At 39.7% G+C, this 130,000-nt stretch overlaps 2 protein-coding genes and 2 long non-coding RNA genes across 13 annotated transcripts in view; 2 read left to right on the top strand and 2 right to left on the bottom strand.

Moving 5' to 3' along the window:
• The window catches only part of LOC127654955 (plastin-2), a 20,915-nt gene extending 8,065 nt beyond the window's left edge, over positions 1-12,850 (bottom strand). The window contains exons 1-13 of the mRNA XM_052142539.1: positions 12,776-12,850; positions 10,524-10,616; positions 8,589-8,752; positions 8,118-8,241; positions 6,582-6,714; positions 6,213-6,294; positions 5,958-6,123; positions 4,831-4,973; positions 4,117-4,212; positions 3,625-3,820; positions 1,914-1,992; positions 1,634-1,748; positions 1,298-1,431 (exon numbers count right to left, since the gene is read on the bottom strand). Coding sequence (XP_051998499.1) covers positions 1,298-1,431; positions 1,634-1,748; positions 1,914-1,992; positions 3,625-3,820; positions 4,117-4,212; positions 4,831-4,973; positions 5,958-6,123; positions 6,213-6,294; positions 6,582-6,714; positions 8,118-8,241; positions 8,589-8,752; positions 10,524-10,590 — 1,499 coding nt within the window. The 5' untranslated portion in view covers positions 10,591-10,616; positions 12,776-12,850. The remainder of the gene's footprint in view (positions 1-1,297; positions 1,432-1,633; positions 1,749-1,913; positions 1,993-3,624; positions 3,821-4,116; positions 4,213-4,830; positions 4,974-5,957; positions 6,124-6,212; positions 6,295-6,581; positions 6,715-8,117; positions 8,242-8,588; positions 8,753-10,523; positions 10,617-12,775) is intronic.
• Positions 12,851-28,233: 15,383 nt separating this feature from the next.
• LOC127654953 (R3H domain-containing protein 1-like) lies at positions 28,234-95,176 on the bottom strand. Of its 6 annotated transcripts, none has more exons than XM_052142535.1 (26): positions 73,685-73,864; positions 70,276-70,466; positions 66,700-66,904; positions 63,099-63,134; positions 62,710-62,790; positions 61,208-61,343; positions 61,043-61,121; positions 60,809-60,868; positions 59,122-59,262; positions 58,880-58,988; positions 58,688-58,780; positions 58,567-58,595; positions 57,448-57,501; positions 57,137-57,354; positions 55,344-55,553; positions 50,260-50,393; positions 47,966-48,205; positions 47,716-47,851; positions 38,593-38,717; positions 38,390-38,502; positions 36,533-36,636; positions 34,344-34,462; positions 34,083-34,212; positions 33,923-34,002; positions 32,657-32,739; positions 28,234-30,128 (listed from the first exon to the last, which is right to left on the bottom strand). In XM_052142535.1, exons 3-25 carry the CDS (start codon positions 66,865-66,867, stop codon positions 32,662-32,664), a joined length of 2,673 nt encoding a protein of 890 aa, XP_051998495.1. In that variant the 5' UTR covers positions 66,868-66,904; positions 70,276-70,466; positions 73,685-73,864; the 3' UTR covers positions 28,234-30,128; positions 32,657-32,661. The 6 variants fall into 6 exon arrangements, 5 of the variants coding, with proteins under 5 accessions (XP_051998495.1, XP_051998496.1, XP_051998493.1 ...); XM_052142533.1 differs by lacking the exon at positions 73,685-73,864 and adding an exon at positions 95,068-95,176 and having other exon boundaries at positions 28,235-30,128; positions 47,966-48,211; XM_052142532.1 differs by having other exon boundaries at positions 28,235-30,128; positions 47,966-48,211; positions 73,685-73,863.
• Positions 30,137-32,650, top strand: LOC127654965 (uncharacterized). Of its 2 annotated transcripts, none has more exons than XR_007971988.1 (3): positions 30,137-30,962; positions 31,049-31,306; positions 31,564-32,650. It is a non-coding gene; the product is annotated as an uncharacterized LOC127654965 (long non-coding RNA). The 2 variants fall into 2 exon arrangements; XR_007971987.1 differs by having other exon boundaries at positions 30,137-31,306; positions 31,564-32,165; positions 32,252-32,650.
• Positions 95,177-114,259: 19,083 nt separating the features above from the next.
• LOC127654967 (uncharacterized) lies at positions 114,260-115,564 on the top strand. Of its 4 annotated transcripts, none has more exons than XR_007971993.1 (3): positions 114,260-114,475; positions 114,749-114,932; positions 115,475-115,564. It is a non-coding gene; the product is annotated as an uncharacterized LOC127654967 (long non-coding RNA). The 4 variants fall into 4 exon arrangements; XR_007971992.1 differs by lacking the exon at positions 115,475-115,564 and adding an exon at positions 115,208-115,309; XR_007971991.1 differs by lacking the exon at positions 115,475-115,564 and adding an exon at positions 115,116-115,280.
• Positions 115,565-130,000: the final 14,436 nt, after the last annotated feature.

Genomic DNA, 130,000 nt, shown 5'->3' with positions numbered 1-130,000 from the left:
GGTAGACCAACATGTGTGTGTGTGTGTGTGTGTGTGTGTGTGTGTGTGAGAGTGAGTATGTGTGTGAGTGTGTGTGTGTGTGTGTGTGTGTGAGTGAGTGTGTGTGTGAGTGTGAGTGTGTGTGTGTGAGTGTGTGTGTGAGTGAGTGTGTGTGTGTGAGAGAGTGTGTGTGTGTGAGAGAGTGTGTGTGTGTGTAAGTGAGTGTGTGAGAGAGTGTGTGTGTGTGTGTGTGAGTGTTTGTGTGAGAGTGTGTATGCATGAGTGTGTGTGAAAAAACATCAGTGGCATTATATAAACAAACTGGCATTAAAGGGTTAAAATCCTGAAAATGAATGAATATTTGGCAGTTATGATCAGGACTGATGTTAACTCATGGAAAATATTATGAATATATAATATTTTTATTTACTAAGGACGTCTGAGAAACGTTGTTTTATTGACGCACAAGGGTTAATATGTGGCACAAGGTTCTTGCCACACACCAAAAATGGTTATTAGAGTTAAACTACGGTTCATTTTCATGAGGGCGTGTTTTGTGTTTGGTGGAAACTATGTTTCTAAAATCATACTTGTATAACAAATTAACCATGATGTTACAAGTAAAACTGTAGAAATAAAATATGTTGTTGTTGTTGTTTTGGGCACAATGATTATGATTATTACAATGAGTTTTCATGTATTATTACTATAGTTTTACTAAAATATGATGGTTAAAATATGATTACTGCAGTAAAACCATGGTTGATAAATGAGCTGTCCTCTTATACACTGAAACATTATGACATAAAGAAATATAAATGAAATGCAAGTAAATACTGATCACGGAAACTCTTGTACAGATTTAAAGCACACCAGCTGTTTTCTGGAACATTCTCAAAAATCTACATTTTTAAAAATGCTGATAATTAATTTGTAATGAGAAATATGTATTAAAGGACTAGTTCACCCACACAGAAACACTATTAAAAAAACATGTAAATCAGTCATTATTTATTCACCCTCATGTTGTTTCAACCCCGTATGACTTTCATTCTTCTGTGGAACACAAACGGAAATGTAAATATGTTATTCTCAGTCACCATTCACTTTCACTGCATCTTGTTTCCACACAACGAAAGTGAATGGTGACTGAGACTGATCCTAACATCTCCTTTTGTGTTCTACAGAAGAAAGTCATACAGGTTTGGAACAACATGAGAGTGGGTAAATGATGACAGAATATTCCTCATGAATAAACGAGTCCTTCATTAAAAACAGATGTAAATAAGAAGCCGCTAGTGCTGCGAGTGTGTTTGACCTCCTCATGAGCTGCCAGAGCAGAGCGAGAGTGAGCGTGCGGTTCCCTTCGTTCAGATCCTGACCAGCGATCCCAACCAGAGAGAACTTCGCCTCCTTCTTTCCCAATTCCACAGCGTAGTTACAGTTCTCCAGCTGCAATGCACAACACTTCCTTTAGAACTCACAGCGTACTGAAAACAGATGCAGACTGAAACTTTAATGCATCTCAAATGTCTTTCTCTCCAGGGAAAAGGACCAAAACTACTCATGAGATCATCTTGCACTCGCAGGTGTTTGAAGAAAGGGATGAGCCCTTAGTTTCATGTGAGTACAGATGTGATTAAAGCGGTTGTACCTTCTTCATGTTGCTGCCCAGTTTAGTATACGGGGGTTTGTTGACTTTGTCCCAGTCCACAGGAACCTTGATCTTCTCGTACAGCTGGAAGATCACCAGAGCATCGGCCAGATCGCTGGAGACACACAGTCACACTCAGTCAGGACACTTACTGGAATCACCATCACTGCTTTATGTATTTGCATTGATGCTTATGAGTTGACACGGACTTTACAGATGAGTGCACATCAAGTGTGCCACAGTTACAATAGTGCAGAAAGGTTGAGGTAAATACACTCACACGTAGAGATGATTGATGCGCGGGTTTACACCAAGTGAGTTCATCCAATTTCTAAAGGTGCGCTCCTCTCTGGTTTCACCTGAAAAATTGCACATCAAACACATTTCCTGTTAATACTGGATCATCCTAGAAAATCTACCCCTATATCATTTCTGTGCTAAGCAACGTAGCCTAGCATTATAACTGTTATTGGCAAGTGTTATCTTATGCTAAAGAAGTCCAGCCAAAAAAGAAAAGAAAAAAAAAGAAATTACTAAAATTTAAATTTAAATTTTATTTTTCGGATTTTACATTATATATATCTGAATGTAAATCAGGTGTCTCCTAAAAACTGCTTTTGTTTTGTTCTCAATCATGTCGACTGTATCTGAGATAAATGTTGTGTTGATTCGACAAAGCAATCAAAAGTTCCAACATTACAAATATAATTGATCATAGTGTCCAAAAACATCTCCAAACAAATAAAAGATAATAATTGTACATAAGAACTAATTACACATGCAAACACAACAATGACTAAAGGTTTGCATAGCATGCACACATGATTTTAGTCATGAGATTTCACAGAATGAGTTTCATTCTGTGTCATTTGAGTCATCATTGAGTCTGTGTCGTGTATTTGGCGCCATCTCCTGGTGATCATATGTAACATTGTGCTTCATGTGGATTATCTAATGATCTATACATCTGATTATCTTGTGTGTGGACTCGATTGAAAGATAATCACAGACTCTAAATAATCATATGTGATATTTTATGTTCTGTTTATATTTTCTGAAGTTATAAGCGAAAATGCGGCATTTAAGCAACACCAACATAACTGTCAAAGACATATATTTAGCTGTTACTCGCTATATTTTTATCTGTGAGTAAAACAAATATTCTGGTTGTATTTTACTCTTTGAGATCTTTCCAACAACATATGACACATGAATATTTCATCAGTCTGATGTTTTACTGATTGTAATAATGTGTGCAGTGCAAACATTTTTAATATAAATTATTTAAACAGGACATTTCTGATTTATCTGTTAATTTTAAAGCACTTGTTCAGTTTTGGTCATAATGTCTACATTAATTATAAAGTAGATCTTTTAACTTTCAAACGAAACCTGATTTGTGTTGCTCAAGACTGAAGTTATTCATATTTTGATGATTTTGTTGTTTCTTGCAGGCACAAATGTTAATACAGCATGTTTTGTGCAAAAGTAACTGATTACAAATCAAATTGTTTTTGCTCAGAGGTTTCTCTTTCAGTTTGAGAATCAACTTTGTCTCAGACATTTCATCTAAAAAAGTTCAGCACGTACTCTCACACTGATGTTAGCTGTAGCCCTTAATTAGCATTTGATAGCGATGTGCGGTTTTAAAAATACAGGACTTTCTAATTGCACGTTCGAGGTCTGAATGTGAGTAATTTATGTTCTAGAACAAAATGCAAAAGTCTCTTCAAGTAATTTTCAACAGAAATGGTATTTTACACGTATTTTGAAATATTCCTGTTATAAAAGCCCATAAGATTTTTTTTGCTGATTGGGTTTGCCTACAAATCCGAACAGGATTTTCCCCGGAAAAACATTTTCGACCAGCTCTGTGGTCTCCATTTAGATGTCGAGGAGAAACAATTGAGCTAACAAAGAGATGTCAGTGTTGATTTATGAAATGAATAAAGACTCAAAGGAGCATCAGTTGAGTTCAGAGATTCACACACCCTCGATGGAGCTCCAGTCGATGTCCTGGTTCTCTGGTTTCTTCAGCGCAGGATACTTGTTGAACAGATTGGCCACGTAAGCCAGGTTGAGTTTAGGGTTTCCACGGACGACGTCTGTAGCCGTGACGAACTGACGGCAGCCGAGACGATCGGCCTGTACCAGCATGCACTCGGCTCGCTGTAAGTCGTCTTTCTCCTGTGGATTCACACAACACATATAACATCTGAATGTGAGACATGATGTGTCTTGTTTTTGAAACGGAGCATGTTTCCAAGGTTTTCATTATAAGCATCCATGTGTTTTCATTAATAATATCAAATGCATGTTTCAGGTGCTGGTGTTCACACATCAGACTCCACTCTTAATGGACCCACCAGCTGGACCGGCATAAACCAGCATGGAAATTCATTTCTTTGAAGTGAAGGCTGGAGTCTGAAGAGCTGAATAAGTCAATCTGAATGGTTGTTATATGGATGTTTTGAACATCTCACCCGTATTCCTGACATGTCAATGGGGATGGCTGGGATTCCCTCCTCATCTCCTTTAGGTGCCACTTGATTCAGGATGTTGTAATATGCCTTTGAGTCCTTCATGAAGACAGACAACAGTTTACATCTCATTACATTTGTACATTTCACCAAGTAACATTAAAGATGCTGTAAGCGGTTTTCCACAATTTCCACAAACTGTAAAGATGAGCCATGAATTAGCCACACCCCCTTCCCCCCCAAAACCCAAAAGCATTCCAAAGATCCCAAATGAGCTTTATTGAGACACGAGCAGAAACGGTTGTTAAATACAACAGTAGTGCAACAGCGCCCTCATCTGGCAACTGTTATGAACAACATGGCATAAAAATGGCATTAAGCCTCAATAATTCACTGCAGCTACAACACTATGAGAACATGTAAAATGATTGACAGGCAGAAAGTGTCATTGTCCTCGGACACATTTGTGTTTGTTTACAGAGTGTAGATCTGTCCCAGAGACCGCTGAGATATCTCACAACACTTATTTCAGTCATATCTCTCAGGGAGTAGAACAGTTTCTGCACACATGTCCATGAAACAATCGCTTACAGACGCTTTAAAAGAGTAACTTCATTTACATTACTTCACACTGTTTTACACACTGCATATAAATGTGTTGATGTCAGTTCAATTCCACTGAATCGAACAAGTCAGCATCGTTCTTTCTTTCAATACCTTAATATCAGAGCTGAAGTTGTTGATTTTGGGGCATCCGGCCTCCTCCAGGTGAAAGTTTACCCAGCGCAGAAGCAGTTCTTCAGGAGAAAGTTTGATGAGATCTTCCAAACTCTCTCCATCCCTGAGCAGAGCGATCAGAGCTGCAAACACACACGATCATGTGACTTCACAGAGAAACATACAGAAAATCCACAAAAATACTTAAATCTGTCTGAATGTGTCGTATTAAACAACACGTGACGTTACTAGAATGCCATCCTGGGGTAGGCAACTAAATTCAATATGATAAGAAATAAAATTCAAAGCAAATGTAAATGTATGAAACACAATCATCTCACGCAAGCACATGGCCGTCACTTTATTTTAACCCTATCAAATATGATTCCCAATGTTTGATGCTCCTGTTTCACTCCGTGTTCAAGCTGATGAGTCACACAACCTATGGGATGTGCGTTTCACATGTTTACGGCACCATCTATTGGTTACTTGTGAAATAAAGTGGTTTCAATGTTTATATCGATCTATTTAAAATGAAGTGACTCTTATGTTGGGATAAATGACAGATTATTTTAAGTACAAATGACCGTATTGATTATATTGTTACTGATATTTTCAATATTTGCAACTTGTGCTTGATTAAAATTTTGTATATTATTTTATTGAAAATCCCCTTTAAAATTCATGTATTAAATATGATACAACAGACTTCTGAGGAAAATCTCTCAATTGTTGAGCAGGATAATGACCTTTAGAGTCTAATGGATCAATTATCATTAAAAAATTAATAAAAAAATAAAAATGTGCAATTTCTTTTTTTTTTTTTCTGACAATTCTTTAATTCAGAATGTCAGGAAGATTGTCACAAAATTAATTTTGATTCGTTCCTTTTCTTTATAAAAGCACATGTGTGTTCCAGAGAGACACTTACAATGGAAGTCAATGGGGTCAATTTAAAGTCAGGTTTAAAGTCAGAAATGTGACGCTCATAATTTTATTAAAGCATTTAAATTCATTCTTCTGTTAAACTCGTGTATTATTTGAGCTGTAAATTGTTTAAATCATCGTTTAATTTTTTTTTTTGTTTTCTTGAATATTTTGTTGCCTTGATATTTCGATATTTGTACCTTCATTGCGACTAATCTCGATGTCAGCGAACAGGCCAATTTTGATGACCTGCCACAAGAGACCCAGCACTAGATGCTGCCTGCCCTCTTTCAGGTCCTCTGCTCCGATGTTCACCACATGACAGCCGATAGCAGAGGCCGAGTTCAGCGCCAAATTCAGATTCTCCTGCGTGTTTAAACAAACACAGATATTAAATCCAGTCGGAGTCACACATGAGACAAACCAACCAATGAGACAGCAGTGTTTGTATTTACCTGTATAGTGAACGGAGTGAGTTTCTTCTTATTGATGGTTCTTTCATCAATAGTGTCCGGAACAGACAGATTGATCATTTTACTGCAAAGAGGAACACAAATTCTTCTTACACGGCTCTTTCTCCATATGTGCTATTTTCATGTCTCTCTTTCTCTCATAATAAAATCATGTGCCTAACCCTCACCTGACCCTTTACACTCTTACGATAATTCATGACCATGTAGGAACATGTTGGTTAGGTCACATGTAATAAGCAGGATCATTTATCAGTAGATGTGTGTGTGTTTACACAAGGCCACATGTTTCTGGAGTTTCTGCCTAAATACACTGTTATTATAAATATAAAGTTGCACATATGCAGCAGGTACCAGAGTATGATCCCGTCTCCCACCGCAGTGAAAAGATCGTCAGAACTCGGATCCATGGGAAGAACATGCTGACAGTCTGGATCTTTCTCCAAAGCTTTATTCACCCAGTTCACAAACGCCACTTTCTCCTCCTCTACACACACACACACACACACACGCACGCACACACACACACACACACACACTTCACTATTATCAAAAGTTTGTTACATGTACAACATTATAATATTTAAGGCATTATGTTTTCAGATTGATTTCAGACACCACAGATTTATTTGGGTCAACTGTTGATCAAATGTAGCCGGGCATATTTGTATGTTTCGTGATGGGGCAGAGATGCTGAGCTGACTTTGAGTGGGTAATCCTAACCCATAATCCCTAATCCTAACCCATAATCTTAACCCTAGTCCCTAATCCTAACCCATAATCCTAACCCCTAATCCTAACCCATAATCCTAACCCCTAATCCTAACCCATAATCCTAACCCATAATCTCTAATCCTAACCCATAATCCTAACCCATAATCCCTAATCCTAACCCATAATCCTAACCCATAATCCCTCATCCTAACCCATAATCTTAACCCTAGTCCCTAATCCTAACCCATAATCCTAACCCCTAATCTTAACACATAATCCCTCATCCTAACCCATAATCCTAACCCCTGATCCTAACACATAATCCCTCATCCTAACCCCTAATCCCTAATCCTAACCCATAATCCCTAATCCTAACCCATAATCCCTAATACCTAATCCTAACCCCTAATACCTAATCCTAACCCATAATCCCTAATCCTAACACATAATCCCTCATCCTAACCCCTAATCTTAATCCATAACCCCTAATATCTAATCCTAACCCATAATCCCTAATCCTAACCCATAATCCCTAATACCTAATCCTAACCCCTAATCTTAACCCCTAATCCTAACACATAATCCCAAATCCTAATCCCTAATCCTAACACATAATCCCAAATCCTAACCCCTAATCCTAACACATAATCCCTCATCCTAACCCATATTCCTAACCCATAATCCCTCATTCTAACCCCTAATCCCTCATCCTAACCCCTAATATTAACCCATAATCCCTAATCATAACCCATAATCCCTCATCCTAACCCATAACCCCTAATCCTAACCCATAACACCTAATCCTAACCCATAATCCCTAATCCTAACCCATAATCCCTCATCCTAACCCCTAATCCTAACACATAATCCCTAATCATAACACCTAACCCCATATTTAAATTGTGTGTATGTGTGTGTGTGCGTGTGTTTGTATGTATGTGTATGTGTGTGTGTGCATTTGTTTGTATGTGTGTGTTTGTGTGTATGTGTGTGTGTATGTGTGTTTGTGTGTATGTGCATGTGTGTGTGTGTGTGTTGTATGTATGTGTATGTGTGTTTGTGTGTATGTGTGTGTGTGTGCGTTTGTGTGTATGTGTGTGTGTGCATTTGTGTGTATGTGTGTGTGTGCATTTGTGTGTATGTGTGTGTGTGTGTGTGTGTGTGTGTGTTACTCACCAGAGTATGAGTGTTGAGTTCCAGATTGTTCTGAGGTTCCCGCTACAGAACAGATTCCCTCCTTCTTATTAATGGCTTTACGAAATGTCTTTGCGACCTCTGAACTCTTTAAGGCATGAACCACCTGACAGATGGACAGACATAAAGAATTATTATAACAACTAGACTAAACATCTGCATTACTGACTAAATGAGCGGAAGAGTACATTTTAAGGCTCATCTTGAACTGTGATTGATTTAATATTTGCACCACTAAAACTGCACTAAACAGAATCACAAAATTAATGGCTGTTTTAAAACAACAACCCACTTCACCCATTGGACGAGCAAACAGATAGTCCCGCCCCCAAAGCCAATGTCATCATGTCAAGCCTGCTGGTGGCATAAATGATACACGGCACTATTAAAGGGATTTAATGTGATTTTGTTTCTCTACCCCTCATGATAGTGATCTTTGACCTTTGACCTGACCTTGGAAAACTCATCAAAGGTGATCTTTCCATCCTGGTTGAGGTCCATGGTTCTGCTGAGCTCCTGGACGATCTCACGCACACGGTATCCAGGCAGCGGGAGGTTAGCCTCCTTAAACAGAGCGGTCAGCTCATCTGTGCTGATGTGACCGTTACCGTCCACATCTAAAGAAAGGTCAAACGTCAGTATTACAGGTAGACTGTTATATCGGTTTTACCGATTAATCGTTGTCGATAGTTGCTTTTTGGAAATATCATTATTAGGAGAAAGAAACAGCTTGATTCTTCAGTACAACAGCGGCCTCTAGAGGTGAAATAAAAACAAACATCGACACCTCATGGGGATATTCTGTATCCGAATAATATTCATCAATACATTTATCCTTAATTCATTGCATATATTGATATTTTGATTAGATAAACAAGTATTCTAAATTGAAGTGAAGACATGCAAAGACAATTGCAACTACATGGAAATGTGCCTCATCAGCACATACATTGTAACTCCAACTTCATATTTTGTGAATAATAATAAACCTTATTCCTCATGAAACCTCATTATACTAAAATCTGTTGAATATTTAGGCAAAAAAGCTTAATTTGGTAAATATTTTACTATAGTGCATTGTAATGGAGCAAAGTCTATGTCATCTCAAAATAAGAGTACCGGATGTGTTTCAGGCTTGTTTATGGATAAAAGTCCCGCATTATGCAACAAAGCTTTCCCCCATTTATCCATTATACAGGTGTTCAGCTGCACAATTGTACGGGGTCTTCCTTGCTGTATTGTGCGCTTCATAATGCGCCACATTCTCAATTGGAGATGGTCAGGACTGCAGGTATGCCAATCTACCCCCACATTCTCTGAGTGCAGGTGCTATATTATGGTTTGAAGTTGTCCTGCTGGAAAATGCCGGGATGTCCCTGGAAAAGATGGTGCTGGATGGCAGTATATGCTGCTCCAAAATGTGCAGCTGGGTTCGACTACAGTAACGCCTTCAAAAATGGTCAGAAATCTAGGGGTAACCATTAATAACAAACGAAATTTCATGGACCACATCTCAAAGACCGCAAGATCATGTATGCAGCATGTAAGAAGTATGCAGCGCTTCTGGACAGTGATGATGTACGACTTCTCCTTTACATAGTAAAGTCTGAACTTGCATCCGTGGATGCAGCGGCAAAATTAAAGGCTAATAACTCGACATAAAATAAACATGGAGGGTCAAGTGTTTGGTATCATTGTAAAGTAAACTTTTTACATGTTTGAGACGCTCAGCCTAATAAACTGCTTGAAAAATCACAAAAATAATTGATCCAAAAATGTACTTTATTCATGTTTTTCTGATTTGTCATTATATATCTCTGGGTGTAAATCAGGTGTCTCCTAAAAACTGCTTTGTTTTGTTCTCAATCATGTCAACTGTGAGTACAATGTTGTGTTGATATGACAAAGCGATCAAAAGTTACAACATTACAAAAATAATTTATCACAGTGTCCAAAAATGTCTCCAAGTCTCCAAACTCAATCCGTCTTCTGATCCAGGAAAGCTAACATGTTTTAACATGTTTTCAGCAAGACTGCAAGATGTTGTGTGCACATTGTGCTTCGTGTGGATTATCTATTGATCTATGCATCTCGGGCCCATCTGAGATTAAAGGGTTACAAAGATGTTCTTCCTTAAATATCTTCAGTGTAATTAGCTACTTTTGTTAGTAACGTGTAATGTAGCAAATGACAGTAGATTAACGGCTATGTAAGAGTAGCTTGTAGTTTAGGAAGCAACAGTTTCAATGTAACTTCCACAATACTGCGCTTGCATTCAGCAGTTCAACTGAATCATGTAAAAGAATCGGTTTAAAAGAAGGAACTGTTCACATATCAGTACTATTGATGAAATGTGATGTATTCATAACAGATTGTATTTTCACTCACCGACTTTATTGAAAGCTTCTCTCAATTCCTCGATCTCTTCAGGGGAGATTTGTGATTTGCCCGCCATGATGTCACACTGTTTGAATATTTCACCTGTCAATAAGAGCAGGTGTAGTTTAATTATTTCATATTTGCTCATGTATTTTGTGTTATAAGTTATAAGTAAACATGCAATCCAGTTCAAAATAAAATAAAAGTGTTTGCAAGACATTTCATACAGGAAACGGCTCAGGTTTTTGGCTTTGAGGTAGGAAAATGTGGTTTTATATGCCATTAATGTATATATACATAATAATGTACATGTATAATCATTTGTACTTGTTATTGTAATGAAGGGTAACAGTAAAGCATAAAATACATTTCCAGCAGATATACACATGTAGACAATATAGTTGTCTACAAATTTAGTCTGAATAATGCAGCAGGATTTTATTGCATGGATCAAAAAGAGTAAATTCTATTAAACTCACTTCATAATAAAGCATTTATCATGCAAATGTTGCTCTCTTTAAAGGGACATCCGTTCACAGTTCAGTTAAACTATCAGATGTCGCTGTACGTTTGCATACATGAGGAAGATAATCAGTTAGTGGAAGATGTTTTAGATGTTTTATCAGAATACAAATCTGGACTATCATAATTGCACTGACAGGACAAGACGTTGCTTTAAACGCTTTCATGTCCTTTTCATCATCTTTAAACACTGGATTTGGAAAAACTGTTGATTATTTCAATACGATTTCAAAATGGCTGGTTTCAGAGTTTCACATGTGCATCACATGATCTGATCTTCCTCTTTCGTCGAGACAAACGTACATTCATGTGCAGTGTGATTTGAGTTTAGCATCACCTGCAGACCGCACAGAAACATTCTGTCTTACATGAGAGCCTGTAGCAAAGGTGAGATTGAGATTCAAAGACCTTCAGCGATCGACCACATGCGCTTCTGGAAAGAGCTGCCATCACTTCATGCACTCCTGGCAGCTCAACCACAACTTCCTGTTTCATTCTAGCTGCACTTCTGCTTCAGATTTCAGCGAAGAACTCGCAAACAGGCAAACGCTTCATCAAAATGGACACGTATATCACTGAGAGAGATATCTGAGCTGTTGCATTAATACTTAAATAAACTAATAAAATAGTCTGGTATTCTGTAGTCTGTTATCCTTAAAACTTCTCCTAAAGGTCACTCTCCTGTAGAGATGATGTCTAACTTTCAACTGATCCTGATGACCTTCAATAGCTTTTCATGTGTGTTTGATTATGGGGTTGAGCTCTTTAAAATAAAGGTAGAGATCATCAAGACACCCTTTCTTATAAAGAACCATCTCACACTGTCAGTGTTGGAGAAGTTACCAAAAAAGTAATCCACTGCACACTAGACATGAAGTTCGTCGAGATAAACTAGGACGCTGGCTTGATAAAGCATTATCTGAATGTTAGAAATAATTGTAAATGCTTAAAGTTTTTGCAGGTCCAACAGAAAAGGTCAGAGAGACGGATGTTCTTCATTGTAAGTCTACGTATTTGTGGCCAATTTCAAACTCAGATACAGAAAAACTGAAAGTCTGATCAGTTAGAAAAGATAAAGCACACTACGTTAGAACAGTCTGAAGGTCTGTGCCAATTTTGGTGGATGTGCCTCAAAAGCTTTAAGCGGAGTTGCAATCAGAAACATGGGTCTGTGTTCAAGGAATTTTGGAAAAACCCTAAACAAAGTCTGTGACAAAGCCAGCACAATTACTAATTACTAATAAAGTACTTTACTGATTGCTTCATCAAACAGTAATCACATTACTAATACATTTACTTCTAAATTACTTTCTAAAACACTTTTCACAATTCAAAATAATGTCTATATTCCTATATGTTCCTGTTGTTCATGGTCAAACACCATTCGTCCGTCACAGAAATGCAAACAAACATAGATTAATTAATTACAGAAATTACTAGTTTTAGAAATATTTGTAACCTAATGAATTACTTTGTAACCAGATAAAACCCAACACTGCTGTATAGAGTTCTTTGTAGATGAATAAAGGGATGTTTCGTTATAGGTTCTGCAGATCAGTGTGTTGTAGCAGAAATGCCTTCCCAAATAACTTCAGAATCTAAAGTTCTTTGTAGAACTTCAAAACATTCTCCAAAGACATCCAACTGCAAAACACAAGTTTCTAAGTTTCTCCTGAGAAGTTGAAAGCTCAAATAAAGAATTAATGAGTGTTAGATATGAAGTGCCGTTGGGCTCATACCTGCAGTCGCTGGGCTTCAGTGTCTTCAGCTCAGAGGTGTTGCAGCGAGCGTCTATTCAAATGTGAGAGGAAGGAAGTGACAGAGAGCGGCCTACACAACACAAGAAACAGGAACACATGGAGCACATGACTTTATAAGGTAATCTGAGTGACATCTCACACCAGCAACAAACATCAGCAACATTACATAGTCTGAAGACACTTAACAAAACAGAGTGACATTCGGAAATTGTATGATTTGTAGTTTTGGATTTAAAAAGGGTTAATTCAAGACTATAATTATATTTTCACAATGTGTGGGGAACAAAAATGATTTTATAGGAATCAAGAATGGAAAACCCCATATCAGTTCATTAATCTGAGAATGTGGGTGGGAACTCGACACTTGAAATATGGTGAATTCTGATAACACAAAATAAACTTCAAGTAAATTGCCTGAGGGGCTTGACTGATTAAATCCACTCATAAGTTTCACACTGCCAGGGCCAAAGCTAACGGGGTGAAGGTTGATTACAATTCTAGGGTCCCAAAACAAATTTTGAACTGTATTTTTTGTACATGTGGAGTGATACAGTGGCAAGAAAATGTATGTAGACCCTTTGGAATTACCTGCATTTATGTATAAATTTGTCTTAAAATCTGGTTTAATCTTCATCTAAGTTACAGTAACGAACAAACACAATCTGTTTTAACTAATAACACACTAATTCAAACATTCACAGTGCTGTTTCGAAAAAGTAAATGAACCCCTTGGCTAATGACATCAACAAACGCTAATTAGAGTCAGGAGTTGGCAAACTTGGCATCCAATTAATGAAATGAGATTGTAGGTGTGCGTTAGAGCTACTTTGACTTATAAAAAGCATTCAAACATTTTGAGCATCTGCTGACATGGACCACGAGATCTCAGAAGACCTACGATCAAGAATTGTTGCTTTGCAAGAAGCTGGAAAGTGTCATAAAGTTATCTGGAAGAGTTTAGATATTCATCTGTGCACAGTGAGACAAACTGTCTATAAATGGAGATGATTTAGTACTATAGGTACTCTCTCTAGAAGTGGCTGTTATATATTCATCTGTCCACAGTTAGACAAACTGTCTATAAATGGAGATGATTTAGTACTATAGGTACTCTCACTAGAAGTGGCCGTTAGATATGCATCTGTCCACAGTGAGACAAACTGTCTATAAATGGAGATGATTTAGTACTATAGATACTCTCACTAGAAGTGGCCGTTAGATATTTATCTGTCCACAGTTAGACAAACTGTCTATAAATGGAGATGATTTAGTACTATAGGTACTCTCTCTAGAAGTGGCCGTTAGATATGCATCTGTCCACAGTGAGACAAACTGTCTATAAATGGAGATGATTTAGTACTATAGATACTCTCACTAGAAGTGGCCGTTAGATATTTATCTGTCCACAGTTAGACAAACTGTCTATAAATGGAGATGATTTAGTACTATAGGTACTCTCTCTAGAAGTGGCCGTTAGATATTCATCTGTCCACAGTTAGACAAACTGTCTATAAATGGAGATGATTTAGTACTATAGGTACTCTCTCTAGAAGTGGCCGTTAGATATTCATCTGTCCACAGTTAGACAAACTGTCTATAAATGGAGATGATTTAGTACTATAGGTACTCTCTCTAGAAGTGGCCGTTAGATATTCATCTGTCCACAGTTAGACAAACTGTCTATAAATGGAGATGATTTAGTACTATAGGTACTCTCTCTAGAAGTGGCCGTTAGATATTCATCTGTCCACAGTTAGACAAACTGTCTATAAATGGAGATGATTTAGTACTATAGGTACTCTCTCTAGAAGTGGCCGTTAGATATTCATCTGTCCACAGTGAGACAAACTGTCTATAAATGGAGATGATTTAGTACTATAGGTACTCTCTCTAGAAGTGGCCGTTAGATATTCATCTGTCCACAGTGAGACAAACTGTCTATAAATGGAGATGATTTAGTACTATAGGTACTCTCACTAGAAGTGGCCGTTAGATATTCATCTGTCCACAGTTAGACAAACTGTCTATAAATGGAGATGATTTAGTACTATAGGTACTCTCTCTAGAAGTGGCCGTTAGATATTCATCTGTCCACAGTTAGACAAACTGTCTATAAATGGAGATGATTTAGTACTATAGGTACTCTCTCTAGAAGTGGCCGTTAGATATTCATCTGTCCACAGTGAGACAAACTGTCTATAAATGGAGATGATTTAGTACTATAGGTACTCTCTCTAGAAGTGGCCGTTAGATATTCATCTGTCCACAGTGAGACAAACTGTCTATAAATGGAGATGATTTAGTAGTATAGGTACTCTCTCTAGAAGTGGCCGTTAGATATTCATCTGTCCACAGTGAGACAAACTGTCTATAAATGGAGGTGATTTAGTACTATAGGTACCCTCACTAGAAGTGGCCGTTAGATATTCATCTGTCCACAGTGAGACAAACTGTCTATAAATGGAGATGATTTAGTACTATAGGTACTCTCACTAGAAGTGGCCGTTAGATATTCATCTGTCCACAGTGAGACAAACTGTCTATAAATCGTCCTTAGGGCAGAAAGCAACATGTTTCCTGATTAAATATATAAAATACTTTTTCATTATTATTAATATTAATACAGTATATCTCCTTTCATAAACAAAATGCTGCTTCACAATGCATAACAAAGATACCAGAGCAATATAATGAATGAATAGGTTGAGCAAAAACCATGACAGATCATAATAAACAAATACAAATATATTGGAAACACATACTAAAGAAATACAGCACCAGTAAGAGAAGAGAGACATGGCTTTAATCGAAGTTACATAATCTAGCCTACTTAAATATGAAAACGTTATTAGGGAAGATTATGCAAATGATTTCATGAGAACCTGTTTGCAAAGTCACATCACACATCACAGGCAAATGGCGCTTGAGTTTGACAAGCGGTTGCTAGGGCAGTTGCTACGGACTCCAGACAAACATGAGTTTAGACATTATTTCCATAATCCCACATGAAACAAGTAAATAATAGTGGTAATTGAATGAATGCATAACACGAACTGAACTGTTATCTTTTTAATTCAAATCACCTCAAGCAGTTTAAGAAATAAGTCGTTTTGTTTTCATGAAATCTTTCTAGAACATGTGCAAGGCCATATTTCAGCACAAAATCAAAAGAAACTATTTTTTTGCATTGTGACATTAAGTAGTTGACAAAGTTTTTTTTGTTCCTCGAATTCTCATTAATGTAAGGGTAAATAAATAAACAAATAATACTAATAATATACTCACACACGTTTTAATTAGGCAACTCTTTAATGCCAAAAATATGATATATTATTTAAGAAAAGGGCACTTATGATTTTATTTTATTCCAAAACATCAAATAGCAACAAAAACTTTCCTAAACACCTGCTTGTCACTAAACACTGTAAACTATTCCTGATCCATGAGATCATTGTGTTCAAAGTTTGATTTGGAGGTAATTTGATCTACACCGTTAAATCTAATTAGTTGACTGAACTTAATATTTTAAGTAAGGTTAACAAGTTACAAGTACATTTAATGGTGTTGTAAGCAATTGTTCAATGGAAAGGGAAGACCTCCCTGAGAGATATGACTGAAATAAGTGTTGTGAGATATCTCAGCGGTCTCTGGGACAGATCTACACTCTGTAAACAAACACAAATGTGTCCGAGGACAATGACACTTTCTGCCTGTCAATCATTTTACATGTTCTCATAGTGTTGTAGCTGCAGTGAATTATTGAGGCTTAATGCCATTTTTATGCCATGTTGTTCATAACAGTTGCCAGATGAGGGCGCTGTTGCACTACTGTTGTATTTAACAACCGTTTCTGCTCGTGTCTCAATAAAGATCATTTGGGATCTTTGGAGGGTGGGGTTTTGGAAGGGGGTGTGGCTATTTCAGCATTTCAGCTTGGGTAAGTTCTAGAACGGCTAAAATGGCTTACAGCACCGTTAACAAGTTACAAGTAAACTTAACTCAACTGTGATTTAAAGTATCATTATTTTCATTTTATTGTTTAAATTGAGGTACAGCACATCTTTTACAGTATAATGGAAATTATGATTGTAATCTCGGTTAGCCAAATGGCACATCAGTATTTGTAGTGAACTTACATCTTCATTTTTGTAAAGTAAAGAACAATTTAGTAAATAAGAATAGTTTAAACTTAACAGGCTCCAAGTTGAGCAAAAGTAACATTAATCAACCTAATGGTGACTTCACACAAATCACATTTACATTTACATTTATGCATTTGGCAGACGCTTTTATCCAAAGTGACTTACAGAGCACTTATTACAGGGACAATCCCCCCGGAACAACCTGGAGTTAAGTGTCTTATTCAAGGACACAATGGTGGTGACTGTGGGGATCAAACCAGCAACCTCCTGAGTACCAATGTATTATACAGAGCACTTATTACAGGGACAATCCCCCCGGAGCAACCTGGAGTTAAGTGTCTTATTCAAGGACACAATGGTGGTGACTGTGGGGATCAAACCAGCAACCTTCTGATTACCAATGTATTATACAGAGCACTTATTACAGGGACAATCCCCCCGGAGCAACCTGGAGTTAAGTGTCTTACTCAAGGACACAATGGTGGTGACTGTGGGGATCAAACCAGTGACCTTCTGATTACCAGTTTAGTGCTTTACCCCACTATGCCACCACCACTCCACATCACAACTATCAACAACAAAACAACAATAGTCATAAGAATTAAAACTATTTACATAAAAAAAAAAAACAATGATTATTTTTCCATAAGTTCCCTGGTTTTGACCAAACATACAGAATGTATTGAAGTGCAAGGGCTTATGGGTATTCCGCACAGCTGCAATTTTGAGTTATTTTGCACATCATTTTGAGTTAGCATTACCAAAGTCTCTCTATCAAGTCCGTCCACTGCCGGTCATCACATGTGCCTTTAGCCCTGTTGTACCTTACATGTTTCATGATGTTTGTTTTACTACCTGTAGAATAATGAACATTTAAAAAACAAAAGCATCTGAACGGTTCATGTTTTCACCTGTTGTTGAATCTCTCACATTCTCACAGGTGCATTGATCAGACAGATGATGTCATCTGAACATGTGATGCCTAGAGACGACCCCTTCCCACAGAGTGTCTCAGATTACCTGACTGAAGTCCTATTCATTAACAATGAGGTTTTATATCTTCTTACATTTCTGTCCCTGTAATATCATTCCATTTGTGTCATTTTACAGTTTTGAGGACTTCAAACTATTACACTATTGTTCTGAAATGTGGCAGATAGTAATAATAAATAATGGGTAGGTGTCTGGTAATGTGTGTTTGGTACGGAGTCTATTCATGTCATTATGATGACATCATCTCTGTATTTCTAGGAAGTGATGAATTCAGTGAGTGTTGTGGCCTTCGACCTACATGCATGAGCAACATCAGTGTACAGCAGCTAAAGTCACACTTCTGGATCTACTGCACGACCCCACCCCACCTCTCTTCTGCCTCAATGACTTCCTGCGAGTCGGCCAATCAGAGGAAGAGTTGAGGAGGATGGTGCTGTTGCGCTGTAACTACAGGAAGTTGGTGAATTTGTTGTTGTTGGAGCTGCACAGAGGATGGCAGAGTGAAGTAACAAGTCAGATCCTGAGCTGTGAGGGGTTATTAAAGTCACAATCCCTCACAGACAGATCAGATGCGGTAACACACACTGCATTTATGTTTATTTCACACTTTGTTTACATTATCCGAGTGTGACGAGGAGGAGGGCGTGGCTTGGCCTTGAGTGCACACAGCCGGCCCCCAATCGGGCTAATCAGCTGAGGAGAGGGATAAGGCCGAGCTGGATGTGGCAGTTTGGAAGAGAGAGCCACACGCAGCTGCCGTGTGTTTATGTTTGTGTCTTTTTGAGTTTTCATTAAACATTATTTTTACTGTTCAGCCGGTTCCTGCCTCCTCCTTGCCCATTTGAACCCTGTTGCATTAGTGCCGAAACCCGGGGAAAAGTGTGACGAGGAGTGTGAGTGTGCACGGCCGCCCCCAATCGAGCTAATCGGCATCACTCCTCCGGCCGCGCCTGCCGGTAGGCTTTCCCCGCCTTTCAAGACCTGGGAGGGAGAGAAGGGGAGGGACAAAAGAAGAGGGAGCGAGCGAGGCGGAGCGACAGAGAGAGAGAGAGAAAAAAAATAGCTCACCGGTTCCCAGACACGCCGTCGCCTGATATCTCGACCACTCCTACACCCTCTGGCGGACGACAGCTGTTCCTCCCTGGGTGGACCGGCAGATGGAACGCCCCTCCACGTTCTGGCGGCTGGTAGTGGGCCCCTCCGCCCCTGGCAGCGGCTCCACCATCCCGCAGCTGTTCCTTTGGGCGGACGACAGCGGTGAGGAGCGAGGGAGCCTAAATGTTTTGTGAGTGAACACAGTGGGAACGAGGAGAACATTTTATTTACTTAAAAATATAAAGCTGCGTTTATATTTTAGGAAGGAGGTCCCTTGCCAGGATTTCATTGTACTTCAGTGGGTTAAACGGACACCAGTTTGACTCTAGCAGCATTTCGTGAGGCGTTTGACCTCCAACAGGTGATGATGATGTTTCATGAATGTTCTGAAATCAAGTTCCGTCTTCTCAATAAATAATGATTGTGTTGTGAAGAGGTTTTTTCATGTCATCAGTCTGCGTCTGCGGTCCCAGGAGTATAAAAGATCCACTCAGAGTCTTTATGACTTTAGGAAATGAAACATACAGAATTAAAGAGGAAATGGAGGATCTGTACTTCCCATTTGCCTTGTTCATTTTATTTGCAGTTTAAGGAACAGGTTCAGTGTCTCACTGTGGTATTTCTGAGGGTGTAAGAGATGATTAAAGTGAAATCTGTCACATGTGTGTGTGTTTCCTGCAGGCTCATTTCTTGTCAGATCTTCCTGATGAGTCTTCGGTATCTAACATGATCTGGAGGTGCTGCTTTCAGCATCATTACTGATGGATCCACTCTTCACATCTCACACGTCACTGAATAAACTGTTTCAGCTCTCTCTCCGTCAGGTGTGTGCTTTGAGCTGCAGGTGATGAAGATGAGAGAATTACATTTACATTTCTGCATTTGGCAGACGCTTTTATCCAAATCGACAGAGCCCTTATTACAGGGACAATCCCCCCGGAGCAACCTGGAGTTAAGTGTCTTACTCAAGGACACAATGGTGGTGACTGTGGGGCTCAAACCAGCAACCTTCTGAGTACCAATGTATTATACAGAGCACTTACTACAGGGACAATCCCCCCGGAGCAACCTGGAGTTAAGTGTGTTACTCAAGGACACAATGGTGGTAACTGTGGGGATCAAACCAGCAACCTTCTGAGTACCAATGTATTATACAGAGCACTTATTACAGGGACAATCCCCCCGGAGCAACCTGGAGTTAAGTGTCTTACTCAAGGACACAATGGTGGTGACTGTGGGGATCAAACCAGCAACCTTCTGAGTACCAATGTATTATACAGTGCACTTATTACAGGGACAATCCCCCCGGAGCAACCTGGAGTTAAGTGTCTTACTCAAGGACACAATGGTGGTGGCTGTGGGGATCAAACCAGCAACCTTCTGATTACCAGATTACCAGTTATGTACTTAGACCACTACACCACCACCACCACAATCCAGAACAACTCAAGACAAGAGTAAGAAAACCGATAGATTTCACCACACAATCAAAAGAGAGACAAATACATGAAGTTTATTTCAGGACCATACAGTTGTTGTTTTTTTGCACTGTGACATTATTTTCATGGCAGATAAACCAAAGTCTCTCCACTGTCGGCCATCTTTGAATCGCTCTCGGGACACGGGTTCCAGTCACACCAGTGCAGCTCCGCTCTGCTTGAATGGGGACGGTGTTCGGCTTGTATAACTGATGCACAAACACGCTCTAGAGTCGATTGACAGAGATATAATACACATAATTATTGCTCAATGGGGCAGTTTTAACTGTTGCATTTATACTTACCTACTTCATAATATAACCCTAAAACTGCAAGACTGGAAATGATCAGCAAACAATCATTTCATGTCACTTTGTTCATCATTTGGACTTCAGTAAAACTTATCCAAAGGGATTTTAGATATAATTAGGCTTGTATCTCCCAGGATATGTTGCTCTATTCAACGGACAATAAAGTCAAAGGCATCAGTATTTCTGTGCATTATTTGATGTAAATGATGAGTTTCGGACTTCCTCTCTTATTTGACAGTTTTTTCACAACTGCTAAAACACATTTCTTGAAACATTTCTTCACTTTCACAAACCCCCGGACTCTTCTGGCAGAATCAAACAAGATCATACACACTTTTCCAGTGTACTATAATGTGTTTTTCATTAAAACAAGTTGTGATTACTTCTTTCACGTTATTGGAAAATGTGCTTACTATGTACAATAAACATGTTTCTGTAATGAAATGCCCTGAACGCTGTGTTCTCCATATCCTGATGCAGTGTGTGTCGAATGTTCTGTAGTGTTTATATACTGACTGATGTGTGTGTGATATAAAAACATGTTTGATTTTAAGCACAGATGAAATGTTTTGTGGATGGAGTTTGAACATTTGGTATTGTGCTTAAAGTAGAATGTGTGTGTGTGTGTGTGTGTGCATGTGTGTCACGCACGCACACGCACGACACACACACACACACACACACACACACACACACTAAGTGGCGGTGATATCCCCACAATGTTTGTGCCAGGCTATGTGCATCTTGGGGCCATGTGAAGTGTCAAAAGCCCACTGGCAGGAGGTCACAAGGCAGACCCAGATGCCACGGGTGAACTGACTGAGACCACTGGTTGATGGACCACCTGTGCCCCCTACTGTGCCAACTTGTTGTGCTTTAGCCATCCTGCGCTCTGCTCGTTGTTGTGCGCATCGCTCCTCTGCCCTCCGTTGTTGTTAGAGGGCGACTGCCTCCAACTGGCCAGCAGCATCCTTCACAAGCCTCCTCCAAAGAGGCCGATCTTGACACCGCTGGTACCAGTCATTGGCAAGTGCACTCAGCTCCATGTCCTCCTGTACCACATCACTCCATCTCTTCTCCAGCCCGTGCTGCGCCCGCTTAGCCCCCTCTATCCGGCCGAACAAAAGCTGTTTAGGCATGCGGTGACATCCCTGTCGCACTCCAAGGTGTACAGGGAATGGCTCCGACACCACATAGCTGTACCCGGGCCCGCTCACCAAACACATCACTTTAGTGATGGGTTGTTCCCCTAACCCTAAAAACAGTCAAATATGTCCTGGATTCTCCATTTCTTGAAGAGGAACGGTTTATAGAATAGAAATATAATTCAACCTAATTAGAGAAAATGCAACAATTTGCACAAGACTGAAAGAAGTGCGGGCGCATGCCGACAAGAGTGATGCATTCTGGGATTTGTAGTTCTACACACGCATCATTCACATTCATACACTGAAGTCATTTAGCATTCTCTCACGATGTATTTGTGTTTTATAAAGATAGCACCATTTTAAACTGAACTAAACCCTTACTAGAGAAAATTAGCTACAAATTAAAAAAGCTGCATACTTTTATCTCATTTAAATATTACATAAGCCTAAATAAGTCAAACAAGGCACCTATCCAGCTCAAGCCGGTCAAGCTGTGTTTGGAACAGGATCAGGTCGACCATGTTCCAAAAACCAGTTTGACCAGTTTGAGCTGGATTTTCCAGCAGGATGAGGTGTGTCGTCATGTTGTTGCTTCAGCTGTGTTACGTGTTCTGTGTATGTTCACTCATATGGCAAACGAATGATGTGTGAATGCTTCAGTATAAAGTGAATAGCAGTAAATCAATTTTGCCTCACAAAGTCTAATTTCCTAAATGTGTAAAACATCTCTACTGCAGTTTTTAATTCTATTTCATACTCAATTATATTTTGACTAGTAACTTTGACCCCATATATATATATATATATATATATATATATATATATATATATATATATATCAGTTCTGTAAAACATGTTTTAATGTAAAAGTATAAAGGTTTATTGCTGTTCTAGGGTTTATGGGGCAGACACTAGATGTCAGTGCAGACTACCAAAAAGAAACTGCTCAGAATAACAAAAGGTATTTTTGATTGGCTGATAAACGCAGTTCAGAGACACGGGTGAGAGTCTGTATCTGTGGACAGATGTGTTATTCCAAAATAATGATCAGTTTTCTGTTCCATGCGGTCATGTATGATGTATTATTACTCTCTTTACTGCAAGGAATAGGATCATTTAAACATGCAGAAAACATGGATAATGATTATGATGATGTATTTATGAGGATGGATTAAGAAAGTAACTGGCTCAGTTTTCAGATAACGTTACAAAGCACAAAAGTTCACAGTTACAGGAGCTGAACCGAAACATCACTTCAATCACAACATCCTCCATCCAACCCAACGGGGTAAAGATGTTGTTTATTTGTGTCTTCCTTTTATCTGTCTTTCTTTCTTTCTTTTTCTTTCTTTCAATGGTGCAAAGCCTCATTTTCATTCCTGTCAATCAATTAAAGATGTGGCCCCTCCCACTTGCGGTTCAGTGACTTTAGGTCTAATCCTCACAGCCTCATTTTCATTTAATGTCAAAAATAAAATCCAGCACTTCTGTGAATATGCTGCAGAAATACAAATGATGACGAAAAAAGGGATTTTTTTGTGAAAAATAGTTTTAGCGCATCAAAATAAATCTGAGAGACATTACATTCCTGTTTTATATTCATCAAATAAAAATGACATTTTATATTCATCTTGAATTTCACTCAAGTCTGCGAGTCTTCCTGATAGCATGACAATGTAAAGCCTACGCTGTAAAGAAAAATAACCCACAGTATCCATATAAATATTTTATATATTAGATTTTAGCACAAATTTCAAAGAGCAGCACAAATTCTTATAGCAAAAGCAGTAACCTTAAAAGAGACCTATTATGCACCTTTTTACAGTATGTAATATAAGTCCCAGGTGTCTCCAGAATGTGTGTGTGAAGTTTCAGCTCACGGATCATTTGTTAAATCATGTTATAAACGCCTCTTTTTGGGTGGAATCAAAAACACGTTGATTGTGTGTCTCTTTAAATGCAAATGAGCTGCTGCTCCCCGCCCCCTTTCCAGAAGAGGGCTGTGCCTTTACAGCTCGTGCTTCGGTTACTACAGCAACAACAAATCAGAACCAGAATGACTGACAGCGTAAATACCGGAGTTCAGAAATATATATATATATATATATACACACACACTCACCTAAAGGATTATGAGGAACACATACTAATACTGTGTTTGACCCCCTTTCGCCTTCAGAACTGCCTTAATTCTACGTGGCATTGATTCAACAAGGTGCTGAAAGCATTCTTTAGAAATGTTGGCCCATATTGATAGGATAGCATCTTGCAGTTGATGGAGATTTGTGGGATGCACATCCAGGGCACGAAGCTCCCGTTCCACCACATCCCAAAGATGCTCTATTGGGTTGAGATCTGGTGACTGTGGGGGCCATTTTAGTACAGTGAACTCATTGTCATGTTCAAGAAACCAATTTGAAATGATTCGAGCTTTGTGACATGGTGCATTATCCTGCTGGAAGTAGCCATCAGAGGATGGGTACATGGTGGCCATAAAGGGATGGACATGGTCAGAAACAATGCTCAGGTAGGCCGTGGCATTTAAACGATGCCCAATTGGCACTAAGGGGCCTAAAGTGTGCCAAGAAAACATCCCCCACACCATTACACCACCACCACCAGCCTGCACAGTGGTAACAAGGCATGATGGATCCATGTTCTCATTCTGTTTACGCCAAATTCTGACTCTACCATCTGAATGTCTCAACAGAAATCGAGACTCATCAGACCAGGCAACATTTTTCCAGTCTTCAGCTGTCCAATTTTGGTGAGCTCTTGCAAATTGTAGCCTCTTTTTCCTATTTGTAGTGGAGATGAGTGGTATCCGGTGGGGTCTTCTGCTGTTGTAGCCCATCCGCCTCAAGGTTGTGCGTGTTGTGGCTTCACAAATGCTTTGCTGCATACCTCGGTTGTAACGAGTGGTTATTTCAGGCAAAGTTGCTCTTCTATCAGCTTGAATCAGTCGGCCCATTCTCCTCTGACCTCTGGCATCAACAAGGCATTTTCAGCCCACAGGACTGCCGCATACTGGATGTTTTTCCCTTTTCACACCATTCTTTGTAAACCCTAGAAATGGTTGTGTGTGAAAATCCCAGTAACTGAGCAGATTGTGAAATACTCAGACCGGCCCGTCTGGCACCAACAACCATGCCACGCTCAAAATTGCTTAAATCACCTTTCTTTCCCATTCTGACATTCAGTTTGGAGTTCAGGAGATTGTCTTGACCAGGACCACACCCCTAAATGCATTGAAGCAACTGCCATGTGATTGGTTGATTAGATAATTGCATTAATGAGAAATTGAACAGGTGTTCCTAATAATCCTTTAGGTGAGTGTATATATGTATATGTGTATATCTGGTCTCCGTGAACACAATCAGACACAATGCTAACTTTAGCTGCATTATCTGTGGAATCAGCATTAGCACATTCAGAAAGACGTTTGCAAACATTTGTAAAATATAAAGTGCAATACTTACATCTTCAGGATATAAAGTTGGAAGATGAACAGTTGGTTCTGATCCATACTTGAGAATCACATTTTTGGAAAATCCTGCTTTATTTTGACACTCATTCACAAGTAGTCCGCTGTAAAATTATTTGCACAAACACACATTTTTGTATTTCACATTTCCTTCAAAAACTAAACTTGTCCACTGCGTCTTCAGCGGCTCTGATGTCGGGAGTACATGAAGACTCTTATGAACACTTATGAGACATTATTCATCTCACTGTATCTGCTCCAGCAGACTGTGACTCGATCACTCAGGGGAGGAGCTATGATAATAGGGTGGAGTCCGTCACCGGTCGTGGGCGTGGCCTGATCTAACGTGACGTCACTTTAGAGCAGAAAGGAAAAGAGTTCATTCTGACACTGTTTATGATGAATAGAAATATAAGAAAGACTTTTATCATTATAGAGTGTTTGTGTACACACACTGCAGACTCACATTATCTACAAACATCATGTAAAAAATTAATAATAGTAATAAAATAAATAAGAATGGGACAGTTCAACAATCAAGATCAAATAAATCACAAATGTTGGAAGCATGTATGGTGCAGAAACACAACTAACATTCACATCTCGTGTATGAACAAGAGCAGAAACAGCCGGGGTACTCGCTTAACAAGACAATAACACCAATAAAACTATTAAAATGGCCGTTGAACACAGAGATTATGGAATAACCTTCAGACCGTATGACTGAAAATGTTCTTTCCTTTCTATTAAACACTAGAGCCACACATTTGTTTTTTTGAAGTTGCACCCAGTCATTTTTAAAAGTTGAACTCCTAAAGAAATGAATTGTAATTTTGAAACATACAATAAACTCATGAGCACTCATTTGAGATGAAGACATCAGTTTTACTCTACATGGAAGGGTCCCGTCACGGGGGGCATGACCAGCCGAATACTACCCGCCTAACATCTGCCGTGCTATTGACACATTTACATTTATGAATCTTGCAGACGCCTTCATCCAAAGCGACTTAAAGGTATACATGGCACCAGTTTGTCTTTCACTCGTAGATTAAATGAATCATGGCTGACTGTGAAAGTGAACTTCTACAGTGGCATCAGTAACTGAAAACTAGTTTCATCAGCAACTTACAAAAGTTTCATGACAAACCTAACGTGAGCTCTGAGGTTGTTACTCGATGGTTCTGTTGAAGACATCAGTCCACGTTATTTCAACTTCATTTAAAACAAAAATCATTAATAGCAGAATTCCTGGTGAGAACTACACTACCCACAATCCTGAGAGAGATCCACCAATCAGAAAACAGCTCTGCAGCTCCGCCCACTCCCATGATGCACTGTGAATGATGCTCTCCGTACACTCTCATAATACTGATATATATATATATATATATATATATATATATATATATATATATATAATATTTTCTATACTTATAATCATCCATTTTAAATCAATAGTTTCAACATATTTAATTAGATGACATCACTCTCAATGCATCATGGGATTGTAGTTCATTCCCTCATTAAAGACGTATATATTAATCTGATTTTTAAATACTTTTTTGCTTCAAATCAAAGTTTGTAATGTTGTGATTCACCTCAGAGTGTGTCGGTTTGATTCATGACTCACAACTCTTTATGAAATCACAATGGAAGAAGTAAATGTGGAAAATACTTCCAGAATAAAGACTCCATTACTTTGGCCTATAGGAAAGCCCCATTTATTTAATGTAAATGTTCACTGCATTTCTAAGAGTGAAGCAGGTTCCCTCACGTGCTTGTATCTGTTGCAGAGAGTCCGTCAAAGACAGATTACATTATTTTATACTTTACAATTGTCAAAACCAGGATCTCAGATTAACAGTGAAGAACAGATGGTGAAATATTCCAGTGTCTGAGGCGGCTCGAGGCTTCCCATTAAAAACCTCCATTACTGCTGAATAACCCGAGAGTGCGTTTGAGGACGTGAGACCTGATTTCCACCGCACACACTCAGAGCTCTCCAAATGTTGATTTAATCACACATTAATAATCTCACCGCTACTGGACGTGTTCATATGAGGCCGATGCTGAAAATAAAGCCATCCATTATAACCGACTGCAGCATCTTCATCTCCCTGGAGCGCAATAACAGCACCAGCAGGTGGGAGGGATTTTTCTTTTGCCAAATGACTTTGCCGTTATTGGAGGAGGAAACTAGAGAGAATCTAGATGAAGTGTGCAGCGTGCGGACAGATGAGGTGAGCGACAGGTTAATACAGCAGACAAACGAGGCAATAACGGCAGTATTGAGATGAATTGAAGCGGCCATCGACCGAGATCACAGCGAGATGAAAATTCACAAACCATTCCTCAAAGGAATATTCCGGGTTCAATACAAGTTAAGCTCAATCGAGAGCATTTCTGGGATAATGTTGTTTACCACAAAATGAATTTAGACTCGTCCCTCCTTTAAAAAAATATTTGTTACAGTGAGACACAATGGAAGTGAATGGGGACAATTTTTGTAGGATTAACCCTTTAAGCTCTGAAGGTGTTTTTAAAGATCTCCATTTCAGTGGCATACCCCAAATGAAAGGCTTATAACTCGGCAAAACAAGGAGGGTCAAGTGTTTGGTGTCATTGTAAAGAAAACTTTTAAATTGTTTTAATGATATAGATTATGATATATTCTGAGACTCTCAACCAAAGAAAAATCACAAAACAAATTGAGCCAAAAATGTACTGTTTTTCTGATTTGACATTATATATCTCTGGGTGTAAATAATGTGGCTGGTTTTTGTTTTGTTCTCAATCATGTCGACTGTATCTGAGAAACATTTGTGTTGATACGACAAAGCAATCAAAAGTTCCAACATTACAAATATAATTGATCATAGTGTCCAAAAACATCTCCAAACAAATAAAAGATAATAATTGTACATAAGAACTAATTACACATGCAAACACAACAATGACTAAAGGTTTGCATAGCATGCAGACATGATTTTAGTCATGAGATTTCACAGAATGAGTTTCATTCTGTGTCATTTGAGTCATCATTGAGTCTGTGTCGTGTATTTGGCGCCATCTCCTGGTGGTCATATGTAACATTGTGCTTCATGTGGATTATCTAATGATCTATACATCTGATTATCTTGTGTGTGGACTCGATTGAAAGATAATCACAAACTCTAAATAATGATATGTGATATTTTATGTTCTGTTTATGTTTTGTGAAGTTATAAGAGAAAATGCGGCATATAAGCAACACTAACATAACTGTCAAAGACATATATTTAGCTGTTACTCGCTATATTTTTGTCTGTGAGTAAAACAAATATTCTGGTTGTATTTTACTCTTTAAGATCTTTCCAACAACATATGACACATGAATATTTCATCAGTTTGATGTTTTTACTAATTACAATAATATGTACAGAGCAAATATTTTTAATATAAATGATCAAATCAGAACACTTCTGATTTATCTGCAGATTTTAAAGCACTTGTTCAGTTTTGGTCATAATGTCTACATTAATTATAAAGTAGAGCTTCTAAACTTCCAAATGAAACCTGTTTAGTGTTGCTCAAGACTGTATTAATATTTTGATAATAATTTTTTTCTTGTGGACCCATCCGAACTTAAAGTGTTACGATGCTGAGAAATATAAAATAATTACTAGTGATAAATAACAGATGCAGAGAGAGCAAACAGGCACTTTTATATGAACAAAAACCTCAAATTATTCATGAAACTGTGAACTGTGTTTGATAAAGTAGATGATTTGATGTAAACATTTATTGGTTGTCAAACTGAAACAGAAACGCACCAGTAAACATTGAACAGTTTTTCAGACACATATAATTAAAAAAGAAAAATAATTATTTATAAATACTGAATTGTATAAATGTGCAAACGGTGTTTCTTTTGTCTTTTTATTTCCCCTAGTAAGAATAGAATATTAAAAGACTCAGAAATCAAAGAATTGACACGACGTGTGGAGACAAATACACAATCATTAAAGTGATTAAAATGTGTCCCGGGAGGATCTGATGAGGTGCGCTGCATCTTAAATTAAAAACAAGGGAAATCAACAAAAAACTAAAGTTGTCGCTCTTACATGTGTCCATTCATAGAGAGAAATCAAGTGAATTTTACTGCTACTTTATAAATTATTTACAATAAAGGAGTCCGTGTTTGTCATGTCGGGTCATACGACTACATACACATGACACCCGTGAGTCGATGGCTGGAGAGGAAGTGACGGAAAACAAATGTAAACAAAACTGAATCTCAATTGCTGATGGCAAACGAACAGCAGATATTTCAAATAAAACAACAACAACAACAACTAAAACAATGAAGATAAACAGTTCCGGCTGCTGCTGATATATCTATTGTCCAATAAGAGCGGAGCTGCCTTTGTCTCTTTAAACGCGTTCAAGATCATGTGACTGGGTGAAGAGCGCCCCCATGTGTCTGGACAGCAGAGACGGCGGGCGGGTCACTGTGAATGGGGTCAGAGGTCAGCTGTGGGTCAGGAGGCCATTTTGTGCTGCGTGTGTGGAGGGGAACGAAAGCAGGATGATGTTGCGATATTTGTCTCACTGGTCGTGGGACTCCTGACTGACGCTCCGACCGCACACACATCGGACAGCAGAGACGACGCACCCACACGACCAATGCCCGCGATCACTGCAGGGCACACACACAATCAAATTAAGATACACACTGGTCTAGTATTTTTCAATTACTGATTTTTTATAATATTTTAAGAAATAAGATTTTGTCCAAATGTATGTGACGTCTTGAACTGTGAAATAAAGAAATGCCTCAAAATGAACCGTGTGAACAGGAACACTACTTGTACTTAATGAGGTAACTTTCAAAAATGTTTTGCTCTAAACATGTACACAACTAGAATTATCACTGAGACTCACAAACTCCATTTCTTAAAAATACTCAGAACCCCAACAGGGAAAAATACAATTTACATTTATGTCTTTACATTCGACCCTGCAGTTTTACAGTGGAAAGGAAAAGTATGTGAACCCTTTGGAATGACCCTGATTTATATATAAATTAGTCTTAAAATCTTGTTTGATCTGGAAGTTACAATAATGAATGAACACAACCTGTTTTAACTAAAAAAACACAAATTATTGTCTTGTTCTTGTACATACTGACTACATCATTCAAACATTCGCAGTGTGGTTGGGAAAAGGTAAGTGAACCCCTATGCTAATGACGTCAACAAAAGCTAATTAGAGTCACGAGTTGGCAAACCTGGCATCCAAGTAATGAAATGAGATTGTAGGTGTGGGTTAGAGCTACTTTGACTTATTAAAAGCACTCAAACATGTTGAGCATCTGCTGACATGGACCAGAGATCTCAGAAGACCTACGATCAAGAATTGTTGCTTTGTATGAAGCTGGAAAGGGTTATAAAGTTATCTGGAAGAGTTTAAATATTCATCTGTCCACAGTGAGACAAACTGTCTTATAAATGGAGATGATTTAGTACTATAGGTACTCTCTCTAGAAGTGGCCGTTAGATATTCATCTGTCCACAGTAAGACAAACTGTCTATAAATGGAGATGATTTAGTACTATAGGTACTCTCACTAGAAGTGGCCGTTAGATATTCATCTGTCCACAGTGAGACAAACTGTCTATAAATGGAGATGATTTAGTACTATAGGTACTCTCACTAGAAGTGGCCGTTAGATATTCATCTGTCCACAGTGAGACAAACTGTCTATAAATGGAGATGATTTAGTACTATAGGTACTCTCACTAGAAGTGGCCGTTAGATATTCATCTGTCCACAGTGAGACAAACTGTCTATAAATGGAGATGATTTAGTACTATAGGTACTCTCACTAGAAGTGGCTGTTAGATATTCATCTGTCCACAGTTAGACAAACTGTCTATAAATGGAGATGATTTAGTACTATAGGTACTCTCACTAGAAGTGGCCGTTAGATATTCATCTGTCCACAGTTAGACAAACTGTCTATAAATGGAGATGATTTAGTACTATAGGTACTCTCCTAGAAGTGGCCGTTAGATATTCATCTGTCCACAGTTAGACAAACTGTCTATAAATGGAGATGATTTAGTACTATAGGTACTCTCACTAGAAGTGGCCGTTAGATATTCATCTGTCCACAGTGAGACAAACTGTCTATAAATGGAGATGATTTAGTACTATAGGTACTCTCACTAGAAGTGGCCGTTAGATATTCATCTGTCCACAGTTAGACAAACTGTCTATAAATGAACATGATTTAGTACTATAGGTACTCTCACTAGAAGTGGCCGTTAGATATACATCTGTCCACAGTGACACAAACTGTCTATAAATGGAGATGATTTAGTACTATAGGTACTCTCTCTAGAAGTGGCCGTTAGATATTCATCTGTCCACAGTGAGACAAACTGTCTATAAATGGAGATGATTTAGTACTATAGGTACTCTCACTAGAAGTGGCCGTTAGATATTCATCTGTCCACAGTTAGACAAACTGTCTATAAATGGAGATGATTTAGTACTATAGGTACTCTCTCTAGAAGTGTCCATTAGATATTCATCTGTCCACAGTTAGACAAACTGTCTATAAATGGAGATGATTTAGTACTATAGGTACTCTCACTAGAAGTGGCCGTTAGATATTCATCTGTCCACAGTGAGACAAACTGTCTATAAATGGAGATGATTTAGTACTATAGGTACTCTCACTAGAAGTGTCCGTTAGATATTCATCTGTCCACAGTGAGACAAACTGTCTATAAATGGAGATGATTTAGTACTATAGGTACTCTCACTAGAAGTGGTCGTCCAGTCAAGATGACTCAAAGGGAACACCGCAGAATGCTCAATGAGGTAATAAAGAACCCTAGAGTGACCGATAAAGACTTGAAGGAATCATTGGAACTGGTGAACATCTCTGTTCATGAGTCTACTGTACAGAAAACATTAAACAGGTGTGTGTTCATGGCAGGACATCGTGAAGGATGCCGCTGCAGCGGTTGAGGCTCTGGGCTGCACTCTGACTCCAGCTTAGCTGGGATATGTGAAAAATACATTTCACTGTATATATGCAGAAATGTATAATGTGTGACCAAAATAAAGGCTTCTAATCTAATTTAAATTCGTCTCTTTAAAGTCACACAGAAATGATTCATGACTGATCCGTGTCTCTCAGGGCCTCATGTGTTACCTGTTTCACCTACACTGAGATCGGTCCTCTGCGTTCTTCTGCCTCGACCGGTGTGTCGTATTCGCACAGAACTCTACATGAGACTAGAAGAAGAAAACAGATATTTACTTCATTACGAGCACAACATCAGGCTGAATATCTAGTGTAGTCTACGGCGAGGCAGGAAATACAACATGCCTTTCTTTCTCATTTTATTCATACAAATGTTACATTACAATTCATTAATTACTGCTTATGACTGTCCAACTTGGTTTTGATGTTAAAGCTCCTTTTCTAAATTATTAACATTTAAAAGAAAAAAACTTCATTAGACAGCATCAACAAATGATTATTTCTAAAAGTGATATGCCAAGATTTAAACTTTTATACCAATTGCCTCAAGGTCATTTTTGACCCGGGACAGTTTAAGAATGTTATAAATATCATATCATTTTTGGTTTCACGTTGTGAATTGGTCAAGACCATCAAAAAAAAAAATTAATTATATATCTAATTTTACCCAATCTGGAACGTCTAATTCCCAATGTGCTCTAAGTCCTCGTGGTGGCGTAGTGACTCGCCTCAATCCGGGTGACGGAGGATGAATCTCGGTTGCCTCCACGTCTGAGACCGTCAATACACGCATCTTATCACGTGACTTGTTGACTGCGTTACCGTGGAGACGTAGCGCGTGTGGAGACTTCACGCTATTCTCTGCGGCATCCACGCACAACTCACCACACGCCCCACCGAGAGCAAGAACCACATTATAGTGACCACGAGGAGGTTACCCCATGTGACTCTACCCTCCCTAGCAACCGGGCCAGTTTGGTTGCTAAGGAAACCTGGCTGGAGTCACACAAACTCACAACTCCAGGTGTGATCGTCAGTGTCAATACTCACTGAGATACCCAGACCCCCTTTTCATTTTGTTAATGGTCAATTTTGACCAATATGGGAAGAACCAGTTGTGACCTTTCACCTTCGGACTTTCTGGATATTATACAGCTTTAAATAGTTTTTTGTACAAGGGCTAACAGATTTTTGTTAAGGGGGTCTTTAGTGCTGTTGTATACTAATCAAGAATTTATACATTTTGAATGGTTTTCACTACAGGTCAAAAATGACCCAAAGGACAAATGGAGGGTGAAGTATCTTAAGACAACAGGAGGGGTAAAGGTTTCTTTAAATTGTCCCAGTTCTTGAAATATTTCAACACATCCAGAACTAAAGCATATATGCAGGTTTAATGTAACGCTTCTGCTGTGATGTGATTGGTGGAGTCACCTGATGACTGGACAGTGTGTGCAGTGGCATATGAGTGCTGTACTGCAGCGTCTGACCCAACAGAGGATACCGCACGTCACCTGACACAAATCAACATACAACAACTGAAAACACTCGCTTGTGGTGAACTTCATGACAGCGTTCAGTGAACAAAACTCACCCTGTCCAGAGACCAATGATCCAGAGAACTGAGGCATGATGGGAAGTGTGTGGGAGGGGCGGCTGTTCTTTACAGTGGTCAGGTGGGGTAGTGTGGATGAACGGGCCGTTGAGGTGGACGGGTTGCTCAGCTGTGACAGTTACACCACAGTCAGTTCTGATTGGATGAGCAACGTTACAGAAGTGCTCATATTCAGTACAACAGCATCACCACATCTGTTAGAATGACTTTCATCATGATGAAGCAGTTTATCTGTCTTACTTGTGTCGTGTTTGTGTGTGTGTGTTCTGTGCTGTAGTGTTTGTTGTGTTTCCACTGCTGCGCTGCAGGTAAGGCCAGCTGCATCATCACCACACCACCAACAGGAGGTGGCGGCACACCTGTGTACACACACGCGCGCACACACACACCGCGCACGCACACACGCACGCACGCACGCACGCACGCACGCACGCACACACAGACACATGCACACACACGCATGCAGACACGCGCACACACGCGCATGCACAGACATGCACGCACAGACGCACGCACAGACACACGCGCCGCGCGACGCTGACACACGCGACGCACGACACACGCGCACGCACGCGACGCACTGACACCTGCGCACGCGCACACACGCACGCACGCACTGACACACGCACGCGCACTACGCACGCGACGCACTGAACACACGCACGCGACGCACGCACTGACACCTACGCACGCACAGACACACGCACGCACAGACACACGCACGCACGCACGCACAGACACACGCACGCACACACGCACAGACACGCACGCACGCACAGACACGCACGCACACGCACAGACACACGCACAGACACACGCACGCACGCACAGACACACGCACGCACACACGCATGCACAGACACACACACACACACACGCATGCACAGACACACACACACGCATGCACAGACACACACACACACGCATGCACAGACACACACACACGCATGCACAGACACACACACACACACACGCATGCACAGACACACACACACACACACACGCATGCACAGACACACACACACACGCATGCACAGACACACACACACACGCATGCACAGACACACGCACGCGACGCACTGACGCCGCACGCATGACACACACGCTGACACGCACGCACTGCACGACACACGCGACCGCGCACGCACTACGCTACAGACACACGCGCATACGCACACACGCGCTGACACACGACACGCACGCACGCATACGCATGCACACACGCACACAGACACACGCATGCACAGACACACACGCACGCATGCACGACACACGCACGACACACGCATGACACACACACACACACGCATGCACAGACACACACAACGCATGCACAGACACACACACACACGCATGCACAGACACACACACACACACGCATGCACAGACACACACACACACGCATGCACAGACACACACACACACACACACGCATGCACAGACACACACACACACGCATGCACAGACACACACACACACACACGCATGCACATGCACAGACACATGCACACACAGACACACACACACACACATTGTGAGATACAGTTGCAAATGCAAGAAATAGTCGCAACTGTCAGATATAAACTCAATTCTGAAATATAAAGTGCCAACTGCAAGACAAGGCTGCAATTGTGATATACAAACTCGCCATTCTGAGATATAAAGTCACAAATACAAGAAAATCAGAATTGCAAAATGTAAATGCAAATTTTGAGATACATAATCCCAATCTCAAGAATAGTTCTGACATTGATCATTTTAGTTAAGATTATCCTACATTTATTTCAAATTAAATGATTCTGCTGCTGAGCCAAAATAATATAGAAGTAAATCATCATTCAGGCATTATTAAACGAGCTATTAGAAACTGATATTTAATATTGCAGACAAGCCACAGCACACATTTAAAAGCACATTGTGGTTTCTCACTGGTTTAATCCACCCATCAAATCAAACCAGTTTATCAGGATCATTCTGAAGAGGAAAATAAATGTCATTTCAGTATTTGAGGGCATTTCTCCAGTTATTGAAGACACTGTTCACATTCACACACGACACATAAACGGTAAATGTGAACTGAAGCACCGGTGAAGACCTTCTTTAAGATCATCATAACCACACAGGAATGATCTTTTAATTAGCAGCTCGTATCCGTTCGAGAGAGAGTCGTTTGAACACATTTATACCTGACAGTGCTGAAGGGCACACAATGAGATCAGAGCCGTAGTGGCGTTAACAGTCAACACTTCCCCGGTCATCAGCAGCGTTTGAGAAAGGCACACGGATGACCGTGTTCAAGTGACGATTACAATAATGAAGCACTCTGTAGACTGCAATGCTTGATTATTTTGTTAAAGGTTCTGAAGTCACTGTGTGAAACGATACAAAGGATAAAGATCTGAATATTGGTCACTTGTAGGCTTCCGTACCCGAGCAATGCGGAGCGGGAAACTGTTGTGAGCCGCAGGGGGGTGACCTTCGGGGGAACGGCATCTGTTCTGCCCCGTGAGGGGGTAAAAACCCCACCGATGAGCTGTGGAGACACACACATGCAAACACACTTACTGATGATACAAAACCTTGAAAACTTCAGAGACGTTCAACTCATTAGGCTGTCAAACACATATTGAGCTGCATATGTTCTCATGAGTCTATATACATGCACAACTTACATCATTTCAGTAGTTTACCCAAATGACAACAGTCATATCATACACTTGCTATAGTTTACCAATGTCAAATGTAAATAAATCACTGAAACATCAGTGCCACCTTGAGTAAGAAATATCATGTATAATACATGTACACTGATAATTCACATTATTGCACAGAAAAACAACATGATGCTGTAGTAATTTGTATTAATATAACACTCATTTGTATCATAAACGTAATATAAATCCTATGATAATTAAAATATATAGATATCAAATAAAAGTATGACTTATTGAAGGGCAAATGTATATATATTGTGACACTGTATCTTGGGTCATTAATGACACTACACACTATTGCTAACTAACCCTTTAAACTCTGAAGGTGTTTTTATAGATTTCCTGTTTCAGCGGTACACCCAACATTAAAGGCTTATAACTCGACAAAAACAATATTGAAATATTTGTCTAATTTGACATTATAAATCTCTGGGTGTAAATATAAGGCGGCTGGTTTTTGTTTTGTTCTCAATCATGTCGACTGTATCTGAGAAACATTTGTGTTGATATGACAAAGCAATCAAAAGTTCCAACATTACAAATATAATTGATCATAGTGTCCAAAAACATCTCCAAACAAATAAAAGATAATAATTGTACATAAGAACTAATTACACATGCAAACACAACAATGACTAAAGGTTTGCATAGCATGCAGACATGATTTTTTTTATCATTTATAAGCACTTGTTCAGTTTTGATCATAATGTCTACATGCATTATAAAGTAGAGCTTATAACTTTCAAATGAAACCTGTTTTGTGTTGGTCCCGACTGTAGTTATTCATATTTTAACGATTATAATTGTTTTGTTGTGGGCCCATTCAGAAATATTTTTTTTATTGTTGCACTATTGAAAAGATAAAGTTTGAGGAATACTAAACAGGTGGTGGAAAACTCCAATGAATGAATAAAGTAAAGGTGATGGAATGAGGTAATGACCTCTAGTATGCATTTAAGGTCAAAGGCGTTCGCTGCTATCGTGTGCATTCGCTAACTAACGACTGCTAGTGTGCTGGAAACAGCGGCATCAGTATTGACAGCGCAGGAGTGTTTACAGTGATTGAAGGCAGATATAATGCGTGTGATGCAGCTGCTGTAGTGTGTGATGCGGTGAGATGACTCTCCTCACGGGACGACTGTGTTATATACTGGATTTCTGCCCTTATAAATCATGTTGATCGTGGCCTACATAAATCAACATCCCTCGAGACACAAGAGCGAGCGAGTGACCTCTTCCTGCCGGTTTTACACAACACTAGTCAACCGAATGTGAAACTCACCTGGTCTTATCATGATCTGCACTGTAAGGGAAATATATAAACATTTATCATCTGAAATGCATTCAAATCCTCCAGTATTTCCTTGTTTTGCTAGTTTTTACACCTTAACGGTCACAGCAGGAGTTTTTTTGTCTTGTTTTCCAGTAAAAATGTCATATTAAATCTGGTTGCCATTTGTAATGGAGTAATGTTTTACTGCGCAGATGAATGAATCTCCCTCAAAATGTTCCACTAGAATTGAAAACGAGTCATCAATCCGTATTAGAACAATAATAATCTAAAGGATATACCTGATGTTGTTGTGTTGGTTGGGTGGTATAATACTGTAGTACACCTGTATGCTGGACGCAGGCACCTGCGCAGGACTGATAACAGGCTGCTGCACCGCGTGAGGCATCGAAACCTGCGACAGACACTCATCAGCTCACAACACATGCACAAATGACAGTATAGCTCCCGACAGCTTCAGTCTCACTGATAAGTGTAAGTTCACCTGATACGAGGGCACAGACGGGTACTGCAGCATCACACTCATACCGCTGTGTGGACTGTTCACCACAGGCTGCTGGAGGACGTTCTGATAACTCTGCTGATGATTGGACATCACCGTTTGATATCCTGAAGAGACACAAACACACAAATGACTGAACAACATCACAATGTGAACGATTCGACAGCACGCGGCACAGAACACAACAACAACAACAACGTAATATTGAGTACAATGTGTACTATTTTCATTTATTAGGGGCTACTGTATCCGTTAGTAGTAGTAGTATTATTCTGGCGGGGAGTCTATGGCAGCCCGTACATGGGAAAGTTATGAAATTTGGCACACTGATAGGGATGGGCATGAAAAGCCCCTGTACCAAAGGTGGGGTCTCTAGGTCATACTCTATAGCGCCACCACCTGTTCAAAAATGATCTTTTGAACCGTTGTCTTTATTTGTTGGATTACTCTCCTCCTGATGATTCAAATGGACCTCTTAAATATTAACTCCACCCACAGTGGCCGCCATCTTGGATTATGACGTTTACAGTTTAAACGTCAAACTTTGTCCAACTTGTCCAAACGATGGGTCAGAATAATCTCCAGACCAAGCCGCACAGAACTGATGAGAAATTATTTTAATTTGTGTTACGGTTCAGAAATTAAGCCAATGCAAAGTTAACGAGGTCGATGTGAAAATGGATTTGCGTCTCGGCAGTGCTTTGGAATGCTTCATTAGGACCATGATCCAAGGTAACATGCAAAGTTTGGTGTCAGCGCCACCTATGGGTCAAGAAACCTCAAGATTGGCTATTGTTGCACATAACTTTTGAACCGTTTGTCCTAAAATTAAAAGTTTGGTGTCTTTGGATTAATTAGGTCACGAGGATTTCATGGTAATAGTAATTGCTAATTTTACCAACATCAGCCATATAACCTCTCCGCCATTTTGAATTTCAGTGAAAAGTAATGTATATTTAAAATGCTTTGTCTGATTTGAATGAAAATTGGAAGGGGTGTTCGACTCATGTCCTTAAGCAGTTTGGAGATACTGCCACATAGTGGTCAAATTGCTTCTAAAGTAAATTTTTGTTTTCTCCCCCATTTGGAAAGGCCAATTCCCAATGTGCTCCAAGTCCTTGTGGTGACATAGTGATTTGCCTCAATCTGGGTGGCAGAGGATGAATCTCAGTTGCCTCCGCAACAGAGACCGTCAATCCGCGCATCTTATCATGTGATTTAAGTGCGTTACTGCGGACACAGCACGAGAGGAGGCTTTATGGCATCCACCGTGACATCCACGCACAACTCGCCACACCGAGAAACACATTATAGCGACCATATGGAGGTTACCCCATGTGACTCTACCCTCCCTAGCAACCGGCCCAATTTGGTTGCTAAGGAGACCTGACTGGAGTCATTCAGCACGTCCTGAATTCAAACTCACGACTCCAGGTGTGATAGTCAGCGTCAATACTCGCTCAGATACACAGACCCCAAATGCTTATTCAAATGACATTTTATAGCTTTATTGCTATTGCTTTTAATGCATCTTTGCTTCCTTATTCTAAGTCTTCTGAAATAAATATATCAATAGATACATTTCTAAATGTATTATATTATTATAAATGTTTTATTTAAAACCTGCTGCTCTTAGCTTGGAAAGTCTCTTTGACATCAGTCAGATATCTGTGTTGTGGCGCAGTGGTTAGAGCTCTGGGCTGCAGTTCAAAGGACTGGGTGACCCCGGTTCGAAACCCGCTTCAGCTGGTATAATCGTTGTGACTCTGTTGTGCCGGAGCACAGGGAATGGCTTTAGGGCTTGGCCCTGATCGTTGCTGCTTGCAGCTATGCATTTTAAATGTATTTCGAGTATGGTTTGTATTTCATACATTCATTCGAGTAAACTATCGTTTTAACATACAATTAAAGTTTATTTTGAGTACTGTGCATTTTACATTAACAAATTATGCATTTTACACATTCATTTTAGTCCAATTTAAGTAAACAATTTTTTAACATACACAATTTACTCAATTCAGTATAAAGTATTTATTATACATTTCTGACTGAAGTTTGAGTAAATTGTTTTGCTTTCATTTGAGTGAATAGAGCAAACAGTTTTTAAATTTACATGCAATTTATCAGCATTATATTGACAATCCTCAATAAATATCACATCTTTAGAAAAATCCATATTTACAAGCACTACAGTAAGCACAAGACACACATTGAACGACAGCTGACTTCAGCAAACACTCGTATGTAAATGAGATGTTCCACTATAAGTTATCAAATGTCTCGACTGTAGAAGCCGATCGCAATGACAACAGACATTAAACCTTCAGACGACACGCCCACGATGACACGCAAACATCACGACAAAGTCATGTCACAGTTAACTGAAATTATCCAAGTTCCTTCATTTAAGTTCATTGTTTCACATTGATTAATTCATGTTGTCATGTGTAGCAGAACGGGCTAATAACAGCCTCGCTAGCGAAATGCTTTAAATCACTGATGATCATGCTGGATTCATTCAATCTCGTCTCTTTATCAGAGAAAGTGCACATTTGCTTACATAATGACTGCAGAAGTACCTTTTAATGTTAGGTCTTTAAAAGCGGCTACATGTCGGAGTAAGAAAGGATGGTAATTTATACCAGCGCCCACTCAGGTGGCATACGGGGGCGCAGTGAATGCTCTCAGAGGCCCATTATGAGCGGGATAATTTGCATTGGTGTCAAGGTTATCATGGGGAGCGACTCGCCACCCCACGACGCTCTTAAACACTCGCAATGGAGGGGGAGAGAGAGAGAGAGAGAGAGAGAGAGAGAGAGAGAGAGAGAGAGGGGGCCCCTTTCAATTTCTGCTGGCGTTTGGCCAAAGGGACACAATCAATTTAGCGCAGATGAGAGCAGAAGTGGGACAAAGGAAGCGGGCGGCCCACGGCGAAGAGGCAGGATATTTTTAGCTCTATTCTCTCACCTCCACTTAGCAGCAGAGCATGATGGGAATATAATATTAAACACTCTCCGCTGTGGCTGAATGAGCAGGTACACCAGAAGAGGAAATGTTCTTCGCAGCAGGTGTTTCAAAGTCACTTCACAGAGGCTTCAGAGGTCGGGCATGTTTCAAGGTCTCGGGAAGAACAGGCTCTTTCATATAGAAATCATTTTTCATTGGATTGAATCATTATTGTGATATAAAATGACTCATACCAGTATATAATATTACTAATACACACGGTATTCTGCACACAGCCATCAACTGCCCCACAAAACAGTGACATATTTTCAACATTTTATTCAAATACAGATATTAAAATCTCTTCAGCTCTTCTACATATTTTGGCCCAAATTTAAACGCGCACTTCACACATATACTGTTGACCAATTGCAAAACATTTGTCTCATTTGACAGAAAACCTCACAAATGTAAAAAAATATATTCAAATAATATAATATACAATATAAAACTAAATGTACAAATCTTATGGTAAAATACATATTGTATCCGGTCTTTGAAAGCCTGATTTAGGCTCCGTTTGCTCCATGTCCATCCAAAAAGTGTTCGTTTATTCCACTAGATGGCAGCAAGTGCTAGGAACAGAAAGTTCCTCGATCTGAAATGTAGTTAGCACTGTAACGTAGCGGAGCATAGACATTCAGAACATTTTGTGATCTCACACACACCTTCCATATTGTTTTGTTGAATATCTCCGTGTAGACTAAAAGCTCAATCCAGGTGTCGTTAGAAAGCGGAGATACACATCTTTAGAATCTCAGCTAGATGTCATCACTGATATTCAGCAACATACTTTTTGGATCATTTGTTAATCATACTTCTTGACTGCATATTTTGTTCTGGATAACAGAGACAAAACATTATTTACCCAAGCAATCTCTCAAACAAGATGACGTTTCTAACGGATCAGACTTACGGTCTTCCAGTAACGGATGATAAAACACAAAATAAAAATCCTGTCTGTCTATCTGCCCATCTACCTGTCTGTCTGCCCATCTACCTGTCTATCTGCCCATCTACCTGTCTATTTGTCTGTCTGCCCATCTACCTGTCTGTCTGCCCATCTACCTATCTATTTGTCTGTCTGCCCATCTACCTGTCTGTCTGCCCATCTACCTGTCTATTTGTCTGTCTGCCCATCTACCTGTCTGTCTGCCCATCTACCTATCTATTTGTCTGTCTGCCCATCTACCTGTCTATCTGCCCATCTACCTGTCTATTTGTCTGTCTATCTACCTGTCTATCTGCCATCTACCCATCTATTTGTCTGTCTATCTACCTGTCTATCTGCCATCTACCTATCTGCCCATCTATCTGTCTGCCCATTTACCTATCTGTCTGTCTGTCTATCTGCCCATCTACCTATCTATTTGTCTGTCTATCTACCATCTACCTATCTGTCTATCTACCTGTCTGTCTGCCCATCTACCTATCTGTCTATCTACCTGTCTGTCTGCCCATCTACCTATCTGTCTATCTGCCCATCTACCTATCTATCTGTCTGTCTGTCTGTCTGTCTGTCTATCTGCCCATCTATCTATCTATGTCCATCCTTCTGTCCGTCTGTCTGTCTGACAAATATATCATAGGTTTGTTTTGTCTGTCTGTTTTTATTTTCCGCTTGAGGCTGTAAAACTCTCAAACTTCAAGCTTTAATCTATTTTAAACTGTTAGGCCAAGCGTTTTCAGGCCAACATCAAAGTTCATCTTGACAAACTTTACCCATTAAGTTATTTCATGTAACAAATACAAATAAGTGGAGTTCTGTGAAAAGTTCAGATGTGAAGTTTTCAAATGGCATCAGAAATGTATCCAGGAACTTTTACATTTTAAACATACTTCTGTCCTCTTCCACGGACCCGCCGACAGAGATAAGCTAATGTTGTGTGTAAAGTCATTCTAAACACCACATCACTGATCATGTGACCTCACCCATAGACGAATAAAACGCAGCGGAGTCCAGCAGAGGTGTGATGTCATGGTGATGTCACAGGAGGGGTTTCGAGGAGGAGTGAGAGACTGAAAAAGAGACCGGTTCACTGTGAGAATGATAGCGTGTCTCAGACAGTGCCTCGGCCCCGCATTCAGCCGCTCTGAAGAGTACCAGAGTAACATCACATGCATCCTCCCTACATGAATATTTAACAGCTTTGAGTGTTGAACGCCCATCAGCACCTGAAACATCATCGGTCTCGCACTTTTCTTAAAGGATCCATTTACACACATTCTAAACATGAGTTTTAACCCACCGACAGTAAAAGCTCTGAATGAAACAATGTAACATCTGAGTGAAAACTAAACTCATTCTTAGTTTGATTGAGATTTGTATTGTGTTGAATGGTGCACACTACAATGGTGTAATTAGCTGCGGGCTGCGAGATCTCCTGCGGCGCCGCATCATTCTGCAGCGATCACCGAGTGTGTAACACAAGAGAGGATCCAGAGAAAACAAAGTACTGAGAGAAATGATAAATGAGGAGTGTTACAGTGTGGAAATATCACCTTTATTTGTTCTTTACACACATTTACAATAGATAGAGTCATGATGGCAATCAGTTCTGGTTCTGATTGCACTTAATGGGCTTTAATCAGGATATGTTTAATGTATGTTTAATATTTCTCTATTGAAAACAAGGCTGTGAGGGATGTACAGTCGGTTCAATGGGTTGAACTGACATTCTGAGTTCAATAAATGTTTTGGACAATATCGATTACCTCAAATGAATTTTTTCTTTAAATTTGTGTTCCAGTGAGACTCTTACAATGGATATACACCAGTCAGTATCTGGTGTGGCAGCAGCTTCATTAAGTACTGCAGCGCATCTCCTCCTCATGGACTGCACCAGATGTGCCCGTTCTTGCGGTGAGATGTTCCCCACTCTTCCAGCAAGGCACATGCAAGTTCCCGGATATTTCTGGGGGGAATGGCCCTAGTCCTCACCCTCTGATCCAACAGGTCCCAGACGTGCTCAATGAGATTGAGATCCGGACTCTTCGCTGGCCATGGCAGAACACTGACATTCCTGTCTCGCAGGAAGTCACGCACAGAATGAGCAGTATGGCTGGTGGCACTGCCATGCTGGAGGGTCATGCCAGGATGAGTCTGCAGGAAGAGTACCACATGAGGGAGGAGGATGTGTTCCCAGTAACACACAGTGTTGAGATTGCCTGCAATGACAACAAGCTCAGTCCGATGATGCTGTGACACACCGCCCCAGACCATGATGGACCCTCCACCTCCAAATCGATCCCGCTCCAGAGTACAGGCCTCTGTGTAATGCCATCACCGACCATCACCCCTGGTGAGACAAAACCACTGGTCCAGTGAAGGTGGGTCTGTGCCCGTAGGCGACGTTGTTGCCAGTCCTGTCTGGTCCAGCGAAGGTGGGTCTGTGCCCATAGGTGACGTTGTTGCCAGTCCTGTCTGGTCCAGCGAAGGTGGGTCTGTGCCCGTAGGCGACGTTGTTGCCAGTCCTGTCTGGTTCAGTGAAGGTGGGTCTGTGCCCGTAGGTGACGTTGTTGCCAGTCCTGTCTGGTCCAGCGAAGGTGGGTCTGTGCCCATAGGTGACGTTGTTGCCAGTCCTGTCTGGTCCAGCGAAGGTGGGTTTGTGCCCGTAGGTGACGTTGTTGCCAGTCCTGTCTGGTCCAGTGAAGGTGGGTTTGTGCCCGTAGGTAACGTTGTTGCCAGTCCTGTCTGGTCCAGCGAAGGTGGGTTTGTGCCCGTAGGTGACGTTGTTGCCAGTCCTGTCTGGTCCAGTGAAGGTGGGTTTGTGCCCGTAGGTAACGTTGTTGCCAGTCCTGGCAACACTGTAACTAGGTAACAACTCGAGGAGAAGTATTAAAGTTTTTCTCTTTGGATTTACCATAAAATCTTGCCATGCACAGAACAACACTTGTGTTTGTCTCCCGCGGATGCACTGAATGTACAATGATGTGATGAATATTACCGTTTGTCAGCCGCGAGCCTGCGTACGCGTTGAAAGAGTTGTGAAGAATGTGAGCTGCTGTGTATTTGGAAACAAGCAGGTATCAGAAATGAACTGTATCATAATAATCGTGAGCCAGCAAAGACGCAAATTATACGTCATCACAAGCGGTTCACTTCTGTGAATTGGTATGACTGCGTTCATATCAGCAGCGAACCGTACCAGAGTTCACATGAACCACACCCCAGAACACCTTTTCAAGCGGAGTCGGGTGCGGTTCTCGTGTGCGCAACAGAGTTCGGAATACAGTGTTCACATTTTACAACAAAGCGAACTTCGACGTTATTCGACCCCGGTAGCTCACCACAAGTGCTTGTGTGAAAACACCCGTAGGCCCCGTTTACACCTGCTTTTACGATGCGTCTCGGGTGACCCGATCACATGTGGTCAGGTGACACATCGATGTTTACACCTGGTCGCTTAAATGCGTCACCTTTGACCGCTTGTGCTCGGATTTAGAGGGGAGGGCCTCTGTTTCATGATGACATCAATCACTATTTTACTGTGTTACTGCATGATATTAAAGCACAACAAAGGTGCGCTGTTTCCCCCAGATGTGATTGAAATGTAATCGAAGCACAAACGCGACATGTGAAGCGAACATGTTATTTTAGTGGATTATCTGTATTAAAGGAGCTTCATGTGTTCGTGCTCGTCATCTGTGTTGATATCAAACACTGAAGATCCGTGAAGCTCTCGTGATCGTGAAGCCGCTTTTTTACATTTTCGATCTGTCCGATCAGACGGTTATTTCCTTTTAAAGCGTTTACACCTCACATGCGTTTTTGACCACATATGCATGTGGATTTTGTGATTTGATCACAAAACGTTTTAGACCCTGTTTAGACCTGTATTCAGTGCTCACATGTGATCGGATCACCCAAAACACATCTTAATACCAGCAGGAAACTCTTAGATGTGATCTAGAGCATTTAGACAGTACAAGCCATTAAAGGACTGTGAGCCTTTTCTGACTTCGATCTACTCCAGTTTTTTAGTACTTTTGTGAAGCACTTCCCAATTATAAACACTAGAAATGCTGCACTGCATGTTTGCTGTTGTGGCACCCGGTGCTTCTCTCTCAATACATTCAATCCAGACTACTATTATAGTGTCCGTCTGTGTTGCATGAACAACTTCTTTAAATGGAACGAAGATCATTTGTGAAAATGCTAGTCCTGCTTCCACCCAAGTTACCAATTTAATGTATGTGCAAAAGCAGAATAATCACAAAATCAATGTGAAAAAAGCAGCGTTCCAACCATGAGTTTAAGAGAAGCAACTTGCCACTTTGTCTGGAGAGTGTCACAAAAGAGAAATGAAAATGGAAGTTGAAGCCACTGCGGCTGTTTTTATTAAATGTAATGAATCACTAGCAGTTTAGAGTTCGCAGACATGCAGCAACGCTCTGACGTGAGCCAGCGTTCAGCGGCAGACGCCTCATATCTGGGAATGAAAGCGTGTCACACAGTTTTGGGAGGTAATTGTACACAATCACTTTCACAACATTTCACATGGCTTGCTGAGGTCAAGTTACGTTGCATTAAGTGAGCAACTGTATATTACATAATCAAATTAAATAGGAACATATTCGTAAACGTGTTTCCATGGTAATTAATGAGCATGTCTTCTTACCGAATGCAAATATTATCCACCTCAAGCAGGGCTGGACTGGGAAGAGAAACCGGCCCGGGACTTTACATGGCAACTGGCCCAAAAGTTTTTGAGCGGAGGGAGGGGGGGTGGGGGGGGGGGTGTTAGCTGTCCTATTCTGCACATCACGGTGGCGTTTTGTGGTCCGTTCTGCATAACACGGTGGCACATTTTTGCTTACCTCGGCCCATTCGGCCCGTTCGCAGCCGACCCACCGGCCCAATCAGTTCTCCCGATGGCCAGCCTGCCCTTGATCCTTCCAAAAGTGTGTCGGCCCACCAGGAAAATGCCTGGTATGCCAGATCACCAGTCCAGCCCTGACCTCAAGCGAGCATATACATTTTATATGTGCATTTTGGGAACTTTAATCTTTTAAGCATTTATGTGATATCCCAAAATGTGCATAAAATGATGTGGATGGAAACCCACAAACTTTCAACCGTAGTGTGCGTGGAGTTACCTGTCTGCTGGGCCGGTGCGTGTGGTGGAGGGGGCATCGTTTGACTCTGAGCATTGCTGTACTGAACTCTGCCTGCCGGCCGATACTGATGCCCACACACAGAGTACTGACCAGGAGAACAATAACACACTGCCATCTGTGAACAAACACGTGTCTGTCAAACAAAACAACTGCTTGTGATCTGAGTATTATTACTGAATTAAAGCTGCAGTGTCATTTATGTAACAGAACTGTAATCGGTTTCACTTACCTGCGGCTGCATGAAGCTCTGCTGCGGCTGCATGATGGGCTGGTTGACTGTAGGCTGCGCAGGAAATGCAGAGGTGGGCACGGTCTGTCCGGGCGAGGGCACCATGTACCCAGCCTGCTGCGGTGGCAGTGGTGCAGGGAGCATCGCAGGTGAGGGGTAAACAACAGTGTGAGCCTCACGAACGTCCTCCGAGGGGTGCCGCACCAAAGTCATGTGACCGAACGGACCACTTAGATTATCCTGCGGCTGACACACACACACACACACACACACACACACACACACACACACACACACACACACACACACACACACACACACACACACACACACACACACACACACACACACACACACACACACGCAGCATTAAACAGTCTTCACTCACTCTAAGACCTATTACACACTTCATCACAAATGCTTCCATCTACACAAGCTTGACATTGTTGCGCTCCAAAATGTGTTTTAGCACAATTCATAATGCACCTCATGTGCATTCTCAGCTTTGCCACAAGGGGCACTATAGACGTCATTACTGTTAACGGTCTTCTACGGTCGGTTTTCTCGTTCCGGTCGACTGTTGTTATGGCAGAGCAACAGTTTAAAGAGAATCTGAGCAGAGTAAGCTAGTTAAAAATAGTTACACAATAGACACGTTTATAGCTAGTGACATCCAGTTTTAATGGTACAAACACTTGAAGGTGTTATCGAGTACTGACGTTTGTTAGCGCAACAGTACTACTAGAAAAATATAGTTTATGTACAATGAGACGAAAGCTTGGCATGCACTTCCAAAAGAGCTTGTCTGGCCAAACCGTTACTAATTGTCTGTATGAATTTGCCCCATTAGAAAGGGGAAGAGATTTCTTCTCTATTCATAAAATATTAATTCCAACATCTGTTCCTGCATTAATTATTCAAAAGCATCTCCCACTCTTTTAATGAGTCATTAAGGGATGTTTACAGCAGAGGGAGGTCAAGAAATAGAGCTTATCAAAGCACACGACACGCAAGTCTGACAAACTCATTCAAATGCTAAACCTGACCGCAGCACTTACTGCATTCATTTACAGTCTGCCGCTGAACGCATCTACTGCGACTCACTCAACATCAATCCTTTATTCTAATGATGTGCTATTGACAGCAATCTAATAAAAAACTGGACTACATGTGACAAATGACAACATGCGAGACGCAGGCGATCGCGAGAGAGAGAGAGAGAGAGAGAGCGAGCGTGAGCAGTAGGTACCACAGTATAGTATTGATTAGGAGACACTGAGAGGATCTGTGGTGGGTAAGATGCCATCAGGTGCTGGACGGGCAGAGCAAATGTCTGAACAGACCAGAGAGGCTGAAGACATACAGAGGGAAAAGGAAAAACAGAGACAGAGCAAGAGAAAACAAGAGGAAAAAGGAAAGAGACACACATGAGGAGGAAGTGGAAAACACAGGAAGAGGAAGCAGACACACATGAGGAAGCAGACACAGAGGACAGGACATACACACAGAAAGTGCAACAGACAACACAAAGGAAGATAAAACAGAGAGGAAGATAACGGGTTTAGTAACAGATGTACAGAACTCCTAATAAAGAACAGATGAATTGAGCACTCATAGGACTGTTAGTTGCTGCACAAACACTGATAAACGGAGTATAGATGGGACATACTGCAAGCAGGCCAATGATCAAACACAGTCTAACTGTAACATACATGCCGATCTATATCACACATCACCGGGAGTCTGTATTTAAAGACCTCTCATAAAACAGACAGTTCAGATTCAAGATTCTGATTGGCTGAGCATTTAACTAATATAAAACAATAATATATCAGCAATGTTGTTCCTGACCCATGGTAAAATCACAGTAACCGTCTCCAGTGGATTCATTCATCAAACTCTGTTTAACCGCGGATCTTCAGTGACTGGCACAGACCCAAGATCTCATTAATACATCTCCCCATTATCCTAAAGGGTCATCAAAACAGCTTCTAAAGAACGTATTAAACATCAAGTATATTTTATTGATCAATGTGTATTTCAGACACTGGCATCATATTCTGTATTCAGCTCCTGAGACCATGAACAATATACAATTCATCTTTCCTTAAGTCACCAAAAACACCTGGGCCATTAAAAAATAATTAATAAATATGCTGATATTCATAAGCTGATCAAAGGATGAATGTCAATAATCACATATAATTGTGTGGAAATGTATTAATACACAACACATTTATTTCAATGAACTGCACAAGTTAGATTAGACTAAAGTGGTCAGATAATGAACTCACCTGTGCTGTGTGCTGATTGGCTGTCTGGTGATGAGCAGGTGGAGGCGGCGGTAAAGACGGTTGTGTACTCGAGCCCAGCGGGGTCACGGGGTTATACATTACAGCACTGCCGTCAGGGTTTACAAACGGCTGACCTGTAATTCATGAACAGAATCATGTGTGTAACGCTTCATATATGATGAGATTACTGTAATACACAAGTTCAAATACTACATGTGTGACAGTTAATACACAATGTAACAAAGAGGGAAAATAAGATTTGACAGTTGGAAAAATAATGAAAGATGACAGAATGTTACCAGAGTATCCTGATCAAATACAAATATAACGAAGAATATAACAGTTTAAAAATAGTTTCGAGTAAACTGGAGGTTCAAAATGTTCATCCTTATTCTCCAGCAGTTGCAGAAATCACTTGTTCTCTAATTTGAATTTTAACAAAACCAAACAATCAATACACTGATTGATAGTATTTACTTTAAACACAATTTCACTTCATATTTACACCCGCATGAGGGGGAATTCAAAAGGACCCCCTTTGGAGGACAGGGCGGGAATCTTTTTCTTCAATAGATTTGCGTGCCCTTGCAATACATTTACCATGGTTTTACTAGAGTAACCATATTTTAACTGTTTGTTGTAAAACCAAACTAATACAGGAAAAACTGATCACAAAACCAAATTGTGTGGTTATGATTTTACTACAGATAATACTTACGACTGTATTAAAACCATGGTTACTATATGGATACGGTGTACTGTATTAAAGCCATGGTTACTATATGGATACGGAGTACTGTATTAAAACCATGGTTACTATATGGATACGGTGTACTGTAGTAAAGCCATGGTTACTATATGGATACGGAGTACTGTATTAAAACCATGGTTACTATATGGATAGGGAGTACTGTATTAAAACCACGGTTACTATATGGATACGTGTACTGTGTTAAAACCATGGTTACTATATGGATACGGTGTACTGTATTAAAACCATGGTTACTATATGGATACGTGTACTGTATTAAAACCATGGTTACTATATGGATACGCATACTGTATTAAAACCACGGTTACTATAAGGATACGGAGTACTGTATGAAAACCATGGTTACTATATGGATACGTGTACTGTATTAAAACCATGGTTACTATATGGATACGTGTACTGTATTAAAACCATGGTTACTATAAGGATACGGAGTACTGTATTAAAACCATGGTTACTATATGGATACGTGTACTGTATTAAAACCATGGTTACTATATGGATACGTGTACTGTATTAAAACCATGGTTACTATAAGGATACGGAGTACTGTATTAAAACCATGGTTACTATATGGATACGGAGCACTGTATTAAAACCACGGTTACTATAAGGATACGGAGTACTGTATGAAAACCATGGTTACTATATGGATACGTGTACTGTATTAAAACCATGGTTACTATATGGATACGTGTACTGTATTAAAACCATGGTTACTATAAGGATACGGAGTACTGTATTAAAACCATGGTTACTATATGGATACGGAGTACTGTATTAAAACCACGGTTACTATAAGGATACGGAGTACTGTATGAAAACCATGGTTACTATATGGATACGTGTACTGTATTAAAACCATGGATACTATATGGATACGTGTACTGTATTAAAACCACGGTTACTATATGGATACGTGTACTGTATTAAAACCATGGTTACTATATGGATACGGAGTACTGTATTAAAACCATGGTTACTATATGGATACGGTGTACTGTATTAAAACCATGGTTACTATATGGATACGTGTACTGTATTAAAACCATGGTTACTATATGGATACGGAGTACTGTATTAAAACCATGGTTACTATATGGATACGGTGTACTGTATTAAAACCATGGTTACTATATGGATACGTGTACTGTATTAAAACCATGGTTACTATATGGATACGGAGTACTGTATTAAAACCATGGTTACTATATGGATACGGTGTACTGTATTAAAACCATGGTTACTATATGGATACGTGTACTGTATTAAAACCAGGGTTACTATAAGGATACGGAGTACTGTATGAAAACCATGGGTACTATATGGATACTTGTACTGTATTAAAACCATGGTTACTATATGGATACGTGTACTGTATTAAAACCACGGTTACTATAAGGATACGATGTACTGTATTAAAACCATGGTTACTATATGGATACGTAGTACTGTATTAAAACCATGGTTACTATATGGATACGGAGTACTGTATTAAAACCATGGTTACTATATGGATACGGAGTACTGTATTAAAACCATGGTTACTATATGGATACGGAGTACTGTATTAAAGCCATGGTTACTATATGGATACGTGTACTGTATTAAAGCCATGGTTACTATATGGATACGTGTACTGTATTAAAACCATGGTTACTATATGGATACGGAGTACTGTATTAAAACCATGGTTACTATATGGATACGGAGTACTGTATTAAAACCATGGTTACTATATGGATACGGAGTACTGTATTAAAGCCATGGTTACTATATGGATACGGTGTACTGTATTAAAGCCATGGTTACTATATGGATACGTGTACTGTATTAAAACCATGGTTACTATATGGATACGGAGTACTGTATTAAAGCCATGGTTACTATATGGATACGTGTACTGTATTAAAACCATGGTTACTATATGGATACGTGTACTGTATTAAAGCCATGGTTACTATATGGATACGGTGTACTGTATTAAAACCATGGTTACTATATGGATACGTGTACTGTATTAAAACCATGGTTACTATATGGATACGTGTACTGTATTAAAGCCATGGTTACTATATGGATACGGTGTACTGTATTAAAACCATGGTTACTATATGGATACGGTGTACTGTATTAAAGCCATGGTTACTATAAGGATACGGAGTACTGTATTAAAACCATGGTTACTATATGGATACGGAGTACTGTATTAAAACCATGGTTACTATATGGATACGGAGTACTGTATTAAAACCATGGTTACTATATGGATACGGAGTACTGTATTAAAGCCATGGTTACTATATGGATACGTGTACTGTATTAAAGCCATGGTTACTATATGGATATGGAGTACTGTATGAAAACCATGGTTACTATAAGGATACGGTGTACTGTATGAAAACCATGGTTACTATATGGATACGGTGTACTGTATTAAAACCATGGTTACTATATGGATACGTGTACTGTATTAAAACCATGGTTACTACCGTAATTTCCGGACTATAAGCCGCAACTTTTTTCCCACGCTTTGAACCTTGCGGCTTATATATGGATTTTTCCCGCTGTCAAATTTTATAAAAAAAAAAAAAAAAAAACATTCTGTGACGTGCTCAGTTTTTCGGCGGCGTGAAGCTTTCATTAGACCAATGAAATTGCCGAACGGGTTAAGGTCAAAACAACTTTTTTTGTTTAATGTTTAGATTAAATCGAGCGCGCTCAAACTTCCCATCATTCTGATTACGGTAGTAATTTTGTCACCCTCACCATGGCAAAGACATGGAAAAATGCATATTATGCTGCTTTCAAGTTGAAGGCGATTGATCTGGCTGCTGCACGGGAGCTTGGTCTTAATGAGTCGATGATAAGACGTTGGAGATGACTTCAGTGGTTTCAGTGCACAGGACGAGGAAGATAGTGACCAATTACTTTATTGGTAGGCTACTATTTACTGCAAATGTTTTATTACAAGCCGTGTGTGGCACCGGTGTTAAACATAATTTAGCGCAGGTCTAAGCGCCCTTACAGCTTTTCTCTCCCGGACGGGCGCTTGACCACGCCCCCGCTGCCAAACCGTGTTTCGTTAAAGCCTACTTATTTTTGTTACAAGCCGTGTTTCGTTAAAGCCCGAGTAAAGTTCATTTGTTTCAATGTACCGGTAGGCACCTGCGGCTTATAGACAGGTGCGGCTTATTTATGTTTAAAATAATATTTTATTTAAAAATCAGTGGGTGCGGCTTATATTCAGGTGCGCTCAATGGTCGGAAATTACGGTATATGGATACGGTGTACTGTATTAAAGCCATGGTTACTATATGGATACGGTGTACTGTATTAAAGCCATGGTTACTATATGGATACGGTGTACTGTATTAAAACCATGATTTCCGCTGAAACAAAAACATGATTATTTTTCATAGTTACTACAATATTACTGTAATAAATGTATGTTTCCGGCAACTAAACAAAAACACCTCGGAATTTTCATGGTAACATATAGTAAAGCCATGGTTTTACCGCATTAACTATAATTAAACTATGTATTTGTATAGTAAAACCATAATACCCACAAAATTATGATTTTTATTATCATAGTTTTCGTTTTCCTGCATTATCATTATGGGGTTATAGAGTTAAGTCTAATAATTCATTTTCAACAGAGCTGGAAATAAACCTGTTAGTGATGATTAATAAATAGTGAAAAGGCACACAAGGACAGACTGCCCCTTACAATCAATCTTCTCATAACATCCAGTGAGCTTTAATAATCCCTCATTGAGTTCTACAGCAGTTTAAAAACACCTGCCTGAAGCCTGAAGTGACACATTTCCCATATGAAAACACTTTAAAAAGGTCAATAAGCAATTACACACCCGTGCTGCCTTTTAAAAATGCATTAGTGCTGGTGATATAGCCCGTCCCAGCAGCTGCATGCATATTTAAGAGATGAGCTGCAATATATGACCGTTTGTTCTATGACACTTCAAGAATTGCTTCATTATGTATTGCACAGATGCATGCTGGAGCATGTTTCTAGACCAACTGCATTTGTTAACAAAAGTGAAAAGGAAGCATTTATTGTGTTTTCTTCATGTACACTATGAAGGAAAGATTCATCAAGCATCAATTTAGATTATAGAGGAACACTAAATTGTCCTTATGAGCCCAAATACAATGATGAATGGATCGCATCAGTGTTTATGATGTGTATGATCAGTGTGAGCATTGAGTTCAGATCAGGGTTAGTGATGGATGCAGTACTACAGGAAGTAGAGACATGCATGTGTACCTGTAGTGAATCTACACACACCTGTATGCGGGTTGAGCAAGACACTGCCCGGAGGAATCCCTGCCGCTTCCAGAGGAAGCAGATAGTAGCTAGCGTTTGCCGCCGGTACTGGCGGCTCGTAGGAAACACCGCTGCTAGTGCTGACAGCAGGATAGCTCAGAGGGGTTAGAACCGGCACGGGCGGTCGACACAGTGAACCCGTAGAGGAACCGACACTACTACAGTCCGAACCTAAGAAGGGAGTAATAACATGTGTCTTAACCCACAGACAGAGCAGAAAAGAGAGGACGTAATGCTCACATGGTGAAGTCATGGGGGATTGAGGAATATATTGGGAAATATTGAGTGCTCCAGCTATTAGAATGTTCTAGAATATGGAGGTACGGAAAGCAAAAAGATGCACAACTCAATTTCATCTCTAATTACCTCGGGGAGCAAAGCAATGAAAGAAGAGAATAATTGCATTAGCTTAGAATGACATGTTAATTAATTTCTCATTAATGTCTCGCTTCATTTAGCAATTTACTTTGTTGCTCGTCTCATCTCTTAAACAGTTACAAACGTATGAAGAAAACTTACAACAAGCATGTTCACGTTTAACCCTTCCGTGATCTCCTGGTTCAATTTGAACCTTTTTACACTGATTTACATCAACTTAACTTTTATGTTTTCGGGCTGAAAGTTCACAACATCCTCCACAGAGGTGATCTGAACCTGGCAATGTCATTTATTAAAGTTCCTACTTTGTCATGAAGGATCAAACTGACCCTTATTTATGTTCAAAAGCTTGTAGTAAAGGCTCTGTTTGCTCTCTCTACATTTAGTGTATCGTTATTTCTATCACTTTCTATCACAATATCTACAGATATCCAGTCTTTTTTTAGGAAGTCCAACCCTTTCCCCATGTTTTGTGGAACATCTCGGCCTCTGAATGGACTACAACTGTGATTTAAGGGGGCTTTCAAACTGGGCAGGTTTTCTGTGGTCCAATTCCCAGAGCGATTGTTCCCAGTGCCCCCCTCAGCGGCGGTCTGGTTTCACACTCACTTTGCCATTATGCACAGCAGAGTGAAGGACAACTGTGTGCTCCGGGTTCAGTACTGCGGAGCGCATGGCAGCTTTCACATTCAACATAATAATTGTGTGTGTGTGAGTTTGTGTGTGTGTGTGTGTGTGTGTGTGAGAGTGAGTGAGTGAGTGAGTGAGTGAGTGAGTGAGTGAGTGAGTGAGTGAGTGAGTGAGTGAGTGTGTGTGTGTGTGTGATTTTGAGTATGAGCGTTCTTATAATAAAATTTACCATTTCTACAATTTTATGGTGAAGCTCCCCCTGCCTTTCAGATCTGAATATTGTGATAGAAGAACACTGATAATTTTTCTAGTGTTATCTGCACCTAGACAAACGATTTAAGACCAAAAGTAGAGAGACAGAGCAAGCTTTTGAAACCAAAGTAAAGACAACATAGGGACTTGATCCTTAAGACCAAGAGGGGTTAAAATCATCACGACACGCTGATATTTAGGTAATAAAATCAGCATTTAAAGGAAGGAGAAAACACTTGTCATGTCTGTAATTATTGACATTAAAGTCAATATTGTGGATACAGTATTTGGTTGATTTCCAGCATGATTTAGAGGGTGACAAACGTCAACAATCATCAAACGATTTCAAAGATCAGAGCAGATAATGTGCAATTAAACAGTTAACGAAGAGGAATGTGTGAATTTAGCAGATACATGAACATGCTGTTATGAGGAAGATGAATATTATACTGGCACATCCACAGGTGGTGTTGATGATGGAGAGTTTGACTCACCCGTCTTTGAGAGGCGTCCCACACTCGTACAGCTGCTGGAACTGTCTCCTCGCATCAGCACCGGAATCCCACTGAAGCTGCTGGCTTTGGTCATGGCGGGCTTCAGGATGCGGCTGGAGCTGTCAGAATCCGTGCTGCTCCATGGCCGCGGCTCTGAACACTTGCTCTCGTTCTCCGAGCTGCTCTGACGGCTGCTTCCTGATCGACTGTCCTGCAACCTGCATCATGACATCATCACACAACACGCTTATAGAAGAGAAGCGTCATTTCAGATGACAGTCATGTGAAGATCATGAGCAGATGATCATTACCTGAAGATCTGCCGTCTCTGATGAATGTTGTTACACACCTCATCCTCCTGAATCCTGCAAACATTCAAGGAAAAGTGGTTAACATCAATATTAACAATCAGACACATCAGGGATTGTTTACTGGATCAAATGTCTTCAGGGCATTCATGCACAAGCTTTGAAGCTTCTAAAATGTGACGGTTTCTTGATATTGATCACATGAACTCCGTGAATCAGATGTTGATTCAGTAACCTCTGACTGATTCAGTGAACGATAACTCGTGAGTTTGCGAGTCTTTGTGATTTAATGCAATTCATGTTGATGGACTTTAATTTTGACTGCAAGCGCAAAACTCAGGGATTTATGACATCAGCCGAAAAGGAAGGGACTATACGCTCAATTTCAGTTCAAATATCCTATATTTACTGTACATTATCATATTGAGAATAAATGTGTCTTTCAGGGGCTTTATATGGAGTTATGATGAAAATAAGCTGCATTTCAAACTGTTCTGAGACCAGTGCAGACAGACAGCACACTGGAGGTTAAGTCATGCACTAAATAGGGAGCATCCTATATCTCTCTATAACTGTTCTGAGACCAGTGCAGACAGACAGCACACTGGAGGTTAAGTCATGCACTAAATAGGGAGCATCCTATATCTCTCTATAACTGTTCTGAGACCAGTGCAGACAGACAGCACACTGGAGGTTAAGTCATTCACTAAATAGGGAGCAAGGGAGCATCCTATAGCTCTCTATAACTGTTCTGAGATCAGTGCAGACAGACAGCACACTGGAGGTTAAGTCATGCACTAAATAGGGAGCAAGGGAGCATCCTATAGCTCTCCTATAACTGTTCTGAGACCAGTGCAGACAGACAGCACACTGGAGGTTAAGTCATGCACTAAATAGGGAGCAAGGGAGCATACTATAGCTCTCTATGCAGTTAAGTGCATTCAATCCTAAAATCGTATCAAAAGTTCAGTTTCAGGCTGCAGATGATGTTTGGACACTCAACATGTTTGACACACATGGGACAATGATCATCAGTACATAGATTCAGAGTTTATAATGGATCATTTTATTTGAACATGATTGACAGTGATTGGCTGATGCCGTCTTGTGTCTCACACTCACCCTGTATCAAGCTGGAACGCATCTAAACCCTGTAACACAATTCAGGTTATGTAAGAAAATATGATATATACAAAACACAAATCTGCAGATGTAAATGTGGCTCTTCAATAGAGACTCTTACATCAGCGAAGATCCTCTCTCGTGCTCTCTGATATTCCTCCTCTCGCTCCTCGATTGACCTGCTTCTCCTGTCCTCTTTTAGCTTCATTCGCATCTGAAACACAACGCTTTGTGTTTAATATACATTTATTTACACACCGTTTAAAATGCAGTTAAAGGCCTGTTTGATGTTCGGCTCATTAGCGTCACCCACAATGCTGTCGTCTTTGTCAGTGCTGGAGTTGTCCCTTTTTAAGATGTAGCGCTTCTGAAACTCGTCTGTTTTGTCGTCTTTGATGTGTTCAGAGAACTTCTGATCTGGTCTGAACACACAGAGACAGAAAGTGTGAATTCAAAAGATCACTGAAGTGAAAGATCATTAAGCTCGCTCTAGATGAAGGTCAAATGTGTCACGTGACACATCAAGGAGCAGAGAGAAGGTCAGAGGTCACTCACATTCTAGTATTGCTGGTTTTGTTGATGACGACACATTTCCCCGTCTGGTCGATGTTGTGATCCAAGCCGAAGTACGCAGCGACTCTGTGCAGAAGCATTCTGTGATACGATGTCATTGGAGGAAACTTCCTTCTCTGAATCCTGGAATGAACCGCAAACAAATCAATAATTCAACTGAACTCGTCACATATTGCAGCCGGAGTGATGCCAATAAAATACTGTATGTTGTGTATATATGGACTATTCCATGTCAAATCAACCAAATTTCAGAAACTTCCTTGGGTGAAATTTTTGATTTTGTTCATTTTTAAGAAGGAAAAAAATCAAATATGGTGAAAAGCAGTCTTATGAAAAAAGTATTGACTCTCAGAAATTGAGATTTTGACATGTTATGACTAAATTAAGGCGCATTCCTAGTTTGAACATTATTTGTACTTCAGACTTTTGTTTTGTTGTTTCATACAAAGCGACCAACATCTTGTTTTCCACCACTGAAACGAGTAATGTAACAAAAAAAGAGTGACATTGAGAGCCCCATATCTATGGGATTTAACCACACAGGGTCTCAAAAATGAAGATACATAAAATAAAGTTTGTTCTGAACCAGAAGTTAAAAGGATATTAAGATATCTTTAATACTTCTGGAGTTATAGGCTCTCAAACTTTGGAAAAACAACACAAAAAAAGTGTTTTTTCCCATTTTTGGACTCACACCGTTGGTAGATAATGCAACAACAGGTGCTGAATTAGGGCAGCAACTAATGACTATTTTGATAATCGACTAATCTAATGATTATTCAACTATTCGGCGATTATTGCAACAATTAATAATCAGCTCTTAACCGATTATTCAGCTTGTGCCCAGAGTTAAAAGGTTGAATTAAACGTGCTTAGATTCAGAATTTGTGCTTATGTGTACCGCCCGCTTTCTTATTATTTGAACTTTAATAAAGGATGCATTAAATACAGGATATAATGGCGCAGTGTTTCCTTTTTAGACGCTCTGACAGGCAAGATTTGCTCAAGCGGAACAGCAGGTACGACTCCGCTTTAATTCACGACGACACTGCTTCTGTATTTACTTATGTCGCATGTTTGTATTATAATTCTCTGCGATCTCCATCAGCTGAATCTGTGTGGAAAGTTTGGAGAGCGTCTGGACTGTGAGCTTCTCTTCAATCAAGTGCTGCTCTCCCGCATCATCATTAGTGTTTCAAAACATCTCATGTTGTGTTCAATGAAATCAGGCGACTGTTCCACAACTAACATTTTTCTTGACAATTTTTTATTGTTGATAATGTCAACTAATGGTTTCAGCCCTATGCTGAAGTCAACTGATATTAGGAACAGATCTACCAATCACTGTGTACAAATAAATTAATGACAATGACACCTTTCTAAGGGTATTTATTGACCTGTAGTTTTGCTCTATAATCATACTAAGAAATCATTTCTGACACCTCTTTACGAAATAGTGGATTACTCCAATATTGATCCATGACATCTCATATTTTGGCTCTGGTTGACACGGAAGAACCCTCTTGTTTATTCTGTACATTGTGTATGTAGTATGTTCTCCAGTGTGTTCATCACTGCACATGTAAATGGTGAAAGTGATTGATTAGTTTTCAAGGTAAACCAATATTTAGCATGATTTAACTAAAGCATGAAATGAAATGTGACTTACTCGTCACGACTGATGAAGTCGAGGATGTCCTGTTCCAGCTTCAGCAGCATCATTCGGTCTCTAAACATGAACGTTCAGTCATTCACAGCTCAATGTCATTACCATTAATAGACTGGTTAAAGTACAGCAGTACTTCCACCAGTATTAATAACACATAATGGTCTCGATGTTAGAGAACTTCAAGCTTCTCAAATAAAGGAAAGCATGTCTGAAAACGGGTCACTGGTGTGTCACCTGGGGTTGTTCTTCAGTGTGTTCACCAGGAACTCATGCAGGTCAATGCCGGTGGAGTCGGTGTACTCTTGACTGGAGTCTAAAGAGAGAACAGAATACACATCGGTCTTTTGTGCAACTTTTCTAACAACACATTTCCTGCGGAGATGGAGTCACATGACACACCTCTTGACAGTATCTTGCACGGCATCTTCTCCAGTTTGTCCAGCTTGATGGCACTTTGATCCTCATCATCCTTGTTCATAGTCAGAAGCGTCTCCTCTGTGTCAAACATCTGGGAGAATTTAATCTGAACTGCATCCTGTGAGGTAAAGACAAACGACACTGATGTAGCATGACAATAAGACGATCACTCCAGAGACCAACGTTAAAGCGTCTGTAAGCGATTGTTTCATGGACATGTGTGCAGAAACTGTTCTACTCCCTGAGAGATATGACTGAAATAAGTGTTGTGAGATATCTCAGCGGTCTCTGGGACAGATCTACACTCTGTAAACAAACACAAATGTGTCCGAGGACAATGACACTTTCTGCCTGTCAATCATTTTACATGTTCTCATAGTGTTGTAGCTGCAGTGAATTACTGAGGCTTAATGCCATTTTTATGCCATGTTGTTCATAACAGTTGCCAGATGAGGGCGCTGTTGCACTACTGTTGTATTTAACAACCGTTTCTGCTTGTGTCTCAATAAAGCTCATTTGGGATCTTTGGAGTGAATCACTTAAATCACGTTCCCTTTTATACCTCAACTCTATCACTCGTTTCAACATTGACACTCGTGTATTAAACACGATAACTATATTTGATTAAAAAAACCTTTATTATAGGAGTGATGCATTCCTCTGATTAATGGCACAAATGAAGTACTCCAAATGTACTTTTTCCACAACCATCACTGAAGCAGAAGACAGCCGTGCTGTGTGTGTGTGTGTGTGTGTGTGTGTGTGTGTGTTTACAGTAATTTACTGAAGGAACATTAGCAGCGGCAGATTATTGAGAGTTCTCTCACAGTTTCACAACACACTCTTCAGCTGCTGTGCTTGTTTTAAACTAGAGAAACTCATGAACATTTGTTAAAAAGTTAATGTCTTATAGTGTCCTAACTGAGCACATTGCAAAAAGCCATTTATCAATACAAGGGTCAGAAATTAAGCAGAGCTCTGGGCAAAAATGACCCCAAAAATCACATCCAGGGCACAAATACTGTCCCGTAGTGTAAACGTTCATTTCTGACACTGATTTGTATTAATTGTGGGCGGAGCAACCAAAATTGCAGATGCTTCTCATTGACATTTTTATTAGGACACATTAGCAGATCTACATGAAATAAACAGCTTTTCTTGCACCGTGTCTATTTGGGACCTGACACGGTCACTGATGAAATGATTTATGTGGCATTAATGATATTATTGCAGTGATTCATTATTGGATTTATTAAGGAGATTATAAATTAACATTAAGATTTTAATATTGTAAGCCACAGCAAGATGACATGTACAATATGACTGAAACAATCACCTTCAAAACATCTTAACCTGAAATTATATTTATTGTCATTGACTGTCATTTATAACACCTAGTAATCGTTTCATAGAGACACATTTAAAACCTGGCGTATATAACAGCAGTGTGTTAATGTGTTAAGTTGACCCAACGGGACGTTTACCTGCTGATCTTGAGGCAGTTGTGTGGTAATAGTGGAAGGAGACGGTTCTTCACATATGGCCAGACTCCGAACTAACTTTAACTTTGCATTAGAAGAAGAGTAGTGTTACAGAGAGTTCGATTTCACGAACACCAGTACAGGAACAATACGGACTCGTGCAAACACAACAAACATGCATTACGAAATGACCTCCAACACAATGCCAACATCTCATACAGTACTGTTCATCTCAGGATAACACATCAAAAGAGAATCATGCATGGATGGAACTGAAACATGACTTCAAACGATTCACAACAGTCCAGAATAAACGAACAAAACAACAAGACTAAACAGTTAAACTGATGGAAGTAGCAAACAAATATCAGGCATGCCTCTTGACACGGTACCTTTGGCCGTTTAGTGCTCTGTCCGGGCTTTTGCCGCTGTACGGTGAGCAATGAGATAAAATGAAACATGAGATTCTCACTTATGTATCCATTCTACATCGTAAGAAACTAGAGAGCACAGTCAGACTTGCATCCAAACAATTTACAGGAAAAACAACAGGAAACTTGCGGTTTGGAGCAGGTTGATGTACTGGAAAATGTATCATACAGTCTGTTCAATTTCACTTTTACTTTTCTCAAATCATGTTTTATGGAGGATTTATTTGGAAAGATATTTTTAATGTTTCGTTTGCTGAAAGATTGACAACATGTACTGTACAACTAATTGAAAAGTCTGAAAATGAGGCTGTGAGGTATAGACGTATATTTGCGTGAAATTAAATATGGTATCAGGACTGAACACAGTCAATAGAAACATTTATCCAGAATAAAGATTGCATGAGTAATCCAACAAAAGCTATTCTTCAACCTTTACAAATATCCTGATTAATATAACAGTAATAACATACAGAAACCAAATAACAGCCACCAATTAAATGGCAAAAAATAAAAAAATGTAAATTATATTCTGAATTAAGCAAACGAAGCCAACATTTAAATTCATTAAGATTTTTTCCATTACAAATTGTTTTGGGAGGAAACTTAAGTATATTTTACTTCCCAATCCTTATTACCACAATGTGTCTGGACTGTATTACAGTAAAATATACACTGTTGAATAGTATGATTTTTAAAATAAAATCAGCAAAAATGAAAGTACCAAGGTTGTACTACTATGATGTATTAATATATAAAAAAAAAAAAGAAACAAACAAAAAAAAAAAAAGTCACATTACAGTAATGAGTATATCGTAATGACCATCTATTTTTAATGTTGCGGTAATGAGAAATCATAATTACTATCGTTTTCACATTGCGATAATGAGAAAACCGCAATGACCATATTTTTTCACATTTCGGTCTTAAAATTAATGTTTTCACGTTTCAGTAATGAGAATTTCATAATGACCATCTTTTTCCATATTGCATTAATGAGAATTTCGTAATGACCATATTTTTTCACGTTTCGGTAATGAGAATATCGTAATGACCATCTATTTTCACATTGCGGTAATGAAATATCGTAATAATCTATTTTTCATATTGCAGTGATGAGAATATCGTAATAACAATCTATTTTTCACATTGCGGTAATGAAATATCGTAATAACTATCCATTTTCACATTGCAGTGATGAGAATATCGTAATAACCATCTATTTTCACATTGCGGTAATGAAATATTGTAATAACAATCTATTTTTCACATTGCGGTAATGAAATATCGTAATAACCATCTATGTTTCACATTGTGGTAATGAAATATCGTAATAACCATCTATTTTCACATTGCGGTAATGAAATATCGTAATAACCATCTATTTTTCACATTGTGGTAATGAAATATCATAATAACCATCTATTTTCACATTGCGGTAATGAAATATCGTAATAACCATCTATTTTTCACATTGCGGTAATGAGAGTATCGTAATAACAATCTATTTTTCACATTGCGGTAATGAGAATATCATAATAACCATCTATTTTCACATTGCAGTAATGAGAATATCGTAATGACCATCTATTTTCACATTGCAGTAATGAGAATATCGTAATGACCATCTATTTTCACATTGCGGTAATTAAATATCATAATAATCTATTTTTCACATTGCGGTAATGAAATATCATAATAACAATCTATTTTCACATTGCGGTAATGAAATATCATAATAACCATCTATTTTTCACATTGCGGTAATGAGAATATCATAACCATCTATTTTCACATTGCGGTAATGAGAATATCGTAATAACCATCTATTTTCACATTGCGGTAATGAGAATATCGTAATAACCATCTATTTTCACGTTGCGTTAATGAGAATATCAAAAAGAGCATCTATTTTTCATGCTGTGGATATGAGAATATCGTAATAACCATCTTTTTCATGACGAGGTAATGAGAATAACTGTCATGAATGATAATAGTGTGGCAATGTAAAAATTGGACTTAAAAATAGGCTTGCTTTTCTGTATGAAATGTATCATTTATTGTGTTTCTTTTGATTGTGTAAAATAGGACAAGGAAATTTTTTGACAGGTTTCGAGAGAATCAGCCGTGAATCAAAAGCTATAATTTCAGTTACAGCTGTCATTATCTCTGATTAAATATGAAATACCAGCCTCAAGGAGAAGAGAAAATTGTGTTCTTGAATTTTCTATAAAGAGGCCTTAGAGATTTCTGTTAATATAATGTCATATAAATATGACCTTGAGAGGCAAAATAAACCCCTTAGGATGAAACTCATTATAGTCAAAGATTACTATAAAGGATACTTAATACAGCAGTGACTAGACTGCAAATAAAGCAAGATTTTTCTTTTAGACATAAAACAAGAGGCAATTTTGTCCACTATGGAAGCATAATTCTTATAAGATCCAGATGAAATCGAAAATAAATAATGAATCTAAATAATGATGGATGATTATTCAGCTTTAATTGGCTATTGAACATCTTCTATTCCCGTGAGACTGAGTCTGGCACAAGGCCAGACAGAGTCACAATGACAACTGATGTGAGATTTCAGATAGCGCATTCATTTACAAAGCGCGCGAGCATGCTGTAAAGGCAGGTAGAGCAGCACTGGGTGCAGAGATCTGCAAGCGCAGCATGAGGGGAGAATGAGGCAGATGGCCGTGAAGTCCCTCGCTGTGTTTACCTCCCCCCACAGGAAGTTGGAGGATCAGCTCGGATTGCCAGTCGCACGGCTGGTGACTTGCTCATCCACTTTTAGTCTTCTTTACCAGCGTTTCGTCAAGGAGGGAGAGAATGAAAGGGAACATCTGAAATGAATGGAAAAGGAGAGCAGACGACTGGCGCGACTCAAGAATGGCAACATCAGTAAAATGACAAGAGCTTGTCTGAGAGGAATGTGCCATATAAAGAGAAATAAAGACGCAATGCTTTAACCTTCAAAAGCTTGACCTTCTCCAAGCGGAAAGTTGCGTGGATGTCAGCTGCGGCTCATAACACAATTACCTCGCAATTGATTGGTCGCGCTCTGCTGTGGCTCCCGTGGGCTTCTGCGACTGCTCTGAATGAGAACAACTGCTTCACCGATCTGTTTTGCTGACCTCTGCCCTCCGCACACACAAAGGAACTATCCATTTCTGAAGGACAGAACTAACTATGATTATCAATATCTGCAGCCCCCTCTACAGCGTTTCAATATAAAGACACAGTGTGTCATCACTCAGAGCGCACTATAAGAGGCCTCGAATTGATTCAACGGCCTCCATTGTTATTAAAAAGACCGTTTCATCTGCGTATCGCCACCCCAATATAAATGTGCTGCAGTTTCGATTCAGTACTGTTATTTTCCAATAAATATTTACAATCATCTTCTCATTAGAAGACCGACCTATTTCCTGTTCTGCACCTCAACAGGGCATAATGAGTTTGACGGAGCAGCCGCTGTGCTTTAGACTGGGGAAATAAATCAGAATTGAACTTCACTCAAGGAAACAGAAGTTGTTTGGTCATCACATCACATTACCTGCATGTCACTTTTGTCATCGTTGCCGTTTCCATCTCCATCGTGTTGGTTTTGCCTGCAGCTCTGTGGCATGGTGATGTCATCATCGGCTGCGGTTGTGTTGTTCTCAATTATAACTCTCATGGTCTCACCGCTCTCCTGCACACTCACTGTATCAGACATCCTCATCAGACAAGCCGCAGGGCGTCAAACAAGAGCCTGGAACCTACAACACATGACCACATGCTGCTTATTAACATATGACACATAATGACATCAACACATGATGTCTACATTTATATATTAGGTATATATTAGGGCGATTTAATGTGTCAATTCATTGTGATTAATTATCTATATAAAAAAATAAAATAACGCAATACACAATTAATGTCCTCCGACAGTAATACATGCTTGAAGTAGCACCTGTGTCCTCCAGGGGGCAGTAAGTGACACTCCTGTAGAGGCAACGAGCAGCTCATACAGAAAACAAACCGACTCTTCGGACAGCACAACATAAGGACGGACGCATTCATGGCATTTAAACACAGCAACCTAAAAACTGTGTTTATGATGCGACGCAACGAGACGCTCCGAAAGTGTCCGTCTGACACAGGTGTACATTTACGTGTCCGTCTGATGCAGGTGTACATTGACGTGTCCGTCTGACGCAGGTGTACATTGACGTGTCCGTCTGACGCAGGTGTACATTGACGTGTCCGTCTGACGCAGGTGTACATTGACGTGTCCGTCTGACACAGGTGTACATTGACGTGTCCGTCTGACACAGGTGTACATTGACGTGTCCGTCTGACACAGGTGTACATTGACGTGTCCGTCTGATGCAGGTGTACATTGACGTGTCCGTCTGACACAGGTGTACATTGACGTGTCCGTCTGACACAGGTGTACATTGACGTGTCCGTCTGATGCAGGTGTACATTGACGTGTCCGTCTGATGCAGGTGTACATTGACGTGTCCTTAAACAAGTCCATATAATAAATCTCAGACTGATTGATGAATTCAGCTGTAAAACAGATTTCTGTGAACGGTCAATGATAAACTTATGTTCAATAAAATGCAAATAAACAATATATTAAATCCTAAAGACACTTTTTATTTTGTCTTTCCATTCGTTAACGTTAGTTAATGTATCAGGAATCATAAACAATTAACAATATATTTATTATTATTCATCTTTGTTAATGTTAGTTAATAAAAATCTAATTGTTCATAATTAGTTAATAGTGAATTAACTAATGTTCACATATAGAACTTTTGATTTTATAATGTATATGTTGAAATTAACATTAATAATAATAAATGCTATAAAATATTGTTCATTGATAGTTCATGTTAAATAATGTAAACAAACTCATGTCTTTGCTTTACTCGTGTAACACAATAATATAATGCATTTTTATTATCTGTATTATTTCTTATTATATATTTAATTAATTATAAATAAAATGAAACGATTTATAATTACTTAATCAACATTTATTATTTAGCTTTCTCAGCAAATATTTATATATGTATTTAAAAATGTTAATCGATTGACAAACCAAATAAATTATATGTATGTGTGTGTGTGTGTGTGTGTGTGTGTGTGTGTGTGTGTGTGTGTGTGTGTGTGTGCGTGTGTGTGTTCAACAGTGGATTGCATCACAGCAGATTTATGTAATTTTTGTCATAAATTTCCCACAGTGTAATTTCTGTGTTGTGTTTAATGGAATTCTGATACATTCTGAACAGACACTTTGTTTCCAAGTACACAAGTTGAAAAACTTTATAAGGGGAAAAACTGTGACAATGAAACAATTAATAGAAATAATCTTCACACAATAAAAATTTTAATGTTTGGGTTTATTTCACTATTTGTTTAGATAATCATCATTTTAAACATGCAATAATTAGTATTTTTATCATGTATTTTCATAGTTTAATATTGAAAGTCTGATGGAAGCTGGTAAAAGACAAAAGTCAGTTTTAATGAAATCTTCACATAACAAGAAGAAAACGGTTCAACACCTGGGACATGAAAGTACCCGAATCTGTCTTCGGTCCATAAATTAAAACAAACAACATCTTATATCAATTTTGGTTGATTGATTCTGTTGCCTCTATATGCATATATATATATATATATATTATAGATAAGGAGCAGAAATAGAAGTAAAAGAGAGATAAGGAGAGAGATAAAAAGTGTGAGCGAGAGAGATAGGGCAAGAGATGAAAAGAGAGAGAGAGAGAGAGAGAGAGAGAGAGAGAGAGAGAGAGAGAGAGAGCAATAACCAGAGCGAGTGAGATAAAGAGAGAGAGAGCATAAATCCATCATTAAATAAATCACCATGTCGTGGCAAAGGTTGTTAATTGAGAAGCTAGTTCAATACTAGTTAGCATAATGTAATAATGTGTGTCAATGTTATTAATGACAGTCATTATTAGGGCTGAAAGTCGATAATTTTTTATTTGATTATTTATTCATTTATTTATTTTTGGGATGATATGAGTGAAATCAAGTCATGGTCACACTCTGCCAATAAACGCTCAATAAAGGGCGTTCACACGAGTTCTGTTAAACACTACAAGACCAACTCCACTACAAACAAATGTTTCCACTCTTCTGTCCACAACCCGCCGCTGTTATGAGCTTTACGTTAGATTTGGACAAGAATTTCTGGAATTACACAAATTACTAAATTATCAGTGAATCTAGAGTGCTGTAAATTCAACGTACAAGACTAGTTTGAGTAACAATATAGCGAACAGAGCGGTCACATACAGCAAGCGCAGCGAGAGCGGACTATTTATATCGCAGATAATCGCACTACGTCATATGCTGATTTTCAACTAATCAATCACCCCTAGTTGTTATACATTAGGGACTGCCACAGACCTCCCAATTCAATATTACAAAAGAAACATGGACATTTTAAATATATATTACATTTCATACATGAGTGTCAGTAATGGATTACAGAATGTTGATAATGCAACATCCATCAATCCACTGCAGGTGTTCACTGGCATTATAGGAGATCTCAACCTGTATATTGTCATGTAGCCTAAATTAAAGCCTTCAATGATGTAGTGGAGATGTCTGGGGAACTGGCATACGGGAGCGCTGTTCCCCAAACCAATTAACCTCCAACATTATGAGCCGAGAGACTCTTGCACAAGAATATGAAGAGCACAATGAGCTAATGAGTATTACACCAGTCTGAGACTTTCATTAACACGTCAGCACAGAGTGTGATTTCTAACACGTATGACGCTCCGTAAGTCGAGAGAGATGACACCTCATCCAGATGGCGCCGAAAGCTGTGAAAGCAGATGACTCCTCAAACTACACTTGACATGAAGAGCTGTACGGATGTTCAACAAAGACCCGTCTCCATGATTTCACAAACTCAACAAATGGACTGGAAGTGCTCATAAAGACGTCCCGTGACCGTGCGAGTGTTGTGTTTTTAAAGGAACATTAGTAAACAACACTAACACACGGCCTCAAGTCGTCCTGCTTTTCTGAATCTGTGGCTCAATATCAGACACTTCCTTTAACAGCCGCATGTGAAAGCAGCTCGTAGCGTTACCTGATGTTCTGCTGCACGCTGACGGCGTGCTGATGTCGCCGCGGCGAGAAGACTGCACTCTCGTCCCTTTCAGTGGCGCTGGGAAGCGTGTTGTCGCATGTGTTAAGCGTGTTGTCACACGAGTGCATCACCAGCACGCGCCCCGCATCAGAACAGCGCTGGACGCCAACAAGGCGCACATCTTGAGGAACCTGCAGACACAAAACACAAAAATAAAGAGAGTTACAACTTTAAATCACAAACATGACACGCAAGTTTTCCTGAACATTACGGCGAATGATTTTAAACTTGTTTGGCGAGTTCTCAGGGAACGATGTGCACCAGCCAATCACAGTCATGCGGCGGCGTCGCATTGCTGCACCATTTCTGATGGTACTTTACCAGCCGCAGTAATGCGCAACAGTGAATTATTAGTGCTTAAATCAGTGAACATTTATTGCAGTTTTTCATTTGTCACAATTTGTCTTAAATGTTCTTTAAATGTCGTCAATATTCCATCGTCACATTTATAATTTTAGTCTGTTACTCGGACTGAAATGTCGCAATTTCAGGCAACAAAAACATTTTAATTCACTATATTTAGCAAAATGAGAACATGCATCAAACTGTAGCAGACCAAATTAACCAAATAATTAACAATTTTGAAAAGTAAAACCACTCACAATTATTTAAACATGTAAATAACATATTAAAAATGAATGATTTAATATGCAAGATGAGAAAACTGTGGTAAAGGTAAATAATATATTAATATTTTTAGAGCCGATCTGAAGTCCTCACGTTTGGACGGTTGAGGATATTGCGTTATGTGAAGTGCATTTCTAGGGAAACTCATGCAAGTTTTACGGACTAGTGCAAGTTCACCTGTTCCAGATAAACGACCTGACCTGAAGTCCTGAGCAGCGGTGAACTCTGACCTTTGTGACACACACACACACACTCAGGGTCTCAAGCTCTTCTCCGGCAGATCAGAGGGAGGTGTGTGGAAGCGGCTCAGCAAACACTCGGGCGAGAGCCGACACCGTCCTGCATTTATCACTGTAATGTGAGCGCGGCGGCCTCTGCTGCATTATTTAGGAGGCTGATGAGGCAGAGATTCATGAGATCTGTAGCCTCGGGGCGCAGACAGGTGCGAACACGAACACACACACACACACACGCCTCTGACAATCACGTCGCACACGTTTGTGGTCAAAGTGACGGCGTGTTTCTCTCTCAACATCCTTTAAGCGGTCATCTCTCTCATGAATAACAGCATTTGTATGAGAAACACTCGAGAGCTGTGCCATCATCTCATCCGCACCGGATGCCCACGCCAGCTTCACCCGCCCTGGATACGACAGGAAAGATCACCGCAGGCACGATGGATGCATGCCGAGATCTGCCGATATCATACAAATACAGCAGAGAAATATCAGACCCGTTTCAGATGAGCACAACAGACCCTTGTAATAATCATGTATTGTACGATACTTGTGTTATATTAACCTGGCATTAATTTAAAGAGTTTCAAATACAGCCGGCGTCCATCAGACCCTTTCAACTTATAATGCGCAAGACAAATGCATCTGCAGACAAACAATGAAATCATGATAGGAGTTTGTGCAATAGCTGCAATTTTATGTGCACACTTTGTGTGTGTGTTGCACAATTTTAGATGATGTGTGTTCTGATTGGTGCACATCTTTCCAAACTGCTGAGAACCCGCCAATCAGAACGCAGTGCACAAAAATGTCCCAGTGAGAGAATAAAACCAAAAAAAAAAAAAAAAAAAAATAATCAATAAAGAGAAGAAATAAAAGGTCACAAGTGACCAACGTATCATCTATAATTTATCCAAAGAAATGTTCCCTCTTGAAATGTGTTTAACACGTAACTGCATTTCTGGAATTCAAAGAAAAACATTTGCCAAAATCTACCAAAATGACTTGATGGTTTATTTGGTGCATACCGCACGTCCCGGTTATACAGCCACAGACATGTGCGTCCGACACACTGAAGCTTTCACACATTCGGCACCAATTCACCTGTTTGTGTGTGTGTGTGTGTTTTAATCAGACACCGACACGAGCGACGAGGAAACGGAAAGAAGAATTTGAAATCCACCAGCGCTCCTAAAACATGTTGTTGTTGTCAGCGGAGCTTGTCACATGTATTGATTTGGTAAACGTAGACAAATAAGCGTTTGTAAAATGAGACGCGCTGCTGTCTCGGAACGCTTTCATTTACATGCTCGTTTAACACAGACGGATGGGCACAACTGATGCCAACCGAGGCAACGTCTGACCCGCTGAGAAAGAATTCAATTAGATTAAAAATATCCATAATAAAAGACGGCCGTTAACTCACAGAAAATGTCAAATTTAAACAAAAGTAGTACAATAGAAAGCTTGCAATGCACATTGAATCATTTTTATTACATTTCATAAACAAAAAAACGTGAGATCTTAACGATATTATATTTATATCAGCGCATTATCTTGAGCGCTTTGACTTCTGGAGCCTTCATTCGAAACTCTGTCTTTATTAATATCAGCCCATCTGCAGCATTAAAGCTTTATACTTCACCATCGATGATGATCGGATGATTGACAGCAACACAGAATCAGGCTGAAGATGCATACAAAAACTGTATTAACTTTATTACTGTAATTACTGAAATCTTACATTATTTCATACACAATTTTACATTTCATTGTAAATAATTGTGCAAAGCACAACGAAAGGGGTTTCAAACCTTGCCCGTGTTTTATAAATTCTCCATGTATTAATTCAGCGGTATGGAGGAGGATTTGGCCATTTGGACGAGCTTCAGTTGAACGCCTCTCGCTGGTGCCGTCTGTGCAAACGCATCTGTTTCCTCACACGGCTACATTAAACACATTTCAACAAAGATTTACACCAGAATGAATTTCTAAACATTTCTGAGCTCACCTGGAAAACACCATTCAACAGTCATGACGATGTTTGAAATATAACAAGTGATCGCCGTATACATCTATTTAACAATGATCAGACACACAGCTGATCAAACTCATCCGATAGTCTCATAACGGCACCCTTTTCCAAAGTTCGTGGCAATGCAGAGCATTTTCAGGAGGAAAGTGCAGTTCTTGTGTGAATGAGAGGCGAAATCGACTTCGCTCTCAAAAAGTCTCAAATGTGCCAAAACCAGCTCTTAAAGATGAGTTTAACACAACCCACTGTGAGGAACAACATCACCAATGATAACACAATCACCCGTGTGTGTGTGTACAGGAAGAGTAAAACTCCTGATCACACTCCTGAACAGATTCAGTTCTTCTGAAACAACAACGCACACGCCTGCATGTTCTGCATTTATGTGTGTGGCACTAGCTTAACTAACTTTAAGGACACACTCAGTATTCCCCGCTCCAGATTCACTCACCTGCAGCACCGCTGCCGTCATTATGTCCATGGCACAGAGCTTTAGTTTCCATAGTACCAGCGGCTGCATGAGCTGCGGTGGCGCGCGTTCTCCTCACATCAGCTCCTCGAGTGTGTGTGTGTGCAGCACAAGCCCCATCTGTGGCTAACTGCACGAGCGCATGGCTGAGTGTGTCGCCCCGCAGCCTCAGAGACAGCGCCAAATCAACAGCCAGCCCGTGTGATGTCAGCAGAGCTCTTAGCCAGTCAGAAAACACGGCTGCGCTCTAGGCATGTCACTGGCTAAATTGAGCTATTCATTAGCGGTGCAGCCACAGCCGGTGTTGGGGGGGGGGGGAGACGTGGGTGGTTTATCTCCACCTCCCCATCCTGACCCTGAAATACACCCGTCCTGTGTTGAGGGGGTTTGGAGGGCTGAAGGTCGGGTCACAACTGAGGTACTGTCTCAGGGATATGCTGCTAACTCAAAGGCTATTTTAAGCAGCTTTCATCAATAATTGCATGGGTTTTCACGACATTCCCATCAGATCATTTGTATGATGTTTGAGACACTTTCATTACATCTTCATATTGTCATCCTGTTTACCGGTTTATGCTCAGTGTATCCTGCACATCATTTAAAAAATACAACTGGATCTACTGCGCGGGAATAATTGCACCACTAATAAACGATTCATATGGAACCTTTATGAGGACCAGATGGAAATGTTTGTATTCCATCTAAATTATTTTGGGTTCCTCTCATGATAAGGTTTATATGTTCACTCACGGTAACACTCATGAAATTAATTAAGCTCTTTTGCACGTCCGTGTTCATGAAAGCAGAAGTCGTCATGGTTGGTGGTGAATGGGGGACCACAGCAAATGTAATTTTAGCATTCCCGTTTGCTTCAAAAGCAAAAAAAAAAAAAAAGAAAGATTACGCTTTCACAGCTTTGCAAAAGAAGAAGTCTACAGCTCTGGATAACTGCAGTAAGAACAGAGAAACATCAGCTGTGGTAACTGATATTTTAAATGTATTCCAGAGTAATATAATAAAGCACAACGTAAGAAATCTACACTATATATTACATTTAAAATATAGAAAAGATTGCTACATTTACGTTGTAAAAGGCAGAAATGCATCATATCAGCTCTGTGAAACGGGTCTACTGCAACATTTTTGCCAAACTGAAATAACATCATAACATGTTTGGCTGCACTTTACAAGTGAAGTGTCCAGCAGGGGGCGCCAAAACGGAGGATGTAATCAGACGAGATGGTGAATTTGAGATGGAGGTTTTAATAAAACGTTCCTCAATAACCTAAAACTTTACCCTAAACTTACTAAAAGAGAAATGAGTGTTTAACTAAAGACATCCTTACCCTTAACCAGCACCGAACCTTAACTGATAGTGTTTTAAAATGCAGAAGCCCATTATCTCAAGCAACCACCTCATTTCCTAAAGCTTCAATGACTCGCGTCACGCGACAGCTTGAGTTCATCTCTGGTTTTGAACTGCATGAGGTCCATCATGCTAATCTTATTGGAATAATGTATATATGTAGGTGGGTCTGTAATACAAGCGTTAAAATGTAGAATAATCAGCCACTGAAGTCATTTAGTGGCTAGTGTAGCCCCTAGTGTTCATTTCACCTGGAACTGCACCTGGAGACACGTATAACAAGTTTTAAAGATATATATCTTTATATCTTTATATGTGTCACGTTTTCACTATGAGACCAGGTTGCATTAGACAGTAATTCAAGACTATTACATATGTAAATGGTTAGTTATGGACTTGTTTGGTAATGTAAAGTATTTATTAGGCCTTTATTGGCTGATTTCCCATTCCTGCTTTATAGCCCCTTTACATTTGCTTTTGTCATAATAATGAATTAATTAGCTAAATCAAAGCTTATGGATAAGGGTTAGGGTGTCTGTGGGACTCTAAATAAGCACAATAAACATGTTGATGCCCCTATACTGTATGCTAGTATTTAATTAGGGGTGCAAATAATAACACTATTGGCACTTAATGCAGAGGATGCATCATGTTGATATTTACTCAAAAAAGCTGCACATTCACACAGTGTAGTGAATCCATAAGTATCCATATTTACTCTGTTTTTCTTATATATTCTGCTAATACATTGCACAGATCTGTACATGTTGTTCATACACGGTTCATATTACATATTTATTCTGCTCTTATAACACTGCAGTATATTTCGTGTCCTGCCTCTGCACCACCTGTCTACACCTGAATATCACATTGCACCTTTCTGCTTTTCTGCACTTCTGGTTGGATGCTAACTGCATTTCATTGTCTTTGTACTTGTACTCTGCACAATTACAATAAAGTTGAATCTAATCTAATCTAGTAAGAACCTATAAAAGATGTATTTTGCACTGTTGTTTTTTCCTAATAAGTCCATTGTTAGGAAAAACTAAATGTAAAGATGCTATTAGACAAAAGGTGTAATAAATACCTAATTATTATTCATTAATTACTGTGGAATATCTGACCCCTTAAATAAAGTGTTACTATATGTTTTGTGTTCTTTCACAATACACCGTGTGTAAGCTTTATCTTGTTTTACTACAGTAAACACATTTTAACTATGATATTGTGTAGCAAAACTATAGTAATACAGGAAACCCACTGTTACTATAGTAACACCATTGTTATCTTACGGTACAAGTACGGTTTTTAAACACATAGTTCCCCCCGAAAAACACATCAAATAATTTATAAAAAAAAAAAAAAAAAAAAACACAAATGAACCATGATGTCACTATAATATGTTTTGGGCCGGATTATCGTGATGTATCCTGTATTATTACTACCTGCTTCACCACAAATATCATGGTTAAATATGTACCTGTAGGAATACTATGGTAAATTTGGCAAAATTATTTCAATTAAAATTCCCTCCCTGTCCTCGAAGGAGCTCCGTAGATTCCAGAGAGATTTAATGCATTTCAAAGTCAATTATTATGAACGATTATTACTGAAGATGAGATGAAGACATGCGCCTGCATGGGGACAGAAGCGCATCACTGCAGCTGCAGCAGATCATATAGTAATATCTGTTTGCCATGAAGCAGCTCCGACCCAAACACAGAAACAACAAACCGATTTTTAACTCCATTAGTCCTCAGAAATGCAGATATTGCGACGAGTAATAACACAGAGTGCATAACTTCCTAATAAAGGGAAGATGATGAGAACGCATCGAGATTCAATCACAAACGTCACACCGGCTGTATTTGCAAGCGCACGAGCGCTTCTTTCTGACTGTATTATTGATGAAGTTGCACAAATAGCCGCGAGTCTTACATTAAAATCATGGCTGAGAGCGTTAATATTTGATGATTACTCCTTAAAGCACCTGAAACTGAGAAAAGCCCGAGGGATGCGGCTCATATGAAGAGAGTTTCTGTAATAGCTCAAAGGCACAATGAGGAACAGAAACAACACGACCCAAATTGACACGCGTGTCATTGAGCTGCCACACGCATTCATTACTCGTGTTCAGGTGGAGCGCCGGGATTGACAGGTGGAGGTGTGAGCGATGCGCGAGTGGGCGAGCGGCATCAACACATCAGGGTGTGAGGCTACAGCAGCTGCCAACAACTATGGCGCGACCTTCCCCGGAAAAAGCAGAGCCAAAAATCACAGCCTGAGACACGCTGCGTTCTCACTGCGCATTAACACACATCTGTCTGCGACTGAAAGAGGGGTGCGAATGATGTCACGAGACAAAGACAAACAATTGAGCACTTAAATATGGAGCTCGAACAATGAAGTATTTCAATCTCACATTCCTTCATTTGAATTCTAGACGTGACATTGAACAAGACTTTCTGGTTTATAATTGTTTTTAGGGGTGGATTTTTTTTGTGGTACAAATTCAGATTAAAATGATCAGATTAAGAAGAAATTCCGAACTGTAAATACAAATCTCTCACATTCACATGTCTGAAATTCACACTGACCCCTGAGTGAGTGCCACACACACACACACACACACACACACACACACACACACACACACACACACACACACACACACACACACACACACACACACACACACACACACACACACACACACACACACACACACACACACCCCTCAATGACTACAGACCCGTCGCTCTGACGTTTGTGTTTATGAAGTCATTTGAGAGACTGATGTTGCCCACCTGAAGGACATATTTACATATCGTGATATAGCAAGATCTCTATCGACTGACACTATATAGTCACCACGAGATATATCATCATATCGCCCAGCCCAAGCTTACACGGCTTATACACCGTTTAAAACAGTTTGTGAAGCACAATGCCAAATGAAACAAACATTTCTGTATTGCGGTCACATGACCGCTAGTGCAAGTGATGTCCAGTAATCTTGGAAATAAATATGGTAATTTTGCATTCAATTTAGAGTAAAAATACCTCAAAACATTTGACATTTTTGCAGTTTGATAAAATATTAAGTGAAAATAAAGCGGCTGTAGTTACTTTCGGTTCATTCATTGCACTGGAAATGGAAGGTCTTGTTTACTGCATTGCATTGTGGGATATAACCCTATTTTGAGGAAATGCAGTAGGTCATCTGGGTATTAATACAGAATATGTGCCAGAGTTAAAACCATGGTGTTAATGAAACGTTTAGGAGTTCAGAGTTAGATAACCCAACACAAGACCGAGTTAAACAATATTGCACTCTTTAAATAAGAGCTAACCCCACAGCGATGAGATGCACTCGTTACTTCAGGAGTCCCGTTCAGGTGTTCAAGCCCTCTTAAAATCTCACTGCGAGAGGTACATAAACATCCATTTAAAGCTTTTTCAATCATTACGAGCTTTTAAGTTGAAGTATTGTTTTTTAATTTTGCTCTTAGGATGAGTAAAGTTTGTTAAAAAATACAAATGCATGTTTACTTGTTCAAAGTTTTTAAAAGTTTTAAGTATGAATTTGATTAGACAACATTTTGATTAAATTAAACTTTAAAACATGGAATTTTGGAAAATGTATAAAAAGAAAAATAAACTGGGATAAATGATTTCAGGAGGGCCCCACTTGTGTGTTAGTTCACCCAAAAATGAATGGATGGTTTAAAGGGGAACATTTTCATTTTTGTGTGAACCAACCCTATAAAAACACTTACATTGCATATTTAATTGATAAACATGCATTTATTTTAATGTATTATTTATTTACATTCAAATGTAACTTTAAATAGGCTAAAGGAGTGTGTTCAATAGCACATTTCTAGGGCTGGCCCTGACAGTCGACCAAATGCTAGTCCATGAGGAGAGTCTTGGTCGAACAAGCTTTGATTGGTCGGTCGCTTTACACGGCTGGTCCATACATTATGTCATACAGGAAATCCAAAGTGTGGGATCATTTCGAGAGGGTAAAGGACGTCCACCTATCATTCATTGACCTCAAACATGCTTATCATTTGAAACATGCAAGTAGCCTAACATTAGCCACTTAGCATGGCTGCTCGCTCTAACGTTAGATAACCTAGATAAATATACGCTATTAGGCTTATCCAAGTGTTCGTGGGGAAGATAAATTAGTACCTCGCTTACTGCATGTTTAACTTAATGTGCATTTCCCTCTATAAATTAACACAATGTTCAGTCTCTTGTTGGTGTTCACAGTATTGGGACACAGCCCTTAATCACTGAATTCAGGCGTTTCATTCAGTCCCATTGCCACAGGTGTATAAAATCAAGCACCTAGCCATGCAGTCTGCCTTCACAAACATTTGTGAAAGAATGGGCCGTTCTAAAGAGCTCACAGGGTTCGAGTGTGGTACTGTAATTGGATGCCACCGTTGCAACAAGACAGCTCATGAAATTTCAACCCTCCTAGATATTCCACGATCGACAGTAAGTGTTATTGCAAAGTGGAAGCGTTAACCACGTAAAGTTGCAGAGCGGGGTCACCGAGTGCTGAGGCGCATAGTGCGTTAAAGTCGCCACCGCTCTGCTGACTCAATAACTGCAGAGTTCCTCCTCGGGCATTAACATCAGGGAGCTTCATGGCATGGGTTTGCATGGTCGAGCAGCTGTATGCCAGCCTTACATCACCAATGCCAAGCGTCGGATGGAGTGGTGTAAAAGCACGCCGCCACTGGACTCTGGAGCAGTGGAAACGTGTTCTGTGGAGCGATGAATCACTCTTCTCTATCAGGCAGACTGATGGACGAGTCTGGGCTTGGAGAATGCCCGGAGAACGTTTCCTGCCTGACTGCATTGTGCCAACTATTTGTTGGAGGAGGGATAACGCTATGGCGTGGTGGTAGCGTAGTGGCTAAAGCACAGGGCTGTTAATCAGAAGGTCGTTGGTTCGAACCCCATGGCCACCACCATTGTGTCCTTGAGTAAGGCACTTAACTCCAGGTTGCTCCGGGGGGATTGTCCCTGTAATAAGTGCTCTGTATAATACATTGGTAATCAGGAGGTTGCTGGTTTGATCCCCACAGTCACCACCATTGTGTCCTTGAGTAAGACACTTAACTCCAGGTTGCTCCGGGGGGATTGTCCCTGTAATAAGTGCTCTGTATAATACATTGGTACTCAGAAGGTTGCTGGTTTGATCCCCACAGTCACCACCATTGTGTCCTTGAGTAAGACACTTAACTCCAGGTTGCTCCGGGGGGATTGTCCCTGTAATAAGTGCACTGTAAGTCGCTTTGGATAAAAGCATCTGCCAAATGCATAAATGTAAATGTAAATGTTTTCTGGGGTTGGTGAAGGCCCCATAGTTCCACTGAAGGAAAATGTAAATGCCTCCACATACCAAGACATTTTGGAAAAGTCAATGCTTCCAACTTTGTGGAACAGTTTGGGAAGGCCCTTTTCTGTTCCAGCATGACTGTGCCCCAGTGCACAAAGCAAAGTCCATAAAGGCACAGTTGGATGAGTTTGGTGTGGACCACACAGAGCCCTGACCTCAACCCTATCCAACACCTTTGGGAGGAACTAGCATGGTCTGTGTCTGACCTCACAAATGCCCTTCTGGAAGAATGGGCAAAACTTCAAACACTCCAAAATCTTGTAGAAAGCCTTCCCAGAAGAGTGGAAGCTGTTATAGCTGCACAGGGGGGGGCCAACTCAAAATTAATGTATGTGGATTTAGAACGGGGTATCATAAAAGCTCCTGTAGGTGTCCCAATACCTTTGTCCATATAGTGTATATTTTAAAAGGTTCATTAATACGGTTTAGTATTTCTCTGTAATGTAGAATAGTGTTAGCAATGCTACTTATTCTCACTCCCCACAACTCAAACCATTTTCTGATGCCCCCCATATATATATATATATATATATATATATATATATATATATATTCAAGTAATTAAATGAATATCATAAACGTGAGACAACTAGTCGACTACTGGCTTAAACTAATGACTACTAGTCGACTAGGAACATCATTGGTCGGGGCAGCCCAACACATTACCAAATTAACATTTTTATGTGGTACGGAAAACCATGAATTTTCTCTGGTATCGGTACGACTGATTAAATTTAGTTATCGTGATGCTACCAAGGAAGGGTCAGGTTAGGGAAGTTCTGCCGTTTATCATAGCAGGATAAATGTGCTATGAACCAAACATACATGACCCTGAGAACACGAGAGATCTGAACTGCTCACAGCTTTAAGTGTGTTCTTACATTACAGCTTTCAGTGCAGAGTCCGTTTGAATTTGGCTGATTTGGTTAGTCAAAAAGCTGTTTTCCAAACTCAGCTGCACTCTATGAAACCACACCAAAGTCCAGTTGAAAATGTGGTCTGGGTTTGGTCCATTGGTACAGTATGAAATTATTCAATTGAGCAAACAAAGAGAAAACTCTAGAAACTGCATTTCATGATCTAATTAAACACGATTTCAGCATGCTGGACTATTCCTGCCAATTTGATAACAGACACTCGCAGTACCTGATGGCATTGGCACCGCTTCTTGGCATCGCTTCTTGAATAAAACCTTGGCAGTTTGGACTGTTCATATTGGGAACATCAAGATTTCGGACATATTGTTTTCCAACACTTCCAGCAGTAAAATTAAGCGGTCTAATTTCTTGATGCGACTGGCTACACTGAACAGCTGACACAATTATAGATCCAGACCAGAATCACAAGACAAAAAGAGACGGATGGACCGCCTTACCTTCAAGTCCCCAGGACCTGAAATGCACCGTGGTATTGTGGGTATTGTGCACAATATTAATCCATCCCCGCCAGTTCCATGCTCATGATCCAGTGAATTCCCGCACTCATTTGTTTACATTAAAATACAGTAATTGAGGATAAGTAAATGAATCCACAGTGGAACAAATGAAATCCATGACTTTGTCAATCATACTGTCATTCCAGAATCAGCGTGACACTCTCGACGCTTGTCCCATATTTACTGTATTTAAATATGGATAAACCTACATAAACTTGTCAATTCAAAATGCAAAAAAGCCTTGTACTGCATCTTTAACCAAGTGACATGATAAAACCATTGCTCTTGTTTAATTACCAATATTGTTTCAAGATCTAGTCTCGTCACATCGTGCCGCTCGCTCACAATAAAGCACCTTTGACAAGAAACACACAGATGGCAAAACAGTTGTGTAAGTGCTCAGCAACAGGATGAGGAAAACACACTTCTTTATGCACTCGATGTAAAATAGTGCTGAACTTGATTAAGTGTCACTTTCAGTGGCAATACTTTATATAATTCTCCCACACTGGTTCCTTCTTCAAAGCCTTTATCATCTGAAATTAATGGAATATTAAAATATTACAGGACAAATGTGTTTGTTGTTCAGCAGTAACATTAAACACTGCCTCACAAAGCCAAATAACGGCTGAATGCTTCATCACTACTGACGGGCGATATGTAAAAAACATATTTCGTTTATATAATAAGTTTTATAATATTTCGACCCCTCTGCCGAGGGTCGGTGAATTTTTAGCTTTATACAAAAATTTACTCAATTTTATTCATTTATTGAAACATGAAAAACAAACAAAATATATTTCTATATTCAAACTGCACTTTAAACTTAACCAAAAAAAGCTATTAAAATAATGAAGTGATAAAAAAATCGTATTTAACCACCTCCCCAAATCACACATTTACCGTCTCCAACAGCCCCATTTTGCATCACGCAAGCATCTGTCAACGACAACGGGTGGAAAATGTCTAATAACATACAGATTAAGAACTGAAGAAAATAAAAAAATTTAAAGATGATAATAATAATAATAAATAAGCCTAATAAATAACCTTGTGTTCCCCAAATAATGCTGCCAAATGTGTTTGTGTTTCGGTTCAAGGTGAACATGTCTATCATTACTTTATGATTTAATCACTTTTCTCTTTGTATATTACTGAACCTGAAGAGTTGCGTTCACAATTCATGCCAACCGCGTGTAATAAAGTGAATTAAACTCACAGCAGCTCCTGAGATGGTCTGAGGTCAGTTGCAGCACTCTCATATATGACACTATTCTTGCACACAGTTTTCAGACGACTGAAACACAGAAGACTCTTCACATACACGTGTTTCACGAGACGCTCCCGCCGCACACCTCTGAACAAACATCAGACACGAGCACTGACGGCTTTAGTCTTCACAATATAATCAAGTGTGTGTCTTTGTGTTTAACAGCATTTCTTGTCATGTGTCACTCCGACACGTCTTACAGGCCGCAGGTAGGGGAGCAAAATGACCCGCTCATGAAACACCTGCGGTTGGACGAGGAGCTTGAGAACTGGATTCAGACTCGTCACATTTGGCTTATGGCGGGTGCTAGTTTCACATCCTGGACACGGTTTAATATACATTATAAAATTAATTATCTTAGAAACAATCCTCTTCAGAGTGCTCATGTTTATAACCTCAAAACATATTGAACGTCCCTCAATGGATCTGCACAGTTACACTTTTCCATTCAAAACAGCATATAAATCGGAAAGGTAAAGGAACAGCTAATGCTAGCTTTAATGTTACTGTCCTCTCCACCTCGTATGCAATCCTCCAGTGCAGCGTTTAGTAATAAACATATTAATTACCAAACCACCTTCGGTGGTCTTAAATAACTGATTTGTTATAATAACATGTATTATATACCTTGTCTTTTCTATGTAGAGGTTCTAAACCGCTCTTGAAGCGTCCGTCTCTACCTCTAGAGGGCAAGACTGGAACATTATTTTACAACCTGAAATAAACGCGCCCACCAAAGTGGCACGACACCTCAAAATTCACCAGCCAAATAGAAAATGTACCTGGATTTGGCGGGTGATCCTGATGGTGAGACTGTTGTCAAATTCGGATGTTTCAGCATTACGAGTTTTATGCCCCCCAGAATGCTTATATCCCCCCTCATATGAGGTATCTTTAGGGGGAATTCACCCCATTTTCAGAAATGGATTTCAGGCCCTGGTCACTGTCAATTTCCAAGCCTTAATCCTTGCCAGATCTTCCTCCTCATCAATCCCGAGCTCACGGCGCTGGTGGGAACTGCGGGAGCAGGTGGAGGAGATTAACATTCCACATTTCCTCTCATAAAACCATCATAACGCATTCACCGGCCGCTTAGTGGAGAGACTTGTAGTTTTCCAATAATAATAATAATCAGACACTAACCCCCTCGAGGCATGCGCCCACCCAATGCCAACATTACCTTTTGCAGGTATCAAGTTCTTTGCAGTTTTAAGGAAAGGGAGTAAGGTGTCAAAATAAGTGAATTACAAGCAGAACAAGACATGTTTGACAGCAGCCACATTGTGAAAATCATCAACTCGCCAGTAACAAAGGAAATCAAAGTGACCCCGTCACTCCCGACTCTACCGGAGAGGAGTGGAAAATCATCTGTCAAATAATTACAGATCATCCTACCAGTTCACATTACGGTTTCTTTTTCTTTCACGAAGTATGAAAAAGCGGCGGCGGCGTTCAGCCCCACACACCTGGCACAAAGCGAGGCGGTGGTTCAGAGCGCTCGGCCGATTCATTTACATGATAAAGAAAGCATAATGGCAGCGCTTACTAATTAAGCCTCACCATGCAATTTTTCTTATTCGAAAAAGCGAAATGTGAGGGAGCTAAGTGACAAACGTGTGTATTTTTCCCTAAGGACGGTGCCATTCCTGCACGGAGAGGCTGGAAAAAATGCCTAATGAGGTCCCCGGGGGCCGAGCAGGAGAAGAGGCTTCACGGGTACGTGACAGAGCTCCACGGACACTGTTCCATCCTCATTAGACGCCGCTCTGCTTTAGGAAGTGTCAGCGAGCACAGACACTGTTCCTCTTCACTCTGACATCCTGGTACCGTAGTCAAGCACAGGTGGGGACAGCAAATGGCCGGCAATATGAATGTTAATGCATACTTACTGACATCAGGCCGCTCACATCTCATTTCTGTGTCTATCTGCCGGTCATACAGCAATTACAGCCTAAGAAAATGTTCAAATGTCTTTTCGTCCATAAACCGAAGTTGGCCAGTGGTGTAAAGCTCATTCCACTTCATTTGATTTGACCAACTTCTTCCACTCATCCTTCAACAGCATGTGTGTTTTATTTCACTGTTTGCAGGGCAGAGTTTGAGTGACATTATGATGATGTAATCCGATATCGATGATGTCTTACAAATCTCTCGATGCCTATTACGAAGAGATGATGACCGACAATATCGTGCAATGGGAAAACCACGGATCTGGGAAGTCACAGAATATATTAAACAGTGTCCAGGATGTGAAACTAGCACCCGCCATAAGCCAAATGTGACGAGTCTGAATCCAGTTCTCAAGCTCCTCGTCCAACCGCAGGTGTTTCATGAGCGGGTCATTTTGCTCCCCTACCTGCGGCCTGTAAGACGTGTCGGAGTGACACATGACAAGAAATGCTGTTAAACACAAAGACACACACTTGATTATATTGTGAAGACTAAAGCCATCAGTGCTCGTGTCTGATGTTTGTTCAGAGGTGTGCGGCGGGAGCGTCTCGTGAAACGTGTATGTGAAGAGTCGTCTGAAAACTGTGTGCAAGAATAGTGTCATATATGAGAGTGCTGCAACTGACCTCAGACCATCTCAGGAGCTGCTGTGAGTTTAATTCACTTTATTACACGCGGTTGGCATGAATTGTGAACGCAACTCTTCAGGTTCAGTAATATACAAAGAGAAAAGTGATTAAATCATAAAGTAATGATAGACATGTTCACCTTGAACCGAAACACAAACACATTTGGCAGCATTATTTGGGGAACACAAGGTTATTTATTAGGCTTATTTATTATTATTATTATCATCTTTAAATTTTTTTATTTTCTTCAGTTCTTAATCTGTATGTTATTAGAAATTTTCCACCCGTTGTCGTTGACAGATGCTTGCGTGATGCAAATGGGGCCATTGGAGACGGTAAATGTGTGATTTGGGGAGGTGGTTAAATACGATTTTTTGGTCACTTCATTATTTTATTGATTTTTCATTTAATTTAAAGTGCAATTTGAATTTACAAATGTCTTTTGTTCATGTTATTCATGTTTGACTAAATCAATAACATTTTTAAAACAAAATAAAAAAAGGAAAACTTTTCTCCGGCCCTCGGCAGGGAGTGATGATTTAATCGGATATTACAATATTTAAGGCGATTAACGCAAATATTTTATACATATCGCCCAGCCCTAGTGACGATCCATTCAGACATTTGTACTGTACACACATCTACAAGCTATAAGGTGTATTCATTACGGTCTCACGAGAAGGCCCAGATGGAATCGGATGAAATTTCACATTTTCAGGTCGGATTAAAATGCTTGGAAGTCTGTGGAATGGTTTTATATATGGTCAAATGTACTGTATTATTAGATGGAGCCGAGAGTACTAAACTAGTATTAGTAGCTGCATCAGCACACGGCAAATTTTTCAACTTCCGGAAGTATTTTAACCTTTAATTTTTTCCATAAATGAGTTGATTTATGAACCAAACCAACCAGCTCCGAGCTGAAATCACAACATTACAAACTTTGGTAGATTTGGAGCAAAAAGTTGTATGAAAATCAGACAAAAAGACAAAGATACAAGACATGGCGGTCAAAGAAAGCTTCTTGGAACGCTACATGCTGAAAGGACCATGTAAATTAATCCCAGAAGCTGCTCTTTGGTTGGGTTTTTAACATATGCTCTAAAAGAAAGTCCAAAAGCACATCTTCCTGTCCCACAATATATACCATCGATGAACAACCGCAGAACTCACAGTCTTCAAACATTTATAAGATATCCTTGAAAACCAACGGCCCTATCGAATATATGAACAGGACTTTTAGCAGCACACTTTTTAGCCGGTTTTCACAGAGGTCATGTTTTTTTTTTTGTACTTTATTATTATGTTGGCTTGAAAAAGCCAACATAATGTTCTACTAAATTATTAGTAATAATTGGTATTATTAGCCTATTATTCAGACCAACATTTTAGACACTAACTTTCAAGCTGCAGTCACCAAACTTTGCACAGACCTTTACGCTGTTCTGACTCGGGTTGCGATTACTTTTCTAACTGATCGGGCCTCCTGGAATTTTAGATACTACAGAAATCTATTCAATCGTGCACCTTTAACTTTCCAGGACCTCCTGTAAGTGTCTGTTTGTGGGCTAGTTCACACACGTTTCATTCGCTTCTTATTCATATTCTGGTCAAATGCTGGAGGATAAAAATAGCCACGAGTGTGTGAACAGAGCAGCTCCATTCACTGATGCACTGGAGCTGCGCGAGCATTTTATACATTTACTTATTAAACAGTCTTCTGTGATTCTCAGAGCGATCGCACGTCTTCAAGTGGCTTTGAATAAAATGCACGAGTCACATGAACTACTTTAATGCTGTTTTTATGGTTCTTCTATGTCATTTTTGGAGCTATGCATATACTGCACAATTACCCAATAACGAAACCCAAATTGGCTGATTGACCACTATTCTGACGGGGTCTATCAACAAAACAAAACAGATAAGCGTTTCCGTTCCTATACCAACTCACCATCAAGACGCAAGTGAAGCTCACGCATAGCAAATATCAGTTCAATCACTTGAGATGCCTGCAGCAATTAAAGACATAGAATGAGCTCATCAGCTACAAAACTGCCTCAGATGAGCGGCTTCATATCACCGTAAAACGCTCACTGCAACCGCACTACAACCACAATAACATATGCAGATGAAGGGCATCGCTTTACCACAGAATAGATGGAGTGATCACACTCCAATTAGGTCACCCGCGTGCCATTCGTCGACCTACAGAACCTGCATTTGACAGCCCGGTGGACCACGCGCTCGCCGGGGAAACGGTTATAATTGTAGCTCATGGGAATGCAGTTATTGGTGCGGATCTCAGCGCTCCGTGCTTCTCACAAATGTGAAAACGCAAGTTTGTGATTTGTGCAAGTTGAAGACTAGTGTAGACCTTAAACTTGGGAGAGTGGAGCTCTTGAACCACACGATACGACTTCCTCTACAGAGCTGAAACTGTAATGCTGAGGAAACTTAATTGACTCTGTGAACCGTTGCATTGATGGATGGCTCCGGATACCTCCAGCATTCAAAAGACAGGAAAGACTGATGGGCCGAGCCAGTAATACCGTTAAACCTGAACTGCGGTCACAGCGTACGGCCGCCCGCTGAGTCAAAAGAAGCGCTCAACAAATCTCTGGTGTCAGATGTTTCATATAGAGACGAGAAGGGAATGTCTCTAATGGATGATGGAGAAAAGATGCAGAAAGAGCAGACGTTCAGTTCCTTTGGCACAAGATCAGTGAAATAAATCAGGAACATTTCCATAGCAAAAGGCCATGAGAGAGGAGCGATAGAAATATTAAAAGGTTGTAAGAGCAGCAGTTGAAGGCATTTTACCAGCAATAGAGGAACATGATGATATAGCACCGTATTGCCACATCAACGGTGCATCTATAATGTTTGGTAAGATGAAAGCGGCTCATGTGAGGTCATTAACACACGTTTGGAGAGAACTGCCCATTAAACATGTGCCTTTAAATCAAGAGCAAACGTGTTACAGTTCATTCTTGTAAATCTTTGGCTAAACACTCAGATTATATATTTCATTGAATGTGTTCGAATATCTCATCTGATATGCTTCAAAATAAAACTGCTCTTAAAACAGATGTAAGGTCACGCAAGGGGTCAACCCTCTACAGACAAGTTTGGAGAAAGACTGGCTAGTACATTTAGAATTGTACTCACCAGAAATATATAATTATTATACATTTTAATAACTGAAAAATATATCAAGCAAACAGGGAAGAGGGCATCTTGGAAAACCATATCTATATAACTTCGATTGCTATAGTATTTGAGACTATATTTTATTTCATATTTCGCTTTTCATCATTTTAACCACATTTTAGCTTTTTAAAAATGTACACAATGATATTGTCTCTGTTTGAAATTTCATATGCATTTTTAACACGTTATTCACAAGGTTGGAACCTAATAATGAAAACAGAATCCAACATATAACATTTAAAGGTGCTGTAAACGATTTTAGGCATTCTAGAACTTCCACAATCTGCCAAACTGAGCCGTTGGATTAGCCACACCCCCTTTTTCCAAAACCCCCACAGTCCAAAGATCCCAAATGATCTTTGAGACACGAGCAGAAACGGTTGTTAAATACAACAGTAGTGCAACAGCGCCCTCACCTGACAACTGTTGTGAACAACATGGCATAAAAATGGCATTAAGCCTCAATAATTCTCTGCAGCTACAACACTATGAGAACATGTAAAATGATTGACAGGGAGGAGGCGTCCCCCATGGACACATTTATGTTTGCTCTTTACTAGAGCGGTCACAGAGGTTTCTCACCACACTTATTTCAGTAATATCTTTTAGGGAGTAGGCAAATTTTTTGCATAAATTTGCTTAAAGCACTTGTAAGTGCTAATATATTAACAGTACTATGTAAAAACAAAAGAAAAAACATTAGGTTTATTGGGCGGGGCTTTGCACTGGATTTACCAAACCCCTGTATAGATGCTGCAAGAGCCCATTTGTTAAATTCTTCAATATTTACATTGTTTGCTGAAGTTAAAATATTAGATCATGTATGATTGCCCCTTTAAATATTTATATACTTACACATTAAACTTTTGAAATTGTGTTACATGTTTGTTTATATGCATAATTTGTACGATTTAGAAGCATTTACACGGAGTTTACATTGATATGTGTAGCAAGCGCTAAAATGGTACTGTCTCTTTAAGAGTTTACCGTGTGGTGCACATTAACAAGAGAGAATATGAATGGTTGTTTTTAACCTCATCCGTGCGATGTCTGATTACAATTAAACCAGCTTTCCACGGCATCCGACAGACTGGACGTCATTCTTTTCATGCACAACCTACATATTTAGAATCACATCTACGAATTTCTTATATTTCTTTGTTCATTTCTTTAATTCTGAATTTTGTGCAGCATCTCCTAAAAGTCTTTTATTTTAAAAGAGACCAGTTTATTTTGAGGATGAGCCACAAGTTAAAGGACACACAAACACGCTCATGAGGATGCAAGGAAAGACGAGGCTGAATCCAGATCCTTAATCACGTGCTTTTTATTCAGTAAAAGGGTCTCGGTGCTTCAACACTACACAACGAAATCACTGGAGAGTGAAATGTTCATATTTACTGGCCAGTTGGGGGTCTGTGTATCTCAACGAGTATTGACGCTGACTATCACCGCTGGAGTCGTGAGTTTGAATCCAGGACGTGCTGAGTGACTCCAGACAGGTCTCCTTAGCAACCAATTTGACCCAGTTGCTAGGGAGGGTAGAGTCACATGGGGTAACCTCCTCGTGGTCGCTATAATGTGGTTCTCGCTCTCGGTGGGGCGTGTGGTGAGTTGTGTGTGGATGCCGCGGAGAATAGCGTGAAGCCTCCACGTGCGCCGAGTCTCCACGGTAACGCACTCAACAAGTCACATGATAAGATGCGCGGATTGAGATTCATCCTCCACCACCCGGATTGAGGCGAGTCACAACGACACTAGAGGACTGAGAGCACATTGGGAATTGGGGATTTTTTAAAAAAAATAAATTATATTGACTTGCCAGTGGTTAATAACACACATTTTTTGCGCATAGCTTGATATTTAGTGGCATATGCAAGTGATTTACTCTCAATGTAAAGGGCTGCTGACACACTGACAAGGATTTAATTGTTGTGAAATAAAGGTTGGGCATTAATGGCACTTTAATACTTTGTCACTCAGCAAACCAAATGATTTTCTTCCTTGAGAGCAGATGCAACAAAATGAATACAGTAAAAGTTCAGACAGACACCATAAAGAATGGCATGAAATTAAATGCAATTTGCTACTTGCTTAAGCAAAGCAATAAATCATAAAAGGTTTACAGTAGGTCTTGTGACGACACAAGTGTATAAACCGTACAGACCCCAAACCCGTGAAGATTAAAGTGTGGCGTTTCATTAAGAACACCCATGAGTCTCTACAGTGTGACGTGTGTTCACAACTCATTCATCACTCGTACACAATTAATATCAGCTGCTGACAGATACAGGCCATAGAAAACACATTACACACAGTAATATAATATTACACACATCCATCTACAGGCAAAACAATCAGGTGAGAACGCCTTTCTTTGCCCCAAGCCACCGCTAACTATGTTTTCAAACAAAACGACAAAACTTTTTTTTTTTTTACACAAACTACTGCACAAATACTTGTCCCAATCTCATCTATATGAACTTCTGCAGGTAATCCAGGATGAACTTCAAAAGACAAACATTGTATTCTAAAGCCACTTTTTATATTGTCTTATCAATGATGAACTCTTCTGCTACAAGAATGTGATGCATTTTAATTATCTGAATATATGTTTATATATATATATATATACACATATTTTTTTTTTTAATATATAAAGATAATTATGTATAATTATTTCATCATTATTGAATTATTGTTAGATGAGGGGCTTTCTCAGCAAATATTTGTATATGTGATTAATTAATCGGGACACCATGTCTGCCCTACAAAGGCAAAACGCTGTAACATCATGTTTGGTCAAAAATGAGTTAATGTCATTTTTGGGGTATTCTAGACCTCCTTTATCATGTGAATAAATATCGTGAGTCAATTTGATTGTTTTATCGAGAAATTAAAGGGCTATGACAACCGTAACATCCAAAACCATACGAGAAACCACAGCAGAACGCCGTAACAGTGTTACGGCTCTTAGCCTTTGTTCCGGCACGCTGAATTTGAGTTTAAGGTGTTCTGACTTTGTTTCGCCTGGCATCAAGAGAGATGTTACGGTGCCGCTGTGATGTTACTGTACTCTGGCTTTGTCATACTGTCAAAGATTACCGCTCTTTTATTGTCACCAAACCGCGTAACATACACACGACACATCTCTGAAATAAAGTGTAGACTGCCGACTGCTTGTTTGTATTATTACTCTGTGATAGCGATGTGATAGGGCGATGGTTCAGATCTGTCAATGTCAGTGACAGCCCAGAGCTAGCTAAATTTAATCTGTGTCACGTAAATTAGCGCTAACGTTGACGCTGACACTCGCCTCACATCAGATGCTGAAAACCAAATATTAAATACAGAGGCATCCTACCTTTCCATGCAATCCGATATAATCCATAGAAGATATAATCCATAGCAATGCACGTCATCTGCTGTATCCACAACAATCCATACGTGTTTGAGCCATATTTCCTTCTTGCAGGTGTCAGATTTTACAGCTGGTTATCGCTAACGTCCGTACAAAGTAGGCTAACCTAAATAGTAAAAGTAATTCCAACTTTTTTTCGGTATACTCTGTCTATATTATCTCAGAATTAAAAAGTAGTAATCCAAGTCGAGTTCGTTGACTGAGCATCTTGAGCAGTTTGGTGTCCCTTAACCCTTTAACTGTCACCCCTCCCCCTTTTTTCGCATAGACATGAAAATCACTATCCAAACTTAAATGGTTGTATTTCAAGAATGCTTTGTCATATATACCTATGGACAAGTTGTCTTCCAAATTTTAGGTTGATATCTCAAAAAATGAACTTTCAGTAAGATTTTATTTGGGCGCAGTAAAGTCTCTAATCTCTAATGTATTGGTCCAATGTTTAATTAATTATTACTCTATATCTTGCATTTAAATACATATACCTTTGTATTCAATTATAATTCAATTATCTTTATTGTGAAAATATGTATTGTATTTATTCATACTGTACTGCAAAGTAACTTATCTGTCATACTGTTTAACGGTGTTAGTGTTGCCGCACTATCCTGATCATTATAGCACTAAATAGGAACAACCAAAGGTCTTCTATATAATTTAAAACAAGTACCATGATGACTGGACCTTGGTTAGGTGTTCTTATAATGGATGCAAGTATGGTGAACAGCAAGTAAATATTGATTATATGTCAGTTACGTCCTTTTGCCTTTGCATGACTCTTGATACAAAGGCAGAGTACATTAACTGCCAAACAAGGGTCAAAGGTCAATTTTGAGCTCAAGATTTTTTGCATACAAACATTTCTTCAGTATAGCAACTAGTTGTGAAATTTTGGGAGTCCTACCTATAATACTTTTGTCTGGACAAAACAGAAACTTTAAAGTCATTTTTCTCAGTTTCACACTCTAGTGAGTTAAGGTCTTTAGCTTTTGCAGGGCAGATGTAATTAATTCAATTACATTTTTTAATCGATTGACAGCCCTAATATATATATATATATATATATATATATATATATATAAATTTTTAAATATTTAAAGATAACGATGTATTATTATTTCATCATTATATATTGATTTATTGTTATATGAGGGGCTTTCTCAGCAAATATTTGCATATACGATTAAATGCGATCAATCGCGATTAATCATGACACCATGTAATTAATTTGATTAAAAATGTATCGATTGACAGCCCTTATACATTTATATATATATATATATGTGTGCGTATATATGTGTGCATGTGTGTCTATATATGTGTGTGTGTGTGTGTGTATATGTGTGTGGTATGTGTATGCGTGTGTGTATATATGTGTGTGTGTGTGTGTGTGTATATGTGTGTGGTATGTGTATGCGTGTGTGTATATATGTGTGTGTGTATATGTGTGTGTGTGTGCGCGTGTGTGCGTGTGTGGTGGGGTCTCTTTCACAGTGGATAGCAAGCGCTATCATTGAGGCAATAATTTAAATGAACCATGTTAACTTAAGAGAACGTAACAGCACACCATCATGATGCTCACATCTGATATAAACCTCAGAACATCTCTGGCAGATCGACCGGTTCTGCTTCCCTTCTCCAGAGTTTCTGCAGAGAAATGTTGGTGCCGGCCAACATGTCCGAGAATGATAAAGATTTTTTGACAAGTTGTAATTAGTCCAGTAATCTCATTTGGGTGTTTATTTTGCACTGTAATGCAATGGACTATAATAATAATGTGATATAATAAACATGTATGGTAGACAATAAGACATTTGTTCTATATAGCTGCTTAACTATTAAAAAAACTAATAAAATGACTGTAATGGAATTAGAAATGTATGCACTTGTAATTCGTTTCTTGTCTCTGATTTTATTACTGATTGTTTACGTGTCTTGAATAATTACTTTAAGAATTGTAACAATGTTTACTTGATTAATAAGTTTGTCATAATTGCCACTGGTCCCGACTGCTGATATTTAGGTATTGTGACAATACAGTTAGAATGTAGGTGTATTTAATGTGTACATCTTACTAGAATAACATTATATCATTCCATACAAGTATGAGCACACAAATACACATGTATACATTAATCATAGAACATATATACTGACAGCATGACAGCTTAATAATAACAATAGTTGCAGGTACATGTCCACATCACAATAATTCATATACTGATTTACTCCTACAGTACACACACCTGCAGCTGTCATTAGTGTTGACAATATGACTATATCACACATCAGATGTACAATTATATAGGTAAATCGTCTATAATAAACAGCTGCCACAGGTTTCATCCACAGACTGGAAGTCTCTATTAATGTCACATTAAACATGACAACAGATGTCATTAATGTGATGTGTGATTGACAGGCCTAGAGAGAGTGCGCTCACAACAGCCGATGTTTAGTGTCTGAGAAACACAACTTTTAACTAGTTCTCCAGCTGAATACCAACGCAAACAGGTGGTTTAGTCGTACTTTCTGAGGCCTCAACTAACCAGTTAATCCTCACACGCGCTAGCACTGGCGCTAATGAGCCGCGCGACTAATCATGCTCGATATTACATCACATTTCATTCTGAAAACCAACAAGTATAAAACATATTCTTACCGGCTTGTGTACTGTTGTGGTTATAGTTTACGTGTGTTTGCTGTCAGTAATGTGGAAACATGAGGGTTCACGCGCAGCCGGAGCGTCAACGGAGGAGAGCGGCGTGGAACACTTTGAACGACAGCTCTTTTGGACCAATCATGGCAGGGCATTGGTGATCAACCACCAATCACTTTGCAGCATGTTTACGGATGTCCACCTGAGAGGCGGGTGCTGAAGACACGGACTGTATAAATACCAGCAGCGCACATGAGCTTGTTTTCAGTGAGATTTGCTGCGATAATTAGCTTTAGCACTTTTAAACTTTATGTATTCATATTTAATTATTTAGCTACATTTAAACACGTGTTAAAGAGTGCAACTTTCTAAACACACCCTAAGAAACTGTTGTTATCTTGTTTCCAAATAATAATGCAGGTTATTTATAAATTAATTATGATATTGCCATACATGTATGATAGTTAATAAAGAATAAAAGCCAACTTTTAAACACTGGCAGAGCTTTAACGCATTACATGTTTGAATATGAAAGATTACGCTGTATCAGGATTATCAAAATATTTTATGATTCAAGACTCATGTGTGTCAAGAATGGGAAAACTAGATGCTGCTGTGCAGAAATATGTAATAATTAAAAGTCTAAATAACAAAAAAAATCTCAACATCTAATGAATATTCCATGTTCAGTATAAATTAATCTCAATCGACAGCATTTGTGGCATAATGTTGATTTCCTCAAAAATGTATTTCGACTTGTTCCTCCTTTACTTTAATAAAAGCACAAATGTGTGTTCCAGTGAGACACTTACAATGGAGGTCAATGGGGGCTATTTTCTGGAGGGTTTAAAGTCAGAAATGTGACGCTCATAATTTTATAAATGCACTTACATTAATTCTCCTGTTAAAACAAGTGTCTTATTTGAGCTGTAAAGTTGTTTAAATCATCATTTCTGTGGTCGTTATAGTGTTTTAGGGTTTACATTGTTCCATCGTCATGGCAATAAAGTATTAAATTGTCTATATCTTTCCACAGATGTGGTTATTAAGTGATTTAATGACAGTAAAATCATGTTAACACACATATTGTTTATGTCTTGTGTCTATACTTGTGAAACAGTATTTTAATGTTTACAGATTAAACCCCATTGACTTGCATTGGAAGTGTCTCACTGGAACACATTTGTGCTTTTATAAAGAAAAGGGACGAGTCAAAATTTATATTTGTGACAATTTGTTTAACTGTTAGCTTTTGTTGCATTACTTATATGGGTCTTTCCTGGGATTCGCTGATATTTCAGTCCCCCAGACTTTTTAAAGTGGTTATTCAGTAAAATAAAATATTGAAAGATGCTGATATGTCCAATAAAATGAACTGTAAGAATTATTGCATTAAAAAATCTTCTTACGTTTGGTCATGTCCCTAAAGCACTTCACTGAATGTGTAGCCTAGAGAAACATTTAATAAAATGTGCACACTGTATTGTGTGTATGTAAACATTTATTATTTATTTGCTGAGAAATAATTGTTTTCAAAAATGCATGATTTGTTCTTTATTTTTTATAAAACCAAACTATGAAGTTTGTTCCCGCAGTCTGAACTCAATCCGACACACCAACCACTGTAACGCTGAAGAAGTCAAGAGAGCTGATCTAGGTGCAGCTAAGGATTTTTAATGAAAATAAACAAACACAAATAACTGGTGACACAGGAACAAATAAAAACATCCACGATGGGAAACAAGAACATAGACAGGAGCAAACATCTACGAAGGGCACTGGTTAAACACGGAAGGTCAAACACATACAACAACTGACAACAAGTGATACAAACAACAGGGCTTTAAATACACAAAGGATAATGATTAAATGAAACACAGGTGAGGACAATGAAGGACAGCTGGCAGAGATGAGAGCAGGGAATTATGGGAAGTGTAGTCCGGGAACAGATGACAGGGGAGAAACACACTGGCACTTTCAGCCCATACAAATTTAGGTTTCACCCATATGTGACATTATTAACCAGAAGTGACATCATCATTCAGCTTTCTTCAACAGCGCAGAAACAGGTAAGAAATTGTTACCGTTGTTTGCTCTGACAAACTTTGCAGAACTTCCCTTAAGAATGAATGTGAGATCGAGTTTTTGGCAAAGTCTTCTCAGAAACGGAATTGATAATATTCTTCCGTGGGCTGGGATGAAGAGTGGCATTGCAAAGCATATTTATCCAATGTTTCTGTTAAAATACACAGTAATTTGACTGAAAAATGTAGAGACTGTCAATCAGAATCGAGGCAAACGATCATCATAGTCACTTGAAAAGAGAAATGCGTCATTTAATGGTTATTACACACACCTGATAACATTAGTATAAAGCTGCGTTCACACTGCCAGCGACGTTGCGCGCGACAGCGACACCATCCCATTCATTTTCAATGAGAGCACAGCGACTTCCGGCGACACGAGCTGTCGCGACCGTTGCCGACCAGATGTGGGCGTGTCCAGCGATGCGACAAAGTGGAGACAAGTTTAACTTTATTCAAATGAAGAGCGACTAACTAGGAGTGGTGGTGGTGTAGTGGTCTAAACCACATAACTGGTAAACTGGTAAACTGGTAATCAAAAGGTTGCTGGTTCGATCCCCACAGCCACCACCATTGTGTCCTTGAGCAAGACACTTAACTCCAGGTTGCTCCGGGGGGATTGTCCCTGTAATAAGGGCTCTGTAAGTCGCTTTGGATAAAAGCGTCTGCCAAATGCGTAAATGTAAATGACTAACGGGAGCGACAGCCAATAGGAGAGTAGACGGTAGAGCTCATGTGATCCTTCTCTCTCTCTCTCTCTCTCTCTCTCTCTCTCTCTCTCTCTCTCTCTCAGCTCCTGCAGTAATGGAAAGATCAGGGGATCCACCCTCTGCAGCAGCTCATCAAACTGGGTCCTGTCAAGCATAAAGTACTGCTGCAACCGGACTTCATCCAGCCGCAGCTCCTGCAGCAGCCGGTGGTACTCACCATGCTAACTCCGAGATTTAATGGTTTTGTGGACCCAGACAGACCGGCGTTTGCGTTTCCGCCGCAGATAAACAGCCGCTATGGCAAACAGCACGCCTTGTTTCTCTAAAGCATTTTATCTACTGATTCCATTTATATTCAGACTTTTCCCTCCAAAATGTTTGTTTTTAGCGGCAATGGAATGGCATCCGTGAATGTCATTTATAAACGTTACTAGGCAACCAGTAGTGGCCTAACCGCCAGCCACTGGCGACCTGCAGCGACAAAGTCATAGAGTTGAAAACATTAAACAGGTGTGTGTTCATGGCAGGACATCATGAAGGAAGCAGCAGCTCAATTCATAATGTGCTCTTCTCATGATTCTCATGGTGTGTCCTCTCTATGTGCCTCGTGTCACTATTACAAGTTAGCCAGCAACACTTTTTTTTGTTTTTGTTATTTTTTGGAGGATAATTTCAAAAATAAGTTGGCCTAAAACTACTCAAGCACACATTACTCTCTGAGACTCTAATTAGAAAAAGCAAATGACAGTCAGAGAATTGGCAGACGGGAACAGCTGCTAAAATGGGATTGGTCAAAATGCTTTTAAGGCGGAGCTTAGCGAAGGGTCAATATCATAATTTGTATCCATAATTTCACGTGTGTTACAGTAATATGGGTATGATTAAGATTAAAACCCATCATATGATATTAAGATCTTAAATCAGTACTTTTCAAAAATGATATACTACACCACACGAGGAACAGTGGCCATACATTTATGAATATTGTAAGATAAATATGGAACAGTCCATATATTGTACATTACAAATTCAATATATTTAAATTGCCCCAAGTGAAGGAGTTCAAGTAACTCGGGGTCTTGTTCACGAGTGAGGGGACAATGGAGCGGGAGGTTGGCCGGAGAATCGGGGCAGCGGGGGCGGTATTGCACTCGCTCTATCGCACCGTTGTCACGAAAAGAGAGCTGAGCCGGAAGGCAAAGCTCTCGATCTACCGGTCAATTTTTGTTCCTACCCTCACCTATGGTCATGAAGGCTGGGTCATGACCGAAAGAACTAGGTCACGAGTACAAGCGGCCGAAATGGGCTTCCTCAGAAGGGTGGCGGGCTTCTCCCTTAAAGATAGGGTGAGGAGCTCAGTCATCCATGAGGAGCTCGGAGTAGAGCCGCTGCTCCTTTGCGTCGAAAGGAGTCAGTTGAGGTGGTTTGGGCATCTGGTAAGGATGCCCCCTGGGTGCCTCCCTAGAGAGGTGTTTCAGGCACGTCCAGCTGGGAGGAGGCCTCGGGGAAGACCCAGGATTAGGTGGAGAGATTACATCACCACACTGGCCTGGGAACGCCTCGGGGTCCCCCAGTCAGAGCTGGTGAATGTGGCTCGGGATAGGGAAGTTTGGGGCCCCCTGCTGGAGCAGCTGCCCCCGCGACCCGACTTCGGATAAGCGGTTGAAGATGGATGGATGGATGGATGGATGGATGATTTAACTTGGAGGTTTAATGTGTGCCCTGATGTTGTGGAGTATTCAGACAATTAATCAAATGTAGTCGAAAATATAAAAATAGTTGAAATATTACCGAATGACACATATATCGCATTAGAATGTATCACGTGCCTGTAAAAGCCTTAAAGTAATACATGAATGCTGTCTTGAAACTTTGACCTAGTGACCTCAACCTGTGTGAGGACATCAAATTGAATGAGGCATCCAATCAACTGCGAGAGAGTCTGTGAGCACCAATGACAGAGACGGGCGGCTCATGGCCGTCCAATCAGATGTCCCGACAGATGAAGTGAGCTGTCCCTCTGCAAAAGATACTGATCAATGAACAGCACCACGCTCTTCAGTGAACACTGAGACACTGTTGATTATTTACTCTGTTTATATGAAGATGATTGAATCCAACAGTTTGAGAAAAGAGTTGCCGATCCAGCAGCTCTGTAGACACGGCAAAAAACAGCAGTAATTCAGTGAGGGCACGTCTGTTCCTCTCTAAATTGAGTGATACCTTTGAGAAGTCGCTTGCTGACGTGCATACTCCGGTGAAGAGACGCTGATAGTTTTATATAACGCTGTGTGGGAGGCGTATGACAGCCGTGGCTCATCCAGAGCATGTGTGTGGGCAGCCGCTTTTAACAAATGGATACTGGCTCACACTCAGTTTATGGGGGAGTACACGAATGAAATTATGTAAATACTCTCCAAAGTAGTCACACACACAACACATAAGGATGGATGGTCAAATAGAGCTCAAAATATCTATTGATCTGCTCTTAATTTAGAATGGCACATCCTGAACGAGTACTGATGCTCAGGTATGAAAACTGAGTTTAAAGCTTACCCCAAATATTTTTCCACTTGAGTATTGTAGTTGTAAAAATACTTTTTAAGCATGAACTAGTTGGCTGACGTGACCAAAGCAAACAAAGATTTACAACACTTAAAGTGTAGGTTGGAAAAAGTTTGTGAACCCTTCTGACCATCTCTGTTCATGAGTCTACTATCCACCTTTTTCCTGAACGCAGAAGTGTTCCACGATTCGCCTGTTTTTAATTTACGGTCTCGCATTGGCATATATTCTTAGCGGGTAATGCGATGTTTAAAGTATTACATTCGTGACCATTTCCGAAAACATGTGGCTTGAAAGTGCCGATACTTAACAGTTGATGTTTGTTCTGTACTGTAGATGTCATGAAGCGACGGTTCGAGGTTTGTTTTGTTGATGTCATTAAGTACTTTGAGTTGTTATGATAGACAACAACTGCACAAGCCTGAAATAAATTGTTCCTCCAAATAACACTTAAATGGTTTTCATTCTCCGTCTGAATCGCTCGTTACATTAGTTCTTACTGTACATTGCGTCTCCAGACCAGAAACACAAAACAGGCTGTTAGAATCATCATGACAGCACCCAGTGGTTTCTCAGGAAAACTGTGGATACAGAAAACATTAAACAGGTGTGTGTTCATGAGTCTACTGTACATAAAACATTAAACAGGTGTGCGTTCATGAGTCTACTGTACATAAAACATTAAACAGGTGTGTGTTCATGAGTCTACTGTACATAAAACATTAAACAGGTGTGTGTTCATGAGTCTACTGTACATAAAACATTAAACAGGTGTGTGTTCATGGCAGGACATCACGAAGGAAGCCGCTGCTTTCAAACAACAAAACATTTCTGCATGCCTGAAGTTTGCCAGAGACCACCTTGACACTACTGGGAAAATGTTTTGTGGACTGATGAAACTACGGTTAAATTGTTTGCGCATAAAAAGGGCACCACATACCAACATGAAATCATCCAAACAGTGAAGTACGGTTGGAGGGGCATCATGATTTGGGGCTGACCGCTTGCCATCATTGATGGAAAAATGTATTCCCAAGTTTATCAAGATATCCTACAGGATAATATCAGGGTGTCTGAGCAACAGCTGAAGATCAGTAAAAGTTGGGTGATGCAACAGGACAATGACCCTAAACATCAAAGTAAATCCACTACAGAAGGACTTCAAAAAAAGAAAATCCTCCTTTTGGAGTGTCCCAGTCAGAGTCCAAACCTTCTCTCAGATCGCATCTTTGATACAGTCAGATGCCGTTCATACATTGCGTTCGTCGCTCACGGGTTGAGCTCTGATTTGCCCATGATTTCAGGCTTTAGTCGGCGAGCTCTACAAAACTGTTGGTGAGCAAAAATGGGGCTTAAAATCATGTAAAAGCATACAGTTCAATGGAAAGGAGGAGGCGAGAACCGGCTTGACAATATAAATCATATTTTAATGATCAAAAACACACAAACATAACCACACACAGGGCAGCTGCCTGTAATTCTCTCTCTCCCGAAATGTCGTCTCCGGCCGCCTTTATCCCTCGCGTGCCCCATCAGGCTGATTGGGGACCGGGTGTGCGTCGTTCCAACCCGGCTAAGCCCTCCTCCGTTCTACAGGGTATTGTATTCGGTTGTGCAGCAGCTTGAACTTCATCTAAAGAAAGCAGAACAATAGAGCCATCAACAGACATGACAGTGCACGGCTTCTCTCACTGGACCATGTTGGTCAGCACGCCGGCTTTACGACCTCAGACTGATGCCGTTATTTCACCTGATCCTCCAGTGATCACACAAATCCTCGCTGTGTCTCAAGTTCCCAGGGCGGCATTAGGACGTACGGTTAGCTCTGTGTGTGTGTGTGTGAATATACACAACCTGTCTGTCATTTATTTCTCTCAAAACATGCAGCAGACAGACAGTTGCCCCTCTAGATGGGTTATTTATCAGTAAATTGATAGTCAGGAGTTGAACTCAACTGTGTCCTGCTGAAATTTTCAGGGCAGCTTTAGCTCACTCACATTACCCACACTTCCCGAGATCGCTTTCACTGTATTATTCATCCCACATATATTTTCCATCGTTATTGGTCTCCTGAAGCCATCTTTTACTGGGTAGTTGACCTTTGTCATTCATATTTATCTGCCCATCTTGGTGAATATTGCCTTGGGAGGGTTTGTCTGCACACTGACCCCAGCGCTTATGTTGGGTTTCTAAACAAACAATGATCCACTGAGGAAGGTGATTTATGATTGAGATGCACACTCAGACTCTGTTCTAAACCCTTGCTGTCTCACTTCCTTCATAGGCTGCATCCTACTTCATAAGTCTAGTTCCAAAGTAAAAATCCCATTCATTTGTTTCATAGGGCAATTTATTAATAATGATAACGTCATAAAAGTTTAAAGACAGACCTACCGTGAGCTCTGAGGTTGTTAATCAATGGTATGTGATTCTGTTGAAGACATCAGTCCATGTTATTATAACTTCATTTTAAAATAATCACGATTAATAGCAGAATTACTGCTAAAGAACTACACTACCCATAATCCTGAGGAGAGATCCACCAATCAGAGAATTACAGTAAATGAGCTCTGCCCACTCCCATGATGCAGTCGAGTTGCTCTCCCTACACTCTCAAACTACATGTAAAATATACTGTTTCTATATTTATAATCAACATCTTTAAATCCAACTTTCATTTTTTATTAGATGACATCATTCTCAATGCATCATGGGATTGTAGTTCATTAAAGACGTTAAGTACACAGTCTTGTCAGTCTCGGGCGGCTGTGGCTCAGGTGGTAGAGCGGGTCGGCCACTAATCTCAGGGTTGATGGTTTGATTCCCGGCCCACATGACTCCACATGCTGAAGTGTCCTTGGGCAAGACACTGAACCCCAAGTTGCTCCCAATGGCAGACTAACACCTTACATGCAGCTCTGCTGTCATTGGGGTGTGTGTGTGTGTGTGTGTGTGTGTGTGTGTGTGTGTGTGTGTGTGTGTGTGGTGCGTGCGTGCGTGTGTGTGTGAATGGGTCACAGTGTAAAGTGCTTTGAATACCGTTAAGGCTTAAAAAGGCGCTATATAAGTGCAGACCATTTACTATCTTTGTCTTTTAATCTGATTTTCAAATAGTTTTTGGCTTCAAATCAGTATTTTTCCCAGTAATTTCTTCCATAGTGCTTTAATTAAATCCTTCATAAAAGAGTTCACCGAGGTGAATCACAACATTACAAACTTTGATTTGAAGCAAAAAGACAAAGATTCAAGACTGTGTACTTACCGTCTTTAACAATCCCATGATGCATTGAGAATGATGTCATCGAATTAAAAATGATGTCAAAATACAAAAATATTGATTTTATGTTGTTGGTTATAAGTATAAAAACAACATAGTTTGATTTTGTTGCAATATATTCAGATGTAGTTTGAGAGCGACTCGATTGCATCATGGGAGTGATGTGATTCTCTGATTGGTGGATCTCTCTTAGGATTATGGGTAGTGTAGTTCTTCACCAGGAATTCGGCTCTTAAACATAAGTTTTTAAAAATGTAATAACGTGTACTGATGTCTTCAACAGAATCATATATATTAACATCGATTAACAACCTCAGAGCTCACGGTAGGCCTGTTTTTAAAGCTTTATATATTATTATTAATAATCAATTCACTTTTGGAATATGACATGTTACTTCCGGAAGCAGACCGTCGCACTGTTATGTTACTATGTGTCTTATGTTACTATGATAACAATGTAATACTCCAATAACAATACAAATACACAACAGACACAATTAGAGGTTATTTTGAATTAGACTGACCAATTTTATATCAATACTTTTAGTGAATGAATAAAAAAAAGACATTTCTCTTGCTTCGTCCACAAGTTTTGATACATTTGTTAACCCAGCTCATCGCAATGCATTCTGGGATTGTCTTTGTTAAGATTAATGCAGCTCTATCTCTGATGACAGAATGGTGGTATTACGGCACAAGAAGAGCTGCAGCCGAATGTCATTAATGGACTGTATTTCACTCTCTTTCTCTTTATTTAGGATGAGCGAGCACTGCGGGGGTGTGACAGAAAGACAGAGAGAGCGACTGACTCACCTGTGTGGGCGACACAATGACAGGACACCCACGACCCGACCCACTCAATCCTCAATGGCACCAGACAGAGAGGAAGAGAAGATGTGTGATCAATGCTGAAAGTGATTAGATGAGGCCCATCTGAAACGCTGGGGACTGTAGGGCAATGATAGACTTATGTTCAATAATATGGAAATAAATATATATTTGTTTGTATTGATGCTTTACTCGTCTGCCACAATAATGTACTTTCATTTTCTGAATGGTTCTATTTATTATATATATCATATAATTATTGTACTATTTAATCACTATGTTTTTAATCATGTTTGTTTGGGAGACTTTAATATTGATTTATACGATTAATTGAGATATTTGATTAATCAATCGGCATGTTATTGCTTTGACAAAAATCTTAATCGATTGAAAGCCCTAATAAATATTGGCTGTATTTAGTACATTCATTTGCTCAAGCCAGACTAATACAAAAATAAATGACATCATCTGTTATATACATGGCATATGTTATATATGTATCACAAGACTAATATTCCGTGTATCTGAAACACAGCACACGGATCAGTGTCTCCACAGACTTAAACTGAAAATAAAGTTGAATAGAGAGAGAGGAGCGCACAGCTGTGATCTGAGGGACAGACACTCCGAATAATTCAACAGAACAATTACAGCAGAAAGAAGTGATGATTATAAATACATAAATATATCAGCAGAACACTGACGCAATCATCCCGGTCTCCATCAAATGCACGTGAGTCACGTGTGCTCTTTAAAAAGAGGTTCGGTGACACATCTTAGTTTTAGTTTGTGTGTCTGATTATTTCCGATGTGCCTTCAGTGAGATCATTCAACTCAACATTCATCACTTGTACGTGTCATATTCCTGTTATGGTTTAAAACCTTTCATTTCAAGTCCTATCTTTTCTAGTTACTGTACTGAGTTCCTTTTTAAGAAAGTAAAATACAGTAACTGGGATCAATATTTGGGTTTCAGTGGATCATTTGAGAGTAAAATATGAGCATGGAAAGATGCAGAGTTAGATTTAGCCAATGTATAACAACTCTTCTCTTACATATATACTGGAAATAATGCTGTTTTTCCTGTTGTCCTTCGATCTAATGATGTTTCGCTCATAATATTACATTCTTGAGCTTCAGTGCCAATGAAATTCCATTTCATACGACTGCAAATTACTTTATTAAACCTCCTGAGACCCACGTAACAGCATAGAGAGCTATAGGATGCTCCCTTGCTCCCTATTTAGTGCATGACTTAACCTCCAGTGTGCTGTCTGTCTGCACTGGTCTCAGAACAGTTATAGGAGAGCTATAGGATGCTCCCTTGCGCCCTATTTAGTGCATGACTTAACCTCCAGTGTGCTGTCTGTCTGCACTGGTCTCAGAACAGTTATAGGAGAGCTATAGGATGCTCCCTTGCTCCCTATTTAGTGCATGACTTAACCTCCAGTGTGCTGTCTGTCTGCACTGGTCTCAGAACAGTTATAGGAGAGCTATAGGATGCTCCCTTGCTCCCTATTTAGTGCATGACTTAACCTTCAGTGTGCTGTCTGTCTGCACTGGTCTCAGAACAGTTATAGGAGAGCTATAGGATGCTCCCTTGCTCCCTATTTAGTGCATGACTTAACCTCCAGTGTGCTGTCTGTCTGCACTGGTCTCAGAACAGTTTGAAATACATCTTATTTTCATCATAACTCCATATAAAGCCTCTGAAAGACACGTTTTCAGTTTTTAGATGAACACATTAATTCTCAGTGTGATAATGGCAGTAAATAGGCAAGTTTATTGTTAGAAAGAAAAACGTAAAAGAACAAAATAGAATTGTTAAAATGAATTAAAGACAAAAGCAAAATGATTCAGTGCAATCGATGGCATGTTTTTTGGTCACATGACTCTGTGTTGAAAGTTTAACCCTTTACTGACAGCACAGAGTCTCCTGAACTGAGATCAGTCGGATTAAATGATGTGTAGCATATAGCGAATCCAAAACACCATGTCCCCACATGTGCACGCGGGTTACACGAGATTCAAATGACTTTATCCATCTGGTCTTCCATCACTTACGATATTTTCTGAGATATTCATTAAAGGTGTCCTCAGTATTTTTTTTTCCCCATTAAAAACGTTAAACTGCTAAAGACATGAAATGTAATTTTGAAACATGGTCAGATAAGTGTCTGATATGGGCTACATTTAAAATGTTGTGTGAACATCCTTAACAAAAAAATCAGATTTGGACCACATATAGCTGTGGTGTGAATGTAGGCAGTGTTACCTTTTTTTGGGGGGGGGGGGGGGTTCTTTTCTCCACAATTTGTAACGCCCAATTTCCAATGCGCTGTAAGTCCTCGTGGTGGTGTAGTGACTCGCCTCAATCCGGGTGGTGGAGGATGAATCTCAGTTGCCTCCACGTCTGAGACCGTCAATCCGCGCATCTTATCACGTGACTTGTTGAGCGTGTTACCGTGGAGACGTAGCGCGTGTGGAGGTTTCACGCTATTCTCCGCGGCATCCGCGCACAACTCACCACACGCCCCACCGAGAGCGAGAACCACATTATAGTGACCACGAGGAGGTTACCCCATGTGACTCTACACTCCCTAGCAACCGGGCCAATTTAGTTGCTAAGGAGACCTGTCTGGAGTCACTCAACACGCCCTGGATTCAAACTCACGACTCCAGCGGTGATAGTCAGCGTCAATACTCGCTGAGATACACAGACCCTGAATTCTTTGTTCTTATCCATTATGAATAACATTTAGAGGTGAATTAATGAATTGATAAAGCGATAAATGTTTTGATGTCATAAAAAAAGCCAAACATGGATCTATTTTGACGTAATGAGTGTTGCCTTAAAAATTAACGATTTCTGAGATTGACGTGAACAGCTCCGAGTAGAATTACAGTAATTCTGGCAGGATGTGAACGCAGCACAACTGAAGCTTAATTCCCAACCAATGGGAGATGGGGGGAGTGTTCGGGAATCCTGTTTGGGAACTGAGTGTGGAAAAAAATAGATTTTGTACCGATTCTCGTTACTGCACTGAAATGCACAGAAAGGGAAAATAGCGATGAGACACCGGTTCGGGAGTCGTGGGTGACGTTTTTATTTTTGTAACTCCTGCTTCCCAATACCTTTAATTTCTTCAGCTGTTGCTCATTCCGGATCTATTGATCATCAGAACAGTGCACATACGAGATGATTGATTGATTTCTTAAGCAGAAGCACTGATATTTGTGTCACTTTATTATCATCTGCACTCTCATGGTTACAATAATAAACTCGAAACACTTTAGGAGATCCACGGAGATTCGTTTTGAATCGCAACGGAAGGCCAGTGAAGATTCACACCTCTATTGTCGTCTGGTTTATTCCTCTGGAAGCTCTTTTCCGTTGTTGAAGCATGTCTTGGCAGCTCGGATGAAAACCTGAAATAAATATATATATATAAGAGAAAAGGCTTGTGGTGATTCAATAGGCAAAATACAACTGAGTGATAATTTGTTCCTTGCGGGAGCGGCGAGATAATCAGGTTTAGCGGGATGGGTTGGTGTCACAGAAGGGAGTTCTCACGCGTCAGGTGGCCGGTGTGTCGGTGAGATAACATTTGAAAGTGCGGCACTCTGTTGTCAAGCAACGACCCCAGATGCGTCTGTCTGCACGGCTCCCGCAGACATGATTAATGCTCACGGAGGCCTGCCGACACCGGACTGAGACGAGACCATTGTGTGCGAGCGGTCCGGCGGGGACAGAGAATCAGAGCAATTAAAAAGGGAACGCTGCTGGCAAGCGTCACATTACTCAAACGCCTTCAGCGGCGAGCCAACATAAAGAAACGCATGCGTCGCTGAGATTACAATGAGAATGGCTGATGTTACAAAGAGCCAATAAAACCTTCTGCTTTGATTCTCACCGTACAGTCCGTTTGACAAACCTTTGACATCCACAGCTCAACGGGGCAGAAACTGCTCATGATGTTCCTCATTGGTGGAATCCACTGTCATGTCTAGTTCAACGAATGTTTATGAGTCATTTAAATAAACACTTCAGTCTTATAAACCTCCATTTTACTTCAGTAATGTGACATGAAACAGGATATTGAAGTGCGAGGTCTGATTTTCTCCATGAGTTATTGATTAGATGGTGTAAAGTGTCTCTATACGCTTGATGATGTCAGATATAAAGGGAACGTCGTCTCAGAGGCGAAGCGTGTCATTACATTGTAATAAATCATTACAAAGACCATTTTTGCTGCCTTTAAACCTTTTCACAGTGAGATTGGTTCACGAAAGCTGTCAGGAAAATGTCCTGGTGCCATTTAATACAACAAATCAGACATCACGTTTGGTCATAATGTTATTTAGTCTGTTTTTAGGGTCTTTAGGACTTTTTACATTGAGACATTATTTTCATGACAGTTTTGCACGTTTTACCCCAATTCTCATTACTGCTACATGACAAAAACAGCAACGGTATATTATTTCAGTTAAAGTATATGTACATCATTGTAGTTTTACACAGTGTAAAAGAGAAAAGCAGTTGCCAGTAAAACACCTGCAGATGTGGTTAACAGATGTTTAACGATTCATTAGCATTTATATCATCAAATAATATAACTGTGATATATTTACCGATACTATAAAAGTCTGCTCTTAGCTTTAAAATGTTTTGTTAATCACCGTAGAAACTATTAAAGGCCACATGATGACATAAAGTTCATCATGAGTAATAATTAATACACATGTAGAAACACAAAACACCATCAGTGACCCTAAAATAATCATTCATGTATGTTGCTAATGTACATTAATAATTGTAACATTTAAACACACATGCTTGTACATTTGGATAGACACTAAAGTGTAGAATATGTACATTTGAAAACAACAAAAAGATGTAAAAGTTATCGCATATATACAGAGGCGCATAAACCATATAAGCAATGTATGCAATGCATAGGGGCGCCAGCGGCTCACTAAAGGTCATACAATCGGCCTACTCCTCCAAGATTTATATTGCATATTCTGAAAACTCATTTTGTGTCCCATGGTAAACAGAAATTTAAATAAATGCTTAATAAATGATTAAACATTACAAAGTTTTTGTTCATTTTTTAGTGTGTCTGTGTGTGTGTGTGTGTGTGTGTGTGGGGGGGGGGGTTCTCCCCAATCTGAATCTGGAACACTCAATTCCCACTGTGCTCTAAATCCTCATGGTGGTGTAGTGACACGCCTCAATCCGGGTGGTGGAGGACGAATCTCTGTTGCCTCCGCGTCTGAGACCATCGATCTGCGCATCTGATCACGTGACTTGTTGAGTGCGTTGATGTGTTACCGTGGAGACGTAGCGCGTGTGGAGGCTTCATGCTATTCTCCGAGGCATCCACACACAACTCACCACACACCCCACCGAGAGCGAGAACCACATTATAGCGACCACGAGGAGGTTACCCCATGTGACTCTACCCTCCCTAGTAACCGGGACAATTTAGTTGCTAAGGAGACCTGGCTGGAGTCACTCAGCACGTCCTGGATTCAAACTCACGACTCCAGGTGTGATAGTCACCATCAGTACTCGTTGAGATACACAGACACCACATTTTTATTCATTTGAACATTTTAGAGTTTAGTCTTGATTAAAGTGAGATATTTTGTTTAAATGACGTATAGGACGTCACAAATCTCACAGAAATGAAAGAAACCCTTAAAATGTATTTTATAATGTCAACTGCATTAATAAATGTGATGGCATTTAACTCATGTCATTGATTATAATTTAAAAGTAATTAACTGATTAATTCTATGAATTCAATACTAATCAATTCCAACATATACATAAACATCTGTATGTTTCCTCAGCTGTTAATATGTAGAACGATGATGTTTACATTCATACAGAGAACATCCCGACGTATATAACTGAACTATTCCCATAAAATATAATCAAATGTGATCTGCAGGGAATTCTGGGAAAGCCTGATTATTGATTTTTCAACTTAATTTTAACATGATTTACTGTAAAAATGACACGTACTCTCTCGTTAAGCATAATATACATTTTTACAATTAATTATATGGCAAAATCACACTTTTAACATCACACTAAAAACATAATTTAGTTTTATAATATTTGACTGTAAAATGACATTGTGCTGTTAGATACAGTATTTATGATCATAACTGCTGTTTATTTTACAGGAACTATCCATTAACCAATTAACTTTGTACTTTCTTTACCGTGCGGCATCTTCGTATGAGCAGTATCATATAAATACAGTAAACTTTACTTTGTGTTACGGTAATGGGAATCATTTACCTCATTCAAAATTATTATTATTTCTTATTATTGATGACCAGGATTGTTTCTTGACAGGTTCAGTGAGAATCACACAAACCGTTTTGAAGTCGTGTTGAAGTCCAGTAAACGTCCGGCGTGGACCGTCAATCATCTGTTTATGGGGTGTTTGTGAGTCTCGTGTCTGTAATACAGACCTGTGAAATCTGTTCTCTATCCAAACTCATTAATCACTCTCTCTCGCCTCCTCAAACCATTCATTAACGTTCACAAGCTTCGACTTTCATTATGGTGTGAGATCCCTGCCAACACTGTTTAATAACGCCAACAATAAACTCACTGTTCCAGTTTGTCCAGTGTGAGGAAACTTCTGGAGATTCAGTGAGTGTATCTTATTAGTTTTTATTAGAAAACAGATTAATGGGCAAGTATTATTCTGTCCTTTAGTACACATATTTCATTTAAGAGCACTAAACCGTTAATGTTTGTTGCATTATTACAGGCACACATTGACCAAGTAAAGCACATATTTTTCGTTTTTTTGTTTCTATGCCACAGATGCTGTCGATTAAGACAGAGTATTCCTTTAAAGTAGTCTGGCTAGCATTCTCTGTTACGTTGCATCATTTTGCTAATATTCGCAAGTGTGATTGTTCAATATGGGCTTTCAGTGACCAACTACAGATAGCGGATGTGTTTTTCCTCCTATTAAAAGATGAAACATTAACACTGAAGGTGTTTTTAAAGATGTCCTGTGTCAGTGGCATAACCAATATTAAAGTCTTTTACCTAAAAAAACGATGGTCAATTTCATTGCAAAGAAAACTTTAAAGTTTTTAATGATAGATGTGTCCAAAAACATCTCCAAACAAATAAAAGATAATAATTGTACATAAGAACTAATTACACATGCAAACACAACAATGACTAAAGGTTTGCATAGCATGCACACATGATTTTAGTCATGAGATTTCACAGAATGAGTTTCATTCTGTGTCATTTGAGTCATCATTGAGTCTGTGTTGTGTATTTGGCGCCATCTCCTGGTGGTCATATGTAACATTGTGCTTCATGTGGATTATCTAATGATCTATACATCTGATTATCTTGTGTGTGGACTCGATTGAAAGATAATCACAGACTCTAAATAATCATATGTGATATTTTATGATCTGTTTATGTATCATGAAGTTATAAGAGAAAACGCTGCATATAAGCAACACCAACATGTATGTCAAAGACATATATTTAGCTGTTACTCGCTATATTTTTATCTGTGAGTAAAACAAATAGTCTGGTTGTATTTTACTCTTTAAGATCTTTCCATCAACATGTGACACATGAATATTTGATCAGATTGATGATTTTAATGATTGTAATAATATGTGCAGTGTACATTTTATAAATGTATAGATTTATCTGCAGATTTTAAAGCACTTGTTCAGTTTTGGTCATAATATCTACATGCATTATAAAGTAGATCTTCTTGTGTTGATCAAGACTGTTAATAATATTTTGATGATTTTTTTCTCATTTGCTCTTTCGAGTTTAAAAGTTTAACACTAGGAAAATATTTTGTCAGGTAACCGATTTCAAATGATTACATCTAAATTAACTGGGTTTTATTCAAGTCAAATATTATTTAATGACTGAATCAAGTTGAATATTTACTAATAAAACACATTTTTAGGGGCTAGATTAATAATAAACTATCCAGGCAGCAGATACAGATTATGTGTAATCCGATTACAAAGAAATGAGTAACTGTAATTACAGTTCCCATGTGATACTCAGTAAAGAAATGTAACTACAGTTGTATTTTAAAGTGATTAGTAATTTTTGAGTGATTGCAGTTTGCAAGTTTTATTTGTATATTCTAAGAACAATAAACACAACTAGAAGAAAATGTGAGTGGTGCTTGCCGTGGCAAAACTCAACACAATTATACGGTTCTTTGAATTCGATTATTTGCGTTCAGTTTTGTATTTCCTCGTGTTTGGGTCGTGACCTCTTATGAAGCTCTGCTATATCTAAAATAACAAGCGGTTGTGCGGCTGCAGTGATTCCACACATACAGATGCAGATGTGTGTGTTTTCAGCAGATCTTTAGACGCGAGTGATTTTCATTAATGAGTAAGTGCGTGACATTTGTTCTGTGAAGAGCGCTGACACTCTCTTTCACTGTTATTTAATTAACCCTGCCGGGGATTAAAATGTTATCCGCTCATATCTGAACAGAGACCCGATGATGGTTGAGCTATAAGGAAAGTGTTCGCTGTCAAGTATTCTGATATTTGAAGAAGTTATTAAAGTATAAAGAGGAAAACAGCTTGTGTTGTTCAGACTTTATGAGCTGCTGCGTTCATCAGAGTTTAATAAAGTCAGATTGTTGATCTTTTATTAGACTCTGTGTACGAGATCTCCAACAGATCAACTTCAAACTGTTCAGAACTCTCAAAATCAAGAGAGATATTTTAATAAGCATTCATTAAACACAAAATGCCAAGAGTTTAAAAACAGTTCCTTCAGAAAGTCACACATTCATTATTTTGGCTTGACAAAACAATATTGTGTTATTCTCCAGATATTGATTACAGATTTCCCACAATCCCTAAACACCCACCAAACCTGGTACAGACCTTCAGACAGTTCTGAACACTCATGATATATATTTCCTAACTGACCGTTCGATCCGTCTGTCTGTCTGTCTGTCTATCTATTTGTCTTTCCATCCATCCATTCCATTCATCCATCATCTGTCTGTCTGTCCGTCCGTCATTCTGTCTGTCTGTCTGACTGTCTGTCCATCCATCCATCTGTCTCTCCATCCACCCATCTATCATCTATCATCTACTTTCTGTCTCTTTGGTCAGTTAAACCTTAAATCCTTTTAAAATTATTTAAGTCACAGTATTTTATCTTCACTATATGCAACACATAATTTAATTTCATCTAAACTGACTGATCTCGGTTCAGGAGACTCAGTGCTGTCAGTAAAGGGTTAAACTTTCATGTGACCAAACAAAATGGCGCTGACCACAGCTGAGTTTGTCTTTGGGAGGAACGGCAACAAAACTGCATCTGGTGAGAAACCTCATTAAGATTTTAAATTAAAACCTGTTTGAGTCAAAAGATTAGAGTCTCTAGTTTCATCCGATGTGACATTTTTAAAATTCCAGCGATTTATCGCGAAACGGCACACTGATAAACACAATGACCACGTACGTGGACTATAGGCTCATTTTCATGTCAAATATATTTACTGTGAATCCAAAACCTGAAAATGTGTCTTTCAGAGGCTTTATATGGAGTTATGATGAAAATAAGATGTATTTCAAACGGTTCTGAGACCAGTGCAGACAGACAGCACACTGGAGGTTAAGTCATGCACTAAATAGGGAGCAAGGGAGCATCCTATGTCTCTCTATAACTGTTCTGAGACCAGTGCAGACAGACAGCACACTGGAGGTTAAGTCATGCACTAAATAGGGAGCAAGGGAGCATCCTATAGCTCTCCTATAACTGTTCTGAGATCAGTGCAGACAGACAGCACACTGGAGGTTAAGTCATGCACTAAATAGGGAGCAAGGGAGCATCCTATAGCTCTCCTATAACTGTTCTGAGATCAGTGCAGACAGACAGCACACTGGAGGTTAAGTCATGCACTAAATAGGGAGCAAGGGAGCATCCTATAGCTCTCTATAATTGTTCTGAGACCAGTGCAGACAGACAGCACACTGGAGGTTAAGTCATGCACTAAATAGGGAGCAAGGGAGCATCCTATGTCTCTCTATAACTGTTCTGACACCAGTGCAGACAGACAGCACACTGGAGGTTAAGTCATGCACTAAATAGGGAGCAAGGGAGCATCCTATGTCTCTCTATAACTGTTCTGAGACCAGTGCAGACAGACAGCACACTGGAGGTTAAGTCATGCACTAAATAGGGAGCAAGGGAGCATCCTATAGCTCTCCTATAACTGTTCTGAGACCAGTGCAGACAGACAGCACACTGGAGGTTAAGTCATGCACTAAATAGGGAGCAAGGGAGCATCCTATAGCTCTCCTATAACTGTTCTGAGAGCAGTGCAGACAGACAGCACACTGGAGGTTAAGTCATGCACTAAATAGGGAGCAAGGGAGCATCCTATAGCTCTCTATAACTGTTCTGAGACCAGTGCAGACAGACAGCACACTGGAGGTTAAGTCATGCACTAAATAGGGAGCAAGGGAGCATCCTATAGCTCTCCTATAACTGTTCTGAGACCAGTGCAGACAGACAGCACACTGGAGGTTAAGTCATGCACTAAATAGGGAGCAAGGGAGCATCCTATAGCTCTCCTATAACTGTTCTGAGACCAGTGCAGACAGACAGCACACTGGAGGTTAAGTCATGCACTAAATAGGGAGCAAGGGAGCATCCTATAGCTCTCCTATAACTGTTCTGAGACCAGTGCAGACAGACAGCACACTGGAAGTTAAGTCATCACTAAATAGGGAGCATCCTATAGCTCTCCTATAACTGTTCTGAGACCAGTGCAGACAGACAGCACACTGGAGGTTAAGTCATGCACTAAATAGGGAGCAAGGAAGCATCCTATAGCTCTCCTATAACTGTTCTGAGACCAGTGCAGACAGACAGCACACTGGAGGTTAAGTCATGCACTAAATAGGGAGCAAGGGAGCATCCTATAGCTCTCCTATAACTGTTCTGAGACCAGTGCAGACAGACAGCACACTGGAGGTTAAGTCATGACTAAATAGGGAGCAAGGGAGCATCCTATATCTCTCCTATAACTGTTCTGAGACCAGTACAGACAGACAGCACACTGGAGGTTAAGTCATGCACTAAATAGGGAGCAAGGGAGCATCCTATATCTCTCTATGCAGTTAAGTGCGTTCACTCCTAAAATCGGATCAAAAGTTCAGTTTCAGGCTGCAGATGATGTTTGGACACTCAATGATCATCAGTTCATAGATTCAGAGTTTATAATGGATCATTTATGAAGTGATGTCTGTAACGTCTCATAAACATGAATAATTAACACTCCTGGACACATAATCAACTATTTGATGGATAAAATATGACTTTCTATAGATTGATATTATTTAAAATTTCACAACTTAGTCCACATATGTGGACATACATTAATAGGAGAAGTATTTTGTCTATATATATATAAACTTTATTTAGTCCAGTTGATTCAGTCGTATTTAATTAATAAAGTAAAACATATTAATAAAGTTGTTACATGGTTTAATGCATGAATTGGGGAATCAGGTGAGTTGGATCTCATCACATTGTGACACACTTTGCTTTTAATTTTGACCAAAAGCTAAAAAATCTTGTTCACCTTTGACCCCAGGATCTTTCTCCACATCGTGTCACTATTCAGCTGTTCCCAAACTTTCAGTTTCAGTCATCTGGTGTTTTGTGGCGTTTATGCTGCTGTTATACGGAGCTCTGAACGGGTTTGCTCTCGTCTCTTTTCTGTTTCTGAGACATGAGCTTGTCTAGACAGCCGCTTCGAGGACACTTTCATGACTATTAACTGAAGCCTTGGACAAGAACTTTATTTCTATAAAATACTCTTCAGTTTCATTTTCACAGATGTCCTTCATAAACACGACATCAATAATGATCCTTTAACGTGCACGATCATTCAACGCTGGCCAGATCTTTCTGTGAGAAGTTTCAAAGCTTAGATACAAAATCTACATTTCAATTTAGCCTGATGATAATTAGACATATATTCATGTATTTCTAAGCAGGAAATGTTGATTTGTTCCTCTAAAGATAAACAATAAACACGTGGCTGAAATAACAACATTTGATCACAAGTACCAACCGGAATAATCCGTGTATTATTGTGTCATTACTATATAATAACATCGTCTATAATCTCAGTAGACATCGTTACGTAACGGTCCATCGTAAGGAAACAGAAGAAATAACTCTAGTCATTTCTCAGGTGTCTTTTGCCAGTTTTTGCTTGTGTCTGACATTCTGTATTATTAGTCTTGAGTATACGGTCTCACCGCATGTGCTGACCACAGTGTCGGGAGGCGCGACTCGCCCGTGTGTGTATGAGAGAGATGCTGCGACAGCGACAATTCAACATCTATCATCTGTGTTTCACTGCAACTTTGGGTCTGAATCAGAAACTGACAATGTGACCTCTGACCTGTGCAGTGAAATGATTAGTGCTGCTTACTTTAGCAGAACACCGATCTTACTATCTCACACACTTATTATCATCGCTGCTTGCTTCAGCGAGGTAAATCTATCTAAATCACTCTGACTGATGTTAAGGGATCTTTCAAATCCTCTGCCAAACCTGTGCCATGTGTCGTGCCATCGCTTACATTGGCAAGGGATCAGTGGAATAATATCTCCGGGTCACTGCAAATCAATATAAGTATTGAAGAAATATATATTGGCAATAATTCCATGTGCAGTTTAGTTTGTTTGGATGTTTTGTACCGTAAAAAAAACAAAGAGAACTTTCCAGAAAATAAGACACATTAAGTCTGAAGCGTCAGTCCTGTCCAACACAATTATTATTAATATAATTATGGTCACACAAAAATATGTGGTCACACAAAAATTATAATAACCAGAAAGCATTAATGCACTTCATTTGATAGATTTGGCGCTAAAAAAAGCAATGTTTTTATTTAGCTAGTTTCATTTTATTTATAGTTTATAAAAGAAGAGGGGGTGGAAGAAAGGGGAAAAAAAAAAAAAAGTGGAAAAAAAAGTAAAAATTATAACAATTTTGTGGCAGAAAAAAGCAACAAAGAAAAAAGACAGAAAAAGAAAAACTAAAGATTAAAAATTCAAATAAAGGCAAACAGCGATGGGTTTAAAGACGGAGTGCAAATAGTATTTTATGAGCTTTATTATGAATTCATATAACGGGATGTTGAGCATCTGGGGTAGTAAGAGACCCAATAGGTAAACAATAGCATATAGTTGACAATATAATTGAATAAAGGTATAAATGAGCTACAGTTTGGGAAAGATAAGGACATTAGATGTTTCACATTGTATTTATAATGTTGTGCAATACTAAGTGCTTGATTGGCTACAGAAATGGGATTTTGGACTGAAATATGTTTACAGGATGTATAAAAAACTGCTTCTGTTTTCTTCATATTTAATGAGACGATTGTGACATAAGCATGTATATACAGTATGCATTCAGCAGGGTTGTTATTTATTACATGTTATTATGTGTTGTAAAGATGATCATCAGCATATCAGATACAGTTTGAATTTAGACAAGCTAAAGGGAAATCATTTACAGAATATATAGAGGAGAATATAAGAGGCCCGAGTACCGAGCCTTATGATATAACAGCAATGTTCTTTACTGCTGGATTAAAACTGTGTAGTTTAGTTATAAGAAGTGTGTGATTAAATGTATGAAAAGCTTTACGGAAATCTATAAATACTGCACCAGTTATTTGGTTATTATTAAGGGCTTTGCAAACATGTTCTGTGAAAAGAACATCTGAAGCAGTTAAGTGTTGCTTATGAAAACCAAACTGATGTTCATTTAATCAATTATTTGATGTATTATTCAAATATTTTGGACAATATAGGCAGTATACTAATAGGGCGATAGTTTCTAACTGTTTGTCACCAGACTTAAAGAAAGGAGAAATGAACGCAAGTTTCCATGATTGTGGGAAAACTGCCCTCTTTAAATAAAGATTTAATTTATGCATAAGGGGCTCAAAAATATCATAATGAGATTTAAGAAATAATCCAGTCTGATTATGAAAATCTTAATGTTTTTTTAATGATTTCATAAATTTGGCAATCACACTAACTGACACCTCAGAAAAAGAAAAGTGTGTATTTAACTTTATTCTTTATCACAGTGAGTGAAAAAGAGTGAAACAAAAATGAAATTGTCAAATGGGTTCATTCTTCATCCATCCAGAGTACCCTGGCAACCGTATAGCAACATGCCTCGGCCATATCTTGACGCATCGTTAGTTGATCGGTCGTTTCAGAGGCGGAGCAGGTTATTAGGTTGTATTCTGATGAAAGATACGAGACAAACATGTTGTTTTTTCTTTAGAATAACATGCATTGATGAATGAATCACTTTAAGATTAGGAACATGCATTAAGACAGTAAACAGAGTCCAATTGTAAAGACTCAAATGAACACAAATTCAGAAAGCTAGAAATCAGAATCCTCTAAACATCATCAGTCTGCTGTAGTGCATCATGGGTGTGGATCTTTAATGGCAGTGTATACTGTTAGAGTAACGGGTCACACATGGGGGTTACTCAAAGTCAGTCAGTGTCTCTGCTGCTGGTTTTAATGAAAGCAAAAAAATCTCATCCTGTCATGAAGTGCATCATTTCTCCTGCTGCCCGTCCACAGTAGTGGTTCTCGCTTGTATGGTGCCCTGGGCAAACCCCCTTCAGAACACGGTTGTGGGAGGTTGGAGATGAGATGACTGGTGGACACAGCAAGATGCCGCCCCGGGCAGCTGCCCATTTGCCAATGCCTAAATCAGCCCCTGCCCGTCCACATGTGACGCCTGATGCCAATATCACAAACACCAGCATGCTGTGTGAAAACTGCTGACACACACAGTTAATAATACACAGTTGTATGAGAACAGGTGAACACTCCTGACAGCAGGTCACGTGATTCTAAAGGTGTGCTACTGTGAAGAGATCATATTCCCGCAGGAAACAGATCTCATGCTCCTATAAAAACCTCTCAGAATAATAACAAAGCACCTGCTTCAATGTAAGTCTATGGGGTTTGTGAGTCAGTAACAGCACATCTCTCCTCAACAACACACATGATTTGAGGATCATTCATGTCGAGTTACACAATGTTTAATACTTCAAATCACTGCGAGTAATAGTTCAAATAAATGAATCAAATCTAAAAATACAAATGTGTACAGTAATGCAGTCGTGTACTTCTCTTTCAATACTTGATGGCTGTACATGTTTATATCTGATCAGGAGAAATGAATGATACTGTATAATAATCAAACGAGGTTATTTAATGGAAACACTTTCTGTGAAGCCCATATTTATAATGCTATAGACATTTTATATTCATTTAAATACACCTTGTAATATGTTATATTACATAAATATAACTAGAGTTATAATACAGTATAAGACTTTGACTGTTCATAGTTATACTTCAGTGTATAATGTGTTATAACACACATGCAATGTTAACGCAGCAGAAGTTAATATAGTTAATTGTATAAGTGCTGTATAGTGTAAAGAGTTAAAAGTCTTTATGACATCATCATATTATAATTACAAAAGCAATATCTTCTTATAAACAGTCGTAACATAAACATGAATCATACATTAACAATACAAGTCAAACTTATATAATGGAAGTTATTTATCAAATGCACAAACATTAAAGTTTATTGAGTTTACATGTGTGATCAACATTAAATATTTACAGTTTCTGATCTATTTTCATCTTGTAGCTTAACAAGTGTTTTCATAATATCTCAAAATGTACATTAATGTGTTATTTTGTGTTTTGTGCATGTGTAATGTATATAACTTCCAGCATCACTTATAATGTGTTATAACCACTTAATAATATCTTAAGAATGTTTATAAGCAGACTTATACTTACACATATGTATTACAAATATATCTAATACATTATAACTGCTGCAGATAAAATTGTTCATTGTGTTATAATGCATTATACTCTAATGTATAACTGTGAATAGGTCAGTATTATAATTGTGCTTATAATAATTTATGAGAAGGTATAAGGAGTATTATGAGGCATTACTAATGCATTATAAATATGGGCTTCACAGAAACATTTTTCAGGTGCATAATTAGGCCAAATGAAATGAAGGGTTGTTATGGAGAAACACTCATATCTAAATCAACGAACAAGTTCTTCTCATTATTGCCGATGATCCTCCCCGAGAATTTCAGCGAGGCAGAATCGACTGTGTGTCGTTGCCATGGTGACATCAGAATAAATCTTGCATGTTGCTCGACAGGCACTGATATTTATAACCATCCTGAGCTTCATGTTAGATTGTTAACCTCGAACCACGACAGGCTCTTATTAAACTCATGCTAAATTTCAGATAATGTTGCAGTGATGTTTGCAGAGACGGTCGAGTCTACAGTAATTTAATACTGTTGTCAATTAGAAATTAGATAATTGCAAATATTTCAGAGCAAATTATTAATAAACAATATCATGATTTTGAAGATCAAGAGGTCTTATGTTCCAAAATAAGATGGTTAGGACCAGTGATAGGGTAATGCATTACAAGTGCGTTACGTAATTATTATTATAATTAGATTACATATTTAAGGAGCAATTAAAGTACTATAATATCTGTCTACATATCTGTTTGTTTTGACATGAGTGTTGACTTGTTTTATCTCTTTTGAGTGGAATGAATAGTGATTTTGCTTTGAGAGAAGAAAGAGCGGCAAACCATTACACATTACTTTCTGTAAAAAGTAACTTTTAAATTTATTTAGTTACTTTTTATAGTAAGACTAAATACAGTTCACATGACTCTAGACTGTCATTTAAGGGTTAAACTTCAGCCGCACTGAGTCACGTGACACAACAACATGTCGTTGAGTGCTCCTAAGGGTGCTTTTTGAAGGTTTGTTAATGGAAACCTGTTTGATTGTAAAGAGGAGAGTCTCTAGTTTTGTTTGATATATGTTTCATGTGTCAGCGCTGATAAACATTTATATAATGGGATTGGTCTATAAGTTTGTGCAGAAGTATAGAGTACTTGGAAATCAAATAGAATCATAGATGTGTCAGGATTAGCAGAGGCACGACCCAAACATAGAGTGAAACAAACAGATTTTATTAATACCAAATAACAAAGCCAAAAAAACACAAACTACCCTGTAGGGGAAAAACAATGCCCAGGGCAGTAATCACACAGACGGGCTGTGCTGGATCAAAAAAGGAGCAAAAACACAGGACTGACAGGACGAGAGGACAAGACGAACTCAGGACACAGGACACAGAACTCAGGACACAAAACTCAGGACACAGGACACAGAACTCAGGACACAGGACACAGAACTCAGGACACAGAACTCAGGACACAAAACTCAGGACACAGGACACAGAACTCAGGACACAGACACAGAACTCAGGACACAGGACACAGGACACAGGACACAGAACTCAGGACACAGAACTCAGGACACAGGATACAGACACAGAACTCAGGACACAGGACACAGAACTCAGGACACAGGACACAGAACTCAGGACACAAAACTCAGGACACAGGACACAGGACACAGGACACAGAACTCAGGACACAGGACACAGAACTCAGGACACAGAACACAGGACACAGAACTCAGGACACAGGACACAGAACTCAGGACACAGAACACAGAACTCAGGACACAGGACACAGAACTCAGGACACAGAACACAGGACACAGGACACAGAACTCAGGACACAGACACAGAACTCAGGACACAGAACACAGGACACAGAACTCAGGACACAGGACACAGGACACAGAACTCAGGACACAGAACACAGGACACAGAACTCAGGACACAGAACTCAGGACACAGGACACAGAACTCAGGACACAGGACACAGAACTCAGGACACAGGACACAGGACACAGAACTCAGGAAACAGAACTCAGGACACAGAACTCAGGACACAGAACTCAGGACACAGGACACAGGACACAGAACTCAGGACACAGGACACAGGACACAGGATACAGATCTCAGGACACAGGACACAGAACTCAGGACACAGAACTCAGGACACAGGATACAGAACTCAGGACACAGGACACAGGACACAGAACTCAGGACACAGAACTCAGGACACAGGACACAGAACTCAGGACACAGGACACAGGATACATAACTCAGGACACAGGACACAGGACACAGAACTCAGGACACAGGACACAGGACACAGGATACAGGACACAGATCTCAGGACACAGGACACAGAACTCAGGACACAGAACTCAGGACACAGGACACAGAACTCAGGACACAGAACTCAGGACACAGAACTCAGGACACAGAACTCAGGACACAGAACACAGGACACAGGACACAGAACTCAGGACACAGAACACAGGACACAGGACACAGGACAGAAAACTCAGGACACAGGACACAGGACACAGGACACAGAACTCAGGACACAGAACACAGGACACAGGACAGAAAACTCAGGACACAGAACTCAGGACACAGAACACAGGACACAGGACACAGAACTCAGGACACAGGACAGAAAACTCAGGACACAGGACACAGGACAGCGCACATGAGGAGACTAAAATAGGTCGAGAAATCCACCGGTTAATAGGCAGGACAGGTGACACAAATGAACTGAGAGACATGTGGCAAAACAGAAAAAAAAGAGCCACGTTTTCTCACAAAACACAAACCCAAAAGGCATGAGCGCAAATCGCCAAAACTATAAGTCAACATGCGCTCATGCTAATAACATGCACTCTCACACTGCGATGCACGCAACAGGCGACAAGATGAGACAAGATGCCTGTGCAAGAGTTCGGCCACAAATAAAACAGACATCTAAGGCAGAAGTGACCGAAGATGGCTTGTGACCAGGACGCACAGCACAAAGCGAGCGCAACGTGAAGCGCGGTCGCGAGAGACAGACACAAACAATTGCTGTGAGTGCACACCGCCTAAATGACATAAGAGCGATGCGCTCATGCCAATAAAAGACAAGACATGGATCATGAGTCTCCGGATCCTAACACCAGAACCACAGAGTCAGGTCGGATCCAGACACCATGCCCCGAACATGAAACACAAGACCGACCGAAGAGCGCACGGCGGGGAAACCACAACCCAAAGCTGTGCACTCACACAGAGAGAAAAGACGAAATACAACACCGACACAGAACAAGAGTGTCAGGACATCGCCACAACACAAAAATCTGACCGGCAAAGTGACAGGAACCTGACGAGAGGAGCTACAGGATGCCACAGTCACACGTGTCCTAACCTGACGGCAAACGCCACACGATTAAAGGGATATGTTCTGAGGTAATCAGAGTTTCTGTCATAACCAGCAGTGATGAGTGACGGTTCATTCTATCCATCGCTTGTTTTCTATTTTCAGCATTGCGTAGGTAACTCTGTCCACTGTGAATGGGCACCGTTCAAATAAACAAGGCTGGGCACAGAAATGCATAAATTCTTGGACTACAAACTCTTCAGACATGTGTAGTAAGTTCTGTTCTGTGTTTTGTGTGCAGTTGTGTTCTGTTGTCACTATCACTGTTTTTAGATAAACAAAATGAGTTTTCTCTTGAACGCCCCAATGTCGTGAGGGGGGCGTGAACTGTTGCTCTCGTGTGCTATCATGAACACACACAGGAGATCAACGGTCAGTGAACATTTACACTAAATAATACATTATATTTCAGTTTCTCATCAAATCTTATCGTATACTTTCATAACAATCATGAGTGTAATTTTGGAGTAGAACAGGACATCAGCTGTGTATAAGGACTCATATAAGCTGGGATGTAAAGTTCACAGGAAATGGTAAACTGCTTATACCACTTATATAGTGCTTTTTCCTTTAACTTAGCAGTTACCAAAGTGATTTACACTGCGTCTCATTAACCCATTCTCTCTCACACACACACACACACACACACACACACACACACACACACACACACACACACACACACACACACACACACACGTTGTGTTTCCATGTTTTATGGGGACTTTCCATAGACATAATGGTTTTTATACTGTACAAACTTTATATTCTATCCCCTAAACCTAACCCTACCCCTAAACCTAACCCTCACAGAAAACATTCTGCATTTTTACATTTTCAAAAAACATAATTTAGTATGATTTATAAGCTGTTTTCCTCATGGGGACCGACAAAATGTCCCCACAAGGTCAAAAATTTCGGGTTTTACTATCCTTATGGGGACATTTGGTCCCCACAAAGTGATAAATACACGCTCACACACACACACACACTCACACACACACTTACACACACACACACACACACACACACACACACACACACACACACACACACACACACACACTAATGATGGCAGAGCTGCATGTAAGGTGCTAGCCTGACTTTGGGAGCAACTTGGGGTTCAGTGTCTTGCCCAAGGACACTTCGGCATGTGGAGTCATGTGGGCCGGGAATCAAACCACCAACCCTGAGATTAGCTTAATAACGACTAGATAGTTTGTAAACATGTCAGTGCTTAATTTGGGTGCACCACCTGTTCTTAAGGCAACACTTAACTAGTCGGTCGTAATGTGTAGTCCCCTTTAAATCTGTACACAGAAGAGTTTAAAGCTGTGAATCTCAGTATGATCTTGCCACGATTGGAAATTTAGCTGGGTATTTCTTTAACCCAGAATGCCTGGTTGAGTCTGCTGGGCCATTTTTTGGGGTTATTTTCACCTGAACTCAATGACTTCATTAAATATCAGTCTGCATTTTTAATCCGGTCGTTACTCCAGACTTCTATATATATATTTCGTTTATATGTAGGATTACGTTCTATCGAAGTTTATTGTGCAATGCTCAAATATTGAACAGTGCTTAAATTGTGACATAGTGGCCCTTTACACCACAACTAGGTGTATAACTCATGTATATCTGGAGCAACCGGCCCCGGGACATTTTCTTGACAGGTTTTGTGAGAATCACCAAGTGAAATAAGTCACATACTGTCCACAGCACACAGAATATTTACTGCAGAGATGTGCGAGCAATACTCTTTAATTCAACCATTTTAAAGTCAAGACAGATTTCTGTTTTTCATAATAACTGCCTGTAAATGTCCTTATTAAGCGTGTGTGCTGTATGCACATTATTATATTACTGCAATGACGCTTGATTTACAAACTACTGCAATGGAATTATAATGTACTTAATGTCATTTGTGCAGAGTTTGTGAAGCCGAACGCTTGAACAGAATCGGTGACACTAATTGAGCGTCTGCTTGATCAACTGAAATATGATATTATAAGTTACTTTAATGTGTTTGATCTTTTCACATGTCTCAGTGGATCTCAATCCAAGAGGACGTCAAGCTGCTGCTACAGTCGCAGTGTTTCTCAGAAGCGTCCCTCTAAATAGTTTGTCGTGACATTTGGGGCCGCAGCAATCCATGGTGGTTCTCCAGCACTCCATTAGATCAATACTGCAGAGATTTCCCGTCTCGCTCCAGCTTAAATATCACACGAGCGTGCCGTTCTTCAGCGCAATCAGGCCCGGGTGATGCACGTGGGCTGCACAAACGCAGCTCTGCAGTAATTGTGAGTTATTAAAACTGGTAATCACCCCCAGAGCGCAATGAGCTGTAATGAACTGCACTGACGAAGCGTCTTGAGCGATAAGACCGTCTCACAGAGACGCGCCGCTCTTCATTTGTCTGGAGGAAGAAACGGATCCACCTGTGTGTTTGTTCCTCATCAGCTGTAACCCCAGAAGTGTGTTTCCCCCGATCGGCTCTCAACGGGATCAAAACAACATTGAGTTAAAAAGCTGCGGCCCACGCGAGCACACCCACACACGTCCGCCCACGCCACCTCTCAAACCCACAATGCACTAAACACGCTCCATTTCCTGCAATCATGCATGCAGGGATTTCATCTGAGCAGCGAGTCTCCACTGACTCAAATAAGGGTTGCAGGTCTGTTCTGATCCGCAGTAACAAATAATGCTGACCAGAAACTAAAATAAATAGACTAATCAGCTCTTAAAGAGAAAACTGATGTCAAAGGCGTGCGTCTGGACTGGCGCCGCTGTACGCGACTATTTACCCTGTTTGATTGTTACTTCTGTATGATGTCAAATCTGTGTCTGAAGCAAAACCAGCCAGTAAACAGTGTGTTAAACAACAGCTCACACTGGTCAAGCACTCACATGACATGATGAGTGACATCACATCCTCTGCTATCGCACAGGTGCCAGCGAGCGATTAATGAATGTGATCCGTCATTATGATTTCATTAACATCAGCGGACTCGTGAGAGTGTGTGAGCTGCAGCACTGCATTAATAACTGTAAAAGCTGAGGATGCACATTTATCTCGCTGGAGAACTCAGTATTACCACATAGTACATTTGATGCTGTTAAGGCTGTTCTCACTGTGGTCCTGTAGACATTATTCACAGTAGCGCTGTGACAGGAATAAAGACGAGGCTGTGAGAGGGAGAGATTAATCGTCTCTTTGATAACGCACCATATAAAGCTCCTAAATGACAGAGATTTTGTCTAAATGATTCTGGGCTGCAGCTGCATTTCATATCAACAAATAAGTACAAAACAAAATACTTCTCAATAAAGCCACTAGTGTTGAAGTTCATATATTTCATCAGTGTTACACATCCACTGTTGCAAAGCTTCAGCATTAAACACCTTCTGATATAATAAGGGAAAGATGTTTTCTGTAGTGAGACTGTATGTCGTTACAGACACGGATTACATGTTACACGTCATTAAGGGTTCTTTTGTCTATTCTGCCAAATGTGCAGTAATGCTTGTCAAATAATTGTGCAGATATTCATGTGATATTTTCAGCACGGTCACTAGTGACGGTTATAGATATTTTTAACCATAAATCTGCCTTAAATATAATTTGGGTAGTTTTAAGACATGTCATCAGTACAAATAACTATATCCTGTTTTTTCACAAAATACAACGACATCGTTTACATCTCTGTTTTAACTTGCAGAGGAACAATATCTAGATCATTTTGTAAAAACAATGAAAAACATCTCTTAATCCCTAATTATCATGATTCACACACACACGCACGCAAGCACACACACACACACACACACACACACACACACACACACACACACACACACACACACACACACACACACACACACACACACACACACACACACACAAAGACAGAGATCCCCCATTTAGCCTTCCAAGTGGGTGCAGTAGTGTAGCGGTTAGCGTGCTGCGCTATGAATCTGGCGATCCGAGTTTGATTTCTGCTCATGGCTAACACCAGTGATGATTATCTGAACCGGTCCCGGGCCTCCCCTAGGTTGACTCAGCCTAAAATGAGTACCTGGTGCGGTGTGTAAAACATCGCCACTGGGGAGACAAAGGCGGTCGGGCTGGTCACCCACCCCCTCGTGTACCGTTCCGGCCTTCATCCTTGCTAACAGCACTTGCCCCTACACACACACTCAGTGTACTCTGACACATACAGGCTTAAATGATAACATCAGATGTATGGAAATGGTTCATTATCATCAGTGGACACTGTAACTATGTTATACAGCGACTGTTGATAGTCGACATTCTCTTATTTTGACTATAATTTCAATGGGAGGCCGTGCCTGACCAACCACGTGTCTTTTTTTGATCAGGTTAACCTCAGATTTGAATATATAATTTAGTTAAATTCACAAAAATATCACAAATCATAACAATGTACTACACATAGTTAACGGTCAGTTAATATAGTCATTGAGCATCTGGCAGGGCAGGGAAGAGAAGTCATCCCGGGACATGGGGGGGGGGGGTGTTCGCTGTAATTATCATCAATGGACATTGAATGTACCCTAAATTACAGAATGAGCCATAGATGTATAGATAGCAAGCGTAACTAGCAACATTAACACAATTAAGAAAAGGACACACATGTTACAGTAACACGATCAGATGTGTGTCTGTCATCAAACAGGTGTTTATTGAACATTGCTGATGATGTCATCACACTATCAAAACAAAGCGCTGTCGCTGCAGAGGAACTGCTGGTGAAATGATAATGAAGCGATGTAAATGAAGCGTGTTTTCTATTGATCTGAAGCGGTGAGGAGTTTCTCACCAGGGACCGTTTGGAAAAACGACCATTGACAGGCAATTTACACACGCTTGAGGCTTTAGCACGGGTCACACGTCCTGCCTGGATAAACAACATGGGATTGTGTCTGATATTTCAGCTGCTCAAATCCATTATGAATGTTCTGACCATTAACTTCCTGTGAGAGAGGAAATCAAGGCAGCTCTCTCTCTCTCTGTGTCTCTCTCTCTCTCTCTCTCTCTCTCTCTCTCTCTCTCTCTCTGTCTCTCTCTCTCTCTCTCTCTCTCTCTCTCTCTCTCTCTCTCTCTCCCTCTCTCCCCCTCTCTCTCTCTCTCTGTCTCTCTCTCTCACTCTCTCTCTCCCTCTCTCCCCTCTCTCTCTCTCTCTCTCTCTCTGTCTCTCTCTCTGTCTCTCTCTCTCTCTCTCTCTCTCTCTCTCTCTCCCTCTCTCCCCCTCTCTCTCTCTCTCTCTCTCTGTCTCTCTCTCTCACTGGAATGGGAAGAGAAATCGTCGCCAGCGGTTGAAAAGACAGAACGTCCAGAAATAGAAGCCATTACTCCATTATTACAGCCTCTCGTCTGTTGCTAGGCAATAGTATCAGATTAACACTAATTATCATTTTATCTCACTTTCTTCTCTCTGACGTGTTCCCTCTCTCTCTTCATTCCTCCACAGAGAATTGCAGATAGGATGGCATGTGCTGAAGTGCCGATGGAAGCCTCGGATCCATTAATCACAATATCTGCGTTTCATTTCTGCTGTTATTAATCCAGACTTAATGAATATGAGAGAAGCGATATTGACCAAACACACATCATGAAGCACATTGCCTGGATGTGGCGAGCCGTTTTAACATTTGATCATGTGCAGGACATGAATGAATCCTAAATAAACCATTAGTAATGTTAATTATTGATATCTGTATAGTGAAAGTGTTTGATATCAGTCATTATATTTGCACTAATCACTCGCAGAAATACACATTCTTGATATCAAAAATGTCATTGTTATTAGTACAAACTGTAATTATTAATAACTGATTTTCACTGTCATTCACTCCTGATCAATATTCAATTCCATAATCATTTTTTGATGTCTATTATTACATAGTTAATAGTGCAAATAAACAGTTAGAAAGACTTTAAGATATCTTTAATTATTGATGTAAAATGTAACATTAAAATGTTGAAATACATTTACAGATATACAAAACAAGCTTTTTACCAGTTGTAATTGATGTTTGATATCAGGATTGTATATCGGCACTAGTAACTGTATTAACTGTATTTACTGTATTTCT

This window comes from Xyrauchen texanus, chromosome 14 (assembly GCF_025860055.1).
Source record: "Xyrauchen texanus isolate HMW12.3.18 chromosome 14, RBS_HiC_50CHRs, whole genome shotgun sequence".
In the NCBI taxonomy this organism is placed as follows: Eukaryota; Metazoa; Chordata; class Actinopteri; order Cypriniformes; family Catostomidae; genus Xyrauchen; species Xyrauchen texanus.
The sequence above is the reverse complement of the archived record's forward strand: the minus strand, read 5'-3'. Positions and strand labels throughout refer to the sequence as shown.

Excerpts from the sequence above, each read along its gene's own strand:
- LOC127654953 (XM_052142533.1), bottom strand. The coding sequence starts at position 66,867 with ATGAGGATGTCTGATACAGTGAGTGTGCAGGAGAGCGGTGAGACCATG. Across the intron at positions 61,122-61,207 it reads GTGCAAGATACTGTCAAGAG|ACTCCAGTCAAGAGTACACC; the intron begins GTGTGTCATGTG and ends TTCTCTCTTTAG. Across the intron at positions 48,212-50,259 it reads CCAATCAGCACACAGCACAG|CCGCAGGATAATCTAAGTGG; the intron begins GTGAGTTCATTA and ends TGTGTGTGTCAG.